This window comes from Phycodurus eques, chromosome 14 (assembly GCF_024500275.1).
Source record: "Phycodurus eques isolate BA_2022a chromosome 14, UOR_Pequ_1.1, whole genome shotgun sequence".
In the NCBI taxonomy this organism is placed as follows: domain Eukaryota; kingdom Metazoa; phylum Chordata; class Actinopteri; order Syngnathiformes; family Syngnathidae; genus Phycodurus; species Phycodurus eques.
In genome coordinates, this window is record NC_084538.1 from 1,284,502 (window position 1) to 1,428,680 (window position 144,179).

The 144,179-nt window shown below is 44.6% G+C and overlaps 2 protein-coding genes across 12 annotated transcripts; one reads left to right on the plus strand and one right to left on the minus strand.

Annotated features, from left to right (window-relative positions):
- The first annotated feature begins 1,152 nt into the window (after positions 1-1,152).
- On the plus strand, positions 1,153-34,072 carry letm1 (leucine zipper-EF-hand containing transmembrane protein 1). Of its 5 annotated transcripts, none has more exons than XM_061695600.1 (16): positions 1,153-1,536; positions 6,365-6,422; positions 7,072-7,525; positions 8,403-8,546; positions 10,400-10,537; positions 10,676-10,879; positions 11,600-11,719; positions 12,437-12,568; positions 12,640-12,798; positions 13,886-13,978; positions 14,157-14,189; positions 14,634-14,768; positions 16,559-16,752; positions 18,193-18,349; positions 20,238-20,435; positions 33,803-34,072. In XM_061695600.1, the coding sequence occupies exons 1-15, from the start codon at positions 1,452-1,454 to the stop codon at positions 20,388-20,390; spliced, it is 2,259 nt and encodes a 752-aa protein (XP_061551584.1). In that variant the 5' UTR covers positions 1,153-1,451; the 3' UTR covers positions 20,391-20,435; positions 33,803-34,072. The 5 variants fall into 5 exon arrangements, 1 of the variants encoding a protein (XP_061551584.1); XR_009769764.1 differs by having other exon boundaries at positions 1,154-1,536; positions 20,238-23,583; XR_009769765.1 differs by having other exon boundaries at positions 1,156-1,536; positions 18,211-18,349; positions 20,238-23,583.
- On the minus strand, positions 33,754-98,827 carry fgfr3 (fibroblast growth factor receptor 3). Of its 7 annotated transcripts, none has more exons than XM_061695596.1 (18): positions 98,501-98,827; positions 93,780-93,940; positions 78,016-78,282; positions 74,943-74,996; positions 66,009-66,178; positions 56,938-57,061; positions 55,915-56,105; positions 50,410-50,554; positions 47,650-47,822; positions 45,420-45,568; positions 45,214-45,335; positions 44,656-44,766; positions 44,399-44,589; positions 43,600-43,722; positions 42,795-42,865; positions 40,342-40,479; positions 38,959-39,064; positions 37,774-38,024 (listed from the first exon to the last, which is right to left on the minus strand). In XM_061695596.1, the coding sequence occupies exons 2-18, from the start codon at positions 93,859-93,861 to the stop codon at positions 37,860-37,862; spliced, it is 2,382 nt and encodes a 793-aa protein (XP_061551580.1). In that variant the 5' UTR covers positions 93,862-93,940; positions 98,501-98,827; the 3' UTR covers positions 37,774-37,859. The 7 variants fall into 7 exon arrangements, with proteins under 7 accessions (XP_061551581.1, XP_061551580.1, XP_061551579.1 ...); XM_061695595.1 differs by having other exon boundaries at positions 45,420-45,565; positions 74,931-74,996; XM_061695598.1 differs by having other exon boundaries at positions 37,774-37,991; positions 74,931-74,996.
- Positions 98,828-144,179: the final 45,352 nt, after the last annotated feature.

Here is a 144,179-nt window from a genome sequence, read left to right on the forward strand (position 1 = left end):
TAATTGGGATGCAAATGTTTTGCGAGTCGGGCAGTCCGCTCGTCCAATTCGCAATAACTTGTTTGTTTTTAACCACTGTAAAACAACTGACAATGAAAATATGCAATGCAATTATACAGGCAGCGGTTCACATATATTCTATTCTAATTTCTCCCCCATGAGCCCTTTAACGATGGTTCCACAGAGAAGCAGTAATAATGAAGGTAAGATTGCACATTTTGACATATTATTTTGCACTAACCGATAGTCAAGCACAAGGGAATCAGGTTGTAACACAGAGAAAATGCCTATTTGAAGCATTCAGAGGCGTGACGTTCAATGTATTTATTAATATACATCCCTTTTAGCATTAGAAAACAGAAGGATATGCACAGTACAGTATGCCAAGCTATGACGTCAGGCTTTTTAAAAATATACATCAGTCTTACTGTAAATTGTACAGTGTCATCACGTCAGAGGCGGAAGTGCCTAACTTTCAAGTTAAAGTGTCCCGTCTCGTGAAACACAAAGTTACACGACAGAAGCAGTACACCACCAAGACGAGTGAATTGTTAATTGAGCTCATTTTAAGTACATACAATTAACATGTTCGCTAGGAAGATGTGTATATATTTTTTAAAATGACTAAATGCTATTTATTTTAAAGCGACATACCAGTTTATTTTCCTCCCCATACAAAAATAAATAAATAAATTATTCAAGTAGACAAGACTATGTAAAAGTAATGATACTTTAAAACAAGTCGAGATGCTTTATAGCACATAAACACTCCAAAACAGTGGTAGTTTTCCATACAGTATTTTACTTATCGGGTCGCCACCTTCTTTTCCGGTTGGCGGATCCCGCCAAAGGCTATCACGTCATGGAGACATGACTTTCAAATTAAAGTGTCCTGGCTCGTAAAACAGCATATTTCAGATCAAAAATAGTCATTCATCCAGACAACTTGTTAATACAAATATATAAAGTACATAAAATGAACATATGTCCTCTTGGCATGTGTAAATTCATTGTGAAAAATGACCGTGTACTTTTACATTTTAAACCTGCCACCGGACGTGTCTTCCTAACAAGTTGCCCCACTCGTTTGTACAAAAGTATTCGCAAATATCGTGATAAGTTGTTCTTTTTAAACTTTGTCGAGTAGGCCCCTCCTTTTCCGGTTGGCGGCTTCCGGACTAAAGGGGCGAGCGGTCGAATGACGTCAGAGGAAGCCTTGCCCCGGTAAACTGTCACTCAAGACCGAGAGTCGAGGAGGGCATGAGCAGCAAGGAGACCGATCCTCCGATGTTGTACACTTATTTATGCGGGGCGTTTTGTATTTATGTGCTCCCCTCCCCAACTTTGGGAGTCTCCTTTCCTTCGTGTCGACAAACATTTAGCCTAGCTCGCTAGGTAAGGAAAACAAGTCAAAGGTAGCTGCGAGACAGACAAAGCCTGAAAGCCTCCACATGGCGTTAATCCTGTTGACGAGGTCCAGGGCACCGTTAATGACAACTTCCAGGTCGTTCAACAACGACCTACGCAAAGCCAAAGGTATGGAGCCATTTATTGTCGTCATTAGCTGGTTCGGCCTGTGTGCTCGCGTGTACATGCTAACTAGCTCGTTTTACATTAGCATTTGTGGTAGTTTTCCATTTTGGTTTCCAGCTGTGAGGTGGCGGGTGACTCACTGTCATATACTCAAATATATTCTCGTACGTGTTGCGAACGTGGCTAGTAAATGAATGCTGTCAAGTGGGAAGACAATTCGGGATTGAGGTCGTCCGAGGACAGCGGCTCAGGTCGCGTTGGATGAGGGGGATGCCGGTTGCCATGGCAGCGTCTTGGTCTTCTCAAATATACATCATGTAGCATAGGTTTGTGTTGATGTAATGACATCAATATTACAGAATATGCTCATGTGAGAAAGTGGAGAAAGGGTTTTTCCATGCTAACCGGTAACCTCACTTGTGTTCAATACGTATATTCTTTTAATAAACTGTTTCAGTAAGATGCTACTGTTGTAGATTATAGGAGAGTTCGCCAAAGAGGTGAGTGTGACGCAATTGTGCGCATGGACATAAAATTGAAACTCCGATGGCTTGCTAAAAGCAATGGCTGATAAAGTTGCATCGTCATCTAGTTTTCGCGGCTTTTTATCGCGATAGACAAGTTTGTGCCAGCTGATGCCAAGCAAGGATAGGCAGCAAAGCTTCTCTGCAACAGTGGGCACCCAGGATTTGCCTGACCCAAATCTATCCTCCTGGGCTGACCCGATACTGTATTTATGTATTTGATCAACAACTTTTAATTTAGGCCTCCACAAAAGATTTAAGGAAAGCTTACAAGTCGCAAGTGTTCATCACTCAGTAGTTAGTTGGAAAATGTTCAGATGGTGAAACGTCTCGATGCGTGGCGCGCGTTTGCATATTTGGTTAAGGCTTTGTTCAGGTCCATATCCAATTTGTAATTATTATATGATAGTTTGTCCACTTTAAAGGGTAAAATATTACCAAAAGTAATGCAGGCATCAGAATCGTCATTATTGACCAAGTTTGTCAAAAACACACAAGGAATTTGTCTTCGGTATTTAGAGCCGCTCTGGTACGACAACGGACAGCCATTTGACAGAAAATACTTTTGAGACATAAAAACATAAAAACCGGTCGAGTCTGCACAAACATTTGCCGCCACTACTCAAGTATTTATGATTGAGATGCAAGTTACTAGCTAATGTGACATTAAATATAATGATTACAAAGGAACAATGTGACATCTATATTATATTACCAAAGAAGCTGATATAAAGTTATGTGTCCTACCAGTGGTTTTGAAAACAAACGCAGTCATTACAGTAGGGGTCCGCTTAATTGCTGCGATTCAAAGCTTTCCACGAGCTTCGGGTATCTTTGGTATGCAGTCGAAGCTCTTTGGGTCATTCTTATCAAATCCGTATGTATAGCTGCTAACGCGACGCGGCAAGGCCGTTATTAATTAACGGAAATAAGTGTGAATAATCCGATGACTCCCTGTCGGCTGTTAATCGAACAATCTTTTTGCCAACCAACCAGGGGTGGGTAAAAATATCGATTCTGCAATGCATTGCAATTCTTTCCCCTGCAATTCGATATCGATTCAACAAATCTGCTAAATCGATTAAATTTCGCCAACTTGTTGACGGAGGCAATAAATGAACGAACGGGGTTTGACAAAGGAAATGCCAACATGCTACTTCTTTAGTTAGCACTGAGATATTTTTGTACTCCATATGAACAAATAAGTTATTATTTAGCCTTTTTTATTACAATTTCTAAGAGGTGATGAACGTAATTCATCTTTACATGCACGTTACCTTTTCAGTGTTTATACACAACTGTCATATTTTTTTTACTTTTGTACTCCATATATACAAATAAGTTATGTGCAAATGTTTGCAAAAAAAAAGTAATGTGACGTAAGACATATTCATACATGGCATCAAAAATATTTCAAAATTGTCAAAAGCTACTCTTAATTATTTGTGTATTATTCTTATTGAATCATTGCAACATTTAAATCAATATTGAATCAAATTGCAACCTACAGAATCAAATCGTGAAGTTGTCAACAATGCCCATCCCTACAACTAACACACCACGTGACCATTTTGGGAACGACACGGCGAACTCTCCTATAGAATATGTTTTTAGAAATGGGAAATAAAATGTTGAACAGAATTATAGGCAGTTGTTAACATTACATTTCCATATCAACATTATGTCTATATTTACTCAACATTCACAAAAAAACATGTCTTCATTATGCATCGACTTTTCCATATGTTTCATGTTTGCAGAACACCAACCACTATTTGTTGGGACTTCCAAATCATTAAGAAATAGAAATAAGAATGTTGCTAACATGGGGAACACTGTTGTCGTTAGTCGCTAAATAGCGTGACAAAGTTTGTAAGTCGACAACACGGAAGACACAAGTTGTTGCTCTTGCTTGATCGTATGGCCTACATGAACCCGTCCGTGTCCAGCCAGTCGCGGTGTTGCGCTCTTTCTCTACCGCCACAAGATGCCGCTAAAGCTCTGGCTAATAAAAATATTTGGTGCAAAATAAGTACAGTGGTACCTTGACTTCTGAGTGACCCGAGTACGGTTGCCTGTCACGATCAAATCTTTTTAGAATCGATTATCGGCGGGCGACTGTAGCTCAGTAGGTAGAGCGGGTTGTCCAGCGACTGAAGGGTCACTGGTTCAAATCCCGACCGTCGGCATGTCCAAGTGTCCTTGGGCAAGTGGGGCTGGCAGCGCCTTGCATGGCAGCATGAATGAATGTGTGTGTGAGTGGGTGAATGTGAGGCTTTGTAAAAGGACTTTGGGCACTGTGATAGTGTAGATAAAGCGCTATATAACTGCAGTCCATGTACCATTTACCATATCCAATAGATATTTCGATATTACCCTTGAGGTTTCGCAATAAAAAAAAAAATCACCCTTTGCTAAATAAATGGTTAGCGGTCGCGTTTAGCATTAGTGTGCTAGCGATTACCATATTAGGTAAAAAAAAAAAAAAAAAAATACTAACTACCATTCAGCTCATACATCATTTTATATGTACATTACACATCTAAAAGTGTCTTAAAAATCACTTACAGACTCTCCTCTGTCATTTATCAGTGGCCCAACATGACATCCGTCCTGGAATGTCCGTGTGAAGCAGTGGTTCCACTGGCGCAAACATAGTTCCAGGCGGAAGTTTGAGGCAGAAATTCTGCTTCAATCTATTTTTAAAATCAACTTAGCCGAGTCATTCGATTTGTTCATTTATTTTTCCTTAGCCCTAGACCTGAGTTAGGAGTTTTTCAACGTACGAGGTGTCGCTCGGCCAATTTGTGTGTGTGTGTGTGTTGAGTAGCAAGCAAAAATTTCAATGGCGGCAGCAGGCTTCACAGCAAGCAGCAGATGCCGCTACCGCATTTCCGGTAGCCGTTTTTACTTTCCTTTCAGTAACCAGGAACAAAGCAACAGCAATGGCAACCGTGGAACAGTGTCTGCTGGAACAAGTGGACCTAGATGACAAGGTGATACATTTAATTATGCTGCCAAATCGATTGAGAAGGCGGCGGCGTAGATGGTATGTTGAACCGAGGGGCACGCTGAGTACGTCATCACAGCATGTGACTACAACGGACCAATCACGAGAGATGATCTCCGCGGCGTTCGACGCGCGGCAACCATTTTTGCTGTGTGCGCGTCAAGCTACGCAGAGGGGCCGCGCGGGCCAATGCGTCGGTCACGTGATGCAATGCGGGCGCGGGAGTATGAAGAGGCCTGTGGCTACTCGATTGAAGGCAGTAAATGCATGGATTGCATTTTCACTGGTGGAGGCAGTTCTTCTCATTCATGAGGGTTGGACTTCTATCCTTAAACTGCATACTGTATGTTGGAACTGAGAATCTGAGACAACAAAATCAGCCTTTGCTAAACAGTTATCATTTGCGATTAGCATTAGCGCGCTAGCATTTACCGTTTTAGGTTAAAAAAAAAACGCCAACTACCATTTAGCTCACTCATACATCATGTTATATGTACATTACACATCCAATAGTGTCTTAAAAATCACTTACAGACACTCGTCTGTCGTTTTTTTGCAAAGTCAGTTAGGTTGGCTTTTCAATAAAGTGTAATGGAGTATACATTTTTATCTGATTACTCGATTACTTGATGAAATAATCGATTCTAAAACTATTCAGTCGTGACGGCCCTAGTTGAGTACACGTTTACAAGGTTGGCACTCTCTGTAGACGTAAACGCTTGACCAGGTCACTGAAAATAGTATTTATGGGCTACGTGTTGATTTTCAAACGAGTGAGCTGCTGAATGTAATGTCAAAGAGCCACATCATTAAAAGCAACACAACACCATTGCGCACACGGTTTACATTATTTCCAGTCTCTTCCCTCTGTGTCGTTTTAAAGCGACGCTCTTCCAGTATACTCTCTGTGTGTGTGTGTGTGTGTGTGTGTGTGTGTGTGTGTGTGTGCGCGTGTGTGTGATTGTGTGTGCGACTTGCTGGATCCGGTCCAGCTTGCCATGTGAGGGCCAGGGGGGGCGTGGCCTGCCCATCTGTTCTCTAACGATTGGTGGAAAGCCTCCGCGGGCCTCTCGCTGGGCCTCCTGCTGTGTCAATTGATAGTCCCTAATTAGCCCACTTCATTAGGCACACCATAACCAATACAATACAGTTGTGTCAAATCTTCACAGAAATGATATTAGACATTGTCGTGTATTGGAACTCATTTAGATGTGTACCTGAAGTGGTTACTGTACTGTATATAACGGATGTTGTGTTATTGTTTCCGTTCAAAATCTATATATTTGCTTCCTCACAGGGAAACTACAAGATGCTTCCTGCTTCAACTGCGCTGCGCTAAGAGTCTATAGTCAGAGGTGAGACAATCAAATCAAGCCAGAAAACCTCACTTGATCAACACAATTCCTAATATATAATGGTACCTGGAGTTCGTGGAACTTTTCAAGGTGCAAGCTGTCGCTCGGATGATTTTTTTTTTGTTGCTTTGACTTGGGAACGAACATTTTAGATACGAGCACGAAATGATATCAGCGAACTCAACTTCAAAACAAGCAGTTTTAGAAGTCGGGCAAAGTCTTAAAAAAAAGAAAAAAGAGGCTTCATGCTGTTTATTGCCACTCCCAGATGAAGTTTACTGGAAAACAACACATAAAGCAAAGAGAATTACACATAACACGGAAAAATTTTGTCTGGCAAAAGTCCGCTAGCTTCATGCTAACACACAATGCAAAATGTCATAGATGGGCGATCAAAACTAGCCTCAAAGTTGTGATAATTCTAACACAACTTATAGTTGAAAGCAAACGGTGCATTAACACATGTAGACAGACGGGACGGATGAATGTCATTTCCGTTTATTTTAATGGGGAAAGATGATTTGAGATACGACTTTTTGGAGTAACAAACATGGTCTCGGAAGGAATAAAACTTAGCAAAGGCACCACTGTATCTGATTGTGGCACGTCGTATCTTTGTTTGAGATCGACCTTTGTTTGGTCTTTACAGACTCGACGGTTTCCGACTAGTCGGCGCGGGCCCGCTCTCTCAGTCGGGCCCCTCGGTCTTCTCATCCGATGGCCCGCGCCGCCTGTTGAGCGCCTTCGTCCCCCGGGCGTCCCCTTCGCCGTACCCGGCCACTTCCACCGGGACGGGACCGCGGCGGCGGGACGTCCCCGGCGTCCGGCAGATACACGTCTCGCCGGCGAGGCGGGACGACTCCAAGGTGGAGAAGTCCCTGCGCTCGCTGAAGGACAAGAAGAAGCTGGAGGAAGGGGGGCCGGTGTACAGCCCCGCTCTGGACGCCGAGCCCGTCAGGCGCACGCTGCGGCAGAGGGTGGTGGACGAAATCAAGCATTACTACCACGGCTTCAGGCTGCTGTTTGTGGACACCGGGATCGCCGGACGCATGCTGTGGCGAGTGCTCAACGGACACGGTCTGTCCCGCCGGGAGAGGAGACAGGTTGGGCCTTTTTCTTGTTTGTTTACTCCAGAGAACTAAGAAGTCAGAAACATGATGGCCACCAATAATCATATTGGTATTATTGTCTAAAGCGGGCGCTGAAAAAAACATCCCGTGTGTTACATCACAAAGGACATTTTAACTGATGACGTAACGTCACTCGCTGATATGACGTGTTTGATTGGGTAATCCAAAACCAGGTGCGAGAAATGCTCTTGACACCTCCTTCCCGGGAATGTGTGGCGGCGGTCCGTCTGGTCAGCTGACGCTAGGCCCACGTGCGCGGCAAGGCGCGAGGAGGGCGACCCGGGTCACAGTATTGGCGTTAGAGTTAGCGGCTTAGCCTGAGCGGGAGGCGATCGGCGATTCACGAGTCTTCCTCACACTGCGCGGAAATCATGAGGGTCTTTGCGAAAACATGCATCCTGACAAAAATATGTATTTTGATATAGTGTTGAAATTAGTTGACTTCTTATATTTTTCAGAGTCTTAATACATTCCAAAACTCATCTAATTTTACAAAGACGTGCAGCCTGCTGACGTTTAGGGCAGTTAAGGGATCTACTGTATTGAAATTGCTTCATTTTTGTTGTTGTTAGGGCCCCGTGGGGGGCACGGAGGTTGAAATGACTCCATTTCTTACTACTAAATCACCTTTTTGTGGGCTTTAAGAAATGATATTTCGGCAGATTAATGACCTGTTTAGTAGCTTTAACTGAGAGAACTCAACTAATTTGGCCAACATTGACATTTTTTAGGAATCACAAAGCAGCCGAGTGACATAAATGTCGTCATGCGTGCTCATCGTTTAACTTGCAGCTAGCCATTGTATTTATTGAAGCCCTTTTTTCCCCAAACGTGTGCCCCCATCCCCCAGTTCCTCCGCACCTGTGCAGACGTCTTCCGCCTGCTCCCCTTCCTGGTGTTCATCATCGTCCCCTTCATGGAGTTCCTGCTGCCCATCGCGCTCAAGCTCTTCCCCAACATGCTGCCGTCCACCTTCGAGACGCAGTCCAAGAAGGTAACCCCGCAACAACACCAGAATGTCTGAAAATAAACTTTGAAGAGTAGCGATTCCTCTCCACTTTCATGTGACATCTGACATGACCTTTCACCCCGTCAGGTGCTTAGACTGTCTTGCCATGACAAGCTTTAATCCTACTGACTTGTCTAATCTCATCTGGTTGCAATTATAGCAAGCTTTTCCTGTACGTTATGTTTTCTAAAAAGGACATACCATACATAATGTCACATGGCAAGCTGTCAGTCTGCCTGTCTCCGATTATTCCTATATATATGTGTGTGTGTGTGTGTGTGTGCGTGTGCGTGCGCGCTGGTGGTGCCTTGAGATACGAGTGACCTGACTTTAAAGTTTTCTGTGAACTCGACTCACTTCACAGCAAGCAGAGAGTGAACAATTCTATAAAAAGAGCCTTCAAGCTATTTTTTACCACTCCCAGCTGAGGTTTACTGTCAAAATAAACTACTCACTCGAGTTGCACTGCCCTGTACTTTTGTTTTATTTCTTCTGTCATTCAGTTTTTAATATTATTTTATTGACGTGCAGTGTCCTTGAGGGCCACGAAAGGCGCTTATGACTAAAATGCCTTATTATCATTATTGTTCTTATTAAAACAAAGACAATTGCACATTGCGTCATTGAAACAGCCACATAGCTTTGCCTTATACGAAAGTCCGCTAGCTTAATGCTAAAACATCACGAGAAACGTCATAGACGGACAGGTTCACAAATAGCATCAGTGTCTTGGTGTTATAACCCTTTAAGCAAGGGGTATTTAAACACAAATTGTGGAGCAACAGATGTAGACAGTCAATATTACAACACACAGTCATATTCTTTATCCTCTGCAAAAAACGACGAATATTACTGCAGCCCCCCGAGGAGTGTCCGCTTCCGTATAGATCGGTATCGTTTCCCAGTGGCCGAGGCGTGCACATCAGAAGGAGAAGCACAATGTTGAACTGAAGCACAAAATGTGGCAAAAAAACTCTTTAATTTGTTACATTTTGATTATGTCATTACTCTATGTTTATATAAAGTACAATGTTATAGAATGCTTTTTTTCCCCTTAATCAAAAAACATCCATCCATTTTCTGAGCCGCTTCTCCTCACGCGGGTCGCGGGTGTGCCGGAGCCTATCCCAGCTGTCATCGGGCAGGAGGCGGGGTAAGCCCTGAACTGGTTGCCAGCCAATCGCAGGGCACATACAGACAAACAACCATTTGCACTCACATTCACACCTCTGGGCAATTTAGTCTCCAATTCATGCCTGTTTTTGGGATGTGGGAGGAAACCGGAGTGCCCGGAGAAAACCCACGCAGGCACGGGGAGAACATGCAAACTCCACACAGGCGGGACCGGGGATTGAACCCCGGTCCTCGGAACTGTGAGGCTGACGCTCTAACCAGTCGATCACCGTGCCGCCTTCAAAAAAACACTACAAATTATTAAAAAAAAAATTTCGGGAGCCATTTTAATGGCATTTCCATTCATTTCTAACAAAGATGATTTTGAGATATGAGTCTTCTGAGTTGCGAGCATTGTCACGGAACAAATTAAACTTGTAACTGAAGGCTCCACTGTTTCTGTCAGTGTATGTACATAGACACACACACTTCTCCATAATCACCTTCTGTGTATGCCTGCATTATTTTCATAACAATTCTATACAATTGTCCCCAGAAAATCCAAACCTTATTCGCATCCTTGACCTGTTTCTTACCTAGTGTCCCCCTCCACAATGTGTCCTTTTATTTGCACAATACCGTCAACAAACAAATAGCAATGAAAAGAAAACCTCCTTGTCGGAGGTCATTAATCCTTCAGGTGTCGTGCAACTATTTCCGCACAGGAGGAGAGGTTGAAAAAGGAGCTGCGCGTCAAGCTGGAGATGGCCAAGTTCTTGCAGGACACCATTGAGGAAATCGCTTTGCGCAACAAGGCTGCCCAAGATGACGTCGCCGAGGAGTTCTCCACATTTTTCCAGAAGGTTGGTGAACGACGGAGAACGTGTGCTTGATATAGCGTTACAGTTGTATATGCGTTCAACACATCTCAACTTTATTTATAGAGAACCGACTATACAAATATAGTTCAATTACATAAGTCGTCCGTTATCTGTTCCTAGATCCGAAACTCCGGCGAGCGTCCCAGCAACGAGCAGATCTTGCGCTTCTCCAAACTGTTCGAGGACGAGCTGACGCTGGACAACCTGACCCGGCCCCAGCTGGTGGCGCTGTGCCGCCTGCTGGAGCTGCAGTCCATCGGCACCAACAACTTCCTGCGCTTCCAGCTCATCATGAAGCTGAGGAACATCCGCGCAGACGACAAGGTTTGCTGCGTCTCGAGACGCCTCGTTTGCTCATGCGGGTTTGCTTTTTAAAACGGACAGATGGGCCAGCTCATTTGTACAGGAGGTCAAAAACAATAGTTTGCTTTCATAATAAAATAATTTGTCATTTGTTTTTCACTTTGAATGAATCAATTATTGATAAAAGAATTGTGTAAAATGTGTACGTAAACTGTAAAACAATTCCTTCTCATGATTTTTATTTGTAATTAATGTGATGATAATGAATTAACCAATGATTTAATGAATACAAAAATACAAACCGTTGTTTGAATGTGTGTAAAATATGTAAAATAGTTTATTTTAATAGTAAAATAATCATTCTCACTATTAAGGTAATTATCAATTAACCAATTGTCTATTAAAATAAATGTAAACATTTTCAAGCACTTGTTAAAATGTATATATCAAATATGTAAAATTGTTGAAATTTGTCAATGTTAATGTTATTCATAATTTAATGATAAAGTAACCAATTATTTCGTAAAATAAATGGTAAAAAAGATGTAACATTTTTCACAAGATAAATGAATACCAACTCAATAAAACTCAACAACATCATTTTAATTAACCAATTTTGGGACACAGCGGCTATATTGAAATATGAATTTCAATATTTTAGGACCCTATATTGCCCCGTCCTGGTTGAATGGAAGCGAGTGCCGTGAGATGAAAGTCGGCGTTCTTTCTCCTCCTTTCCAGCTGATCGCCGAGGAGGGCGTGGCGAGCCTCAGCGTCAACGAGGTGCAGGCCGCCTGTCGGGTTCGAGGGATGAGATCGCTGGGCGTCACCGAGGATCGACTCCGGGAGCAGCTCGGCCAGGTAACGGCCGACGCGCAACACGGCTGCCTCGGCTCGTCCTGCGCTCTGTACGATTTGGTTCCCGCCAGGACTCGCCGGATGAACAGCCAGTTATCTTCTGTATCCATCAGAGAGAGATGCTCTCGTAGACTGCGAGGCGTCGCCGCTCCGCAGTGTTGTGCAGTCGAGTCCGAAGTGACCACGTTTATGTGTCCAGTCGTCGTATGTCGCGTTGGTCAATTCTTACATTCCAGTGGTCTCTGACATGTGGTTGCTCTGCAATGTTTATATTCTCCGTCGCGTTTTGTGCATCCATGTTTACGTTCTCTGCAATGTCGCGTGCGTCCACGTTTACGACTTTCCGGTGGACTCTTGACGTGTGGTCGCTCCACAATCTTTGCGTCCATGTTTACTTTCCAGTACACTCTGAAATGTGGTTGCTCCAAAAGTTTGTGCACGCCCATGTTTACGTTCTCCAGAATGTTGTGTGCATCCATTCATAGATTTCAGTAGGCTTTGATGTGTTGTTGCTCCATAGTGTTTTGTGCATCACGTTTTAAGTTCTAGTAGACTGCCGTGCGGTCTCTCCACAATGTATGCAATATCTTTACGTTACAGTAGATTCTGGGTCTGACGTCTGGCCAGTAGACTGACGTGTGGCCGCTCCGTAATGTTGTGGACATCCGTGTCGTCGTGTATTACACACTGTACCATGTCACCAAATTGTGCGTCTCGTAGTGGCTGGAGCTTCATCTGAAGCAGCAGATCCCCACCTCCCTGCTGCTGCTTTCGCGAGCCATGTACCTCCCCGACACGCTGTCCCCCGCCGACCAGCTGAAGACCACCCTGCAGACGCTCCCCGAGATGGCGGTACGTCGGCATCGCGGTCCTCCGTGTCCCAAAGTGCTACCGCGGCGTTCAGTCTTGTCATTTGTCCGCAGACGAAGGAGGCCCAGATGATGGTGGCCGAGATGGAGCTGTCCAAAGTGGACAACAAGACCAAAGTGGAGACCACGCTGCAGGAGGAGGCGGCCATACGCCAGGACAACAAGGACAGGGAGATGGAGAGGCTGGCCGACGCCGCAGAGAAGGCTGCCAGGGTACCAAATGCTTGCACTTTAAGCAGCATGCTCGTTATACACCGCGGGGTGTCCAAATGGTTTCCTCGCGGGGCCGTGTATAGAATCGTGGAAGGAAGCAAGGGCCACTTTGAAATTCATCAACATTAATTCGTTAGACACGCTAAAACCAATCCGTCAAGCAAATATATATTGTTTCTGTATAAGAGCCAAAGCAGGAGCAATCGTTCATAAATTGACAATTTTTGAAGTAGTTATTTGAGGGTTATTAATGTATTATGTTCACAAATTGGTCCTTGACACCAAGTAGAAGGTGGAGCAAACCACCGTTTTCAATTCTGAAACTGAATTCTTTATTCACCGTTACAAAGAGATTTTTTTTTTTATTTTGTTATTTTTTAAAAACTATTTTTGTTATAGAAAGGCAAGCACGGTGGGCGGCTGGTTCGCACATCCGCCTCACAATTGTGAGGTTGTGGGTTCAAATCCGGCCTGGCTTGTGCGGAGTTTGCATGTTCTCCCCGTGTTCTCCCCGTCCGTGCCTGCGTGGCTTTTCTCCGGGCACTCCGGTTTCCTCCCACATCCCAAAAACATGCGTGCTAGGTTGATTGAAGACTCTAAATTGCCCATAGGTGTGAATGGTTGTTTGTTTCTATGTGCCCTGCGATTGGCTGGCGACCAGTTCGGGGTGTACCCCGCCTCTCGCCCAGAGTCGGCCGTGATAGGCTCCAGCACGCCTGCGACCTGCGTGAGGAGAAGCGGTTCAGGAAATGGATGGCTGCATAGTTGTAAATATTTGCTTTGCCTCTTTGCATATCTGGAAAAGCTCCATGTAGGAAACAAAAAAATCATTAGTCATTTGTAGTAGTCATCGTAGTAGCTGCTGTAGTTTTGGTGGGGATGTGGGTGTCACAATCCCGCTAACCCTTTTGCTTGTTTTTGTTCTAAAAATGTTTGAAGGAAATAATGTTAAGTGAAAGAATCAGGTTGAGGCTCAAGCTGTTGAAGTCATAAGACCTTTATCAACTGCTGAAGTAACTGAGCCAGTGCATTTATTCCAACATAAACTCATGTTGACATCATGCTGAACCCTCGGCGCCCCCTGCAGGACAGTGAGGAGCTGGAGGCCGAACGAAGCGGGCAGACGGTGTCTCAGGCCGACGAGCTCAGGGACACGGCACCCGTCCTCGAAGGAGTTAAAGTAATTTTCTTTTATTTTTACCTTTTTGATCAACTGTACATGTGTAGCGTTTTTAGCCATTTTTCCTGTATGCCCTTAACGCGTTTGCATGTCAGCTTTTGTTTTAGCTCCACCGACTCAACCTTTTGCTTTCCTACGCTGTCATTATTTTCTTTCTTCTTCTTGTCTACCAACACAGTTTGAACAGTGGCAGACATTCCTGCGTTACCAGGTTAGCTTTTGTGCTATCTAAGGCTATCTCCTCCTCCCAAATGATGCTCACGCGCGTGTCTCGAACAGGCTCCCCACGTCGTGCTCCTGCTCCGTAGACCCCCGAAATGTGTTCCAACCGTCACAAAATAAAATCAACGTAAATATGGAGACATGAACATTTCCTTCATATGTATAGTTTTAACTCCAATACTCGCCATGAACGAGCTTTGTCTCCACTTTTTTAGGGTGTGTGGAGTCAAACTAGGTACAAAAACATTAATATTACCATATATCATTGAATGAACTATGAATTATACCAACTGACTTTGCCTCATGATTGTTCCAAAGTATTGTGACAATTCCTCAGTGATTCCTCCCCTTGTCTTGTTAATGTGGTGTGTGCGCGTGGACACTTCTGCTCCCTTCCACTGTGGTTCATTTCCATCGTTTGTTACGTTCAAAGGGTGAGGAGATCACCAAAGAGGAGATCGACATGATCAGCGACGCCTGCTCCAAGCTGAAGGAGCAGAAGAAGCTGCTGACTCTGGAGAAGGAGGAGCTGGAGGAACTCAAGGACGACGTGCTGGAGTACAATGAGGTGCGTTCTCTCGACTCTCTATGGCAGTGCTTCACTTTCACGTGAGGCTCATCAATAGTGTTAGCTCGCATACGAGCCGAGATCAGGGATGGGCAACTTGCACACTTGGAGTGGCCCTTCGATTAATTTTTGTTGTTTTTGGTTTTCTTTTGAAAATTGTAAATGTACCAGTAGGAAACATGGCCCAAACATTTTGGCCAAACATTTTTTAAAATGATAAATCAGTGTCCTCTACTGTAACAGAGCAGTTTTGGGTGGTAATAACATCATTTACCACTAACCCTAACCCGAGCAGACATCGCTTACTGTAGCGCCAGATGTTCTCCATCAGAGAAGAAGAGTGGTGCCCCTGGGAGCGCTGACAAAAAACTGCGGCCTCCGCCATCATTTAAGTTGCCCATCCGTGGCTTAAGTAACCTGCGGGCACAAACTAAAGTGGCACATGCAGAAAAAAGTGCGGGCACGAGCACTTTACACAAACGGTATTGAGTCATTCAATTTTCAAAGAATAACGGAGGAGAGGTTCCAAAATAAATCAGGGAATTTGCAAATGCCAAACCGTGACAATGCAGCTTTTCACTGTGTTGAATATGATTGTAAACCACTGTAACATTATGCACACTTTGAACTTTAACACTGCACTTAATTATAGGAAAATAGAAACATCTATACAGTGGAACCTCGATAGAACGGAGTGATAGGGGCGGGGGTGGTTGTCCGTGACAATTGTCCGTGACATTGAAGCGCTTTTTTTTTTTTTTTTTTTTTTTGCACACATATTACTGTACTGTACAAAATTGTTTTGTAGGGTTTTTTGTGCCCTAAAACATCCAGTACAATACAAAGTTATTGTAAATAACTAACAACAAAGCTTAAACATTTTGGAAAGTTTCACATTTCATCCAAACTTACCACACTGGTGTCATGGTGACATTGTTGACCTACAGTACTTAACATAGGCGAGTCACTTTCATAAGCTGCGAGGAATTAGTGTGCTTCCTAGTTCCAAATCTGCTTCCAAAGCTGAACGGCTTGACCAAAGAAGTGTTACTGTACCAAAAATAGTAATAAAATAATATTCCAGACTCCAAAGACTTGTTTTGTATTCCCCAGAGGTAACACTGCCGCCATGATGACCTCTCTCTGCGCTGCAAGTCTATGTACAATAGATAGAACCATCATTACGCCACTTCACTATCCCACATTCAACAGGGCCGCCACATAGGCACGGGACGCACGTCTTTTGGAATTGGATCGAGTCATATTGTACATCTGTCACCCGGAAATACGTCCGTCCCATTTTCTGTCTGCATTGCACCACAGCGCCAGTAAACAACAGTGGCCAATTGTGCAACTAGCAGACTTTGTCAAAGGCAGTTTAAGTGACAAATGGAAACTATTTTTGGACGCATTTTTCAGTCCCGACGGTCCGTTTTATCCAATGCCCGTTATATAGGGGTCCGTTTTATCGAGGTTCCACTGTACTTTAATTATGATTCAATTAAAATGCTTTTCTCTTCAAAGTTAAATAACAAATTACAAAAATAAATGTTTAAAAAAAGAAACACTTCTCAAGATTAAATCCAATTGACTGTACTTAAAAGTTAAAAACAAATGAACTTTTCGGGGAAATCCACTGATGTCTGCTAAAGCGCAGTGTGTTTGCATTCATCGCTAAGAAGTTTGCCACACACCGCCCACCGAATCCCGCAAGTAGTACCTTATACCACACTTTGAAAACCAGAGCTGGATGGTGCTCACTCACACTATCGTCGCGGTACGTCACGCAGGACCTGGAGGAGATCAAGAAGGAGCTCTCCAAGACGGGCCAGGAGAAGGCGGTGTGCGAGTCCAAGGCCAGCCGGCGTCTGTCCAAGAGGGTCAACCGCATGATCGGACGCATCGACAAGATCATCGGCGAGCTGGAGAAGGACAAGGTCATCCTGGACGGACAGATGGGCAGCGGAACCACGCCGCCCATCGGGTAAGAGCCGGAACAAATACCGCCGTGCCGACCTCGTCATCACCACGTCATGCCTTGCTTGCATGGTAAAATCTGGTGGAGATCAATGGCTCAAATACGTCTTTTCCAAGCACCAACCATTTTAAGATCCCTAATGGACTGTTAACCTTTACAGCTTATTCTTGACTAAATATAGCGACGCTACAAGGTAAGATGAGCGGCAATCAATTGCTTTTTAATTTTATTGAATACATTTTTTTTTTTTTTTTACTGCTTCCACCAATGCTAACATGGCATCGTGGTTGTCTGCTGTGATTGGGCTGCGAGCCACATTGACATGAATCCCAGATGGATGCAGTCAACCTTCGCCATGCTCACGAGTTGTAGGGACCAAGACCTGCCCTGCCGCAAATGGCAAAAATTGTTTGGTAATTGCCTATATCAATTGTTTTAAAACCAAAATAAACCACGAACCATGATCCCAAAACACATCAACATCATTTCAATATCGTTTTACAGCAATACAGTTACAAATAAATGCCTTTCAGCTAAGCACATACAACATATTCCAACAATTCTCACACGTACTAAAATAAAGTCAGTGCCTACTAACGTCTAGGACACAAGTACAAAACAAATACACATGTCCATGAGGACACAAGTAGACAAGGACACTTTAGACAGGATGCTAAGACACAAGTGCATTGGTCCATTATGCCACAACATATATTTACAATTGCCTATATCACTAGATGAAACCCGAATTATACTGTACCCCAAACTATGATCCCAAAACACTTCAATATCATTTCAAACTCATCTTACAACATTACCCTTGACAAAATATGGCTTACAGATGAAGAATACCAATTAGTACTTTCCCATTTGATCACCTTTTTGACTCAGATGACAATGACATTTTAAAAATACCTTTTGCAAAGGACTCCTAATCTTCAGTTGTGCTCTCGCTGTACGTTACGTGAAGCAGCTAGCTGTTAGCGGCTGTTACCATCCACCGATGCCAATAACTGTCCGGACCTTTCTCTGCATCATCTAAAGAAAGTTACCACCCTGTTTTGTCCGGCGCCACAAGGAGCCTCCCGTGCCGGTCGGACACGCCACTGTTCACTGCCGAGCCGGCCGGTTACTCCGTTCACTTGGCACCTAAGGAGCCGGGCGTCTGGGCGGATTGCTTCAGAAAGAGCTCAAACAGGCGAGGGTTCACTGTAGAGATTAGCACCTGGAATGATTATTATTTTTTTTCTAGCATGAATTAACATAAGAACATTCTAGAAGCTTGCTGGGAAACGTTTGATTGGTGTGATCATCGGGGGGGTCGGGGGTGGAATTGGGCAGTGGACCGCAGCATGCCGACCCCCCCCGCCAAACAGGCGAACAAAACAAATCTCCACCGGCCTTTACACCCCCGCCCAAGTCGGTAACGCATTTTCCTGTATCCAGTCTCTTCTACACCTTCAGGGAGAACCTGATCAGCATCGACGAGCTCATCGGCGTCATGCGGCAGATCCAGAACATTCCCGAGCACAAGCTGCAGAGGATCGCCGAGGCGCTGGACGACAACAAGGACGGCAAGATTGACATCGACGATGTCATCAAGGTGCGGCGACGAAACCGGCGGGCATTGTGAAATGGCCGCGATAAAGAAAAGTTGGGACGTTGTGTTAAACATAAATAAAAATAGAATACAATGATTTGCAAATCACGTTCAACCTAAATTTAATTGAATATACTACAAAGACAAGATATTTAATGTTCAAACTGATCAACTTGATTGTTTTTAGAAAATAAACATGAACTTAGAATTTGATGGCTGCAGCACGTTCCCAAAAAGTTGGGACAGGGTCATGTTTACCACTGGGTTACATCAACTTTTCTTTGAACAACATTCAATAAACGTTTGGGAACTGAGGACGCTAATTGTTGAAGCTTTGGAGGTGGAATTCTTTCCCAGTCTTGCTCGATGTACAGCTTCAGCCGTTCAACACTCCGGGGTCTCCGTTGTCGTATTTGACGCTTCATAATGCGCCACGCATTTTCAATGGGAGACGGGTCTGGACTGCGGGCAGGCCGGTCGAGTACCCGCACTCTTTTACTACCAAGCCACGCTGTTGTTTATCGTTTTATTTATGTTTAACACAACGTCCCGACTTCATTGGAATTGGGGTCGTACATCAAATTTGGCGCGTCGGAGCCTCACTCAACTCACTGAGTCAGGTTCACACGGATCAAGTGAATTCAGCAACTCGCAATGCACTTTTGCAGACAGGGCGTGTGTTTCTCTGACTGAGACGGAGAAAACAGAGAAAATGATTTGGTGTCGTTTAGAGGGAAGCGTTTACGTATTCTGAATTTCCAAAGTAGCTAAATTAGTTTCTAGGTGCTTTCTAGGAAAAACCTTGCTAGGGTAGTCTGAAAAGTTTCAAAATCAATGTCTCGGTCCCGGCTTTCTGTTAGTCTCCTTTCACATTGCCACCATGGACCGGAAAAAGCTAGAACGGGCCCCTGGAGCTTTGTCATGCACTTTACTGCCACCTACAGGACATCAAGAGAACAGAACCAATTTATACACGCCTTGTTGGATTTGACTAGACTTTCAGTTGTGCCATAACCATACAGTCTGTAATTTGTAACCGTTTTCACTGATTTGTTGCTTCTTTACTGCATAAAGTTTGTGACGAACGCCAATTCTTGTGATTAGTATAAAATATCCATTCATTTTTATTTTTCTATCCCTTTCCATAATGTGCAGCCTCACAGGTTGTAAAACAACCCCAAAAAGTGACATTTTTATCAGGAGCAGCTTTTTGCAGCCAGCACAGGGAGACACTATTTTTGAAATTAAAATGTAATAATTGTCCATGCTTGGTAGAATATCTCCTCTTCCCCAAATCTAAATTGCATCATTCATTTGCTCCACAAGAGTGCATTAAATGCCTCTTTTGGAAACCAAGAATAGTAGCTGTAACGCTAACTGTTGCGCTTTCTGGCATGTAGCGGTCCAACAGTTACTCAATTCATCGACAACTAATCGATTGTCAAATTAATCAACACATATTTTATACATTGATTCATCGTTCCGAGACGTTTAACGTAAAATTGTCCCAATCCTCAGAATTTCAGACTCTCAGCAGGAAATCCCTCTGATTTCTGTAGTCCTCCATGAAAGCAGGCTGATGATCTTCTTGTTTCGTCAAAATCTTGTACTTTAGACAACAATGAACATTTTTGCCCATTTTCTGACATGTTGCACACCAAACCAGGAACTGAATCATTATCAGTTGGAAATGATGTCCTGTTTTTGAATAAAGGGATGAAATACATTTATTAATTGGAAAAAATAGTCTCGAGAAGAATCGATGATCAAAATAATCGTGAGTTGGAGCCCGACTGGCCGGTTTGTTTGGCCTTGGCGGATGCTGACACGGCTTTGTAAGCGTCATCAATCCTCCCGGCTCGTCTCAATTTGAACGATTATCTGCCGGCAGGTGGTCGAGCTCATCGACAAGGAGGACATCGACATCTCCACCACGCAGGTGTCCGACATCATGGTAATGCTGCAGAAGGAGGAGAAGCTGGTGGAGAAGGAGAAGGCCAAAGAGAAGGCGGAGAAGGAGCAGGCGGCCAAGCTCAACGGCTAGAAGAAGGTGAAGAAGATGGCGGCCGTGAACCGCCTGTGGCGGAAGGTATACCAACAAAACAAAAACTGCCTTCTGAAAATGTACTTCTGCCACAAAGTGAACAAGCGCCTACTGCCTTTAAAAGGCACCACGTCAAAGAAATGTCGACTGATGGTGTAAATTACACTGTAGTCTTGTTTTGTTATTTATTGGACCAGGGGGCATGTTGGAATCGCTCGTTTCCGCAGCAGGATGGCAGCAAAGAACACATCGAAAACGTAAAAAGAAATAATAATAATAATAATAACATCAACAGATTGAGTGTGAACAATCGGGGACGAGCGATGCTTTCTGCACTTTAGTAACAAACATCACTGTCAGTCCTGCGCTTTGTTCATTCTTCACATTTGGATTTGTACATGAACGTGTGTCACTTCAACCAAAGAAGGTTCCCTTCAAACTATTTCCTTTTTGCACTGCTTCTTCATCATCATCATCATCATTATTCAGTGCATTGACTGACAGCTGTCAATCACTCTGGCAGCAGAGGCTTGCACGTCGACTTGAGCGATCGTCGAAGTGGCCGTGAAGGGGACGTTGTCGTTCTGCGGGCGCCATGGTTACGTACGTGCCGGCTTTCTTGTAACGCGAACATTTCAAGTTCCAGTTGAACTTAAATGAGTCGAGGGGGTCAAGGATAAAAGGCAAACAACTTTGATATGCCAATCAAAGGTGAGGCCGTGTTCACACTCACAACAAACAAAATCGAGTGCCGTTGCTGTGCTAGAACTCGCAAGTGAACCCCAGTGTGGTTTGGTTCACTTGAGCTCAAGTGTGGAAAAAGAGCTAAGTACTAGAGCTAATGTATGCATTATTAGGATTATTCTTATTTTTGTTTGAAATTTTGGCCCAGATCAGCACTGCTAGTGTTGCCAAACAAGTGAGCCAAGACCACCTGCAAGTGACCTCTGGCACGGTTCAGTTCACATGACCTCAGGTGCGAACGCCGCACAGATCAAAGATGTGGACCGGTGTTGAAAAATGTCGTTTGATACGAATATCAGTGTTCATTTTGGTCCCGGCCAAATCTGCTAGCTGGCCGAGATGGCTTGCAAGTGAACTCTGGCGCGGTTCGGGTCACTTCAGCTCAAAGGTCATCGCTGTTCAGAACAAAGACGCCGAGCTCCAACCCTGGCACCATTTATTTTTTATTTTTTCAAATGTCGGTCCAGACCAACTCTGCAGGTGACCGCTAGCAAGTGAACTCAGGTGCAGTTCAGTTCACGTGAGTTCAAATGCGGACGTCACACAGGGCAAAGACACGGAGCAGCTCGAGGGCGACCAAATATCGGTCGGTGTTCATTTTTGTCCCGGCCAAATCTGCCAGCGTCACGAAACAAGTAACCCGAGACCGCTTGCAAGTGAACTCTGGCGCGCTCGTTCCACTTGAGCTCAAGTGTGAAAACTACTTGGATCAAAGACATGTAACTGGAACCCCGGCGCCATCTTTTATTTTGAGAGGAGCAGAGTGCCGAACTGTGAACAATCACAGGTCTCTAATACCCCTTTCAAACTGAGTCGGTACCTGCGCCGGAACCAAAATTAGCAGCAGTTCTTTCCACGATATCAGGAAGTCACGGCTCCAACATGCAGCCTCCAAACCGGTCTGAGGAGGTGTGCGAGCTGGCATGTGGCACCAGCACCCAAACCACAACGTGGCACCAGCTCAGTGCCAAAGTTAGTCCAATGCAACAGAGGAGCATTACCAGTTTCTGTCAACGGGCGGCGGCGGCGTTGGGAAACGGTATCGATGTACAGAAGGTCCCTACGGAAAGCTGTTTGACCATTTATTCAATATCCTTGACATCCATTCTAAGGACCATGTACGAGTACACGCTTTACGTGTTTTTTTCCACCGCTAGTACTACTTTTGACCTACTAGTACAACCTTAAGCTGGATAGTTGGCAATGTTTGAGCATTTATTTCATATCCAGCTCCTCACTAGTACAACAACTTTGGCATACTTTGAAAACTATGCACGAGTTGACAACTTGCGTGCCAGTAGTACTACTATTGTTGCAGCAGGGTACGAAGGATCGAGAATAAATGCTCCGAGGGCTTCCCGTCGATCTCAGATCGGGCTTTCTTCGGAAAGCCAATCGGGTTATTTTGGCTCACGTCATTGCAAGTTTGATCGCGGCTCTGACTATTTCTTGGGATGTGTTTGCATCGCTTAAGACTCAAACCGTCCTCGGAACAAACGCAATAAGCATATATGCATTCAAAATGTTTTCTTTATTATTATTTTGTGGAAAGGGAGCAGAAGTGCTTGTTATGAGTAGTTTTTAGGATTATTTTGTGCTATTTGCTTTGGCAGCTGTGGTGGCGATCAAAAAGGCAGCTGGGAATGAGCGAGAAGCTGAAAATGACAAAAAAAAAAGCAGACGGGTCGAATCGGCAGCATTGTACATACACGATGGATTCCTTTTGTTTTTATTATCATGTAAACGAATGGCTTCTCCTGGAAAGGAATGGAGTAGTTGAACTTTTGACAGCTTGTGATTGTCGCCACAGTGATTGTAACGCAACTGAAATGACTTGCAAATCATATTTACACCCAAAAAAAGGATAACTATTTGCTGTGTTGTATCACTGCACATGATTTGTAGATTATTTTGAAATCATTTTTATTATTTATTTAATCTTATTGCAACTTTGGTGATTTATTTTATTATTATTTTTTTAAGGAAGCTATACTTGAAATGTTGGGAGGGGGGGAGGGGGGAATGCTTCACCCCCCAATCAAATGAATATCATTATAAAAACAAGTAAAAACCACAACGTACTAAAAGTGAAATAAATAACACAAAGCTCCTGGAGTCCTTCGTTGCTGTGTTGTTTTCTTTTTTGTGTCCTATTTGACTTTTCCACCATTTTTTCAAGGTAAACTTCCAAATGGAACCCAAACCAGGACAACAATATGGATATCAATACAGCGCGTCTTATGTTTATTTAGTTCTTGGTTGTCGTCGTCGTACAAAGCTGAAGGGGGCTTCCCAAGTTGCGGCCTGCGGGTCGTCACGTCAAAACGCTTTGTTTCCTTCGTCGATCAGGAAGTTTGCGGGCTTTTTGCGGCTCGGACGAGGCCGAGCGATGAGGAGGCGACGACTGACGACTGACCGAGGAGAGCGATTAAAAGACGACTTTGAGGAGGTCAGGCAAAGCGACCGTGTTTGAACGTTTTTGATTGATTGATTTTTTTGTGTCTGACAACGGCAGGAAAAGACTTCTGTGAATGATTACTGTGGCTAATATTAATAGCGGTAATAACAGCAATACAATATGATTGAAATCCTAACTCTGACTTTAAACCCTAATTTTAAAAACCCTAACTCTGGCTTGAAACCCTAATCATGGCTTGAAACTAGGGTTCTGACCGATTATTCGGCCAGCTGATTTTATTGGTCAATATGCACTCTCTTCAAATCGTTTTTTTTTTTTTTTTTTTTTTTTACACTAACACATTATAGCATAAAACGAAAATAATTGACCGTTAAATCAGCAAAGATTGGCAAAAAAAAAATCGGCTGATTTTGCCAGATTTTCCTCTTTGTTGTAAAATTGAACAAAGGTCAAAGTCTTGCAAAACAGTCAAATGTTGTGCCTGTAATTCAGATCTTCGTTTTTGTAAGCATTAAGTGAGCAAAGAAGTTATTTTATTCCTTGTATATTTTTCTAAATTAATCGGCCTATTAATCGTCTATCGGGATTTTATTCTTCCAAATATCGGAATCGGCATTGGCCTCAAAAATCTGTATCGGTTAGGCTTTGAAACAGTAAAGCTCTTAAAACCATCATTTGAAACCCTGATTTGAAATTTTAATCCTGGCTTCATTTGAAACTGTAACCCTATTTTGAAACTCTAAAACTGCTTGAAACCATCATTTGAAACCTTAACCCTGTCTTAAAACCCCAATCTGAAACTTTATCCCTGGCTTGAAACCCCAAGTCTTGCTAGAAATGATCATTCTGAAGCCTAACCTTTGCTTGGTATCCAGATTTAAAACCCTAACCTAATCATGGCTTGAAACACTTGTTTGAAACCCTAACTCTGACTGCAACCTCACCGATCTTAAACTTTATCCAGTTTCCCAGTAATAACAACAGCCACCAGGGGGCAGAGGAGGTCTTTCGTGATCATGTTTGGTTTACATCATAGAAGAAAGTTTATTTCCACGAGGAGAAAATGCTTTATTTATTTATTCTTATCTATGACAATAAAGCGTAGGAAGAACAACATTAATAAATTACAATGGGTAAAAGTAATATTTTGTTATGTCACTTGACCTTAATCTTAATGATGCTCACTTGCTTAGCATGAATCGGAGGGCGAAACTCGGATATTTATCGAAATGTATTTCTGTATCAACTTGTCCCAAATGGCAACAAAAGCGAGCTCCGACTACATGCAAATATCGTTCATGAGTTGAAAAGTTGCCTATTTGAGCCAACAGCCAAACCGTGTTTGGCTACGCAAGCTAACCCCTCGAGAGCTCGCCCAAGATGCGGAAAATTATTCCGAACTTTTATGGACGGAATTTGTCGGCGTAGAGGGGGTCCGGTTTGGTGGCCTCGGTATGGCAGCTCTGCTTTTTGCAGATGATGTGGTTCTGTTGGCTTCGTCGAGCCGTGACCTCCAACTCTCGCCGGAGCGGTCCTCTGAATCCGAGACCGCGGTCCTCAGTAGGAAAAGGGTGGCGGGGATGAGATCCCGCCCCGAGTGGAGGAGTTCAAGTATCTCGTGGTCTTGTTCACGAGTGAGTGAAGAACGGAACGGGAGACGGACAGGCGGATCGGTGCTTCGTATCGGTCCGTTGCGGTGAAGGAGGAGCTGAGCCCAAAGGCGAAGCTCTCGATTTACCGTTCGATCTACGTTCCTCCCCTCACCTGAGGTCACGAGCTGCGGGTCGCGACCCAAAGAACGAGATCCAGGATACGAGCGGGCCGAAATGAGTTTCCCCCGCAGGGTGACCGGGCTCTCCCTTAGGGAACGGGTGAGAAGCTCGGTCATCCGGGAGGAGCTCAGAGTAGAGCCGCCGCTCCTCCGCATCGAGAGGAGCCGGATGAGGCGGCCGGGGCGTCTGATTCGGAATGCCTCCCGGACGAGGTGTTCCGGGCACGTCCCGCCAGAAGGAGACCCCGGGGACGACCCGGGATCCCCCCCGGAAGAGCTGGACGAAGTGGCCGGGGAGAGGGAAGTCTGGGCGTCCCTGCCCCCGCGACCCGACCTCGGATAGGCGCTAGGAAAGGGATGGATGGATATTCAATTATTCATCAAGTCACTATTTGTATTCTTTTCCATGGCTGCGTTGTTGTTGTTGTTGTTTGTTTCAAGGGTCAAGCCTATTTTGACAACCGAAGGCTCAGAAAGTGCACATTTGTGCTCTCAAAGTTAGGGAGTCAAAGGCGAAGTGGTCGGGAAAATAAATACTCAACTAAAGTACACAGAGAAAGTATTTCTGCTTTGTTCCACTTCTTGAACTGGTAGGAGGAAAAAACGAGTTGATTTTTGCGGTTGCACGTGATTCAAATGTGGTTGGCTGACTGAAAATTCAGTTTTGAAAACCTCAACCTCATCTCAAACCCTAACTCCAGCTCGAAACTCTCATTTCAAACCCGAGTCTGTCTTCGAGCCTTCATTTGAATGTCTAACGCTGGCTCGATGCCGCAACACGAAACCCCAACCCTGGTTGGAAACATTCTTCATTTCAAACAAAACCTCATTTGAAACCTTAAATCTTGTTTTGAACCGTAACCATTAATTGAAAGTTTAAGCCTCGGAATCCTAATTTTGAAACCCTGACCCAGTCTTCAAACCACAAACCTGTCTTGAAACCCTAACACTTGTTTGACCCCAAGACCCAGTCTTGAAACCTTAATTTCAAACCCATACTACTCTTTTTTTTTTTTTTTTTTTTTTTTTTTTTTGAAACCCGAAACTGTAACTTGAAACCTTAACTCTGACTTGAAACCCTAATTTCAAACCCCAACCCTGGCTTGAATCCTTAACCCAGGCTTGTACCCTGGCTTTAAACCCCAACCGTTGTTTGAAAACCTTGCCCAAGCTTAAAACCCTAATTTGAATACCTCACTCTGGTTTGAAACCCTAACCCTACTTTGAAACCATAATTCTCTCTTGAAACACTAAGCTTTGCTTGAAACCCTAACTCTGGCTTGAAACCTTAATCCTGTCTTGAAGCCCTAACTGTTGCTTGAACCACAAATTTGAATCTGTCCTTTGTGAGACCAGAAATTTGATACCCTACCCTGTCTTGAAAGCGTCATTTGGAACCTTTGGATTTTGGATCCGCTTACGCCAAAGTTGTCTTTTTTTATTGATTCATTTTTTTTCACCCACAATGCTCTGCGGTGGCGCAACAGCTGTCGGCCATGTTGTCCGGCGGCCATCGTCGCGAGCTCCTCTCGGGTGACGTCGTCAAGCTTGTTCGCGGACGCAATCTGGACTTCCTGCCTCATTCTCGCGCGGTTTCACTGCGGCCGCAACCCCGGGCGATTTTTTTCATTTGATGTTTATAAAAAAATGTGTACTTTGCTTTTTATGTTTCCATTGTTTTTCCCCTCTGAGATAGCGATTTTCTTTTTTTTTTAAAATGAGAATGTGGACTTGTGTTTTTTGTTTACACTGTTTTCGCCTCAAATGTAAATACAACATGTAGCGCATAAGCGGTTCTAACATGACTTTGCCGTTTTCCCCCAAACGTAAGGAAGCACGACTGAACGGAAGCAAAACGTTTTGACTCCTTTTGATGCTGACACGCTTTCCCCCTCACCGCTACTGAACAAAAAGTCAATTTGATTTGATGCTTGAAGATTTTCCCCCTCAAAACATTTGTGTTCTGTTTTGAAGCGAACGTTTTTACTTGCGCTTTCACGGTTACTGTTTTTTCTTTGGCGAAAGAACAAAAGCCGAATTATGATGACTTTGGTCTCGACGATAACAGTTTTTGTCTCAAATGCTGGCTAGCACCAAAGACCCAAAACGCGCGTTTGACTTTTATCTTCAAGCATTTTCTTTTTTCTCAGTCAACGACGAAGATTGAAGGCAAAATGTCGCTTAGCGTGGGCAGCATTTATTAGCCAGATGACTTCATTTGGATTTGGTTTCCTCTTTTGTCCGAGTCGACGTTGATCTCGCGCAGCAGGAAGCGTCGGCGTCAGCGATGCGCGCACTTGGACGTGTCCGGCCCGCCGATCGTCGTCTCACCGGAACATTCCGCCGTCCGCTCTTTCTTTCGGCTCTGCACGCCAACAACATCGAGTGAATCTCGACTTGCTAGTTTGGATAACAATACTACAGGTATACATCGGTGTTTTAACGCTAGCATTATTCATGCTAACAAAATCAAGTGGATTTTGACGTCTGTTGGATAAAATGTTTGTTTCAACCTTAGCGTCTCACATGCTAACCATGGCCGTATTGACAACACGCTAACCGCTGTTGAGCTCATTGATATGTCTTTGTGGTAATTACACACTTTCTCAGATAAAAAGAAAAAAAAGAAGGCAGCCATGAAAGCCGGCCATATTTTAAACATGCAGTATAAAAATATGGCAGACTGACGGATTGTTGTTGATGTTTCATTAAAGGAGAAAGATTGAAAATAGTGCCATTTCAAGTCTCTCACACACACACACACACACACACACATGAAACGCTTGTGGTCATTTTTAGTCCTTTTTAAGTCTTTTGTTTTTTTTTCATGTGGAGAACTTTCATTTTCGAACGAGCCAGTGAAAACCACGGCTACAAAAACAAGGAAATCTATTGCTGTACTGTCTGAACACGCCACACGACATAATTACACACACGGTTGCGTGCACTATAATTATGCAGACAATGTACTATGTGGACCATGTATGTAATTACACGGCACGCATTTGTTTTCCATTGAAAAGTGTTTTGTTGCTGGCGTACGCCAAGTCGCAACTATGCCACCGGTCGAACTTGTGGTCGCTGTTGCCGGGTTAAAAAAAAAAAAAAAAGGAGCCAGGGTTGAGGATCGGGGGCGGGGGGGCCGAGGGGGCATTTGGATTTGGCCGCTCTCGCGTACATGCGATACGATACGATACCATAATACGATAATGGCGCTATGTGTAATTACACGGCCGACCACACGAGGCGCCGGGCTCGCTGCTGTTGACTTTTTGGGGTCTTTTTTGTGTGTTTTTTTTTTGGAAAACCACGAGGAAATGAAACGTGACCTTCACTCAGCAGTTCCCCGCTGCACGCCGCGCGTACATGACACGACACGCTCTATTTTGCTTCAGAAACGCTCGTCGCTCTTGAATGACCCCGCGAACGCGTCGAGCAATTATTCCCGGGAGCGAGGCATGCTGGGTAAACCGGAGCTGTCCTCCACCCACAAAGTCCTCAGATGTGAAGGCCCGCCCTCACGCTGCCCGATTTGAAAGGCGACACGCTCGTCGTGCGTTTGAGTTGTTCTCGGTTTAGAGTTTGTCGATGCCTTTCAAATAAGGACGAGTTCAGGGTCGCTCTTGTGATGTAGCAGAGTACTTTCATACTTTCTTGCTCTACTTCAGTAGAATTTTCACGCATCTGCACTTTGTTATTTTTCCTTCTGTCAACATTCACTTCTGCTACAAAGCAAATGTATACCTGTACTCCCATACATTTCCCCTAACCAATAAGAAAACGTTGACATAATGCAGAATAACGCTGCACGAGCCAGTTTTTTTCCCCCGGGCCGTTTGTGAGCCGTCGAGGAGGCCGAGAGCCGAAATTCATTTGCAGTAAAAGGGAAACTATTGTCATTAACATCATTCTCCGACACTTCACGTCAATGTCTTGAAGCGGATATTTATTCAACGGCGTTACAGACCTGCATCGTGTTATTATTTTGAAATCTTGTGGGACAATCGAGATCTTTATCTGGCAGGGAGCTCCCAGGTGCAGCATCATGTCGTAGAAAGTTCCGAGAAAACGGAAGCGCGTCATTGGCTTGCCGAAGGTCGGATTTGAACCCGGGCCCTCCGAACTGAGAGGCGCGTGTGCCGACCGGTTGCCCGCCGTGCCGCCGTTATTTCAAGAAATAACTCAAAAAGAAATATACGATGAAAAATACGCACATTCTAACTAGCTGAAGTTTAGCCAGTAAAATTGATGGCGATTGTCGCTGCCGATAATCGTGCGACCCCGCGACGAAACATCCCGACTCGCTTCCGAGTTGTGGAGAGGCGCGCGTGGGAACGAAGCATCTTGCCCACGCACCCAAAGAGCGCCCGCCCCGTTTTGGCGGCTTTCCACAAAGTTTCTCGCACGTGACAGCCGGCCGCCATTTTAACTGACGACCTTCAGATGCCGCTCGAGGTGAAAGCGAGGTCACGGCTTTCGCGCGTTTTCCCGCCTTAATGACGGCCAAGAAAATGCAACAATCAAGTCAGCCAATGACGCAAGAGGTTGTTTTTTTTCCCCCAAGTCACTTAACGAGCCGGCATAATGTTCTCGTCTTATCACCGAGATGACCTCTGACTCCGCTTTTCATTTGGTTTTCTTTCAAGGTCCACGCAGAAAAAAACAAAACTGCTTTTGCCACAGCCTGTTTACTTGTTTTCATAAAAATGATGTGGAAAAAGTTCTGACTTTAAATAGAATGATGAAAGAAAGGAAAATGACAAGAATCTGTCCATATTTTCATGGAAACTAAAAATATCTGTGAATGAAAAAAGTCAGATATTTTCCAGAGAAAATGATTTAGATTTTCAGAAAAGGTGTATATTCATAATAATGGGGGGAAAAAAATCTATATTTTAGGGCAAAAATGTGTTTTAAAAAAAAAATCATATATCATTCAATTTTAGTGATTTTTTAAAAAATGTATTTTTAAGAAAATAATCATTTGCGAGGACAAAGTTGTATATTTTAGTGGACTAGTTAGTATATTTAGGAGAATAGATTGTATTTTTTCAATGTCATGAATTACAATGAAAAATTGAGAAAACTTTTGAGAAAAAGGCCCCGAGAATATTTCAATGAAAAACGTATATTTTTTACAAAAAGTCATCATTTTGTGAGAATTCGTAGAGAGAAAATAGTCATATATCATTTTTTTTAGAAAAGTTGTACATTTTAAAAACATTTGCATAAGAAATAGTCATCTTAAAAGAATTAAGTTATATATTTTGTAAATGTGTGTTGAGAAAAAAGTCGTACATTTTCAAGAGAAAAAGTTCTTTTCTGGTGGCTTTTCAAGACATTAGTTTGTCATTATAGCTGAATAAATTCCCGTGTATAGTATTTTAGAAAAAACATTTGAGATTTTGGAGAAAAAAAGTCTTAATCGTAGATTACAGTTGTGTATTTTCAAAAAGTAAAGGTTGTCATTTTATGAGAATGAAGTAGTACATTTTTTCAAAACTTGTATATGTTAGAAGAAAAAGTTGCATATTTTTGCAAATAGGAACTGGATTCTTAATACATTTTGAGATTGAAAAAGTGCATTTTTTTCAACGGAAAACAAGTTGTAACCTTTTTTTTTTTAGGAAAATGTGTATTTTCAAGGCTTTATTTTGTAATTGTATGAGAAAAGTCTCTTAGATTGGAGAAAAATGTTTCACCCTCTCGGGGGGGAAAAAAAGTCGGAACGGTACGAGAGTAACGTTTTATATTCAAGAAAAAACGTGAAGTGAAGGCTGTCGATACCAACCACCAAAACTTAAGGCAGGAAAATAGGACACGGAGGAAGTCCTCCTCACCAGTAGTTGGCGCTACACTGCGGCCTTCGCCACATCGGCGAATCGTCGTGTGTCACAAAGGAAGGAAGGAAGGAAGGAAGCTGTTTGTCCACAATTGTCTGTCATTGCGTTCCTTGAAATTCGATGGATTAAACGTACAAGTGCTATCGAAAAGGGGCCCCGAACATCCCTGGTGGTAACCATGACAACAAAGCCCGAGCGGTTGTCGAATGAATTGTTGATCTTCCTTCTGTGGCGACGACAAACAACAAGTTGACGTCCACATTTTCTATTTCTTTTTTCCTTGTGTTGTCCCCAAAACGCAACAAAACAATAAGCGCGATGGGCCCGTTCGTCGTCGTCGTCGTCGTCATTTTGCCGGCGGCCAAAGTTGTTTTCCTAAGCGCCCTCGTGCTTTGAATACGGCGGGCGGGTGGCGAGTATCCAACGTTTCGGCGAGGTCGCGTGACGGCGGAACGCCGCCGGAGGCTCGTGCAGACAGTCGCAACGCTCCTCACGTGGAAGAAAAACAAGAAAAAGCGCTGCCGTTATGTTCCATCATTTCGGCAATTATTAGCCAGAATTATGCACAACAATCATGTAAGGGGAAGCAGGAAATATTGGAAACAAACAGGAAGAATTTACTAAAACAACTTGACATTTCTGCCAATCACACATGGCGCCATTTCCAAATGTTCCTGAATGAAGACGCTTAATTTTTTGACTCTTTTGTTTTTTTTTTATTATTGTTGTTGTTGATTTTTTTTAATCCGTTATTTACTTTTTCCTGTTCATTTCTGGCCACAGTTTTTTTACTGCTTTTTTTTTCTAGCAATTGTTTTGCCACTTTTTTTAACTGTTTTTTTTTTTTTTGGTTAATTCTTGATCACTTTTTTACGACATTATTTTTGGCCTTTATTTGTTTTCTTGCGAATAAAAGGCCACTGTCTTGATTATGTTTTCGTTTAGCCTATTTTGGGCCACCGTTTTTTTTCCCCCAATACTTGGCCATTTTTTTCACTCTTTTTTTCCCTCCTGTTTTTCATATTTTATTTTGCCAGTTTACATTTTTTTTAACCCCCTATTGGGGAGGGATGCTATATTTTTGCAGGGTTTAATGCTAATTTGTATTATAAACTTGTTAAATGCCGAAAGCAAAATTAATTTCAATTCATGTAATTAATACATGTAATACAAAAAGGAAAATAAATAACATTTTGCCTCTGTAAATTTTCTTTTCCCCTTTTTCCACATCTTATTCCATTTATTTATGTATTTATTTGTTTGTTTATTTACCCCTTTTTGGGGCCAGTTTGTACTCCATCATTGTCCATTTTCTTTGACAAGGTCTGACATTTTTTCCCCTTTTTTCTTTTTTTTGGGGGGGGAAAGGTTTTGGTATTTTTCCCGTTTTTTTGTGTGTGTCCAAAGTGTAAATAACTGGAATATTTGGACTTTCCATCGTATGACTTGGAGTGTTTAATGTTAGGGATGGATGAAGACGTTTGCCGGTGGTTAAGTTAGCGCACTCAGCGTTTGAGCTTTGGTTGCGGTGCAAGGAAATTGGGGGGGTGGGGGGGGGTCGAGGTCGGGGCACCTTGGAAGGGAAAAGGCCCGGCAAACGGCCCCCGAAACAGAAAGAGGCATTTAAGAGCGAAAACAAGCGGCCCTCACACGCAGGAGCGCCATGAATGGGGCACTTGAGGCGGGTGACCCGGCAACTTGCTTCCACTCAAGATGCGCTTTCTAAGTGTTCTTTTTTGGAAAGTTTTTAGTCATGTTTTGTTTTTATATCGCTGATTTTGTTTTTTTGTATCTCTTTTCCACTCAATGTTGCTGATTTGTACCCGTCAAGTTTAGCTCTGGTCACTGATGGTGTCGTGGTCCACTCGCCTGACTTTGGTGCGGGCAGCGTGGATTCAATTCCAACTCCGTGCGAACGGTCGTCCGTGTCTAGATGTGCCCTGCGACTGACTGGCGACCAGTTCAGGGTGTCGTCGGCTTTTCGCCCGAAGTCAGCTGGGATGGGCTCCGGCGCCCCTAACCGGGATAAGCGCTGTTGAAAACGGATGCATGGAAGTTGAGCTCATTTTTGGAAGCTTTTTGCCATTAAAAAATAAATAATGTGTATATATATATATATATATATATATATATATATATATATATATACACACACACACACATATATATATATATATATATATTCAAGTTTAGTTGGATTTTTGCCATTTTCTGCCAAATCTGGTCATTTTGTTGTCATATTATTTAAAAAAAAAACCGTTTTGGAACATTTTTTGCTTTTTTATTTTTATATTTTTTCACTTATTGAGAGTTTAAATTGATTTATTTTTACTATTTTATGCTTTTTTTCCCATTTATACATAGAGGATAACAATGATCATGCAAGATTTTGCTCTTGCCCCCCCCCCCCCCCAAAAAAAGAAATCAAAAACTGTGATGGGAGGCAAACAAAAATACTTTTTAAAAAAAAAAATATTTTTAGTTTGGTGTCATAACAATCTAATAATGTTCTAGAGTTACTTGTTTATAAAAGTTTTGTTTTCCACTCGCATTAAAAATGACAACAACAACAAAAGACTCCATTCATTCATATGACAACATGTTGGATGTTTATTGACAAGCTGTTTGTTGACAGACAGCTTCATGGTTTTGTCACACAAGATTTCAGCGAGAGGGAACTGACCGCAACCTTGTGCCGGAATGTTCCACAGCATCCATCATCATCATCATCGTCATCATCATATGAAACAAAACAAAAAGTCCAATGGTTAGTTCCACTTTTCTATGTTATTGAAAATAAATTACGTGATATACGCTGGCTGCTAATTGCTCTAAAGTGGAATGCAAAACAAAAAAATATAGCTCACATGGCTAAATAAAACTCTTAAAAAAAAAAAAAAAAAAAGTCTAATGTCTCTTATGTACAACAGCAAGCATGTTTCAAACTATAAATTAATCTGACCAAAGATAAAACACTGCGTGAGAAGAACAAACAACAACAATAAAAATTCCAGCTAGGAAAGTAAAAAAAACAAAACTGAAAAAGCCGATGAGTCGCTGCTGTCGTCACTTTTAAAATGTAAACGTCGGACAAGTTGCTTCTCGACAAGCGTTCTTTTTTTACACAAAGCATTCACGTACAAAAGAAAGCGTAAATGTAGCTGTCGCTAATATGCAAGCTGCTAACATGATCAAATCTAAGGTCAAATTGTTTATTCCGGACGAAAAAAAAAGGAATTTACGCTGTGAATTTAGCTCGCTCGAAATTTGCTTGCACAATTTGTAAATTGTTGTTTTCAAATCTGGGGTCTTATATCATTTTTGGGGCAAGTATCTCATACACGAAAACCACGGGACATGAACGTCGTAGTGCACAGTCGCTTAAATGCCAATGTTAGCCAGCTAGCTTCTGCTGTGCATAACTAGCTTTATTTTCAACATTAAATTGTGCTTTTGGTTGACATGTTACAAACACAAGTGCTCGTTTCTTAATGCTTTAAAAGGTTCTTGTTTGCGGTACCAAATCTATGGTCAAATTGGGAATTTTGAATAAAAATATGGCAGTGCCGATAATTCGTAAAAATATTCCCAACATTTTTCTTCCGTCCAAATATGCTCTTGGTTGATGTGTTAGAAGCACATACCGCAAGCAAGCAAGCGCTTTTTTTTTTTTTTTTTAAAGCTTTAAAATTCCTTTGGGGAAAATTTGTGGAAAAGAAAAAAAATCACAGCAGATTTTTGTAAAATACTTCCTAGATTGGCAGGTCATATCTCACGGTAAAAAACGCGGGACGTGAAAGTCGTAACGTAGAGAGTACAGCACTTGCGTCACAACCAAACCTACGCGAGAATGGTTTCTGTATTTCGGATTACGGCAATGACGAAAATTCGTACAGAACCTGTTGACCGCGGCATAAGTAGGCTAGTTGCTCGCTTTACCGTCAAATCGAACGTTGAATTGTTATTTCGGATAAAAGAAAAATACAAAAAATCAAGGCTGCTAGCATTCATCGGATAGAGTTTGAGAAAAAGGTTTTTAACGTTAACTTGTGAGCGCTCTCGGTCTACATGTTACGTACATATTAAACACCTTTGTTTTTTTACACTTCAAATTTGTGAAAGGAAAAAAAAAAAATTGTGAATAGTGGAAATATTTCGTCCGCAAGCATGTCATTGCTAGCGGTAGAAAATAATCACTAACATGCTAGCTCTGCTCGTGTTGCCATTAAATCGAAGGTTGCATTGTGTCCTTTTTTTTTTTTAAACGTTAACCTTTTAACGTGCCAACGTGAAAAACATCGACGAGGTTAGCGCGAAAGCTAGGGGGCAGCATTGAGTGAGCAGATCATCAGGCTCTCGAATAAATGAATAATAATAAGAATAAAAAAAAAAGCAAAATGTAACGCAGGTAGCTTGAATAAAAAGACTCTCACCATAGGGAAAGCTTTGACACAGCATGGAAGAATAAATAAAACCAAAAACAAAAAACATCACATATGTTTGTTCTTCACTTTTTTTTGTGCCTTCCATTTTTCATTGCAACCAGACACTCCAAACCAAACAATCAATCAAGGGAAGAATTGTTGATTTCATTATTAATCATTATTACAATATTTGGTGTTTAAATGTCTCCCAGCAGAATCAACGACTAAAAGTGGACAAATTATTTATTAAGCACTCACACGGTCTTGAGGGGATTTTTTTTTCATGTACAGTAGCAGCGAGATAATTATCGGTTATCATTATTATTAAAATATATCTATTTTTTTCCTTTGAACTTTTCATCCCATAATGCTTTGCTGCCGCTTGACTTTTGGCGACTCAGTGAAAGCGACTTTTAAGACTTCATTTGGCACTTTTGACGACGAAGGATCCAGCGCATATGCAGTTCATACCCTCACCCAAAAATTAAATACAACAAAATGTCAAGAAATCCAAATGATGTTTTGACTTTTTCAAAATAGTGTTTTCACTTTTGGCTGCGCACAGCATGACTTCATGTCAGTTTTAACACTGAAGAGCAACGTTCGCGCACACACACACACACACACACACACACACAAATATTGCTTTTTCTTCCACTTGGATAGTCGCTTGACTATTGAGGTGCAAAGCATGATGGGGCACGTAGTTTCCGTTGAGCCCGTCGGCCGCTCATAACGCCTCTCAGCAGGAGTTTCGTCGCTTCTTCTGGTTTCGAGCAACGACGAAACGGTAAAGACGCCGGAGAAGAAGAAGAAGAAGCCGACGCGACCGAGGAGGAGAAACCCGAAATGGCGCCAGCGCTCACACATAAAGACACACACACAAAAAAGGTGCAATCTTCATGTTAGGAAAAGGCCTCGAATCGTAAAGTTGGGAAAATTAAATCGGAATAATACAAGACAAAGTACAGTTAAGTTTATTCTTATATTAAGACGATTTGTTTTCGTAGAATTTTCTCACTTGTTCTCGTCATTTTCTTTCGTAAATTTGCAACTTTTGTTTTCAGCAAAATACAACTTTTTCTGGTAGTTGTACGACTGTATTCTTGTAATGCTAAGAATTTTTTATCTTATAAGTATACGATAGTTTTCTTATAACGTTCCGTTTTTTCCCCACTCGTAAACATAAAATTCCTCTTTTTTTTCGGTTTTCTTGTAACGTCACAATTTGTTTTTCACAGAATTTCTTTTTTTGTAACCTGAATTTCATGTTTTTTCTGTAAAAGCACTTTTTTCCCCTTGTAACTTTCTGACTCCATTTTTTTCCCGGAACTTTACAAACGTTTTTAACTTGTGGGAACAACGCCTTCATATTACGACTTGGTTCGTATATGAGCTTAATTATTTCTCCTAAGTTCCCGAGCTTTATCCCCGTAATTAGTTGTTGTTGCTTCTTGTTTTTTCACATAATGTAAAAAAAGAAATAAATACAATTGTCCCAACTTTATGTTATCACCAATTTTTTGTTGTAACGTTCTGCCTTTTCTTTCTTTTCTTTTTTTTTTTTGGGAACTCCGACTTTTTCTGGTACTACTACAACTTTATTCTCATCATCTTTGGCCTTCCTTTTCTTGGAACTTGAGAACATTTTTCTGTTAATGTTTTTCTTGTGATTTGAACATCCCCCCCCCCCCCCCCCCTTATTTTTTCTTGCCAGTGCGTCCTTAATATTTCTTCGTGTCGTCTGATGTAAAATAAGTTACAAAAGTGAAAAGACAAAAAAAAAAAAAAAAAAGCTTTGCGCGCGCCCCCTTTTTAGCCAACCTTTTACGAAGCGTGTTGCTCTATAAATATCTTTACAAATATACACCTTAGTTATTCCCTAAACTTCAAAGGTTTCCGTGACAACGGTGTCTCCTCCATCGCTTGCGTCCCAAAAAATTTTTTTGTTCCGCTAAAGGACAACAGAGCTCGTATTTGCATGTTTGTAATTACAACGGATTCTTTCGCGAAGGACTTTGGAAGATTTCGCCGATCCGGGAGCTTCCGTCCCGGTAGGCACAGATCGGTGGCCCCGCCCCCCGCCCGCCCTCCCCCCCGCATTTCCCGTTTTCTCCCGTTTCTCCCGCAGATTGTCCGTAACAAAAGACTGGCCGTGTACAAAAATAAACTTTGTGATAAAAAAAAATCCTTCAGAGTTTCCCGAGCCCGGACTCGGTGAGGTGATTATCGGGGGTCCCGGCGGCGTATCCCCGCCTCGGCTGAGGGTTAGGTCCGGGCGGCGGCGGCGGCGGCGGGGCGTTCGGGGAGACAGGACTCGTCGGCCGCGGGGTCGTGGGCGAACACCGAATCGTCGCCGGAAGAGCACGTGCTGCCGGAGTCCTGGCAGGCGGGCGAGTACTGCTCCAGCGGAACCGACAGGTCCAGGTACTCCTGGCGGATCACGCCGAACACGTTAACGCAGATTATTGGAGCACAAATAACCTATCTTTGCCAGCGATGTATAGTGACAGGCACCGCAATGAAATGAAAAGTTACAAATTAAATGAAAGGTTCGCTAAACCCGTGTATTGCCGGTCGTGCGACACTTCAACTAAAGATCCTTCCGGTGCGCGCGCCTCGCCCACCGGGGGGCAGTGCAATAAATACACACACGGCGGAACCTCATTTAAACAAAGAAGACTGATATTTGTCATTCTTTGCAGAGGATAACGACGACGCGCCTGTGAGTGTTGTGATATCTGTTTACATGTGTTGCTGCACCGTTATGAGGAAAATGTCAAAACCAAAATATAAAGTTTTGGTTGTTTTTTTCCCCTACAAAAGGAAAACAAAAGAAAAAAGTTGGAATATTGTGAGAATAAATAAGTCATCAAAGTGAAAAGTTCCTTCCCAACTTTTGCTGGATCTTTTTCTTTCATGTGTGCTGTACTAACAATGACGAGAAGAAGTTATTATTCCCCCCCCTCCCCCAATCTTGGTCTCCTCCCTCCCAGCCTAACAACGCCTCAGTACTTTTCCTTTGTGCCAGTCAATGGTCTCAACGGCTTTTTATCTCATACGAGCAAGCGGCATCGGGCGCAACGGCTCGAAATTCAAGGCCGCAGCGACGAAGACTCGGGCCCGAGTGGAAAACGCGCCCGGCAAAACCTGACTCGAATAAACCATATTTTCACGACAACTCTGTCTGTCTTTATTCTGCCACTACATTGTTCTTGTTGCGTGTCACTATACTGCGCTGGATAAGACAGATGAACATCGAAAATAAGAATTTGCAGACCAGTTAAGTCACATTGGATCATTTCCCGCACGATCGGGAATCACTACATGACTAGAATAGTAGCGCGCGTGTGTGCGCGGGACTCACATCGGTGGACGTCATGGACAAAACGCGGTCGTGATCTTCCACCAGCTGCCGGAACGTCGGCCTCTGCGACGGCACGGCGTGCCAGCACTCGCGCATGATCATGTACCTGGAACACGCGCACGAGCGCGTTAGCTTAGCACATTAGCTTAGCTTCGGCAAGCTCCGTCATTCCGAATCCGTCGGGACGCAAGTCAACGGAAAGCGGTTCGAACAACGATTCGACAGACGGGACAGAAACAATCAAGTCAACAAATGCTTTGTTTTTTTTCTTGGCGTAGGAGCAGTTTTTTTCTTCACTTTTTAAGAAAAATCGCAAATGATGATTTTATCTCACAACATTATGAACTTTTCTCCTAACTTCACAATTCTTCCGTGGTAATATTACGACTTTTCTCATATTCTAATTTCATTCTTTGAACATTCTGACTTTTTTCTTGTCACTGCACGTTTTTAAATATTACAATATTTTCTTTACAATTTGTATGACACCTTTTTGTTATATTACAACTTCATTCTTGTACTATTGACTTTTTCTCACAACTTCTCTTGCACACTCCTAACTCTTATTTTTTTGTAGCACTGACTTCCTGAAACGTTCGGACTTTTCTCATGTCGCACTACAATTTTTGCATAATTTGACTTTAGTTTCTCCTCTATGTTAATATTCGACCTGTTGGCGTACTCATTACTTTCCATTTTTCTTGTCATATTACTTCCATGTCCTTTGCAAACGATGATTGTATCCCACCACCACATCACCGATTTTCACTTGACTTTCTTTTTTTCCTGTTTCTTTCTGACTTGTAGCGTTCCAATTTTTGTTGTTTTGACATTCCAACTTTTTTCTCATAATATTACAACCTGGCAACAATACAACTTTTTCGCTCATTTAATTACGACTTTATTCTAGTTTCACTATACGTTTTTGGAACGTTCCGACTTTTTTTCCTCCTAACTTTACTGTTTTCTTTATTTTTGGATTTCTCGTAACTATGCGACTTTTTTTTCCATGTGAAAATTGTTTTTCTTAAGAATGTTACATTTTTCTTTTAACAGTCCAACTTTTTTTTTCTAGTAATACATTGCGTTACTTCATTTTTGTATTATAGATTTGTTGTCCCTAATTGTATGACAATTTTCTTTTCTCTATGACTTTTCTCTTGACTTGACAACTTTTTTCTTCATCATAAAATGTCCATTTTGCCCATCTTTTTGTAGCTTCACGAATCTTTCTCGTTTCTTTCTGTGGACTTTTCCCACCGTAATCCAGTAGTGCGACGTTATTCCTGTAATATTCCGTTTCCCTCCTGACGACGCAGACTTTTTTCTTCTTCTTCCCACTAAAGCAGCGGAGGAAGGTGTTGTGTTGAAAGTGCGACGTACAGCTCGTGGGTGCAGTTGGCGGGTTTGTCCATGCGGTGTCCCTCCTTGAGCAGCTTGAAGAGTTCCTCCACGGGGATGCCCGGGTATGGCGAACCCCCCAGCGTGAAGATCTCCCACAGTAACACGCCGTAAGACCACCTGCTCGCACAAACACAGCACAAACATCGCTACGTATTATGTAGAGAGAGCTAATGGGTGACCTTTTTCCTCCTCGAAGTCTAACTCTTTAGCACCTATTTGAATGCGGAATGTAAAAAGCATGGGACCTCACATCGCACCTTGTGAAACTCCCATGACATACAGTATATTTTCTATTTTTGTGACTTGCAATTTGTTGTAAAAGTCCCCCGAGTCCCTTGCACGTTCTCCCCGCGCCTGCGAGGCTTTTCTCCGGGCACTCCGCTTTCCTCCCACGTCCCAAAAAACATGCGCGCTAGGTTGATTGGAGACTCTAAATTGCCCGTAGGTGTGAACGTGAGCGCCAACGGTTGTTTTGTTTGGATGTGCCCTGCGATTGGCTGGCGACCGGTTCAGGGCGCACCCCGCCTCTCGCCCGAAGACGGCTGGGATGGGCGCCGGCACGCCCGCGGAAATGGACGGATGGATTTCCATTTCCTTTATTTCCCCTCTTTGAGTTGCTCTTCTTTCTTTTTCTTGCGCTAATATTGCGGCGTTAAGATGAAACAGGGTGACCGAGGGGGCGGGGGATTCCGCTCCTGTACTCGAATCGGCCTGGCTCTGAAAATGCAGACCTGCTGGAAAAACACAGCGGCGGGCGGGCGGGCGGGCGGGCGGGTGGGATTCTCGCCCGGTGTGCCGGAATCACAGGAATACGCACACACGGGGCCGCCGAGTTGACAGCCGCTCTTCTCGGCACGCGACTTTTCTCTTTTCTCGCAACGTTATGCTGTTTTTCCACCAACTTCGCTGAGTTGTCTTTTCATCTTTTTTCTCGAAACAATCGGACTTTTACCAAAATATTCTTGAAAAGCTTTCTTGTCACATTACGAAGTTTCCCCCTGCAACACGACGACGACTTCTTTCTTTTGTAACACTATATGAATAAATCTTTTTTTGCTGTCAACTTTGGACTTTTTTCTTGATTTTTGTTTTCCCCAAAACAATACGACTCCATCTTGCCGAAATTGGACCTTCTTCCTTTTACGTTTACTCTGTTAACTTTTTAACTTGTACAGACTCTGTCATGTATATTTACAACATTTTTTCTTCTTGTCACTATCTTTTTTTTTCTGGTAAGATTACGAGCATTTTCCCGTCATATTAGCACTTTTTCCTCTCAACTGTACTATTCTCCTTTGAACTTTGATTTTGTAACATTCATTTCTTTTCCTTGTAACGTTGCGAGATGTTTTTCCCTCATAAAATGTTTATTTCTGTCTCCTAAACGTGCTACAAAGTTGACGATTTGTGACCTTCCCCCCCCCCCCATAATATTTCAACATCTAGTCCATAAATTTCCCATTTTAGCTCCAATTTTGTCTTTTTTGTCTTCACCCAATACAAATTTGTTATGGTGACTTTTCCCTGTCAACTTCCCACCTTTTCCTCGGAACATTTCAAGTGTTTTCTTCCTATTTCAACTGGACCTTGGGAATGAAACAACTGTAACTTTAACAACTTCCTCCTCGCAGCGTCACGACATTTTTTCCTGTAACTTTTACGAGACTGTTTTCCCGTAACTTGTTCTATTTTATCTTTTGAATTTGTGGCTCGTAGCATTAAAGTTTTTTTTCCTCCCCTCATATGTTGTTGACATTTCTCACCGTGACCTGAGTGTTTTATCGTACAGCATTTTTGTACAACTAACATTCTGACATTTTTCACGTCACATTACATTTTATTTTTCTTTCTTTTCCCCCCCCATGTTGTGCTCGCAAGACCACAATTTTTTTTTTTTTTTTTTTTTTTATTGTTAACGGTATGACTATTTTCTAATGACAAAACCTTTTTAATATTTAATATATAGATAATATTTGTAACTTTTTCTCTTAACTTTCCCGTTTTATCTTTGGAATGTTGCGATTGTAACATTTTTGTCTTCTTCTTCCCGTAACGTAACGATTTTCTCGAAGTGGTCCCTTTTCGCGTCGCTAGCGCAAGAGCGTGTGCCTTTGTGACCCCTGACCTGTGCGAGGCGCTTCAAGGGGGCGCCTCCCTTTGAATCCTGGTGGAAAAACATCCCCGAGGGAAGATGCGGAGTGAGCGCCCTCTTATCGCTCGCTGTGGATTCACGCGGCGAAAACACGGCTAAGACGGCGGCGCCGCCCCGCGCTCTCTCGCGTCGTGTCGGGAGATTACGCGGCACGCAGAACAAACGCGGTCAGGGATGCGCCGCCCGCCGCCGATATTCCCGTTGTCGGATTGGCCCGCCGGGTTCCCGACGCCGACGCGCCGCGGCGGGATATGCGGACAAGGCGGCAAGGCAAACTCACACGTCGCTCTGGTGAGTGTAGACCCGGTCGAAGAGAGCCTCCGGTGCCATCCACTTGACGGGCAGGCGGCCCTGGCAAACGCAACACGCAGCAGTCAACACAACACAGCAGTTCACTCGTGTTCATGGACACTTTGGGCTTTTTCATTTCTTTCGTCAATCAGTAGTCATTATTATCAGTAGTATTTTTGAAACCAGAACTTTGAATTACTTGACTAAATGCTAAAAGTTTTGCCTGTAACTTTACAACTTCTGGACTCCTGATTTTGTAAGATTCCAACATTTTTTCTTTGAGCCATACGTCTTACTTTTCTCCTAACATTGACTTTTCTTCTCCTAACATCACCGCTGTTTTTCTCATAACGTTACAATTTTACATTTGGCAGTTTTTGTTTTTAATTTGATGACGTTTTAATTGTACCTTTAAATATTTTTCTATTTGCTTGTAACTTTCGATCATTTGTTGTAATATTCCAACTTGTTTCCTCGCAACGTTACCTTTTCCTCATAAAGTTCACCAGTTGCTCTTTTCATGACAACTTTTTTTCTGGAAGTTTCCAATCATTTGAGACACATCGTCCCTTCATTTTACAACATGGATCTGGAGTTTTGCAACATTTTTCTTGTAATCTCCTAACATTTGTCCTGTCATTTTAAATGGCAATTTCATTGACTGACAATTGTAATGAACAATATTCACCGAGAGCAACCTGCAAACTTCTTTTATCGCGTAACCTTTGCGGATTAAGATCCCTTCTCGTCATTAGTATCGAGTATGCGCTCCTGAAAAGGACAAGCGCTCTCACATTGGTGGTCTTTTTGTAGTAGTCTATGTTGTGCACATCTCTGGCCAGCCCGAAGTCGGCGATCTTCATGACGTTGTCGTCCGTCACCAGGACGTTCCTGGCCGCCAGGTCTCGGTGGATGCACTGCGACGGGAAGGAAGGTAGCAGACGCGTCAGACCTACTGCATGGCAACAATACGGAAAACACAACTTTGTTTTCTCGTAACATCGCAACTTTCTTTCCACGTGACTGAAACCTTTTTCTCGTAACATTCTCCTAACATTATGACAATTGTTTATAGGTCTAGAAGGTTGATCGTGAACTTCTTCTTTTAAAGGGTTGTTGGATTTCTTTGGTTCAGACAAAAAATGTTTTTTTCCAGTTTAATCTGTTACCTTGCTGAACTTTATTTTGAAGGTTTCCCGACCCGATCGGCTGTTTCACTCGGAAGCGGTGACAGCTCTGACGAAGGGTGGACTGACAAGCCAAACTGTCAGCAATGTGAAGGTACCTTGTTGTTTTTATCTTGCAACCATAATGACTTTTCGCTCAAAACATTTCTTGTAAAATTATAGAATTTATTTACTGTTACTTCATTACAACTTTTCTGGTAACATGACTTCCCCCCCCCCCCCCCCCCCCCCCCCTCATCTTTTTAGCTTCAAATTTCAACGCTAAACCCTATTTTCGAATGTAAAAAGAATGGGACCTAATGTCGTGCCTTGCGGAATACCTCTTCAAATCTATGTATTTTCTACAGCTGCCGTTTGCTGCTTTTGCCGACGGCCAAAGTGTGTTTGAAGTCCACGCTCGACTGACCTTCTGCGAGGCGAGGTACTCCATGCCTCTGGCCACCTGGTAGGCGCAGGACACCAAGTCTTTGAAGGTCAGCTGCTCGTCTGGGATTTTGCAGGTATCAAAGGAGTAGTCCATGCCCGGCGGCCGACGTGCCCTCAGGTACTCCCTGAGGTTGCCTTTGGAGGCGTACTCCACCAGAACGTAGAGCGGACCTGCGGGACCGTGCGGTTACTTCCAGGTAATTAGCATTCCGAAGGAGGTTCGCAATGAGGCCTTACCGTCTTGCGTGCAGGCTCCCAGCAGGTTGATGATGTTTTTGTGTTTTCCGATCATCTTCATCATCTCCATCTCGGACACCAGGTCGGACAAATCTTTATCTGTCGCGTCATCTGAGACAAGAGATGGAGGAGGAGGAGGACGCGTCAGGGAAGTGAAGCGCTTGGAAAGCGTCTCCGAAGTGCAGGCAAGTAGTCAGGTGACTGCATTTTTTCCCCCCACGCTTGGGAGTTATGACTTTCCTGTAATGTTGTTATTATTATTATCCTATTATTTCTTGTGACTTCGCGAGGTTTGTCTTGTCGACTTTTTTTTCATCACATGACTTTTTCCTCATGACTTTACAAATGTATCTTTATCTTTTTTTCTCGTACCATGACTACTTTGTTGTCATAATTTGACATGGTTATTACGATAAGATGACCACTTGTTTGGGGGCGGTATTCAAACATTTCTCCATAATTGTACAACATATGTTGCAATGAACAAGATTCCCAAGCAAAATCCAAACCAAATCTGTTGAAAGATCACAATGAAAAAACCCCCCGAAAGCAGCTGACCTTTCAGCATTTTCACAGCGACCGTCAGCGGCTTGTTGGGTTTCTCCTTGTCGACGCCGACGGCCTCGGCCATCACCACCTGACCGAAGCAGCCCTCGCCCAGAGGCTTCCCCAACGTCAGCCTGGAACGCCCGCAAAGGAAAGCCTTTCACCGGCGTGAACGTCGGCGCGCGGCTGAGCCAAAGGCTCGCCGGGTTCGTCCTCACCGCGCTCTGGAAAACTCCCACTTGGGGTCGGAGGGCAGCTCCAGCTCGGAGACGTTGGCCAGCGCGGGCCCGTCGCTGGACGACAGGCGAGCGATCCTCACCAGCGGCGTGTTGGAGTTCATGGACGAGTTGGAATCCAAGGACACCTGCTTGGGTGGCAAACACATCCCAGAGGAGACCGTTATCGTCGCTGAAAGGGGGTGAAAAAAAAACAGGAGAACTTTGACGCCCAGTTTCAAATCCTCACCAGCGGTTTAGCGGGTTGTCGCTAACGCTCACCGAAAGCTCCCTTTCACGTTTCAAGATGCAAACCGCAAGACTTGACGACAGACGGCAGCACGCTACAGCTAACAAACACTAACTTTAAAGGAAACCAATACCGATGAAAACCCTAACGACTGACTGTATAACTGTCAGACAGATTACCTGAACAACTTACTCACTGACTAACTGGCTAACTAACTACACGACTGACTCAATAAGTGACTAACCAAGGAACCAACCGACTGACTAACAGACTACGAAATGAATTAACTGACTGTTCAACTTACCAACCAAGTAACTAAATGATGAAGGAGCTCACCTACTGACTTAAAAACAAAACAAGGGACAGAACCGACTGACTTGACCCATGAACGGTTTAACTCACCGAGTTAGTGAATGACTGACCGAGTTGCTGACTAACAAAATAACTAACAAAGAAATTCAACGACCGATCGACCTAACAAGTAACAAACTAATAAAGTAACTGACTCGCTAACTGACTTCCGAGCTATAAAAGTGACAGACAGACGAACTGACTGACTGACTGACAGACAAAGCAAAAAAAAAAAAAAAAAAAAGGAGAGCAAGAGCTGGCGCTTCGCTCGTCCATCCGTGGATACTCCGTTTCCAAACAGCAACTTCCTGCCGGCGTTCCGACGGATCTGCGGTCGCGTCTTCCAACTGATGAACCGACAAGTTCTCGTCTTCAAGCGAAACGACGAGAAAAACGGAAAACAACAACAACAAAAAAACAGTCCAGGTCCAAATTTGCTCGGCCTGAAAAGTAATAAGTGCTAGAAAATGCCAGGAGCTTTGAGGGAGATTTAGTGGCTTACGAGAAAAAAAGAAAGAAAAAAGGAGGAGGGGAAAGAAGCGGGAGATTAGCGGGACAAAAAGCGAGCAAAGATTACGCAAGAATGCAATAAAAATCGTTGCCTCGGAAGAGGGAAGTCGGAGGACTTCAAATGTTCGGCGCGGTCGCAAACGTCTCACGCGTACGTGACAAACCTTCGAAAAGAACGACAAAAGAAGAAAAGCAGCGACAATTCAAACGCTCCGACGCGACGTCCATCGGCGCACCTCGCTCCACTTCCGAGACGGCGGACGGTTGACTCGCTTGGCCTTTTGCGAGACTTAGTCAACGGACGGCGGCGGGACGGGAAGAAGGCAGAGAGAGGGAAGACGGAGAAGAAGAAGATCTATCGGAAGTCATTGGAGACTTTCGAAGCGGAACTTTCGGTCAGCTCATTCATTGAAATGATTCACCGACTGACTCGCTCACAACGAGAGAATAACAAAAAGAATCTCCCAAATGAACAAAGTAACTGACGAAACAACAACACGCGCGTGACTGACTAACTGGCCGATTGACTGACAAACGCACTGACTGACTAATCGGCCGATCCGTTGACCGACTGAGTCATTTACGACAACGAACCCTGCGACTGATTGACAGATGAGCTGGGCGACTGACCCGTGAATTGACTTACCGACTGACTCGCTGATTGACGAGCTGACTTCCTGACCAATTGATCGCGCGACTGACTTAAGCAGTCGACCAACTGACTGACCGAGCGACGACCCGAATGACTAACTAAGCGACTGACAAATGAACCGAGCGACGGACTGACCGACTCACTCGACGTCTCACTAATCCGCCGCCCGACCGAACGACCGGCTAACGTACGGACGAACTAACCTAGTAAGCGACTGACCGACTGATTTACTGACTGACTCGTTTTCAACGACGAACAAACTCATCGACCGATAACCGTGTGATGAACTAACTTCCCGAATCGCTCACCGACGACCCGGTTGACCGACCGAACGAGCGACCGACGGACCGGACCGATGGTCCGAGGAAGCGAGTTACCGACGGACCGACTCGGTGGGTCGAGTGACCGAGCGGCCGACTTAACGACCGAGGAATCGGGGCTGTGCAAATCTGGTATCTACTTTCTGTTACCTGTCTCTTGAGCGGGAACTTGGAGAGTTTCTGCACGGGCGGCTCGGGCGGCGTCTTCTGCGCGCTCACGCGCGTGCGACACAGCACGGCGATGACCACGGCCAAGATGAACAGCACGCAGCCCGTCACGTAGATCAGGATGTCGGCGTAGTAGTCCTCCTTCTCCGGACTCGCTGCTCGGGATCAACACCGGCGCTTTGCTTTACGTGCCGCGTGTCGACGACGGGACCGCCGCCGACCTCGACTAAAGTGCTTGGAGTGCAGGGGGGAGGACAGACTCGGGCGGGTGCTCCGCGGCGCGGCCGCGCGGGATTTTGGGCGCTTGCCGTTATTTGAATACTCATCAGATATAACTCCTTCTCGTTTTGTCATCTCATCGCCTGTGATTATTTGAATTTACAATCAAAAAAGAAAAACGTTCCCCCCCCCCTAAATCTTACTTATAATCAATTCTTTTCGTCATCATTTTATTTTTAAAATCCGTTGAATGAATGACGGTATCACTCAATTCAAACATTTTCCAAAGTCGATGGAAAATCTTTTACTTTAGATTTCTTTTGTAAATTGCGTTACTAATAATTATTTCGCTTATGCTTCTCGACCGACTATTATTATGAATCACTTTTTAACTTGATTTAGAAATGAATACATTGAAGAATTGTTTTTATTAGCCAGTTATTTCATTGAAATATTTGTAAAATTGTTTATTTTACGAACAACGTATTCTTTCAATGAACTAATTTGACAGGATGAGAGAAAAAAGTATAAAGTCAAAATGCGTATTAGTTCTACATTTTTACGTAAGTTTATATCAATGCAATTATAATCAATCAAATAAACACAGTACACCAATGTTAGCCGTCCAGATCTATATTTTGGACTAATATTAATATTGATGATTAAAAAAAAAACCAACGAGCAACATTTTGCCGAGCTCTGCTGTCGTGTGCTGTTCTTTCTCGACACAAACAACAACAACAACGGCGCAAAAAAAAAGTCTTTCCTCCCGGCTGCCTCATGTTACAACAATAATATACAAAAATATTGTCCCTTTTGAAACGAACTCGGCTCGCTCCTCGGTCGGCTCGAAAAACTGATTCGGCAGCGCTTCGTACACGTCGAGTCCAAATACCGAACAGCATTGAACTGCAAACACGCCGACGCCGACGCTAAGCCAACGGCGATCGCGTTTGGCTTTCACACTCGCAGCCGTAAATCCGCTTTGGGTTGTTCGCCGTCAGACTTGACAAGCGGACCGAGTCGGCTTTCAAATGACTTTTTTCCCGCCCAGACCCTCCCGAGGCCACTGGGACTTTTGGGGCACCGTTTCAAGCCACTGATCAGTTTTTCGAAGGCCACTTTGATCAAAATAGATGCGTACTCCATTTTGAAGGCCAGATGAGACTTTTTCCCAGACATTTTGGGGCTCAAATGTAAGGCTTAAAGGCTTGGACTACGGCCATTTTGATCGGAATGAAAATTCAGACGCTTTCCGATCGTTCGAGGCCATTTCGATCAAATTCAAGACTTTTAAGGCCGCTCGTCGAACGGCCGACTTTTTAAGGTCACTTGGACGAGATGTTACGCATTTTCTGAACGTTTGAGGGTCATTTTCATCCAACGTCAGACTTCATTGGATTTTTTTTAAGCCAAAGGATCAAACTGAAAACATTGACGAGGCTTTTTAAAGTCCGTTTGGATCCAAGCTAAGATTCTTATCCAGATCATTTTGACCAAATGTAAGAAGACTCTTTCAGCCCATTTCTCATTACATTTAAGACTTATTTAAGTTACTTTGATCAAATATGACTTATCAGCCCATTTTTCAAATGTATGACTTCTTTAGGTTGTTTTGACGAATTCTGACTTCTCCACTTTTAAGTTGACTTTGTTCATATTTAAGCCTACGACAAAAATCAAGACTTTTAAAGGTATATATTTACAGATATAAATATATCTTTTTCTTTAAATCAAATGTCATACTTCTCAGAACGGAGGCTTTAAAGACCATTTTGAGCCAATGAAAACCTTTTTAACACTTCTTTTTTGGGATTCAATTTTGTTCGTTTGGACTTTTAGGGCCACTTTGATGAAACGGCAAACATACTAAACCGAGTCAAATCTTTGTACGTGCCGCATTCAGTGATGTCACCGTTCTGACTTTGGCATGACATTGTCAAGCGGGGTGTTGCGTAACACCTCGCTTCACCCGCTTGGACGACGACGCTATCGCTAACGCTGCGAGTGTGAAAGCGCTCTTAGCGGAGGAGAGGAGTGAGTTGTGTTCATGCAAAAGGGAGCAAACATTCCAAAAAAACAACAACAACAACATCATTTTGTTGTTATTAGAAATGAGCCAATGACAACGAGAGTGGGCTAACTCCATTCAACTCCAACGTGGGAGTTACGCGCGACATAAAAAAGGAAGCGCAATCTATCCTTCAGATGACCTTCCAATTTGGATATTTCGCCGGCGCAACGCTGGGCCAACTGCAATGCCAGTTCATCTGCACGTTTGTCTCGGTGAATGTGAGTGTTCATCTTTCATGAAGATAATAGATAGAGATAATATAAACCTCCCATATTTGACTGCGACCGTACAAGTTGAAATCAAACTCCTGCAAAATGACAAACACGGACGGATTGAGCCCGCTGTAGCTGTCAGTAGCTCAAATGAACTTCCCGGACACCGGACCCGGTTCGAGCGGCGGCGGCGGCGGCGGCGGCGGCGGCGGCGGGCGGGCGGGCGGGCGGGCGTACCTGGAAGCACCGTGAGCCAAGCAGAGTGGTGAGCGTAGCCGATAGAGTTCCCCGCCAGGCATGTGTACTCGCCCGCGTCCTCCAAAGACACGTTGGCCACCAAGAGCACCTCCAGCTCGTTGTCGGTGGTGTTAATACCGGCCGTCTGAAGGGAAGCCAGATGGAGGGAGGGAAGGAAGCAAGGGAGCAAGGACGGAAGGAAGGAAGGAAGGAAGGAACACCATCAAGAGAGCACCTTGAAACACAGCAAAGACACGAGAAAAGAAGACGCACAAGAAGACGCCCAAGCAGAACCTTCACCACAAGGACAACGACGCAAAACCAAAAACCCGTCCACGCCGGTGCTCAACTCGTGTCGCAGCACTTTTTTATTTTGGAATATGTTTCTTATTATCCACTTATTTTTGTCACGCTCACTTGCTGAAGCGTGCGCACAAAAAACGTTGGGAGGCGTTTTCGTTTTCGAGGGAGTTTGCCCTTTTTCGTCATCAAATGTTGTTTTGTCAACTTTGTGAGAGCTGCGTGAAAGGCCGCAATCAAATGGAAGGCAAGAAAAGCAAAGCATCCGATTCTGACCAAACTCTTTTTTTCTGAGGCTACTTTGATCAATTGGAATTGTTCTTGTTTCAAATCGACTTAGAAGGCCTTCATGAATGCCATTTGAGTCAATATCCCGAATTTGATCACACATCAGACTTATCTCGACTTTTTTAAAGTTCAAGACTTTTCGAATGAACTTTTTAAGCCTACTTTAATCAATGTAAAACTTGGCTAAGGCCGTCTGTATCCAATTTGAAACCTTTTGAAGGTCACACTGATGACATTGAAGAATCTCCTAAAGGCTATTCGATGAAATCGAAGCCTTTTTAAAGCGACTTTCATCAACAGTGACACTTTTTAAGGCTATCTCCTCCAATCTCGCACTTTTAAACTTGATTTGGATCCAATTGGAAACATTCTAAGGCTATTTTGATCAAACGTAAGACTTTTTACGTCACATTCAAGACTATAAAATCCCTTTTATGGCTACTCGGATTCAATGCTTTCCGTTGACTGATCAAGTTTCAGATTTATCCCTTTTTACAGCAAATCGAAGACTTTTTAAGACTATTAAATGAAATTCACTTGGAGTAAATCCAAAACTTTAAGTTGACTTTGATCAAATTTCAAACATTTTGAGGCAACGTGGATTAATTTAAGACTTTGTCGACTTTTCTGAGTATGATTAAGACTTTGGGATCCAATTTAAAACTATAAAAAGGCAACTCACAATAAACCGAACACCCCCCCAAAATCCAACTGTTAGAAAAGTGAGACGTAGGCCGTTTTGTTTTACGAAATAAATCCATCTTTCGTATGTTGTGGACTTACGCCGGATCGGTTTAGCGTCACTAAGGCTGCGTTCACGCTGCAGGTCAATTCCGATTTGTTTGCCCAACGGGACACGTAGCGGACTCTTTTTTTTCACGTCAACGTGAACAGTACAGTTCCCGTTCGCTCATGTCCGACCCACGCCTCTCTCCTACGTGGAGGTAAATCGGATACGTAGCCGACGCCGTGCGGTACGGACGCGCCGACCTTTGTGCCGTCGTCACGATCGTTCGACAAAAGCCAAACGCCACCAAACGACGACGGCGGACCGAGCAACAGAAAACAGTCGGTGGCGAAAAGAAGATGCTTTCCAACGCGCACGTCACGTCGCGCACGTCGTTTCGTCCACGACAGAAGCCACATCTGTTTTTTGTAACGTCAACGACTGCATAAAAAGATCGGATTGAACAACCTGCAGCGCGAACGTCGCCGAAACGTGACAAATACGTGTAGGATGCGCGAATGCGACGGACACGCAACCGAGGCGGCGGCGGCGGCGGCGGATGAAACCGCGGCGAGCGCCCCCAGGGAAAAGGAGGAGACACACAGACGCTTTTGAAAGCGGTCGCTGTTACCTGCTCGCTGTATTTTGAGCCAGAAGGCGTTTTGCGACGTGCCTACAAAGTTAGTGGCGCGGCACCAGTACTTGCCGGCGTCTCGTTCTGTCACGTTGGACAGTTTGAGCGCGAGCCGGGCCTCGGCCTGCCAGCTCACTACGCTCTGCAAACAATGGAACACATTCAAATGCACCCGCCGCTACATGCGAAGCGGACGGCGGCCGCGGACCTTCCGAATCACCCGGGAAGTAGAAAGCGGGTCACCTCCGGGGTTAGGTTTACAATCACTGCGCAATCCATGAGGTGCACCCGCACAATCCAATCGGCGTTTACGGACGCTAAACGGAACTCGGGACATTTTGATCAAGTTGACAACTTGACGCCGATCGACTTTGATCGGACTTTCCGAGACTTTTGAAAGGCCGTTTTGATTCCATCGAGAATTTGAAGTCCACCTTGAGGCCGCTTTCCCCAAAAAATCTAATTCATTGTTGTTTTTATCGAATATAAGACTTTGTTTGGCCATTTTGGTAATAATCCGGACGAAGATATTTAAAGGCAGCCTGCTTTCATGGATTTTCAGAGTTTTCAAAGGACACCTTAGAAGGCCACTTTGCTCAAAATCACTTTCTCACTTGTTTGGACTTTTTTCGGGATTACTTTCACGAAATGTAAGAAGAAGACTTCATTCCACTTTTTAAGGTCGCCGATCTTCTCTCGACTCCACCTTTGAAGACATTTTGGGCCGCGTTGATCGAATGTAAGACTTTGAAAGGCCGCCCATTTTCACAAATTTGAGACATTTTGAAATGCCATTTTTTTTTTTTTTTTTTTTATAAATCAAATCTGACGCTTTTTACAGTGTCAATCAAAGTGACAATTGCTCTTCGCGCGGGCAAACGTTTTGGTTGGATCTCACGAGTTAGACGGTGCAGGTGTACCTAATGTTGTGTCACGGAACCATAAAACAAGTCAAAGTCGTCCCAGTATGTCATTAAAACACGCATATCCACATATGGAGACGTGTGAATATATGTGATGAATAATGAAAGATTAGCAAAAAGAGGAGCAAACGTGAGCGTTTGATGCTGTGCATGAATATGAATATGAAGGGCTGAGCTGCAGACGCTTTTTTTTCCCCCCCCCAAATCATCAAAGAAGGATTCATGAAGCCTCCTCCTCCTCCCACTTAACGATACATCACACGCCACACACGTCATGACGGCTCAATGAATGAATAGCGCGCGGTGACGCACGCACGCACGCACACACAGAACCGGCTAAATATTGTTTCAATTATGCGGCGGTCCAAAATAGAGCGTGGAGCCGCGGTTGGGCTGACAAGGCTCGCCTCCTTCGCTCCCTCCCTCCTTCTTTCCTTCCCTCATCATCGCCGCTGCTTTTACACGGACGATGTTTCCCGATACGGCGACAGTCCGTAGAGCTGCCGTACGCGTCGACGTCCGCGTGACGAAAATACGTTCCCCCCCCCCCAAAAGTACCAGTATGTTCTTAACTAATCTAGTATAGCGAGTTCTAAACTACTCAAATGTGACCTAACTTAAAGTAACCCAACGAAACGCTCAACCTAACACAAGTGAACGTAACCTAAACTAATGCAACCGAAGGTCATTTTATGCACTCTAACGTCACGTAACCTACCATAGCGTAACCTGACGTGAACAGACATGACCTGACCGAACTGAACGTAACTTAACTTAACGTTACCGACGTAACGTAATCCAACATAAACAAATGTAACCGACCGTGAAATATTCAGCCCCAAAAGCCGGGTTCGTTGAGCAGTCCATCATTTGGCAGGCATATCCATCATGAGAAGTAGACCCGCCCGTAAAGAAACAGGAAGTCGGCCATTTTGGTTTGACGCGGCCATTTTCGCTCGGTAGTGTTTCGATAAAAAAAATAAAAATAACAATTCGGCCCTCGAAGCCGGTTTGATGAAACTCGGTAGGCCCGTGTATCTTGAGCAGACCCACAAAAAAGTCTCAGCAAGCCACGCCTGAAAAGACCCAGGAAGTCTGGCATTTTGGTTCGAAGCGGCCCTGAAAGCAAAGACGGCGTATCTAACGGAGCGCCAATGAGCCTCGAGTCCATTTGTGTTTTCCTAGCAACACAATATTCACTTTTGCTGGAGAAAATACTCGGATTTATCCCCTTGTTGGTTCATTAGCACACTGCGATGAACGCGACATAAATCTGTGGAAAAACCAAGTCCTCTCTGGTTCTGGTCGTTTTGGGTCTCCGTCCTCCTCCTCCTCCTCCTTTGTCACACTTTGGTCTGCGCTGACTCTGCCCTTCCTCGCTCCGCTCATTTTTTCCGTGGCTTTTCTTTTTTGGGGTCGCCTGCTCCTCGTCCTCCTCCTCCCGCCGCCGCTGCCGGAAAAAAAAAAACACGCCACGCGGGACATCTGACGGCAGTGGCGGTTAGCAGAGGCCGCCGCTCCGCCTCTCTGCCTGCGCTGCCGCCACCGCAGCAGTTAACTTAGTCTAAACCAGATGTTTGTGTAATTCCCTCGCTCGCTCGGCGGCCGCCTTGAAAAAAAAGAAACGGAGGAGGTGGAATGAGAAAGTGTGGGAGTCTTTATATATATATATAAAAAAAAAAAAAAAAAAAAAAAGAAAACGCCTCTGGGTGTTGTCCTCTGTGACTATTCTCGGCAAAACCTTCAAAAAGTCCACGCGGCCGCCAGCTAAACATCAACGAGACTGGACTGACCTGAAGTCATCTTTTTTTTTTAACTCAGCCCCCAAAGCCACTTGGACTAAGCCACGTGAAATTTGGTAGGCACGTCCATCACGAGTAGACGTACAAAAAAGTCTCAAGAAGGCATCAGTGAAAAGACACAGGAAGTCTGCCATTTTGGTTTGAAGCAGCCATTTTGCCTCGGTAGCACCCAGTAGAACTGAACCCCCAAAAAAATCAGCCCTCAAAGCCGGTTTGAGCTGGCGATATGAAATTTGGTAAGCATATCCAACACGGGTAGACGTATAAAAAAAGTCTCACGAAGCCATAACTGAAAAGACAACATTTTGGTTTGAAGCAGTTGTTGTGCCTCAGCAGCTCACGACAGAATTCCCCCCAAAAACGAAGGCCCCAAACCACTTTGAGTTGGCAACGTGAAATCCGGTCAACTCGTCTATCGTGAGTCGACCCACAAAGTCGTCTTGAGAAGCCGTGCCCGGAAATACTCAGGAACTCTGCCATTTTGGGTTGAATCGGCCATTCCGCATCGCTAGCACCCTGAAGAATCGAATTCAGCCCCCCAGAGCCAGCTTGACTTATCCGCGTGAAATTTGCTAGGCCACGAAAAAGTCTCAGGAAGCCATACCAGGAATTCCGCCAGATTGGTTTAAAGGGGGAATTTTAGGCTCCCTTTGGTCATTTCAAGGGGCCCTTGACAGACAAACTCCTGGAGATTTTGTCCAATTTCTGGCAGATTTTGAAGCACGTATACTTGACAGACAGGCGATGCACGTCAGCCAAGTTAGCGAGATTGAGGAGGAGGCAACACGGAGTCACGTGAGATGCGTCGCGGGCGTGGCAGCGAGCGGTTACCTTGAGGATTTTGACGTAGGGTCTGCCGTCGGCGTCGAAGCGGCTGCCGTTAACCTCGATGTGTTTGAGCCACTGGATGTGCGGCTGGGCGTCGCTGTACACTTTGCAGTGGAACTCCACGTCGCTGCCCACCACCACCGACTGATTGGCCGGCAGGCCCGCCTGAAGGATGGGCCTGTGCGGGGAGCGTTCTTAAAAGGGGGGGGGGGGGGATTTGTGTTCAATTAGCTACTAGTCTTTCTCCAGACTCTGGACTGGTTAAGACCCAATGCAAGAAGACACTACCACTGGCTCCAATCAACAACAACAAACGACAGTTTCATCGACTGATATTTCACCCCCATGTTTGTGTATGTTTAAGCTACCGTTATGAAGTTGAAAAAAAAAAAATCTCTAGTATTTGTTATTTTCTGTCAAGTATTTTTTCAGTATTTTTTGTCAAATATTTCTGTAGTTTTTCTAATATTTGTGTATTTTCCAGTTCATATTTTTTGTCAATTTTCTAAAATATTTATTTTTGCAAATAGTTTGGTATTTTTACCGAGTACTTATATTTTTCTCAAATATTTATTGATACATTTTGAATAAAATATTTTTGTTTTTCGTATGGTGTAATATTTTTCAATCGAATATTTTCAACTTTTTGTAATATTTCAGTATTTTTCCTCATTGGTTTTGTATGTTTTGTTGAATATTTGAATTTTCTGTAATACTTTGTGTACTTTTTATTTTTGGGTTTGTCGAGTACATTTTGGGTTGTTAAAGTCCAGCCGACCCCCCCCCCCCCCAAATGTCTAATATTTATTTATTTATGTTGGGTCAAATATTTTCGTATATTTTGTGTATTTTCCGTCAAACATTTCGCTTTTTTTTTTTAACCATTTCAGTACTTTTCCCAATTGTTTTGTTGCCGTCGAACCTGCGCGTATTCTTAATGTAATATTTTTTTTGCCGAAAACATTCGCGTTTCTTATTTGCGTTCTTCGAGGTCAACTATCTTTTCTCCCGTTTGCGCGGACGTACCGAGCACATCCAGCTGGTAGGTGTGCGTGATGGTGCCGTACTTGTTGTGCACCACGCACGTGTAGTTGCCGCGATCCGACGGCACGGCGCTTTCCATCACCAAACTCCACTGCTGGTGCCGCAGCTACGGGAAGAAGAAGCAAAGAAGAGTCGCCGTTCACTTCGTGACCGTTGACGCGACACGTCACATCGCGAGAGGCTAAACAAAAAGAGATGGATAACCTTTCTGAACGACAATATAAGAAAAATGGCAAGAGTGTCTAAAACTACAACAAAGGCTTCTCGTACGTGAACGGCGTGAGCTTTCCCTTTTTTGGGGGTCTCATTTTTGCGCATTCTTAATCTAATATTTTTGCGTAATCATTTTGTAGTTTTGTCATATTACGCTACTCCCCCCAACATTTTGTTATGTTTCGCAATATTCAATTTGCTTTTTGCAATCCTAATGTATTGTTGATTTCATATTTGTGTTGTTTCAAGCTAATAATGCTCCCATTTTTGTGTATTTTCCCCCCAATATTTTGATTACATTTGATTTTTAAATCCAATCGATGGGCCAAGGCATTTAAAACAGGAAGTAAAATGTCAACGCAAGATAGTTTTCATAAATAATAATCCAGTCATTTGTATAGTGTCTTTACTTTTAATAAACTTTAAGGCTATTTCATCAAATCAAAAAGCAAAATGGTTTATTTCACTATGATTGTTGTACTTTATGTAAAATACATATTTGATTTGAATAAAATAATAACGCATGTTCGTTTGGGCGGCACGGTGGGCCGACTGGTGAGCACGTCTGCCTCACGGCGGTGAGGTTGCGGGTTCAACTCCGGCCCGGCCTGTGTGGAGTTCGCACTGCGCTTCCCTCCCACATCCCCAAAAGATGCGTGCGAGGTTGATCGAAGACTCCAAATCGCCCGTAGGCGCGAATGGGAGCGCCAATGGTCGCTTGTGTCTGTGTGCCCTGCGATTGGCTGGCGACCGGTTCAGGGTGTCGCCCGCATCTCGCCCCAAGACGGCCGGGAGGGACTCCGGCGCGCCCGCGACCCGCGTGAGGAGAAGTGCTACAGGAAATGGATGGATGTCAAAAAGGTTTCTTCATAAAAAAATGTAAATGAATGCTCATTTTTACATTTCATACTTCATCATTCATTTATCGATGATTCACGTAGCCAATTTATGAATACAAGAATTACAGATGAAATGGAAAACTTTTTATTCATAAAAAAAGGAAAGTTCATTTCGTAAAATATATTATTTATAACAAAATAATTAACCAATTTCATAAAATACATCTTTTACAATGATTGTTTACTTAAATGTCTGTATTTGATGTCAAAATATAAGATTTTAATCATAAAATAATAATCCATGCTCATTTTTAAATTGTATTCATTATAATTGATTCCATGATAGTTAACAAATTATCACAAAAAAGGAATACACACACACACACACACACACACACACATATATATATATATATATATATATATCTATATAAGTGGGTACAGAAAGTACCCACAGACCCCCTTACATTTTTCACTCTGTGTTATATTGCAGCCATTTTCTAAAATCCTTTTAAGTAATTTCCCCCCCACATTAATGTACAACAGCACCCCATATTGACAGAAAAAAAAAACAGAATTGTTGACATTTTTGCAGATTTCTTCAAAAAGAAAAAGGGAAATATCACACAGCCAAAAGTATTCCGACCCTTTGCTGTGACACTCGCGTATTGAACTCGGGTGCTGGCCATTATTCTGTCCACACGCGTGTCTATGTGAGCCCTTACAGCTCACAGCGCATGTCAGAGCGAATGAGAATCATGAGGTCAAAGGAACTGCCTGAAGAGCTCGGAGACAGAATTGTGGCAAGGCGCAGATCTGGCCAAGGTTACGAAAAACAAATTCTGCTGCACTTAAGGTTCCTAAGAGCACAGTGGCCTCCATAATCCTTAAATGGAAAACGTTTGGGACGACCAGATCCCTAGATCCCTTCCTTAGAGCCGGCCGTCCGGCCAATCTGAGCCATCGGGGGAGAAGAGCCTCGGTGAGAGAAGTCAAGAAGAACCCAACGATCGCTGCGGCTGAGCTCCAGAGATGCGGTCGGGAGATGGGAGAAAGTTCGAGAAAGTCGAGCATCACCGCGGCCCTCTACGGCTCGGGGCTTTATGGCAGAGTGGCCCGACGGAAGGAAGCCTCTCCGCAGTGCAAGACGCATGAAAGCCCAAATGGAGTTTGCTAAAAAAAAAAAAAAAAAACACCTGAAGGACTTTTAAGATGGTGAGAAATAAGATTCTCTGGTCTGATGAGACCAAGATAGACCTTTTCGGCCTTCATTCTCTGCGGCGTGCGTGGAGAAAACCAGGCACTGCTCATCACGTGTCCAATCCGGTCCCAACAGTGAAGCACGGTGGTGGCAGCGTCGTGCTGCGGGGTGTTTTGCAGCCGCAGGGACAGGACGACCGGTTGCAATCGAAGGAGAGATGAATGCGGCCAAGTACAGGGATATCCCGGATGAAAACCTTCTCCACAGTGCTCGGAACCGAAGACCGGGCCGGAGGTTCACCTTCAAACGAGACAACGACCCTCAGCGCACAGCTAAAATACCAAAGGAGTGGCTTCGGAACAACTCCGTGACTGTTCTTCAATGGCCCGGCCAGAGCCCCGACTTAAACCCAATTGAGCATCTCCGGAGAGACCCGGAAATGGCTGCCCACCAACGTTTACCATCCAACCTGACAGAACTGGAGAGGATCCGCAAGGAGGAATGGCAGAGGATCCCCAAATCCGGGTGGGAAAAACCTGTTGCGTCACTCATGGCTGTATTAGCTCCAAAGGGGGCTTCTACCAAATACTCGGCAAAGGGTCGGAATACTTTTGGCTGTGTGATATTTCGCTTTTTCTTTTTGAAGAAATCTGCAAAATGTCAACATTTGTGCTGTGTGTACATTGAGGGGGAACAAATGAACGGAAATGATTTTAGCAAAGAGTGAAAGATTTAAGGGGGTCTGAATACTTTACGTAGCCACTGTATATAGCTTGTTTCGCTCACGTGTGTATTTCATGTATTTTTACTTTTTTTTTTTTTAAATAAAATAATCATGCACACAATATTTTTTATGACAGAAAGATAATTATATACTTAATTAACCAATTATTTCATAAAACGCTGCACTACTATTTTTCAATTCTATGTTAACAATTTTATTTCATTTAATTATAGTAATTAACCAATTATTGAATCAAAAACATTTTCTCTGCCAATATTTTGGTGTCTTTTATCCTTTCACCAACCCACTTAATACATTTAATGAGCTAATAGACACCCCTACACAAAAAAAAACCTTGGAATTAACCAATTTGAGGAAAGAAACCAAAACCAACGCAATGAACGCAAGAAATATTGGAGGACCGGTGATATCGCAGCTGCTACGCCGTCCAAGGCGGCCACGTGGAAAAAGCGCGGAAATATTATTAAGGCCGCGTGTGCTGAGCGGAGCCGTTGACCGAGAAAAAAAACAAAAAAACAACAACAACAAGAAAAAAAGCCAAATCTGGCTGGCCGGCCGGCCGGCTCCACCCCGTCGTCTCCGGCGAGCCGCGACCCGACAAGAAGGAAAAACAAGACGAGCGAGGAAAGCCGCGGCCGAGACCGCCGACGTAGCTCCGCGCTACATACACGCGACGCGGAGCGCTCGGGCTGTCGCTAGCCAACACTTCCCTTCATCGGATAAAAACTTAGTTGCCATTTAAGTTTATTGCAAAACCTTTTGTTTGTTCCTATTCCCGCTTATTAACCGCATGTCGTTCATTTGGTATTGTTTAATGATGAAACAAAAGCAACCAAATAAGAATTGAGCAATATGACAGGAGAGGGAGTGATGACGGACGCGTTGACCTTTTCGCGCGGTCGGACGTTTGGCGCTTCGGTGTGAAATCGTAAAGCGATCGTTGTTTTCCGAAGTCCGAGCAGATGTTTGCAATTGTCTTCTTTTGTTTAAACACAAAAGATAATCGGTCTGCTTTCACGGAGGACGACAGAAATCGGAGAATATTTACTGTTGAGAGGCGCACACCAGAAAGATTTGGACAATTCCGAGCCGAACGAGGCTTTTCAAACTTTGGCCCGAAGTACCGCCTAAAAATACTGAAGGACCACCATCGCGACTAACACGAAAAGACAGTAGCGTCACACGGCTAGGTAGGTGTCCCTCAAAAAGCAGACAGATTTTATTCTTAAAAAGTAGATTGAATATTATCGCAAGCCGCTGTTTCACTGTGCTTAAGCCGAGGCAGGAAAAAACTGCACTTGAGTGAGCCCATTAAAATGCATCTTAAATGCGGTGCGCTAAAACCTTCAATGCAAGTCAACTTTACATAGGCAGCGGCTCTTTCGCGTACCACTAGAGGGAGCCCACGCACCACGCTTTGACGATCGCCGCTCTGAACGATTCATCGAAAATAGATCAATATGATCGATTAGTTGTCGATGAATTGCGGCACTTCTACTGCGGGGGGAAAAAAAAAAAAAAAAAAAAAAAAACGTGAAGAGGAAGGCCGTTTAAAGGCGAGCTGCAGCATGAGTCCCACCTAATCCTTCCATCCCCAATTCCCAACGGAATTAAACCATTAAGGAGCTTACGTCGGTCGGCCGTGGGAACGTCCGCAGTCATTCCCGAAGTCTGCCACGAGGAACGCTCGTGGTATGCGCAAGTCAGACTTTATTTCTCATGAAAAGAAATCCCCTTAAAAAAACAGAACGTTTTCTTTTATCATAACTTGATTTGTCATGAAAAGAAATGATTTCCTGAAAAATATTTGGGTGTGTTGGCCAAAAATTAAGATAAAAGGAAAAAATACAACTTCCTTCTCGTAAGATTATCATTTTTTTCCTTGAAATTTGTATGATTTTGTCGGAAAGAAAATCAGCAACTGACGAGATGAAGTTTTTCTTGAAAAAAATACCAATTTCTCTCTTTTCCCGAAAAATGTTTTTACCCCCTAAAAAACAAAAGTTTGTTTTTAAACTTTCATTAAGGTACAATTTTATGTACCTTTTCAATGTAGTTTGTATGAACATATACATACATGTATATCCTGTGCCGTAATTTAAATCGCATTTTCTATGCAATTTTAATTCAACTGTTTTTCAATGACAAATCTTTTTGTTAGTGTATTACTTCAATTAAAATGTTATTTAATTCACATTGTACTAAACTCAAATGTAATATATTTTGTATTTACCTTGATTTAATAAAAAAAATTTTTTTTATTTTGTTTCTATTTTATTTAATTTTTTATTCAATTTGAAATGCAACTGTATTCAATAAAATCATCGAATAAAATTGAATTTCAATTTAATGTGATTTTAGTACTAAAATTTTGAATACATCTCATTTTTTATTGATCAATCAAAAAAATGTCATTACATTTAGTAAAAAAAAAAAAAAAAGACAAAAAGAACTCATTTGAATGAATGAATTTCTGAGAAAAGAATATGACGTCGCGTTGTACTTGATCGGAAGGATGGCGAGACGCCGCGACACGGATACGACACCTCGCCCTCACCATTTCGTGCTTTTCGCCGTAGCCTCGTTCTCGAGATGGTTTCCGCATATCGACACAATCGCGTCAGCGCAAACAAAGCGGATTAAGCGCGGCGGCTGTCGGTCGGGGAACGATGTCGTCCGTTGAACGCGAGCGAGGCGACGACCGCTCGACCCCCGAGACCCGGGCGGTCTCGTCGCTCTGGAGGTCACCGTGGGGGTGTGTCACCGCCCCTCAATCAGCCGATTATCTCAACAACTCTTTTTTCGAGAATGGATTGTTCCGAAACCTTCCGATTGTCCAAATTGCAGCCTCTCCACACGAAACATTCTGCGATTTCTGTCAGACGCCACGAAAGCAGACTGATTATCCTTTTGTGTTGAATCAAAAGAAGACGTTTGCAAACCGCTGCTTTAACTCGGCCAAACTGATTGTATGACATGTTACGTTAGTGCATTTTGTGCTCTGTCAATTTGTAATAATGTCTCGTTTTCGAATAAAGGGATGGAAATGAAAAACGGTTTTTAAATCAGATTCATTGAAAAAAAATAATCGAGCGATGAATCGAAACTACAAGTTAGTTGCAGCCCCGCGGGCCTTTCACAGCACGGGTCGAAGCCGGCCTTTTACACGTCGCTCTTCTGTGCGGACGGTGCCGACACGGAATTTCCTGGCTTGGAAGTTAGCACCGGCGGCGGTGCCGAGGCGGCTACGCGAACGGCAACTGCAGAGAACGGGGAGCAGGACTTCGAAGTCTCACGCACAAACGCGTCAACGTCTCGCAGCGCTGGGCTTGTGGGAAAGGTCGAGGCTGGATCGAGGATGACTGGAGGCACTTAACCTCCCGCGCTAATGAGCCCCCATTGGCTTCAACATCAACTCAGCTCAGACGCTAACTGACACGCTAAATGCAACGTTTTGACGTCCCGCCGTCGCCAAATTCAAAAAAACAACGTCCAATTCCCGCAGGCGATCGGCCAGCTGATGAAATCCAAGCGTGGGATTAGCATGCCGCTAACGCGGGGACGCAAACCTTTTAGCTCGGCGGCTGCGCCGGAGTTCTGGCGACAGGTGCGAGGGGGAGGACAACTGCCGGCGGCCCGCTGGGAGCAGATGTCGGAGATCTCCGTAAACTGTTAATAGCGACGGGATCCCCTTACGTTAACTCTTTAAAGGACAACGCCAACACTTTTCCCACACTAACCACATAAAAATCGGCCCCCACAGCCACTTTCACTTAGCAACGTGAAATTTGGCATGGCGAGACGAGACCCACTAAAGTTTCAAGGGGCAATTCTCTGAAACGTACGCAAAGGCTGCCATTTTTTGGAAGTGACTATTTACTCTCCTTTAAAATTCCGCCCCCAAATCCAGTTTGAGTGAGCAACATAAACTCAGGTTGGCGTGTCCAGAATGAGTTGACTCACAAAAAAGTCTCCAGAACCCATCCCGCAAAAGACACAGGCAGTCAGCCATTTCGGCTTGAAGCGCTCATCTTGTCGAATCGCAGCCCCCGAATCCAGTTTGACTTGGCGACGTGAAATTTGGAAGGCGTGTCCATCATGGGCAGACTGACAAAAAGGTCATGCCCCAAAAGACACATCAAGTGTGCCCTTTTGGTTCAAAGCGGACATTTTCGGTCCATTTTCCAGCGGTCTTGCGATGTCCTCGAAATGTTGTTTGATTGCTTCCAAAATCAAAGCAGAGACCGACTGACACAATGAAATTCTGAAAAATGGCAAATCTGCCGCCTCCGCTATCAAACACAGTCAACGCCGCAAAGTCGCGGTGTGAGCGAACGTCTTGTGTTGCTGTTCAACGAAAAGACAACTTTGCGGCGCGCCGCTCGGTTGCCACCCGCACCCGGCACGCTCGGCGATCCCGCCGGCGGGAACGATGACAAAAGTCAGCCGGGCAGCTGCTTGCGGCGCCGCCGCCTCGCTGTCAACGCCGCGCTTTCGGGCCAGCGTTCAAGTATCGCAGCGGCACTCCGGTTTCAACGCCGCATTATTTATTTTGGTGGTCTTCGCCCAGGGGGGGTCCGGAATTCTACGGAGGGCGTGCGTCCCGGCGGGGTGATCCTGACCTTTATTCGCCGTGAGAAGATGAGCGGGATCGCTTTCTCCGCTTTTAGACGGCCGCGGATTCAAAGGCTCCCCGGCAGAGTCGGTCGGCCCGCCGACCGCCGACCGCCGGGGGCCATCAACAGTCCGCCGAGCCACGCTGACCCAACAAAAAAAAAAAAAAAAATCTTCCCATTAAGATAGTTCATGTGGATTTTCCTTCTTTCTGGACCAATGATTCTCCGTTCTATTTGTTTTTGAAATCTTTTTTTTGGGTCACCCTTGTTTCAGGTACCTCAAATCTTGACATTTTATTTCGTTTATTTCATCCAATGCTTTGTTTTTGTACATTCCGAGTTCTTTTTCGATATCAAAATAATTGTATTCGTTGTTCTTGCACTGCAAATTATTTGTGCTGTTGTAGACTTTCCCGAAAATAAACACTTTTTACCGTAATTGAGCAATATTGTTGTTTTATCAGGCTTAGAATAGATGATATTCAGTATCCCACTTAGTGCTTTATCCCTCGGAACGTTCTGTAAAAAAAGACTCATTTTCAATACTGTTAAGAGATTAAAGTAGTATTTGCCTGTGAAATAAAATCAGAATACAACAATGTTCAAGTACTTTTTTTCTTCAAAAATATTTCTGCAAATTGAAGTATTTTTTCATACCCCCCAAATTTAACTACTATTTAAAAAGTATTGTGTTCGGGGGAAAAAAAGGTTATGATTAAAGACCATTTCCCCCCGCAAAAGTCACACTATTACCATATTGAAGTCATTTTTTTCAAATGAAAATGTCAGAATTAATAAGATGGAAGTCATTTCAAAAAATGGTACTTTAAATGAGATTAATGCAAACTAATAAACCAGAGATGAAATATTGAAGTTAGATTTTTCAAGAAAGCTTTTCTTTTCTTAGAAAGGAGATTATTCTACCAAATTAAATTTGTATTTCTTCTCTCGACAAAAAAGGTGGAAAATGATGTTCGTTCGTTGAAGAGAATACGGCACACGGTTGGAGAAAAAAAGTCACAATATATTTTAAGTCACTTGGGATTAGAAAAAAAAAAAGGAGTCCATTTTTTTGGGGGGAGAAAAAAAATCGCCATATTGGCAGATGAAACAAGCGACTCTGGTCGCTTGTTGAAGACGGAACCTTCGTCGTTGCCTAACCTGGATGACAGACAAGCCACACAGATGAATCCAGTGTTTGAAGATTTTTATCAACCAGGTGACACGTTTACACTAAATGCACAGCGAAGTGGTCTGTGGTTTTGGAGGTTTTAGTTGGCCTAGACGATATTCAGTATCCAGGTCGGTGTTTTACGATTCGTCAAGTTGCGTGAACCAAGCCGAGTCCGCTCTCGTAGCCCAATAGGTTACACCTTTGTGGACAATAAGTTTTTCTTTTCGGGGGAGAAGTAAGAAAGACGAGGGCGGACCGGGCTGACCTTGATGCCGCCCATGCGCTGCTCCCCTTTGAACTCTTTGCCGTTCTTGAGCCAGCGGATGGCGGGCGTGGGGTTGCCCGACGCGGCGCAGCGGAACTTGACCGTGTTGGCGGCCGGCACGGCCAGGAGCTTCTTGTCCATCCGGTCCGGCCTGATCCAGTACGGCGCTTCTGTCGGCCAAAAACACCGCGGAAGAAGAACAAAGAGAGAAACGTTGACTTTAAATATCAGATTTTTCCAAGAGCGAGGTTTTGATATTACATTTTTTAAATATCGTATTATGTTATATTTTCGTGAGATTCAAAACACATCTTATTCGAGCCACACATATATATTTAGAAAAAAAATATGTACACACACACACAAAATAATGCTCCAGCATGACTGTATTTAGTGTCTGTTATATATATTTTTTATATATATAAAAAACAATTCTTCTTTCACTATTCTGGCATTTAGCAAATAGAAGAAAAAAAAGGTAATCCCAATTGACTGAAAACAGGAAAACCCCAAAAAAAAATCAAAAAATCAAAATGTGTCTTTCTATCGTCCCCGAGATGGGACTACAAAAATGTCAGGAAAAGCCTCCTAGATCTTCTAAACTTTATTTGGGGTGAATCCGAGGTGGCAGGTGTGCGCTGACTGCCATTTAAGAGGATTTTGAATATGACTGATTCATTCTGTACAAAGCCACATCCTCAGTGTGCAGAGGGTGTGCACACTTGTGCAACCACGTTGTCTCAGTTGCTTATTTTAACTTTTTTTTTTTTCCCAATTGACTCATAAAGGTTATAGGTCACAGTAATGGTGGAATACATTTGTTTCGGGTCTTATCAGCTGACATTTGAACAGGGGTGTGTAGACTTTTTCTATCCACTGTATGTATTTTAGCAGACTCGGGGGGTATAATCGAGGTTCACGCCCTAAAGAAGAAGAAAGAAAAAAATAGGACGCCGCCTCCCCAAGAGCCAAGACGCTGCTCAAGGCACGTTGACGGATCTTTCTAGGATGCAAAACACTTGCGGAGGACGTCGGGCGGCCGCGGCGTTTTCCTTTTTGGCGTGCAAAAATTCTGCCATTCACGACGCTGCCAGGGTGATTTATTGACTTGTTCTCACACGCCGGCGCACGATAATGACAGCAGAGGGGGCGCCATTGTGCCCTCTGCCCCCCCGCAACTCGACAAAAGCCGGGGAGGTGGTTGACCGCTCATCAGATGTCTCTTTTACTTTTTTAGAAGCAGCAGAAGGAGTGAGAGGAGCTCATTAGCATCTCAATGTGCGTGTTGGAAATAATCCTGAGCGTCCAGCAGCAGGGTGGGCAGGCTTCTTCTTCTTCTTCTTCGTCTTCTTCTTCTTCTTTATGTGGTCTGCTCAACACAGATGTCAGTGCCAAAAGGTGCAGCACACACCTGTCTTTCCGACGGCGACGGCGTGACGACGCGTTTAACGTGATTAAAAATAAAAAAGCGGTCTGCTTCAGTTGGGCACAGCGTGCTTTGGAATGTTGCATCGTGACCGTTTCTCTTGTCAATCAATCAACAGACGGTCAAAAACGCTACAACACTCCTTCTTCTTCTTCTTCGTCTTCTTCTTTTCCTTCGGGTTTTGTCCCGTCAGGGGTCGCCACAGCGCGTCATCCTTTTCCTCCCGCATCCTCCTCTCCAACACCGACTGCTCTCATGTCTTCCCTCACGACATCCATCAACCTTCTCTTTGCTCTTCCTCTCGCTCTCTTGCCTGGCAGCTCCGTCCTCATCATCCTTCTACCAACACTTTCTTTCTCTCTCTCTCTCTCTCTCTCTCTCTCTCTCTCTCTCTCCTCTGGACGTGTCCAAACCATCCAAGTCTCTGAGTTTCGTAAAAGGGGGCAAAAAGTGGCAACTTACCCAAATAAATGAAGTGTGCTCGGTGGAACAAAAGTGGGAATAGTACAGGATTGAAGTTGCATTTTTTTTCCATAAATAAAGAAGATTACTGTTGTATTTCTATTTTGAGAGAAAAAAATCTGAATATTGCAACAAAAAAATTGGAACAAAGTTGTATTTTTCTTCCAGACAAAATACATCAGAAACTTAATCTACAGATTAAAGTCATATTAAAAAAAAAAAAAAAAATTGCAGTCTTATTTTTAAACATCAGAATGTTATGAGATTCAAGTCTCGTCCGATTTGGGAGGGGGGCAAAAACCGATACCAGGTCAGGTCAGGTCAAGTCAAGTTTATCCGTACAGTCCTTAATCACAGGCTAAAAAGTCCATTAGGAAAAAGTCACAATATTATGAGAGTAAGCGCTGTATGATTTTTAAATAGGCAAATATGAAGAGATGAAAGCCATAAAAAAAATGTAAAATAAAAAGTAGTCACAATATGGAAGATTAAAGTCATTTTCTTAGTTTTAGTATGAGCGGAATAAAGCCGCATTTTAGCGAGACCAAATAAGTACGTTACAACAATGAGTTATTGTAAGATTGCCTTTGTATCGTAAGATAAAGTTGCATTTGATTGAGACAAAAGACAGAATTTTATCAGGCTATTCTTTTTTTTCCAAGAAAGAAAACTGAATGTTGGGCTAAAAAATAGCACTTCAAAAAGTGAAAATATTGTGGGATTAAAGTTAAATTAAAAATATGACTATTGAAAGATTGAAGTCATATTTCTTCGAGGCGAAAAGTCTTCTGTCTGTGAAATGTCAGTTTTGTGGAAACTCCGGCGTCATCAGGATGATGACTGTACGTGTGTGCGCGCGCGCGCGCGTGTCAAATTGGTCGTCGCTCTTCTCTGCTGACTTCAAGCAACACTTGGGTTCCACCTTAAAAGGGAATTAGCTGCTGGATTTGATTATTTCCTTCTCGAGTCGGCCGGGGCTGCGAGGAGACGCCGGCCGCCGCCGCCGCTCACTTTTCTTGGCGTCGCCATCAACCACACGCACACATTTTATAGCCTCTTGATGTGTGGTCCTGCTCCTCTGCTGCAAACCTCCGCTGTCAGCCATCATCGTGTGTTTTCACCCAAAAGCGCACAATCCAGCCTGTGTTGCAGATTTAGCTGCCCCCCGAAACACACCAGGGTTATTTCTTGTTATTCTTCGGGCGTTCTCGGCTCCGTATCGAACGCGCTGAGAAGGGATGAAACGCTTTCCCGATACGCCGTTATGAAAATCCAGAAGGTCGGTATGAGTGCTTCACATTCAAAATATGCTCACTACTGCGTTTTCAGTAGCTTCTCCCATCCCGCCTGCGCCGCAACAGCCAACAAAGCCAGAAAGAAAAAGAAAAAGACGAGAAAGACGTTAACCCTAAACGACAAACGAGTACGAGAACCGTGGAAGGCAAAGAAGAAGACGCGAACCGGAGAAGAAAACAAAAAAGCAAACCATAGAAGAAGATAAAGACACAAACTACAAGAACTTGCAGAAGACTTGACCCGTAGGCGACGAAGAAGATGCGAACTGTACAAAAGAAAGACGCAAATCAAGGAAAAAGACGAAGACAAAGACGCAGAAAAAGCAACGGACAAAACGAAGACGCTAAATGTACAAGAAGACAACAAAGAAGAAGTTGCAAATCGCACGGGAAAAACAATGCGCAAACTGTGGATGACGTCGCCACCAAAAACGATGAAGACGCCAACTACAGAAGACCAACCGGATGCTGACCGTCGGAAGAAGACGTGAATCGGAGAAGGGCGCAAAAAAACACACAAGAACGGCGGGGAAAAAAATGAATACGATACCGACTGTAGAAGACGACACAAATGGTGGAATTAAGACAAAGACGTAAAAGGCAACAAACAAAGACGAAACAAACTGGAGAAGAGGATACAAAATGTAAACTGGAAACAAAGAACATGCCAACCGGTGAAGATGAAGACAAAGACGTGAAATGTCCAAGAAAGACATGAAATCGAGAACAAAAGGAAAAAGAACCGTAGAAGACGGCGACGAACACCAGGAGCTCCCATACGCAGTAAGACGACAAACAATACGACACAAACCGGAGACGAACACAGACGACAACTGTAGAAGACAACAAAAAAAGAAGCGTAGAAGACGAAAGCATAATGCAAACTGTGGACGTCTAAAAAGACAACGAAGAAGACGAAGATGCGACAGGGCCACATACATCATGGCTACTTGTAGCTAAAAAAACGTTTTCTCCCGCTAAAGACTGTGTAGGGTTGGAAAAATAAAAAAACAAAGTCTTCGAAGTCTGCTAAGTCGAACGCAAAAGTTGGTTGGTCGACGCAACAATTTCTTCCTCGAGCCAATAAAAAACGTGAATAAAAGGGCCACCTGGAACCATGTTTGCCGCACGGACATTTGATGCAGGCGCACGCCGTGTTGGGCCAGTGGAAAACGTTGCCAAAGACGACAGAGGAGCGCCTGGAAGTGATTTTTGAGTCACTATTAGATGCGTAATGTACATAGAACATGCTAAGTATGAGTGAGTAGAAGGGCAATTTGTCTTTTTTGACCGAAAATGCTAATCGCTAGCGTACTAATAATAATCGGGAATTCTAACCGTTTAGTATCGTCTCAAATTCTGCACACCGATTTTTTGCCGTACACTCAGTACCAACGTGATATGTAGTTTCAGGTAAAAAGTCCAGCATTACTCAATGACTTGACGGACTAGTCGAGAGGATCGTCGATTCTCAAAAGATCCGATAGCGGCAGTGGCGATGTGCCTTGAGGCATCACAACTTGCTGCCAAAACAACATCGTGTACTTTTCGTGTACTTTTAGTCGGCCGCTGGGATTTCCTGCCCGCGCCCGCTGACAGGTGGACGTGACGAGGCGCCGCACCCGGACGCCGCATACCTCCGTGTGGTTATCGACGTCCCTCCGGGCGCGAGGGGAGCTGGGGGGTGGGGGGTGGGGGGTGCCCCGCCGCGCAGAGGAAATACCAAACCACCAATTAGACACGGGATGAAGTTTCCGTGCGCGTTGGAGTAGACGCGGCACAGGACAGAGTGACATTCAAATATCAGCTGCTCATCCACTACTGGGGCCGCACTCGCCGACTATTTAGAGGGTGCGCAAACACTGTCAGGATATTGAAGAAGGGGTGCGCGGCTTACAAAGTTTGGGAAATTTTGCGGGTGAACCCGTTTTGTCGGGATATTGAAAGGGGTGCCTGACTTCAAAATGCCGGCGCATTTTGCAGGAGGGAGGGGGTGCGCCAACTTAAAAAGTGTTGATAGGTGCCCCAACTCTGTCGAAGGGGGTGCGCGTCTTCAAATGTTTGGGAAACGTTTAATTGAATAAAGGTGCGGCAACTCTGTGAGGATGTTGGAAGGGGATCCATGGCTTAACAATTTGGGGACCGTTCGCTTTTTTTGAAGGGTGTGCACTCTGTCGGGATGGCTTAAGAAGTTGGGGAAATTATGACCGGGTGTGCGCAAAGGAAGTTTTAGGAGGTGTGCCAACTTTTGACATTTATTTATTAAATGGAGGATGTTGAAGCGTCGTGTGGCTTGAAAAAGTATGGGAAATGAGGGCTTTATATTTTTAGGGCGTGTGCAGGGGAGAACTCTGTCAAGATGTTAAAGCGGGTGTGCGGCTTAAATTGGGACTTTTTTTGAGGGTGTGTGCAAGGGAGAAGGGGTGTGGCAACTTTGTTGGGAGGCTGAAAGGGGGTTAGTGGCTTCAAAAGTGGGCGACTGTTGGACTTTTTAAAGATGTGCGCAAGGGAGAGGGGGTGCGCAAACTCCCGGAATGTCAAAGGGGGTGAGTGGCGAGAAAAGTTTGGTCTACTTTGACTTCAATTTTGGGGGAGGATTTGTGTGGGTGTAAAGAGGGTGCGTCAACTCTGTTGGGATGTCGAAGGGGGTGCGTCGGGGTCAGGAGTTGTTGCCGTCGTGTGGGAGCAGGCCCTTCGCACTGTGATTAAAGCCAACGGCCATTAGCACGAAACGTGCGGGTCGACACGCCGGTCAGGCGGCCACGTGGTCAAAGGGGGTGCGGCGGAGGATAATTGCCTAATTGTGTCATTTGCCCCCGCCGACGCCTGTGACACACACACACAAACGCACGCACGCACACACCGAGGGCAATTGGAGTGGCGATTAGACTCTTTGAAGGTGCGCAGAACAAGAATGGCGGCCAGCGGGCGGGTTAGCGTAGCGTAGCGTAGCACGGGCTGGCGAGCCAGCGGCGCTCTGCTTGACTGCCAGCGTAAACAAGAACACGCCGCAGATTAGCCTGGTCGCATTCCTACACACACACACACAGAAACACACTAACACGTACCCACGCTCACAAACACACCCATGTCCGTGCACACTCTCTCTCCCACACACACACACACACACAAATATCACATACACAAACACACACACACACAAATATCACATACACAAACACACACACACACGTTTCTACACACAACACACCTATATACATACTAAACACACACGCACCAATACTTCACACTCACACGCAATTTATACAGACACACACGCATGCGCGCGCGCGCACGCACACACACACACACTGTGTCTTCCAGTGTCCAGCACATTCCAAAACACACAAATATCTTAAGATGGCCGACCTCCGCATTACAAACACCGATCGTCCATTTTGTGCGACTTTGCGTCACCTTGTTTCCGCCAACATTCGGCCTCAAGCGCGTGCGTGCGCTCCGTGGCGCCACAACGCAACCGGCCGTGCCATTTTGCCACCCTAATCTCGCTGTTTGTTTTTTGTGCGTTCAATTTTATTGCGCCCGTATTGTGAACAGAGCTTCCGCTTGACCCCAATTTAACGTCGGAAAATTGAGAACATTTCTACGGCAAAATAAAAAAGAAATCCCTTCTCAACATCAATTGGACAAGAACTAACTAATATTTGCCCGCCACGGGTTTTCACAACTTTTGACTTCAAATTCAATCGCGACGGTTCCCAGCATCAATCTCGCAACTATCCGATCAACACGGCTAGCGCGCCGCCGAGACCGCGGCGTCTTCGTTCGCCTTTTCCGTCGCGCTCGTCCGGCCGCCTCGGCGAATAATTTCCGTGGCCTCGTCTCTCTCTTTTTCCTCCTCGTCGGTTCGGAGTCACACGGTCGCGTCTCCTTCCTGCGGGACTAATTAGCGCCGGTTTAGCACGCATGAAGTTAGCGCTTTTCTGGGCTAATCCCTGCACTCGTGGCCCGTGGCTTGCCGTGTCACGAGGTGGATTTAGCGGCTCAGACGAAGTCTCTTTTGTCACACCGAGGACGCCGCATTCGGTCGGAACCATCAACACGTCTTTGCGTGCGGATATGCAGTATATACCGCACACGGTGTTCCCTCGCTAGATCGCCGTTCGCCTATTGCGGATTCAGTACATTTGTTTGTGCTAAAATAAACACTTCCTAGCTTCAAATATTAGAAGTAAAAAAAAAAAAATCATGAAAACATTAGAAGGAATAAAAAGTACTATTGCGCAACACTGTATTACTGTACTGTGTTTAAGTATCAAAAGTGTTTACAAGAGTACAGTAGAGGTTAAGAGGAGTATAGCGAAGATGAATAAGACACTGGGGCGGTTCATACTGTGTACCATGTTCTAAAGCTGTAAATGATGAAAAGCAAAACGTAGTGACTCATTTGCAGATTTCAGCTACCGCGGGGGCGGTCCGGAACCTAAACGGACATTTGTGCAGGTGGGTTGATGCAATATGATACAGTATGCGTCACTGCAATCGCATTCATTCCAATTTGAAAGCGACACAATCGGCTGAAATTCTCGTACAATACGATATGATGCGCTCCAATTCCATTGCAACGCTGTACAATGCCATTTGATCCAATTATGACAGCAACGACAACGTCATACAGTACACTTGGCTCTTCGTCTTCTTTTCCTTTGGGCTTGCCCCGTTCGGGGTCGCCGCCGCAGCGTGTCGTCCTTTAATGTAAGCCCATCTCCCCGCATCTCTGATTACGATATGATGCAATTCGCTGCAATTACGATTCAATGCTCTTTATGATGCCGTACAATACGATTCAATCCAATTACGATGTGACACAATACGATTCGGGCCAAAATAAAATGCAAATTCACCGAATTACGAAACCATACGATGTCGTTCGATCCCATTACGAAACTATACAATTTGATTTGATCCACCTACGATACGCCACAATGCGACTCACTTCAATTACGATACGATTCGCTCCAATCATCCCAATTACGATATAAAGTAATTCAGTCCTATTATGATACAATACAAATATCGATGTGATACAATACGATTCGATCTAATGATAAGACCATCATGTACCATACCATCACATGATTTCCGCCAATTGCGATACGATACAATTCACTGCAATTACAATTTGATACATTTGGATTGATTCCGACGTGATACCAATCAATCCAACTGCAATGCAATACATGATTCGCACCAATTACGATACAATTAGATTAATTCCAATTCTGAGACGGGATACGATTCCATCAAATTACAATCCGATACAATACGATTTACGCCAAATTACGTTTTGATACAATATGATTCACGCCAGTTAAACTGCGATACAACCAGAGTCAGTCAAATTAACATTGAGTACAACATTCGCGTCAATAATGTGATTTACTTTAATTACATAAAATACTAAATGATTCGATGTGAAACAATACGATTCAGTCAAATTATGATACTATACATTGTGCTCCAAAAATGTGCGATACCATAGGATTCACTCAATTACAATACGATACAATACAACTAATTAAAATTACAATACAGATCACAATTATTTTCAATGCAATTTGATTCACTCCAAAATGATGCAATACGATGAACTCGGGGTGTGATACGATATGATACAGTCAAATTCAAATATAATACAAATTGTTTATAACACGGTTCACACAACGATACATACTAACATTAAAACATACAAAAAGAGAGAAAAAAATAAGAATTCACCATTGTCATTACCTGCATCTTCTGGATCTTCATCGTAATCTTCATCATCCCCAGACGACAGCGAATCTAAAACAAAAGACAAGAGTGAGAGTTTGTTTTTTTTATTCAGATTTACGTCTCTGAACGTTGACGTAAATGTCAAACTTTCTTGGTCTTTTCGACATCGACAAACAACGTGGACACGTAACACAAACAAAAATAAATAAATGCATTGTAAAAAACGGATAGGTGGCTAGATTTCAGCATTTTGTCGTTCTTCGCATTCTTTCACCGGCATCGATCTTGATTTTACGGCCCCACGCGGGACGTTTGCGTACAGTACGAGGCGTCCGCTTAGCGCCGTCCAGGTGCTAAAGCTGATACGCGTACGCCACATATCTGACACCTTGCTCAAATATTGGAGGCGAAACCTAACGGTTAGTGTGTGTGTTCTACGGGCTGTTTGGAGTGCAGGGGTGGGGACAGGAAACGGCCGGCGCACACTGTACAAAGTCCCACTTGACTTGTCGCTGAAAGGCGTACGAGAGAGTGTGAAAACGACTCCAAAAGGAGGAAAATAGGCAGTCACGACCTTCTTTTTGCTTTTTCACTCCCGGAAGGCACTCGCTCGAAAAAGCCACTTTCGCTGAGCAACGTGAAATCTGGCCGACACGTCCACCGTGAGTAGAGCCACAAAAACGTTTCAAGAAGCCATGCGTGGAAAAGCACACAAGTCGGCCATTTGTGGAGAAAATAGCAATTTGGGCTTGGCAGCGTCCACTAGAATAAAATGAAAATTCAGCCGGCCATTTTGATTTCAAGCGCAAACGTTGGCTCTGTAGTGTCGTGTAGAATCAAATCTTCTTTTTTTTTTTTTTTTTAAATCAGCCCCTAAAGCCACGGTGTCACAGCAACATAAAACCTGGTAGGCATGTCTACCATGAGTAGACTCACAAAAAAGCCTCAAGCAGCCATGCCCAAAAAAAGCACAGGAAGTCGGCCATTTTGGTTTAAAGCGGAAACGGTGGCTCGGTAGTGTCGTGTAGAATAAATACATTTTTAAAAAACATCTGCCCCTAAAGCCGTTGTGTCACAGCAACATAAAACTTGGTAGGCATGTCTACCATGAGTAGAGCCACAAAAAAGTCTCAAGCAGCCATGCCCAAAAAAAGCACAGGAAGTCGGCCATCTTGGTTTGAAAGTGGCCATCTTGGGCTCATTTCGGCCTTTTCTAGCGATCCTTCAAAGAGAAGAATTTTGTCACGTTGCTACATAATCGGAAAAATGTATACTAGACGATGTTCAATTTATTAAGATAAAACATAGCTTTGGCAATATGAAATTTGGTTTCAATGTCTATCATGAGTAGAGCCACAAAAAAAGCCTCATGAAGCCATGCCAGAAAAGACACTGGAGGTCCGCCATTTTGTTTTGAAGCGGACATTTTAGGGTCAATTTGAACAGGTCTGAGGTTCCTTCAAAAACAGACTCGTCCGTTCCAGAGATTTTGTCGGATTGCTAACGTGATTTGTTGATGGAGACGTAGAAGTCATCCACCTCTGATCATCCCGGTGCGGAAAAAAAGTCCATTTCTTTCCCGGCTTGATGCCAGGGCGTGCGTCTCTCATTTCTTGCCGCCCCATCTGTTGGCGATGATGAAATATTTCGAGCTAATTGCTTTCTAATGAGTTGTCCATAAAAGCCTCAGCTGGTGTGCAAAAGTTACTTGACATTTAATCTACGACTACATACGCACACACACGCCCCTCCGCCTTCTTCTGTTTGCAACGTACACCAACGAATGAAATGGTATAAATACAAATACGTAGAGTTTTTTAACGATGTTGCCTTTCGTCCATACTGTATTCGTACTCTCATACTCAGTCGCCATATGGACAAAAAAACAGTTTGGTGTTTTATGCAAACATGCTGCAGATATATGTCCAATATACCTAAAAACACGTTCCTTCCATTCAGTGGTTTAAAGAAAAAGAAAAAAAAACCAGCTAGTGATGCTAGCCAATGGGAAACCAGAAGAAAGCTACAAGTGGAAAGTGCCCAGTAACAACAATGTTGACTGATCATACTTGAATAACACATTACCTAGCTGCAGTTTTGCAGGTTAACAGTCAATTTTCAGTCACGCGAAAGCCAAAATATATGACGACGTTCCTGTGGAAATGGTCTTTAGCTTAGCATTCTCGTAGCGCAATCAAAGCGAGTTGAGGAAACTCCGCTGTACGTGGAAGGGTCATATATTTTGGGCAGACTGCTCGCTGCCTCGACGGGTTGCTGTAGAAAAAATATCGATAGTCACCTGTTACCCTGATGGAGTGATTCATAAAGAATATTATCAAAACCCATCAGTGGGAAAAGCACAATAACAACAACAGGCATTCCAAATGCCAACCCAAAATGCGCAAAACTCAAAAACGTTCGACTTTGTACGTGTGAAAATTGCTTCGCATCCTCGTAACGAGCACAATAAGTAGCGATAAAAGCAAGTTAAGGAAACTCCGCTGTGCATGGAAGCACAATTTATTTTGGACTGACTGTGTGCTGCCTTGACAGGTTTCGGTCGAAATGGGTCAATACGGATAGCCACCTGTTACCCCGATGGTGTAATAACAAATAATATCAATGCCCGGAAGAAAGTTATCAGGGGAAAAGGTACAATAACAACAGGAATTCAATTCGCTTTAGCTTTAGCTTAGCACCCTTGCGGCGCTATGAGCATGGATAACGGCAAGTTAGCTAAAACCGTGCACTTTTGCTGCCAAGACGGGTCGCAGTAGAAATGAGAAAACACGGGTAAATATACGACTGGGTAACTTTGGAAATGTTCTTTAGCTTAGCTTAGCGCTATACGCGTGGCCGTGGCAAGGAAACCCTGCCTGCCGTGAACTTTGGGAGTTGCTGTTTTGCTGCCTTGAAAGGTGGCGGTGGAAATCGGTCGACCCGTTACCCGCATAGTATTGAATAAAACATCCCAAATCCCAGCGATGCGCTGAAGAAAGCAATTGTCGTAAAAAGCCACAATAACGAGGCAAATCAAAGGAGCGCAAAATTGCAGTTTTACTGCCGAGACGCGTCGAGTCCGTCCTACCTGTCACCCTGATGGTGTAGTTGCTGAGCAGCTCGTTATTGCGGGCGAGTCGACAGGCGTACACGCCCGAGTCCTCGTACGACACGTTGACGATGCGCAGCGACCTCTGGCCCGGCCGCGTCCGGTTGCTAGGCGACAGCGCCACGCCGTCCTTGTACCAAAGCGCGGGCCGGGCCGAGTCGTCCTCGGGGTCGCATGACATTTCCAGGGTGTCGCCCGCCCCCAGGACAAAGTCCTCCAGGAAGGTCGGCTCGCTGGACGCAGCGTCTGCAACAAAGAACATTTGGATCAAAAGTACACTTTAAGCATGACTACGTCACTCGTCTTGTCTACTTCTGTGACTTATTATCATTATGAACAATCGTGTTTCTAAATCATTAGTAAATCAATGAACACAGGATATTTATAATTCACATTTAACAACAGTCATACAAATTTCTTTGTAATTGTTATTATACATTATAACTGTACTATCAGTTATTCATTATTACTACATGATTTGTATTACAATTTTTATTTTATTAAAATGAATTCAAACAATAAAACAGCCTGATATTTTATTATAATACTATTATTGGAATATTTTCATACTATTTAAATGTTTCTATTTATTTATAAGTATTATTTTATTTTAGTATTATAAAATCCTTGTATTTAATAACAACAATAACATTTACTTTATTCATTTTATTGGATGACATTTATTTGACATTCCTTTAAGCATAATAATAACTATTTTGCTATTTTCTATAATTATTTACACCATATTTTAATAATGAATACAAATATATTTCCTGTATTGAATAACAACAATAGAACAATAACAATCAAATATCTGATTATTATTTTATCATTTATTAGAATTTTCTCTTTTTTTAGCATCATAATAACAACATAAGGAAAGGAACTACATTTTATCTCAATTGAATTCAACTTACATATTCACAAATCATTGCGATATTTTTGTTTGCTATGTAGCGTCATTATTTTCCTAACAAAGGATTGCTGATTGGCTGAGATGAATCCCGTTTGCAGTCCCTCAAAGTGAGCCACGCTGACGTATACAGTATATTATAAAGGCCCATTCCAGTGACCAACCACGGTTCCCTTCACAGTCTATTTCGTGACGCAACTAACATAACAGTCGTGAAGTTGCATAAGATACTCAAATATTCTACACGGGTAATAAAGGCAAAACTGTAATTCAAGTTGATCATTGCGGAATGTTTGGACGAAGCAAGCAGAGAGCGAGAGAAAAATCAACACGCCGTGGCGGCGGCCCTTTAAATCAGACCTCTCCTCTCGCTTCCACATCGTTTCCGCGGTAACCATTCAAGGGAACGCCGTGACACGCACGCACGCACACGCACACACACACACGCATACTTTCACACACAGCAGCTGGAAGCGACAACGCCACACGCATCAGCACCCTGGGAAAGCGCGAAGGAGGCGTGTGATAAACGACGCCCCGACACACCCGCCGCTGACCCGACTAGAAAGACGGCGGCGCTGTTGCGGCTGGCCGACGTGCGCTAAACGGGAAGTTCCGCACAGACGAGAAAGCTCATTTCGGCCGAAAGGACTTCTGTACGAATTCCCTTTAGCCCGGCCGGCCTAAACGGGCTGCGGCGGACCTAGGCAACGAGCCCAGTTAGTGCCTCAAATTTGTGCGGAGACAGCGTTTGCTTTCATTCAGTGGATTGCTTCACGCGCTGACGCGCAAAGAACTTGTACATTTTGGAATAACGGGGGCATGTGTTGTCATTCGCTGGACTGCGTTCACATGTTGACGCACAAATAAGTCTGCCTAAATGGGTCGCGGTAGAAGTTTAAATCTGTACATGTCGGGATGGTGTATTTTCGTTTGTGTTGACGTAAAGGGCGACGCGCCCTTCATTTGTAAAAAAAAAAATACAAAAATAAATCATGACAACAAATAACAATGCTTAGACGGGCTGCGGTAGAAATTGAAAGTGAGCCAAGTTAGCGCTTCAAGCTATCCGCAACCACGGAAAACAACATTTTGGGAGCGAGTCTTTCCATCCGCGTTGACATGCTCTGTTAAAGGGCAACAATTATTGTAAAAAAAATAATAATAATGCCTAGAGGGGCAGCCCAAACTGACAGGAAGCAAAGTTTGCATGTCAAATTCATCTAAATCCACTCAGAAGAAACTTTGCGAGTGGGTGTTTTCATCCGCATACTGACACGCTCTCTTTAAGGGAAGCCCTTTGTAATGATTTCCGCTCAAGCGAAATACTTACAGGGCCTATACGGTAAAAAGGGAAAGTAAGCGCATCAAATCTGTCCCCATTCTTGTAACTTACATTGTGGGCGGGGCTTCTTTCATCCACTGGGCTGCTTCACATGCCAACGTGTGCTCTTAAACGCACACCCGCACTTTCGAACGAAAAGGACGCCGACGCTTCGACGGGCTGCGGTGGGAGCAGAAATTAAGCAAAGTTTGCATCTTGTCGGAGCCTTTTTAGCGCCCTGAGGTGGCGAGCTCGCTTTCTCTGAGACTTGCGGTGCTGCAAACAACCTTTTTTTTTGGTTTGTTTTCCTTTATATTCCAAACATAAAGGTCCATTGAGGAAAAGGAAAACACGGGAGGCGCCGGTGTTGCGAGCGGCAGCAGAATGAATGAGTCGTGTATTAGCGCTGACCTCTGCAGTGGCAAATGAGAACATATGTCTCGAAAAGTCTTAAACACCAACCGAGGCTAGTAGAAGGGGGCGGGGGGGGGGGGGGGGCGTGTTACGGAGGAGGTGTAAACGTTGCCGAGACTTGACACTCAATAACATTGGCAACGTTGGTCTTCTTTTGTTTTAAAAGCCGGGAGAGGAAGGCCTTATTTGGACGTGTAGTTTTATATACAGTCGGTCCATTCACACCAACAAAGCAACCAAACACTTTTGTATTTTTTGGCAAGTTCTCAAACTTGGCTGCACTCACCATGACCGATACTCAAACTCCTCAAATGTTTGCGTCACCATCCGTCTCGCATACGTCGCTCCAATTTGGTAGTTATCGGGCAACATTTCGAGGAGTTTGCCACCGAAGGACCCGTGCAAATGGACGACGTGACCCGAAAATAGCTGTCGTCCGACATCGTGCGAGTTTTACAGTCTGTCTTTTTGTGGGTGCACTCGTGATAGACATGTCTACCAAATTCTGAAACTGGCTTCGGGGCTGAATTTTTGTGTGGTTTTTTTGTGAGTCAAAATGGCCACTTCAAACCGAATCCAAGACTTCCTGTGTGTTTTACAGCATGGGTTCTGAGATTTGTCTCAAAATGACTTGCGCGTTTTTCAGATGCACAACTATATATCCAGTGAATTTTCCTGATACCAAATTTCATGTAACTAAGTGAAAATGGCTTCGGACGCTACCGAGTCGCTCATTTGGCCGTGGAACTGACGAACAAGGACTATGAAGAAACTTTCATGCTGTGAGACTACGAAGGCTGTTGCGCAGATGTAATTGGCTGCAAGATCCATCGCTTGCACTTTGAGGAACCGCACAGAAAAAGAGTAAAGTCATCGTCAGCGACGGCGTCTCTCTATGGCATCCTGCACTTGGGAGACGAGCACCGGTTTGGACGAAAAGTGGCAAATTTGCAACGAATTGCCATGTTGCTGTTGCCGGGAAGTAACGAATCTTTCATTACTTTCCGTAGATTGGACGTCAAAAGTGTGCAATGACAGACGAATTCCGAATTGGTGAGCAAGCACTCTTTTTGTATGTATAATGAAGGAGAATGTCACTGAACGAGAGCTAAGCAGACCTCCCCCGGGGCCGCACAAACCCCGCGACTTTCACTAAAAAAAATAAGAATGAAAATAAGGCCGCGCCATTCCACTTCGGTCCTGTCGGTGGCGGTAAAGCACGTTTCCAAAATGGGTGCCAACCACGGGGTCGTCTGCTGGATCCGGTGGGTCCCTGCCCCACTTGGCCCCCGATGCAAGCGGACTGAAACGCTGAAAAGTGACGACAAATTCCTCTATCTCCATCAAAATGGAATGGCTTTGTTTTTGTTTTTTTAGATTCGAAAGCGTCTTTAAGACTTATTTGAGCTTGTGCACCAAAAGAGATTGTCACTCAAGTAGAGATGAACCAGAGAAACAAATCTTCCGCAAGGCCAAAAAAATCAGAAACCGTCTGACTCTTCGGTCTAATTTAAAATAAATCCCGACGAGGCCGTTCCGCTCCGGTCCTGTAGGCGGTGGTAAAGGACATTTCACATACCTCGCCTCTTTCAAACTGCCCGTGAAAGCGGGCTTTTCGGCCGACCGGGGTCCTATGTGAACGATACGGACGTGGAAAGGCCGCGTTTGAGCGGACTTGCAAATTTGCCACTTTCGGACGTCGTTTCAGAGGCGGAACAATGGCTGCTGTGCGGAAGGCCGGGGTGTAAAGTACTTGTCCCGCCCTATCACGTTGAAGGCAATTGTCCCCGTTGTCCCCAACAATTTCCCACATCACACCGGACGAACGTCATGTGATTATCTGAGTGTGGGAAGCCGCATCAGTCGCACACGGCGGATAAAGCCGGATGAATAGCTTTATGTCCCCGTTGCTATCAGTTTCTGTTTGAAGAGCACTTTTTCCACAAGTGCGTGTGTGTAAGACGGTCACTCTGTAAATCAAGAGGCCGGCGTGGCCCCGCCCCGCCTCTCAGTATGACAACAAATAGCCCTTGACAATAATATAGACCCTCGCATTGAGCAGGGACGGCGTGCGCTCGCAGACGCCGTCTCTTCTGCGCGTGAAGAGGTTTATTTATCCTCCGCAAACTCGCAAGGAGGCCGGCCGGACGGCGGGCTGCCGTCGGGGGGGGAAGAAAGGGACTCTTTATGTGGGGGAAGTCTTTCCACGCACCGCCTCGCGCCCAGCGAAGCCCCGAGCCAGGGATCCCGAAGGAAGGCTAGCGCAAGCCCCGCGAGCTCTTTTTTTTAAATCCGGGAGTCTATCAGGAGTAGTAGACCCACAAAAAAGTCTCAGGGAATACATTTCTGAAAAGCAACAGGGAGTCCGGCATTTTGGTTGGAAATCGCCATTTTTTTTTTTTTTTAATTTCCAGGTGTTTGAAAAATTCAGACCCCAAAGCCAGTTTGACTTAGCAACCATAAATTTGGTACCCGTCTATCATAACTCGAGCCACCAAAAACGTAGGATGCCATGCCTGAAAAGATTCAATTTGCTTTGAAGCATCCATTTTCTGGTCATTTCCAATTTGGCCTGGCAGCGCCTCTCTTGACATAAAAAAAAAAAAAAAAAAGAAAAGAAAAGAACCAGCCCCCTGGAACCGGCATGATTTAGCAATCTGAAATTCGGCAGGCATGTCTATCATGAGGAGACCCACAAAAAAGTCTCAGGAGTCCATGCTGGAAAAGGCACATGGAGTCTCCCATTTTGGGTCAAAGTGTCGATTTTACGCTCAATTCCAGGTTCTAACTAAAACTGGCCGCAAACCGGAAAACTCTAATAACGTTTTCCACAAGGTCAGAACCAGACCAAACGTCTTAGTTGAGTCCCGGACAAAGTGTTCTCCTGACGTAAATCCGTGTTTGAAGTGGACCGAGGACCTCATCTCTCGTGTCAACGAACGGGCCGAGTAGCGGCCGACCGACACCGGCGCAATAGCGCGTGTCGGTGACTCTCCAGAGTGCAGGAGAAGGAAACACGGAGTTGAAGCCGTGCTTGTCGGCGTCGACGCAACCTGCTGGTCGTCCATAACGGCCCGCGTTCATGAACACATTTGAGCCGCGTTCAGCCCGCGGCCTGATCGATGGCAGCGAGGCTCAAACGATGCCACCGAGAAATGGATAATATCACACAATATGACCGAGAGCTCATGTCGAGAAAAGGGATTTTTTATTTTCTTTTTGCTTCATTTTTCAGCTCGAGGCCCCAAATATGAAACTTTACGTGAAGAAACTTCCAAATGTTCATCAAGTCGTGCAACGGGATCGACGTGTGCATTCTGCGCAAGCTTTCTTTGAAATGATGAAAGGAGAGTTTGGAGTTTTCTAACATCACGTTTGACATCATTTGAATACACGACTTGGAAATGGCCGGCACGGTACCGACTGGTTAGCACATGCGCCTCGCCGTTCTGGGGACCGGGGTTCGATCCCCGATGGCTGGGATTGGACAAGCGGTAAAGAAAACGGATGGATGGACTTTGAAACCTACCGTTTTTTTGATGTATTTATTTATTTTAATCCAAACCCACACGTTTTAACCCCTATTTTGAAAAATGTACCTATATTTGAAGCCCTCACCCAAATTTGAAACCCTAATCCAAGACCGAACCCTGCTTGAAAATCTAACCCTTGTTTGAAACCCTAAACTAGGCTTGGAACCCAAATTTGAAACCTTAACCCAGGTTTGAAACCCTAATTTCAAATCATCTAGAATCTGAAACCCAAAATGTATTTCGAAACCCGAGTTTCAAAACCTAACCTGCACTTGAAACCCTAAAATGAAACCCTAATCCTGAAACCCACATTGGAAACTCTAATTGGAAACCCTAATCCTGGTTTGTAAGACCTATTTACAACCTAACCCATGTTTGAAACCCTAAATCAGGCTCGAAATCCAAATCTGAAGCCCAAAACCCATCTTGCAAGTCTGACCAGTTTGAAATCCTAAACTAGGCTTGGAACCGAATTTGAAACCCTAACCATAGTTTGAGACCCTAATTCAAAACCTTAACAATAATTTGAAACCCTCACCCAGGCTGGAAACCATCATTTGAAACCTTACCACTGTGAAAAAAAACACTCATCTGAAACCCTAACTCAAGTTTGAAACCGTAAGACTTTTTTGAAAGTCTAATTTGAAACCCTAACCCTTGTTAGAAACCCTAACATGGTCTCGAAGCCCTAACCTTGTCTGAAAACCTCATTTGAAATCCGAAAACTCGCTTGAAACCCTAATTTCAAATCATAACCCAAATTCGGAGTCATAATCTGCCAGCCAAATCTCCTCATTTTTAAAACTCTAGTTCCAAATCCCAAAGCGGCCTCGCAACGCTAATCTCAAATGTATCTTGTAAGATTTATTTCAAAGCCTAACCCCCACTTGAAGCACTAATTACGAACCCTAATCCAAACAGATGCGCCGTTGATGCCCTCTCCACAGACGACAAGACACAGGAGTTCAGAACATTGTCCCGTGCCATTAAACGTCATAAAAAAAGAAAAGAAAAAAACAATAAACTCCGCGTTAAGGTTCGCAAGAGTCGATCATGGAAATGTAGTGAAAAGAAAACGAGATCGTATAAGAGCTCGTCCGCCTGCGGGGCGAGCAGCCAATCAGCATTAAAAAGCAATAAAGCGCCTCGTCGCACGACTTTCTCCGGGGAGCCGAGAAGCCGAGGAGCCGAGCAAGTGATTTTTACAGAACGTTTTTGAGCATTTAAGTGCTGCTAAAGCGCTCCCAGAGCGAGACACACAGAGATGGATTCCAGATGGACACGTTCGTCTTTCTCGAGCCCTCGCGAGCGACGCGACGCGACGCGACGCCGTCCAGCTGCTGCTCACGCTTGGCCGACGGAAAAAAACAACATCATCGGTCACGCGGGCGCGCGCAAAAAACATTCTTTGTGTGCACACGAAGCCTTATTGAGTCGGGTCGCCATCAGCTGAGTTGCGGTGTCCCCGTACAGTGGCTACGGAAGGATTCCGATCGTCCCAAACGTCTTCCGTTTCAGGATTATGGAGGCCATGATGTGCCCTTGGGAACCTTAAGTGCAGCAGAAAAATCTTTTTGTAACCTCGGCCACAACTGCGCCTTGCCACAATTCTGTCTCCGAGCTCTTCAGGCAGTTCCTTTGACCTCATGATTCTCATTTGCTCTGGCACGCGCTGTGCGCTGTAAGGGCTTATACAGAAAGGGGCGTGGCTTTGTCCGAATCAAGTCCAATCAGCATCGTCAAACCCGGCTGTCGAACCATCTCGAGGAGGCTCAGCACCCGAGTGTCACAGCGAAGGGTTTGAATGCTTTTGCCTGTGTGATATTGCAGTTTTTCTTTTTTAATAAATCAGCAAAGATTTCAACAATTGCGTTTTTTTTTTTTTGTTCTGTCAATGTGGGTGGGCTGCTGCGTGTACATTAATGAGGGGGAAAAGTGAACTGAAATGATTTTAACAAATGGCTGCAATATAAAAAAAGTGAAAAATCGAAGGGGGCCTGAAAACCTTCGGTACCCACTGTGTATTCATCATACGATACCATAAAGTCCAATGATTACGTCATATTTAGAAGCTTGAAACTGTATTATTTCAGCCTTTAAGGAAGTATTACTTCTGTGTTGTTAGTTGTTTTGCAATCCGACGGTGGCCGACGATCGAGGATTCGTAACCTGACGTGCGCCCCCCCCCCCAAAAAAAACGTGCGAAAAGGGCAGTAAAGAAATACAAATATTTTTGAACATTTGCTTGATCGATTTGGGGTAAAAAGCAAGAATGATATGCTCCTATTCATGAAATTTGCAGGGATGGGATGCGATCTATATCTCAGCCGCATTTTCCTATTGTTGCAAAGTCCACTTTTGTAGAAGTGTCGAGAAAGAAACACGTTTTTTTTTTTTAGGTGACAACACATGTACAACATATCGTATTTTTAAATACCATTTCGAATGAGTTTGAGGTCCCGCCGCGAGCCCGCTGGCCAGAGGCTGAGCCGCGCTGCATTTGTTTGCAGAGTAAACTAGCGGCTCGGGCGCAAGGAAGAAACATTTCTCGTCGCTTCCCTACTCTGTTCCTTGTGGGAACTTGGTACGCCTCAGTACCATACCCCCAAAAAATAATAATCGAGCTGTCCACGAGCCGCTTTGCCCAACCTAGCGGGCGTCACCGTTTTCATCTTTCAAGACATATTTCACCGAAACACACAAGCGAACGAAAACGAAGGCTTTCAGCGGACCCGTGTGTACACTCGCGCTTCGGCACCCGCGGAGTCGCCTATTATTATTGTGTCCGTTTTGGCTTCAAATATTGTCAAATTGTTTTGCGTTGTTCTTTTTTTTGGGAGGGGAGGGAACCAACCCCGAAAACGCTTACTGGTGGTTTAGTCCCGCTTCGTCAAGAAGGTTTCGGGTCTCAATTGGCTTCGTTTTCGTCATCGATGCCATTTAGTTGGCCGATAGGACTCCCGCGCTCGGAAGCCGAAGCGAGGCTCGAAAGAATCGTTCGAAAGCCTCCGGCGCTCGGCCCGTCGGCAATCCGACGTCTGCCTCGACGTCCCCGTCGGGGGTCCAGAACGGGGGCGTCGGGCTGGAGGGGGGGGCCTACTTTCGTCCGTCTTTCTTGATCTGCGGCGGGCGTCGCTCTTCCGTCCTGTCGGCCTTCTTCCCTCGTTCCTCCCCGCCGAACGAGACGGGCCGGATCAGGCGCATCGTGCTGCCGTATTTACATCCGGCCGAAGCACATTAAAGTCACATTAAGGCTGGCGGCTGAAAGCAGAGGGGCGCTCCTCCGGGACGTACCCCTGGCACGGCTGTCAAATGAAAGCGGGCGGGGGGGAGGCCGAGGAGGGGGAACGCCGCAGATCCCGTCTGAATCAGAATCAGAATCATCTTTATTTGCCAAGTATGTCCAGAACACACGAGGAATTTGTCTCCGGTCGTTGGAGCCGCATGTCCCGTCAAAAGCGCGGACGGACGGACAAGAACAAGAATGCGCAATTGATGTCATTGAAATCCGCGACAATGCAACGTGTAATTCAATTCCAGTCGCTTTTGGAAATGTCCGTGATTACATGTGAAAAGGAGCTGCTGAAACCTCCGATTTTGTTGTTGTTATTCATATCACTTCCTGCTTCTGAAGCCGACACTTGTGATTGGCTCTCTCTGGTCACGCGCCATTCTGCCCTCGTCCCAAACATGACATGTTTTTTTCCCCAAATTGTCCTTGTGGTGCAATCTGTTAGTTTTTTCCCCGAGATTTTGAAAAGGTCTGACTCATAGTTAGACTTTTGAACACCCAAAAACTTTTGAAAAGTCTCCTCTTCGTGATTTTGGACATTTGTATGGAATATTTATCTTATCTTACCTGTGTTGTGTCATATGAAGCCATATTGTCTAAATTGTGCACATTTGTCATTAGGTCAACATGGCATCATGTTTTCCAAGTGCTGTACACGTGCAGTGCGACACACATTTCATCATCTTTTTTAATCACTTTACTACTTGTGAGAAGAACAAATATGCCGTTCATTCCAAAATAAGGATCTTTGGTTTGAATCCACTTTTATTTCTTTCTTTCTTTATTTATTTGCAGGAAACTAACACGTAATCAAATGTAATTAGTTATATTACTTGAAGAAATAGTTACACTATTATGACTTTTTCGACTTGTAATTGTAAACAACCGCCTTTCCAAAGTCGCATCCTGCAAATAGCAAACAACATTTTGGCTTTTACAGTTGTTAGGGTTTCACATGAGGGTTTCAAACCAGCCTGAGGGCTTCAAATGTGGTTTAAGGTTTCAGATGTGGGTTTCCAACATGGATTAGTATGGCACAGTTCAAAGTTCAAGTCTGCCTTGGCTTTTTAAGCAGGAGTTAACGTTTCTAATTGGGATTTCAAACATGGATTAGTGTTTCAAAGTAGAGTTTCAAACAAAGGTTAAAATTTCAGATTCGGGTTTCAAACCTGGATTATTCTTTGAAAGTCGAGTTTGAAAGCTGGGTTGGGGTTTCAAACAAAGATGAGGTTTTCATGACAGGGTTTCAATTTCAAGGGTAAAGGTTCAGGTTTCAAATAGATTTTTCAAGACAGGTTCGACTTTCAGATTAAGTCTTCAAACCTGTAACCCTAAAGTTACACATGTTCAAGACAGGATTAGGATTTCGGATTTGGGTTTGAAACCGACGGTAGGGTGTCAAGGGAGGGTTAGAATTTCCTTAGGCGAGGATTCGGGTTGCATCCGACGGAGACAAATCGAATTTCAACCGAGAACATCCTGCAAAGTTGCGTACGCGTTCCTGCCGCCGGCGGTGGTGTTGACACACGGCCGCGCTTTTTCCTGCGGGAAATGTGTCCGATACTCATCGGGGATGTTTAGTCAGGGTCGTAACAAGGAGTCTCTTTGTGCTGGGGAACGCCGCTTGCTCAATGGACAACGTGCTCAAAAACCTCTTCCGCGATTGTATCTGCGCTCTGATGCGTGGAGTCACACACGCACTCTTGAAGCAATTTCTTTCACGCCGCTGTTGTTCATTCTAGGCCTGCCTTCCAAGTAGCGAGTTTGGGTTTCAAATTGGGAGTTTGAAGCCGATGTTACGGTTTGAACTGAACGGTCGGGCACCGTGCCGGAAGTCAGGGCCGCTCTGTCAATTTGGGGTTAGGGTTTAAAATGAGTCCTCCTAATTAGGGTGTTTACATGGAGGTTCGGGTTACTCAGCTTTCAAATTCGGGTTTGAAGCAAACGTCAGCGTTTCGAACTCAGGTTAGGCTTTCGAGTCTTGCTTAGGCTATCAAGTGAGCGTTTCGAGCCTGGCGTAGAGTTTCAAATGAGGGTTAAGGCTTGAAATTAGGGTCAGGCTTTTAAAATGTGGGTTGCAAGCAAAGTTCGAGCCTGCTTTAGGACTTCAAATAAATAAGGCTTTCATTCCAAGGATAGGGTTTCAAGCCAGTGATTGAGTTTCATTTGTTCCATTTGAAATACCAAAACAAAGTCATTTTTTACATTAAAAAAATGAATTGAAATAATAGTAATTAATAATCTCGTAACCTTTTTTTGCCATTGTACAGTGTGTCGACATCTTCCTTTTTTAACGTCGTACCCTTTCGATGCGCGCCGTGTTGAATTGGATTATTCTTCAAACATGCAAATGAAAAAGTCCCCGAATGATCCCGATTGGCCCGCGTGAACAATTCCGTGAACGGAAACGGGGACGCCGCCGTCTTTGCCGGCCGAACCCGAGAACAACCCCCCTCCCGTCGCCCCCCTTCGTGCTGTTATTCTGCCAGGAGAGCGAAAAAAATCATAAATCCTTGCGCCGCCTGCAGAGTGTAATGGAAGCCGCCGCGGGCCTGGAAAGGAGACCACGACGGCTGCTGCGGCGCGGCCAGGCCGACGACGACCTCTTTTTCTTTTTTCTTGAAACAAACCGCGCCAGAAGCGCTTCCAAATTCCCATGGAATTTTATTTTGGTCGCGTAATTGGCTTCATCTCGTCTCCCCCGACCGAGTGCCAACTTTCCTCCCGGCGTCGCTCGCGTGCGCTTTTCTCAGCCGCGAGGATCCTCACCGCCGAGCGACGCGACTTTACGCTTCGCTCGCACGTTTTGGAAAATTCAGCCCCCGAAGCCGGTTTGACTTAGAAACACGGAATTTGGTCGGCGGGTCGATCACGAGCAGACCCGCAAAAAACTCTCAAGAAGCCATGCCTGGAAAGACACAGGAAGTCCTCCAGTTTGGGTGGAAATCGCCAGGTGATGGCCATGTTGGTCATTTCCAGGTGCACTTCTGACATGTTCTGAAAAGTTCAGCCCCCGAAGCCGGTTTGACTGAGCAACATCTGAATCTGATTAACATGTCGATCATGAGGAGACCCACCAAAAGTCTCAACGAGCCATATCTCAAAAGACATTTTGGTTCCAAATCACTGCTTTATCGTCCTGTTGCCAATCTCTCGGTCTCCCTGTCCACAATGACCTCGTTGTGCCCCTTTGACTTAAAAAAAATAAATAAAAATTAAAAAAAAATTATTAACACCCCCCCAAGGTCTGGTGACTCGACAACATGGAATTTAGTAGACATGTCTATCATAAGTTGAAAAAAAAAAAAAAGTCTCAAGAAGCCGTTCGGTAAAATGTCCAGAAAGGCTGCCATTTTGTTTTGAAGCAGCCATCGCAGAGTTGTTTTTCCGGGGTTCTTCCAAGCGGACCCGTCCTCGGGATCTTGTCCCGCTGCTCCCAAGTTGTAACCGTGTACGTGTGACAGACTGAAGGCACAGAATCGTGAGGAATGGAAGTTTTTGGCGTGAGGTGAGCTCGGAGCACGGCGGTGAAGTTTGATGACTCGACAGTCGAGCGCCCCTGAGTCTTTTGGAAATCCAGCCCCTGAAGCCAGTTGCACTTGGCAACATGAAATTTGGTAGACGTGTTCAGTGTGAGAAGAACCACAAGAAAGTCTCCAGAAGCCAGGCCCTCAGATAAACAGGAAGTCTGCCATTTTGGACCAAAGCGGCCATATTGGGGTTATTTTGTCTGTTTCCAGGACTCCTTGATAGACAAAAGTGTTTGACATTTGAAGCCCGTATTATTAGACAGATGGGTTACACACACACATGTGTGCCCACACAGTAATGGAATGGCAAAAGTGAGTGCGCTAAATATGCTGCTCCCAAACGTCAGCGTGAAGGAGCCACATAAATCATGCGAGTCTGGCGGGGGAGGGGTGCTTGGTACTGTAAATACAGGAGACACACACGCACGCACGCACGCACACTCAGCGCAACGTCAACTAGTAACTCATTTGGCCGATGTCGCCGTCAGACGACGTGCTGCGTTCAAGGACGCGTCTTTAGCGCCAACTTCTACTTGATGACCCACATCCACACGCATGGTCGCACACACGTACGTACGTACGCACACGCACACGCACACGCGCAGGTAGGAAATGGAGCCATCTGCCAGTAAACAACAGTCACTTTATCCCCGCTGCTCATCCATCTGCCGGGCGGCAGAACAACACGCCGCCAAGACCGGGATGATGAGGAAGATGAGGGGCAAGGGGGAGATGAGGATGAGGATGTTGAGAATGAGGAAGACGAACACGATGATGACCAGGAAGGTGAGGGAAACGGAGACGATGAAGAGGAGCAAGATGTCAACCGTGAGGAAGAACGACCGAGATGAGGAAGACGAGGACGACGAGAGACGAGGAAGAGGAGCTGAGGGACATGAAGGTGAGGATGAGGAGGTCGAGAACGACGAAGACGAGAGAGATGAGGAAGATGAGGAAGACGAGGAGACAACTAAGGTGAGGAAGAAAAGGAAGCTGAAGGAGATGATGGACGAGGAAGATGAGGAGAACGAGGATAATGATGGTGTCCCAATACCTTTGTCCATATGGTAGAGTGGCTTCCATGCAGCAAGCATCTCGCGCGCACACACACACACACACACACACACTGCTCGTCTCAAGTTACACGCAGTCGAAAAAGTGCTGAGTTCGTCATCTCTCACGTGCGCGCGTGCGTGCGTGCGCGCGCACGCGTGTAGACTTGAAAAGCAAAAGCAACCCAAAAACTTTGGCCGCGGCCTCAAACAAAAAAGACGACTCGTCTGCATTTTGTTTTTCTAATTTCTGCGAAACCCACAATGCCGATGATTAAAGCAAACACGTCCCGCGTTTACTTTGGATTTTGATCCTCGCTTGTTTCTCCGCCTCGGGGACACCAAAGAACACGAAGAAGAAGAAGAAGAAGAAGAAAAAAAAAAAAGGAGAAACAAAAGGCTCAGCTAAGCGAGAAGACTCCAATGAAATCCTCCAAAGACACGCACAAACAACACGCTGAACTTTTAGCGTGAAATGACGACGACGTGAGGAAGAGGACGTAAGCAAGCGGCCTCCTTTCCCACTTTTTCCCCCGGAAATGGTTTTCCACGCTGCTACACAGCTTAGTAATAAGTTTTTTTCTGGATAAAACACAACGTTTCTGAGAATTGGGGTAAAGCGCTCAGTATTACATCGCCAGATTTGTTGTTGTTGTTGTTTTCGCAAAAGAAATTGTGTTCTTCAAACATCCGCTAATCAGCGCAACTTGACAAAGATGTACTTCCCGACATGAATTTGCTGTCCATCAGGCACTCCACATGTAAACCACAAAAGGCTTTTTGGGGGGGTTTTCCAGAAAAACTCGTTTCAAATGAAAGTTTTAAGCACCGGTGTCAAACTCCAGGAGCGGGGGCCAGATCCGGCCCGTCCTGCCATTTCGTGTGCCCCCCGTAAGTAAATCATATGCGTCTATTTCCTGTTCTTTTGGACCAAAATTTCAAATTGTCTTCACTTTTAATAATGTGGAGAAATGGCAAACATTTTAAAACAAAAACACGAGGAGAGACACGGGCATGCGCATGCGTTTGAACTACTTTTAGCTGTACAAAAACCGAGCAGATGTACCAAAAGCGGGACAACATTTTGGCAACAAAACGTTGACAATCGAGTAAAACAAAAGAAAAGAGGCATACTGTACGACAACCGAGCTTCCGCTTTGTATTTAATGCTATGATAAGGCAAATATAGATTGAAATGGTTCCACGGTCTCGTGGCTCGCAACCAAAATGCGTTTGACACCCGTTTTAAAGGGCACCTTTTGTTTTAGCATGAGTTTGAGTCATAATGTAAGATTTTCAGCAGATGTTTGTGCCTTACATTCCAAAATGTCACCCCGTGACGGTCATGACAGTTTTCTTTTAATTGCGCTAAAAGAATTCACATCCGCTGGTAACTGTTAAGTAATTTAGAGGCTGCAAATAACTTTATAAAAAGGGAAACATCGCAATTTTAATATACAATGTATCATTAGAAAATATACACCCCCCCCCCCCTCAAGTGGCCGCTAAAAATATAGAAATCATCCAATCACCTTCTCGCCCACACTTCCGCTACCGTGTCGGCCAAAAATCTCCGTGCCCGCCTCCCTTTTTTGACTTTCTTTGCTGCCCTGTCAAACGAGCGCCGCAGCTTTGACCGATGACAACCGCGATGCGAGTGGACGACAGGAAGCGCGCGGTCCTACCTGCGGGCGGCCTGGCCGCCGCCGCGCATCCGGGCAGCAGGACGCACGCGAGCCACAGCGCACGCCACGCCGCCGCCGTCATCCCGGCGAGGCGAACGGAAGCGAGGCCCGACGCCAACTCAGGCGGCGCCCGGAGCTAGCATGGCGTTCCCGGAGCCCACCTGGAAGACAAACAGACGAGCGGTCAAGTTTTCACTCATGAAGTAGGTATTAGCTCACCTTTGGCATTTCCTCGCCATAGTCCATAAGAACGTTGTTTTGTTTTTCTTTTTAGACACGCAGTCTGTATGATTCCACTTTTCGTAACGTTTGCGCATCGTCATTGCAATGTACGTGTTGCGCAATAGTCACATCGCACGGCAATGAGACGCGCTAATAAAATGAGCACCGATGATAACCGCTAAATTAGAACCCGCCCAGAGTGTTATATACTTACTTTTTGGAGTGATAACTATTAATGAGGACACGGGGAACTGCTTTGAATGTATCTCTCTTCAGAATGCGACGAACGAACAGATTCCACTTGGGGGAGGAGCCGTGGGGTTATTCAAGGGACAAAGTGCAGGTGTGTACAACGACGTGTTTTGCTTAAACTAACGCACTCAAATACAGAAAAACTAATGCATATGTTAAAAGATACCGGTGGGTGGAGAATAACAGATTGATTAAAAACAAATGAATCGTGTTAGGAATGTGCTAATGACTCAGCATTCTAACTGGGCATGAAAAGAAATGATTTTAACTTCATGTCTGGCTGTACTATTGCGCATTTGTTTGTGCTTCACTGAGCATCGTTTTTCTAGCGAGGGAAAACGAGCAATGTGTGCTGTTTTTCACGTGACGTTATCCTGTATTTTTCAACATCGCGATATGTGTCGCAGGGATAAAGACAATTGCAGTGTAATTTTTGTCCCAATATCGCGTGCAGCCCCACTATGTTCCTTTATTACGAACGACTTTGTTCGGGGCCGAAATGGAGACTTTCTGAAATGTACGAGTCATCGTTCCAATGTTCCTCTCGTGTATTTACTGCAAAAGAAAGGCAACCTACGCATCGAGCTAAAGCCCCAAAAGTGGTGATTTCATCGCTACTCTGCAATGTAATCTCCCTTTTCTGTCCATCAATGAACACGGACGGCGGGCAAGTATGCCAGCAAGCAGAGGCGGCCAATCAGGGGGGCACGTGTCCCCCCCCCCCCCCCCACTCTCCCCCTCAATGTGTGTGATGTGTCCCTGTGCGCTACGAAAATAACATGTCCCGGCCACGCTAAATGACCAAGAATAGCCTTTTTTCAGGAATCGAAAATTCCGATCAGAGAAGCCGTTGTGAACGAAAAAGAAGTGTTTTGGCGAAAAACGCCTACGCTCTCTTGTTGTTGTGATCAAATCTGCGACCCCCCCCCCCAAAAAACTGTGACCAGGACTGAAGCAGTGGGCTCTACATGGTTTTCAAATAATTTGTTGGACAATGACGTCTTTATTTCGGAATTGTACAAAGAGGAACAATTCGACTGCGATTCGCGAGTCATCCGTTACTGTCAACGCAAATAGCGCTTCGGGATTTACGCGGCGAGTCCGAGTGCTCGCCGAATGGCGCAACGTAAAAGCCAAACAAAAGTCTTTGCCTGCATTTTGAGTGACTTTAAAGGCGTAGTTTTCCAGAACGGCTCTGCTTGAATTCCTCATTGTACAACCTCAGTGGCGTTCCGCTCTTTTTTTTTCTTCCATAGCCGTCTCGTTGTGTACATAGCCTGGGAGTAACCTCGTCTGCGAGACGCCGACCACCGCTCGCACACGCACGCACACAAAGGTTAGCGGGCGAGTGGTCTTGGCTCGCACACACAGGCGCGTATTGTGCGTCCACAGAGAGGTTGTGTTGTGTTAACACTGCTGCTTTTCTTTTTCTTCCCCCCGCCACGCGCGCACATGCCGCTCGCTCGCTAGCACAGCGCCGCACTGTGTTAGCACGTTTCCGACGCGGCGGCGCGATAACGCAACACAGACGCTAATACGCCGACGCCTTTCATGTTTGCCTCGACGCCGCCGGTTTGTTTACACGACGGCGCTGAAGGGCCTTCCCGCGGCCAAAGATGGTTTCCGCGGCGACCGCACACGAAGAAGCGGATTTCGCGCTACGCATCAGCAGAACGTCTAACGAGAGTGACCATACTGTTGATTTTGAATTTGTAGCTGACGGGCGGCACGGCGGAAAGCGGTTCATATGTCTGCCTCGCGGGTACACCGTTGGGGTTTGGAATCCGGGCGGCGGCTCTCCGTGCGTGAAGTTTGTGTCGAAAGCAGCTGTCGCGCCACAAGGGGAACTGCCAATTTCCCGGCTTCCGGGGGAAGCAGCAGAGCTCTGACAGGCACGACGACGACTGCGTGCACAGGTATTCCCGACAAGACCTGGGTGCGGAGCTTAACACCCGACTTTTGCTACTCCCAACCGGTTGTGCCGAAAGCAGTTGTCACACTGACACGGAAGCGGACGCGTAGATTTCCCGGCTTCCGAGGTGGTTCTGGAGCTCTAACGTGCGGGACCGGGTCCGTCTCGAAGGGGATTCCCGACTCGGGCGTCTCCCGCCCCGTCGGGTCGAAAGCAAATGTCACCGTCCGACAAGGATTTTTGGTTTGTTTCTTTACAGTCGTGCCTTTGCTGCTTTTAAAGCAGCATCTCTGCACGAACGGCGCTCACGTTGCGCCGTCGGGAAGAGCGTCATCTGCGGGAGCAGCCAACGCTTTTTCTTCGGACGCGAGCCGAAGCACGGAGCGCTTTCGCGTGGCTAAAAACAAATGACTAAAACACCGCGGCGCGACGACGGCCACCTCGCGGGGACGGCCGCCAGGCGGAGACGACGGCGCCTCCTCCTGCTGCTCGTGACTGCCCATCAATCAAACGAGCGGAGATAGCGATCAGCCGACGGGGCGATATGAGAAAAACCTCCAAAGGAACACGCCGGAACGCGGCGAAAGCGTCCAAGAATGCGCAAAGTAGATCAGGCTGCAGCCTGTCGTTGGAGACGCGCTTGAACTTTCACCGCGCACGCGTGCAAGACATCATCACGAAAATACACTATTTCTAATTGTAATCAATGCTGAATAAATAGTGCATACAATATCACACCAATATACTGTACATAAAACTATTTGAAGAATAGAAATATAGAGGAATTGAAGCACCTGATTATAACTCTAAAAAGAAAAATGAATAAAATATATATATCAATCAATACAAATAAAAATGTATTTAAAATGAGAAGAAAATCAGCACAAATAATCACACAAATGAATAATAAACCAACCTGTGCCAATTAAAAACTTTATAAAATATCAATACATCGTGTGTCATAAGGGGCCTGATTATCAATCGAAACATAAAACGTAGCACCAAACAATAATATATCAAAGTAAAAATATTCATATATAACACAAATAAACAAAATCATTTTAAAAAATGGAAAAATGATCATTTGAATAATGAATAATAAAGCAACCAGTGTTGCAGTTAAAAACTTTGGATGAACCGTCTTAGAAAATGTTTGAATTAATAAATGAAATAAGTGTAGTGTCATATGTAAACACATATTGAAAAATACATTTTAAAAAGTGCCAAATTAGCTTTTATTACCAGTTGGGTTTTTTTTGGTTTTTATTTCAATTCTAGTGCTTGTCGCATAACCAATGTACTGTACATCGTAATACAAGAGTTGACCAACCAAATATTCCAAACACAACTTTAATAATAACTTGGACGACCGCTTCAATCAAAACGGAGCTTAAGCGTTTTTTTCATTGGTTTCTTTTGCTCCGAACTCTTTGATTTGAAACTGACATTGCGCGCTTATTCTAGTTTTCTTGGCAAAATTGTTTGCACAAACACGCCTCCACTCAAACGGGGAGCGTTGCACACGACTCAGGTGCTATTATACGCCAGCAAATTGTAAAAAACAGATGATTGGCACGTCAACAATGACAATCACCGCACACACACATGCGCACAATTTGTCCAGCGATCATTTGATAATCCCGCAAGGCTAAAGAAAAACCGTCTGAATCCCATGGAAGTTCTTTTCTGGAGGAACTTCACAGGCGACGTTCCGACAACCGCTGCTGATGATGAATTCATATTTAACATGTTTTTCCCATTTCAATTATTCATCTTTTGCATCAAAGTGCGCTGCCAACATTAAAGAGGACCAGACCGAGAACAGTCCTGTGATCTTCTTTACATACTTAATATCAAGCAAATATATCAATAATTTAAAAAAAAAAAAAAAAAGACCACAGCTGCGATTTATATCCATAAATGTAAAAAATTTTAACCCAAAAAAATGCAAAACATAATGAGGTAGGACCATTGCGACAATTTATATTCATAAGGGAAAAAAAATACAGCACATGTTTCATGACATGGGACCACCACTGCAAAGTGTGCGGAAAACTATTGAAAACTTCAAAACTACAGATATAATGATGTAAGACCACTATTGCAATGTCCATAAATATCATGAACAAAAATACATCTGTAATGACGCAAGGCTGTCTTTGCCATTGCTGCCACGTTAAATCCATCCATAGTGACAAAGTCCCAACATCGCAACGTATAGCGATCGGAAGCAATAATGGAATGTTGTTGCGCAGGCGCCGGCGGCAACCTGCTCGAGGAAGTCAGCTCAGCCCGTGTGGGCAGGTAAAGACCAATCGGAATCATCGCAACTCACCCAATGGATATCCGCGCAGGCAGCAAAGTGGACGGGGTAATTCCACGCTCAAAATCTCACCCCGAAAGTCGATTTGTCTCTCTTTTTTTTTTTTTTTTTTTTTTTTTTTTTTTGAGGAAATCCTCCAGAAGTCCAAGTTAGAACCACTTTAAAAATCAAAACCGTCGACCGGCGGCGGTTCCGGCGGTCCGCTGAATCCAGAGAGTCCGAGCCAGCAGGCGGCCGCCTTCATGCCGTCTCTGTGCCCGCCGACAGCCGCGTCGCGCTGGGCTCCAGACGCTCCAGACGCTCGGAGAGACTCGCACAGACTGGCCGAAGTCGGTCGGCTCCGCGCGGGGAAGTGAGGAGGAGCGCGCAGGGCGGAGGGGAGGAGGAGAGGCATGGAACCAGTTAGCCGGCAAGCGCAACGGGGCTAACAGCCGCGTATCCGGTTGGGCATTTCAAGATAAGAGCGAGCAACGCGGAAATGCACTTTGTTAGCTACTACAGGCAATAAAAGCCAATACCGAAAGGATCGGTCTACTCTTACAGTCACGTGTGACAGGAAATCATTGTACAACGTTTGGTTTCATTGTCTTTCAGGATTATGAATGGCTCTTATTGCGACACGATGTCGTTCTACGCAATTTTTGTCTTTTGGGGACGTTTTGCAATAGTACGAAGTTGAATTTTTGTTTTGCCGTTTTCGCTCCATAATTGATTGATTTTGATGATTTACTCACATCTTCAACGAGGCAAAGGGCAAGATATCCAGCTAGCGATATCAATATAAGAACGACAATAAAATGAGGTTTCTTACCAAGATAGCGACGAGTGATAATGATACAATATGTGGCTGAATTGGGCGAAAATCTATTGAAAGCTCTTCTTGGGACACAGGCACAAGCATTTCTACACCACCGATCTATTATATTTTATTTGCGTACACTGTGGAATAAAGTTGTATTTTTTCAACCATTTTTGCTCCACAATATTTCTAAAGTTACTTCGTCATAATTATGTTAAACTAAAGGTTGCTGACCAAAGCCACACCAAAAGGAAAGCGGAAAGCGACCGAAATAAAAGCTTCAAAAGCTCGAAACATCACTCAACGATCAAAGAAGATCCAAATCAAAGTCCTTTAATCGCAAACAGCTGAGAGTGGCAAAGAGTCCGACTCAAAGACTTTTGTTCACAAAAGACAGGAAGCAGAAAGCTACCAAAAGAAAACCAGGCAAAAGAAGTAAACATGGCTTAACAGAAGCACCGCCTTTTCTCACACAACTCACAGATTCAAACCAAAGTCCTTTGTTCACAAAAAGCTGGTCAATATGAAGAAAGGCAGGAAGTAGCAAACTCGCAAAATAAAAGCAAAACACCACGAAAGCTCACTCAGCAGCCACAGAAGATTCAAATCAGTCGTCCGTTCACAAAAAGCTGGTCTACAACCTATCAAGTGGATGCAGTGGAAGAAAAACACAAAGTTACCAAAATAAAAACGCGAACGGAAGATCCGGTGAGCAAAGATCACAAATGCCATGTAAAGTGTTTACGCACACATAATAGCCGCTACCTTTTGATCACAACTGTGATGCTGTGGCAGCTAGTATCTAGCATTGGAAGCTAATATAGCCGTGGACATCTTCACTCCATCTTCAACGTCACGAAAAGGAGGCACTCAAACGCACCACATGAGTCACGCAAAATCCAAATCAAAGCCCTATTTTGTTCACAAAAAGTAGTTTGATTGCGGCTGAGAGGCGTAGTAGCAACCTACCAAAATAAAACTGGGTAACAGATGTAAACTTGGATGAACAAAACCTATAGCTGTCATCAAACTCAGTTCCTTTTTTGTTCACGAAAAGTTTCTCATCGAGTGGCCGAGAGTTCTAGCAACTGCACAAGAGCATGACGTAGAAACATAAAATAAACCAGGCAATTGCACTGAACATCGCTAAACAAAAACAACAGCAGTGCTCGCACCACTCACACAAAATCCAAATGGAGGTTCTTTGTTTCCAAAAGGTTTTAGCTTTATTCTGGTCAAGAGACTTAATGGAACAAAAACAGAAAGTAACACGTAACCAAAATTAAGGAATCAGAACTGAACATGGCTGGACACATCCAACACTCATGCTAGTTACAGAAACGCTTTGTTTACAAAAAGTTGCTTGATAGTTGCTTTAATGACTTAATAAAATCCACACTTTTACTCACACCAGTCACAGACGATTCAACCTAAACTCCATTTGTTCGCAAAAAGCAGTGTGATAGCAGCTGAGAGTCCTCTCCGTGGAACAAAAACAGAAAGTTGCAAACTTTCAAAGCAAAACAAGGTAATAGTAGTGAACATCACTCAACAGAAACAACACTTAGGCTCAGACCACTCACAGAAGCTCCGAACAAAAAGTATTTGTTAACAAAAGGTTGCTGGATACCAGCTGAGAGTGCGACAGTATCTGTGGACCAAAAAAAGGCACTTGCATCCTGCCAAAATAAAACTGGGTAACAGAGCTAATCGTACGTCGAAGTCACGGGAGTTGTTTGTTAACAAAAAGTTGATTGTGTGCGAGAGTCTTTTCAATGACCCCAAAACAGGAAGTAGGAACCTACCAAAATAAAATGGGGTAGCAGCACTAAACATGGCGTAGAAAAATCAACGCTTTTACTCACAACGATCACAGAAGATCCAATTTGAAGTCCATTCGTTCACACAAAGTAGTTTGAAAGCAGTTGAGAGTCTCATCTCATCTGTGGAACAAGAACAACAAGTAGCAATCGACCGAGATAAAACTGTGAGACAGTGCTAACAGAACCAACACTCGGGCTCATACCAAGCACGGAAGATACGAATCAAAGTTTTTGTTCACAAAAAGTTGCAAGATATGACCGGTATCTACTGAACCAAAACATCAAGTTCCTCTTGATTTCTACCAAAATCAAACTGGGCAACGTAGCTAAACATGGCTTGAAAGCTCCAAAACATATTCACGATCCAAATCAAGGTTCTTCTTTTGTTCACAAAAAAGTGCTTGAAACCTGCTGAGACGTTTCTCAATGGAACATAAACAGGAAGTGGCGACCTGCCAAAATAAAAGTGAGCAACAGCACAGCTCAACACGGCTCAACCAAATCAACAGCGCTCATCAATCGTCAGATCCAAATAAAAGTTATTTGTTTACAAAAAGTTTTGATTGAGTCTACGGAACAAAAACATTCATTTTCAGGTGAAAAAGGAAACTGAAGTCAAAATCAAAGTACCCAGTAAAGTTGAGGCGCACTAACGCGCGCGGCCTAATTGGCGCGGACAGTAAAACGAGACGCCGGTGGTTTCGAGACGAGCGCTTTATGGCGCCGTAAAGCGGTTCGCGGGACGCGAGGAGTGTGCCGACATGATTTGCGACAACCGTAAATAACCAAAAAAGACATTAAGAAAAATGACGACGTAAATGCACACGCATGACGTACTCGCTGGACACTTCATTAGGTACACCATGTCGTGGCCATCCAATTGAAATCAATTTTACTTGACTTTTCTTACACACGTACACACTTCCACTCAAACGCACACACAAACACTAATCACACTCTTATACACACACAAATACACAAACACACACACAAGCACACACTCTCTCGCTCTCTCTCACACACAGACACACACAAGCACACACACTCTCTCGCTCTCTCTCACACACACACACACACACACACCTCCCCCACCCCAAGGGAGAAGATGTGCAGATGAACAATGAATCTTTTCATGGAGTTAAAAATTAAACATGCGAGTTCATTGGGAAGTCAAAGCTTCAAACAGGTTGAAACACGGAAACATCCGGAAAACATGAGACTGTTTTTTTTCAATAATGAGCACCTATCATCAACCCTACTGCATTCATTCATTTGAAGGAAAAAAAAAAAAAAAAAAAAACACTCAAATTATTCTGATGACTCATTCATTTTTTGCATTTTTTATTTGTTTTTTATTTTCTGTTTTTCAGAATCATTTGTTGAAAAAAAATCTGTTTTTCCAACTTTTTTTTCAGGAACACGAAATGTAATGATTTTTCTCTGTTTTTCAGAATATTATATAGGTAATTTCCCCCCCAAAAATACTCTGAAAAAACAAAAAAAATATTCCGGAAAACAGGGAAAAAAACTATTCACAAAGACAGAAAATATAGAAAGATATTTATAATTACTCAGAAAAAAAAAACATTTCAAAGTGAAGGCAATATTGTTCTATATTTATACGCATGTCAGTCACAGAAAATCTAAATCAGTCCTTTGTTGACAAAAAAGACCTCATATTAGCAGTTTAGCATTTTGTTACTTGTGAAGCGTGTCTGCGAGCTCCTTGAGAACCACCAGAACAAGATGGAGGTTAGCGCTACGAGCTAATAGGCGCTAACGTTTGGGAGCGGGGGGTCCACGTTACGCAACGTCTGCCGGCTCACTTTCCCCGCACGGCAATTTGGCAGAGGACGTCCACGGCGAGCGCTCGTTGGTCATTTTCCATTTGGAGCTTCGGTGCAAAGCGGGAGCAACCAAACAAGTCATTCCCGTTTCATTTGAGTGTCTTTGGTGGAAAATAAAAGTCTGGCGACACAAAAACAGCATTAGCAACTAAACAAGTATACGGTACATTGAGGGATGAATATTCACTGCAATGACGATACAAATCAATCCGGTTACATGACATTCAATGGACTCACTCGTGTTATGATACAATGTTTCACTGCTGTTACAATTCAGTACAATTATGACTCAATATGATTCACTCCTGTTACGATTTAACACCATCCGCTCCTATTACGATTACACACAATTCACTCCAATTACCATCCAAAACAAGTTACTCCGATTGCAATATGATCTAACGTCAACGTGCTACAATTATGCTGTGATTGAACACGATTCAACCCAGTTACGATACAATATGATTGACTCCGGTAACAATGACATATGACTGACTCTAATTACAATGCGATTCACTCTTATTACGATGCAGTGGCACTCGATTTTCTTAATTATGAGCAATTTAAAATCGATTGACTCCAACTACAATACAAAATGATTCGCAGCATTTACCACCAGATTTGCTACAATTACGATGCAATTCCCTTCAATTGTGATTCAGTGAGGTTCAATTCGATGCAATTCATTCCAAAGGCAATGTGGTTCGATGCGATTCACTCCAATCGTGATACAAAACGCTTCATTCCAATTCCGATGTATTACACTACGACTTACTCCTACTACAATACAAAACAATTGTATTCACTGCACTTAGGGTGTGATTCAGTGCGACTTGCAAAATGACAATGCGAGTTATTGCATTTACGAAACAGTAAGATGAACTCCAATGTCAATACAAACAATGGACTTCAAATACAATGCGATCAAATGTGTTCCCTCAATTATGATAGGATTCAAAGCGATTCATTCCAGTTCGAACGCATTTCAATACGATTCACAGCATTTATGATGCGATTCAATCCCGTTACAATGCGGTTCACTCGAGATTTGGCACAGAGAGCGTCCGGGACGCTACATTTTCTTCCTCCGTTGTCCCGAGCGAGTACACTGGCCGCTTGTTTTCCAGGCCTTGGCACGCTCCCGCCGGCTCGGTCGCTAACGCGGACGTCTGTCTGGGAGCGGAGGTGTCAAAGCGAGAGTCGACAAAAGTCGCCTTCAGCTCCGTTTTCCTTTGCGCTCGCCATACACACACGCACGACAGCAAAAAGAGAGCGCGGCAGATCAGAATGACCGATCGTGTCGTCGATATGGGCCATCTGACAACAAAAAACAAGACTAAGAAAAGAAGAAACTTGAAGGGCATTCACAAGAACACAAACCTACAAACTGCAAACAAAAGTGGACAAATAGTCAAATCTTTTAGTGAGCTCGTGAATTTGTTAGTTTGGTAGCTCGTCAGTTAGCCGGTTAGTCGGTTTACGGGCAGTGATGTCAAACGGGATCGTAACAATTGCGTCGTTTGATTTGCGGTAATGATTCCGAAACAGTAAATTCGTTTCTTGTACAAGATTGAAAACAAAACAAAAACTGGGATGTCATTAGGGCCCGACCAATTCAATCGGCCAATATTAGCCCTTTTCAAATTTCGGATTCTTTGTTGATTTTGGATGTCTTTTTCACACATTAACACATTACAACATAAAACAAAGATAATGACATTCAAACAAATATAAAAAAAAAAACAATAATAAATAAAATTTAAAATTGGCAAAAATCAACAACAAAAATCAGCTGTTTTTTTTCCCGTTTTTTCTCTCTTTTGTAAAGTTAAACAAATATTAAGGGACCAAAAAAGAAGGTATTTTAGTCATTCTATATTTTCTTTGATTAATCGGCCAATTGATCGGTTTTCAGAAAAGTATTCTGCAAAATATCCTCCCAAAAAAAACAAAAAAACACTGGGCCTAATGTCTTTGTGTTTGATTTTCCGATGGCTACTTTGACATAAAACAACAGGATTGTACCATTTGTGATTCCGCGGGGTGCCAAAGGTTCTTCCTGTGAGTAAAACGGCAAAATCAGAAAAGGAATATCTTGAACAAAAGTGGACAAAAAAAAACGATACGACCGTATCGCGTGTGAACGTCAAGAGAGGACATTCGTTTCTCTTGCGTGCCCCTCGTCCGTGGCGTACGATTCGGGATGGCGCTTTTAACGGCGGGATGGAAAATTGCGGCAATTCCCCAAAGGCGGCGCGAGCGTGGGCCTGTAATCTATTATCTATTATCACTCGGCATGCGTCGGCTTCAGCGCATTCTCGTTTTCGGTAGAAGAAGAAGAAAAGGAGGAGGCGGATGAAAGGCCATTTTCTGCCCCTTTTTCATCCAAAGGCTATTTTTAGACGCTTTCACGAGCTTCCCCTCGCCGGCCACGGGAAACACGAACGAGCTCGCCGCCGCTGTATCGGTGTGCGCGCGTGTGCCTGTATCAGCATGATGCTGGGACAGGTGGGGTTGCGCTCACATGTGATGAAAAGTGCGTTGAAGAGATTTCCTGCTCGAGAGAGTGTGTGTGTGTGTGTGTGTGTGTGTGTGCACGTGTAAGTGTTTTAGGTGCATACGTGTGTTTTTATCAATTGTGTGTGTGTGTGGGTGCACGTGTAGGTGTGGGTGTTTTATATGCATACATGTGTTTTTATCCAGTGTGTGCGCATGCGTCTCTTCATGTGCGTGTACGCGTGGGCGTGTTATTGTGTGTTTGTGTGTCTCTGCTAAGTGTGTCCATGTTTTTTATCCAGTACGAGAGTGTGTGTGTTTTTTTGTGCACGTGTGTGTGCATTTTTCTTATCCACCGTACGTGTGTCCATTCATGTGTGTGCATGTGTCCGTGTGGATGCGTTATTACGCGCGTATGTGTCCAAGTGGGTGTGCATGTTTTTACCCACTGTGCGCATGTTCAAGTGTGTGTGCGTGTATCAGCATAATGTTGGACTAAGTGTGTTTGTGTGTGTGTGTGTGTGGTCACACGCGCCGGAGGAACTTGAAGATGAAAAATGTGTGGTGGAGATTTCCCGCTCACTCGCTCGCACGAGGGCGGGCGCGGCCGGCTCGTCCGGTCGGACCGGCCGGCGCCGGGCGAAGCGCTTCGTCGCTCAAACAAGCGCGTCGTGGTTTTGCGTGGTCTCGATCGACAAATGCATTAAAAGCGTCTACGAAGGACTCGCTTCTTGAGACGGCTCGCTCGAGTTGCAGTCCTTGCTAATATGATGGAAGTCGAGTCCAAGTCGATTAATCGATAACGATTGGTAGCGATGAGAATCGAAAAACCGGTTTCTGTTGAGAGCCGGGTGACAATAATTCCTTTCGTGGAATTGTTTTTTGGCGGACCTTTTCATTTATCAATTCATCGTAGCGTCCGAGATGGTGACGCAACAACAGGAACCTTTTAAAAAAATATATTCGATATGGAATCGGCTAGACGATAAATCAGAATTACTAAATTCTTAGCAACTCGTCAACTTCAAGTTCTAAATGTCAAAGCGACGTAGTTAAGTCAATTTGTCGACTAGTCTGTTCAACCGCTAGTCGTCGATGTGGTTCTTGACTTCTGAAAAACGTGTCAGTTCTTGACTGGTTATTGTTTCTCGGCGAGAGTCAGACTCGTGCGGAAGTTCCCCGAGGGACGTTTTGCGACTAGCATCATTTTGCTTGTCATTAAAAGAAAACTTAAATTAAATAAAATCTTTGTTGGTTTACACGCCAACTTTTTGCTTTTATGCAACAAAGTCAGTCCAAAGTCGTCTTCTACCGACCTTTAAAACTGTTATCAAGTATCACGAGTTAGCCTAATAGCCTGGTTGCCGAAGTCCTCCGTGAACATTTTTGGAAAACAAGAAGAAAAAAAAAAAAAAAACATTGTTCGCCTTGTAGCATAGCTACCAAAGTCATTTTTTAAAAAATACCAACGTGCTCGCTAAAAATGGCTTTTTCCTTCTTTACCGGAAACGTTCAAAGGCGACGTAGGCAACGACGCTATCGGGCGAACGCTGAGAAGAAATCGGAGGCGAGGAAGGACTTGAAAAGTGAAAGTGTGCGCCGGCAAAAGAGACGTCGCCGGCTGACAAGTCGCTCCTCCTCAACATTCGAGACCGCGCCTCTCTTCTGTCACGCTCAAACCTCTTGATCACGCGCGCGCGCACACACGCAGACCATCGACCCCTCCCTCTTTTAAACACAACAACACACATTTTCACAAGGAACCTTATACACTCTCTTATAAAACATGACATAGAATGAGACACACACACACACACACGCACACAGTGAGGGAGAAGTGTGTGCGCCAAAGGCCTTGTAATTTGTGTTGTGCCAACAAAGGCCGGCTAATCCCGCAGGGGCTTTGTCACAGCTGTGTGTGTGCGTGTGCACGTCGGGGGAGTTTTCTGCATGACAGGCCCCATTGGAGAAGGTCCCCGCCTCGGCCCGGGCCAGACCTCTGCACCCTCTCGTACCCTCGCGGTGCCAGAGGGGTCGCGGGGGTCCCGAGGGGGTTGGGCCGCGACGCTTGTTGCGGTCGTTTAGCTAAAGACGGAGATGATCTCTCTGGTATCTGCTGGGGGGGGGGGGGGGGGAGCGGGGGGCTGAGCCCAGTGAAAATAAAGTCACCAATGTGTGACAGGTGGAAAGGGAGCGAGCTAATAGCCTTGGAATCGCCCCCGCCCCCTCTTCAGAAGCCCCCCCCAACATTCCCTCCTCGTCCTCCTCCCTTTTCATTCCAGAGAGCCGTGACGATCCAACCGGCAGGAGAACGCCGTGAGGACGGTGGAGACCCCCACCCGCTGGGGTTCTCCACCTGGTTCTCGGCTTCGTTGTTGACTTGGTTTTGATTTGATTTGGACTGCCTTTGGTCTTGGACTTATCAATTGGTTCTTGAATTCGTTATTGATTTTGACTGGTTGGTTTTTGACTTGCCTTTCACTTTGCCTCTTGATGTAGTTCTTGACTTGGTTTTGACTTGATTCCTTTGATATTGTTCTTGACTCGCTTTTGACGCGATTCCTGACTGGATTTTGACTGATTTGGATGCGGTTCTAGACTGAGTTATTGATTTTGTTTTTGACCAGGTTGTTGACTAAATTGTTGTGGTTCTTGACTGGATTTCGACGGCCTGCGATGTGGTTCTTGACTTAGTTATTAACTTGGTTTTGGACCAGGTCCTTGACGAGATTGTTGATGTGGTTTTTGACTTCTTTGGTTCAAGCTCAAGAACCACATAAAAAAAGAACAAGTTCAGAACTAAGTGACACAACATGTCAAAGAAGCAAGTCCTAAACCACCGTGTGGGGCTGTCTGTCCACTCTGCGCAGGCGTGACGACAGGAGAAGAAAATCCGGAAAGTCGAGTCTTACGAGCTCAGTCGGTTCATCGGATTGCGCGAATGTCGGCGGCCGCTCTCGAACGAATGCGATATTTCTGCGCGTCCCCGATGATGTTGACATTGTTTCCCGGCATCTGGAGGTAAAGAAACATGACCCTAACTTTCAAGATGTTTCCTCCATCTTTCCGTTTCTTCCCGTTCTCTTCGTCCGACAGAGGATGAGGACGGTGTATTGATAGTGGAGTATTGATCTACCAGCGGCAGCACTTGGGCACGTGCATGCAGAGTGAAAAACAAACACTGAAAGTCCAACCGCCAACATCAGCATTTCTATGTATTGACAAACTATTATCTGTTTTGAACAAAAATATCAACATCATTTCTTAATAATAATGACAATTGCATTTGTGCAATGAATTTGCCCATTTGCGCAAAGACTGCACTTATATTTTATTATATTTTTCTGGACCAATACTTTCCTCGCTTAGCATTATTTTGTTTCTTTTTCCATTTATCTTTTTGTGTGTGCGCGCATTTTTAGCTTCTTTGATTTTGTGGTTTTACAGCTTATTTTGTCCTCTTTTTATGTGTAACAGTGACGATCAAAGGCGGCACGTTGGACGACCGGTTAGAGCGTCAGCCTCACAGTTCCGAGGACCCGGCCGGGTTCAATCCCCGGCCCCGCCTGTGTGGAGTTTGCACGTTCTCCCCGTGCCTGCGTGGCTTTTCTCCGGGCACTCCGGTTTCCTCCCACATCCCCAAAAAAACATGCATAAATTGGAGACTCTAAATTGCCCGAAGGCGTGACTGTGAGTGCGAATGGTTGTTTGTTTGTATGTGCCCTGCGATTGGCTGGAACTGGCAACCAGTTGAGGGCGTACCCCGCCTCGTGCCCGATGACGGCTGGGATAGGCTCCGGCACGCCCGCCACCCGCGTGAGGAGAAGCGGCTCACAAAATGGATGGATGGACGGATGGAGTGACGATCAACTTTATTTCTGGCGGCACGCTGGCCGACGGGTCGGCACAACTGCCTCACAGTAGTGAGGTTGCGGGTTCAAATCCGGCCTCGTTTGCGTGTGTGGCTTTTCTCCGGGTGCTCCGCTTTCCTCCCACATCCCAAAAACATGCGTGCTAGGTTCATTGAAGACTAAATTGCTTGCCAAAAACGTTATTTCTTATTGTTGTATCATTATATTTATCCTTTGAATGGCACTATAGAAATGAAAATGTTAATTGAAAAAATAATTAAAGAATGAAAACGTATCAAAATATCAAGCAGCAAATTTCACAAAAGTTATGATCATTGTTTATAAATTATAGAGCATAGCAATCACAGTTTATTTATATTTAGGACTCTAGTCATAATTTTGTAATGGGATACTACAAAATCAAATTAAAAAAACGAAATTAACAAAAGTAAATACATGCGGGTGAATATTTAAATGTTTTTTTTTTTTAAAACAGGAAGTATTCCAGTTGAGTAAACAAGGAATAAAAAAAATAAGTATATCCTATATTTTGTAAAGTAATAGCCAATGAGAACATACACCAAGGACAGAGCTGTGAAACTATATATAATACATTCCTAAATTAGTGATTATTATTACAAAATGGACTACATTTGAGAATTCCGAATTTTTTGACGAACAAATGAATGAAGACCTACTTTTGAAATCAAGCTGGCATGAAACTATTCAAACTTCATATACGTAAACGCACATAATCAATATGGCTACACGTCACTTTGTAGACTGTCGACAATTAGCTTAGGTGGCGTAAACAAAGAAGGTTGTAACGAGGCGAGTCAGGAATGCGACGCGTGAACGCTGCGGAGCGGATTTGCGCCCGTCGTAACTCGTGGCAATCCTAACGAGCGCTCAAACGGGTTGTGAGCATCGTGACCCACGGACGTCCCGACGGACGGGCGTCACGCACAAACCGAGCAGCTTTCGAGCGTACGTCCGGAATAACTCCCACATTTAGTCAAGAAGTAGGAGATTAGCAATCAATACATATGCGAAAATGTGCTTGCTAGAATGCTAGTCAACTCATGAGATTGCTAATAATAACAAACGCACGAAAAAGAAATGCTCAATTTAAGCATTTCACTTCATCATCTGCAGCGGCACACCTTAATTGGAAATCCACACGAAGGCGAAAAGCAACCTGACATATTGCAGACATTCCGTACATATTGTTTATGCTGCATTATTAGTGTTGGTTTCCATGGCAACAGCGCGACACAGCTGCTGCTCACTGCATTTCAACCACCTTCATCTTCACCCGATAGACAATATTTTAGAGCACACATACATCACTATTGACAATATCAGCGGGTACACTTTTGCATAATTCATGATGACGCGTGAGCCCGCCGTGTCGGTTAACTCGAGTCTGTCGCCTGACTCGACCGAATCGACTGAGTCTGCGGTGTTTCCGATGAGACCGTCGACTTAAATCGATGAATCGAGTCTTCTGAGTCTGCTGTCTTTCTGCGGAGTAAGTTAACTCGAGTCACTAACCCAATTCAACGGAATCCTCCGAGTCCGCAGTGCTTCTGGCGAGTCCACTGAATGGAGTCAGGGAACCAAATCATCTGAGTTTGCGGCGTTTCGGTTGTGCATTCTGACTCGAGTTAGTGAACCTGATCACTGCATTCTGCTGTGTTCGTGGCGATTCCGCAGACTTGAGTCCATGAACCAAAACATTTGTAAGTCACTCTACCGATTTAAATGAATCGTTTGTGTTTACTGTGTTTCTGGCACGTCCGTTAATTTGAGTCAGTCGAGCCGATTCAACGGAATCCTCTGAGTCCACAGTATTGCCGTCGAGTCCGCTGACGAGAGTCAGTTAACCCAGTCATTGGAGTCTGCTGTGTTTCCGGTGAGTCCGCTGACTCGAGTCAGTGGAGCAAGTGATCTGAGTCCTCAGTGTTTATGGTGTGTTCCTCCAGTCAGTCACCCGATTCAACGGAACCTTCTCTGTAGCGTTTTCTGACTTGAGTCGGTAAACCAAATCATAGGAGTCTGCGGTGTTTCCTGTGTGTCAGTTCAATCGAATCAGAGAACCAAACCATCTGAGTCCGCAGTATCCTTTAATCGAGTCAGTCACTCGACTCAACTGAATCATAGGAGTCCCTAGCCTTGCCACTGAGTCTGCTGACTCGCGACAGCGCACCAAATCATCTGAATCCCGCTTTGTGTCCTGAGCAGAAGATGACTCACAGGATCCTCTGACTCGTGATGTCTGATTCAGGGCAAGAGTCAAATCTTTTCAATCCGGCGTTTCCTGGCGCATTATAAAGAACGCCGGAACCATTTTGGTCGGAAAAGAATTACAGAAGAAGAAGAAAAAGCTGACCCTTCAGGCCAAGACTCACCGATTAAAATGAGCACAGACATCAATCGTGGCCGACGCTTGTCAGCAAACAGGTGCGGGAAGACCTTAAGGCGCTATAAAACGTCCGCGGTGTCCAAATCAACAACAACTGTCTGGTTCGGGAGTGTGTCAGCCGTCCACAGGTCGTCCAAAATCAATCATCATCATCGCCGTCGTGTTTTTGTCCGCAGGCACTCGCTGCTTGTAAAAGTTTTCTGCAACACAACTGAGGGTTTCAAGCCCGGTTTAGGGTTGCAAACTAAAGCAAGACATACAAACTAGATCTTAAAACTAGCGTAGGGTTTCAAGCTCTTTTTTTAGGGCTTCAAGCCAGGGGTAGGGTTTCAAGCAAAGGTTATGTTTTCAAATGAACATTTCTTGCTAGAGTTAGCATTTCCACCTAAGGCTAGGATTTTCAATTACAATTTAAAGCCGGGGTTAGGGTTTCAAGCCAGATTTTGAAACTCAAGTTAGGGTTTAAAATTAGTCTTTAAATCCTGGGTTATGGCTCAAACAAATGTTAGGCTTTCAAGTTAAGGTTCCAATCCATGTTTGGATTTGGGCCTTCAAGTTAGGGTTTCAAGCCAAGGTTTAGGTTTCAAAGGAGGGTTTCAAGTTAGGGTTCCGACGCTGCGTCAGGGTTTCAAACAACTGTTGCGGTTTCAAATTAGGGTTCAAAATCCGGTTGAGGATTTCAAATTAGGCTGAGAAGCTAGGGTTAGGCTTTCAAGTCAGAGTCGGGGTTTCACATGAGGAACGCGATCCGAGGGCTGATAAATCCAGCGCTGACAAAATGGGAGTTCACGTCAGACCCTCCACTGGCGGAATGCCCTGTAGAATTGAATCTGGTAGGCGTGGCGTGTGTGTCACAAGTCCACCCACCCAAAAAAAAAAACTCTCAAAGTCTCGCTCGAAAAGACACAAAAGACGTGTGCTGAACAAATCCATTTCGTCCTGGTGAGTCTTTGTGAATTCCCAACCAGGATGCGCCAAACCCCGACCGGTGGCTGATTTCCCGCCAAACGCGTCCGTTTAGAGCTAAACTCGGATGATCCGACGTCGCTACGCTCTCGCACGCCCACGTCGTCATCTCAAAATAGTTTGCGAGAGGCTGACTGACTGCTGCGATGAAGCGTTTGTGCGTAAACAGCAATGGGTATGCAGTCTCTCTCTCTCGAGCATCTTCTGGTTGCCATGGCGACTGTCGTCGTGTTCCTATGGAGTCACGTGACACAAGAGGAGCAAGTAGCATCAATCGGGGCCCCGGAAGTGAGACTCTTTGACATTTACACTCTATGTTCTTTGGTTTTGGAGCTTTGTACGTGCCCAATTGTAAAGGTCTCGGTCAAAAGTCAAGGTCGAACAAGACAAACGGCAATGTTCACTTCATCATCATTTCCCAAATTGGTGAACATATAGATGGGGAATAGTCACAGAGCTGGTTACATCTGAGTGACAACTTCCTTTAATCTGGAGGAAAACGCCCGAAATCAAACTTCGCTAGTAACAACGTCAAAACTCGAATTGCACCAACCCACATCAAGTCATACCTTAAATTAACAGCCTTGGCGAGGGCTTTTCAAAACACTCGTACTTTTGTCTATACGCTGCTAAATAATGATAAAAAGTCCAAAAATATCTTTCTTCAAAATGTCACTAAATGCACAGAAAGGTTGTATCATAAATTAAAGTGTAACAGAAGGCAGCGCGTTTATCCCACTGTGCCACCAAGTCACGGCGCTCCTTGTGTTGCAGATATAAATACACGCCGTCTCCACTAAAGCTGCTTTTATAGGGACATTAAAGCCATTTTTCCATCAACACCACACAAGTGTTGTTGCTGCTGCATTTAGCAGCTGAAAGACGTCCAGTCTGCCTCCAGGGGGACCACCGCAAGCTTTTCGTTGTCCCCCCCCCCCACCCCATGAGTCCATTCCTCCGGGTCTTTGGAGCTTTAGTCCCCCCTCCAAAAGCAAGAAGGTGCTTTGAGTAGGAGGCTGCAGGAGGTCAAGTTTGGGACACAGTTAGAATCGCTAAAAAAAAAAAAAAAAAAAAATCACAACAAATGGGAACATCAACTTTGTCTTTTGGGAAAAACAGTTGGGTGCAAAATTGTCTGCCGCTATGTCCCAATATTTTTGTTTGGACAGTGATTGAAGTGAAATGATCCAATTTTATTGTTTTGGTGTAAAATGTATTCTTTATTTTAGAGCCCGATTGATTAATCAATAGAATACTTTGTCCTTGAGTATTTGTTGAACTTTACAACAGAGATAAAAATCGGCCAATTTGTGATTACGCATTACAACATAAGACAAAGAGTGAAATTCAAACAAACAACTCCCCCGCCCCCCATAAAAAATTGCAAAAAAAATAATCAATATTTGCAATCCCAGTTTCTATGGAAAATACATATTAAGTAATAAGAGAGAAACAAAATCAATATATCCAAAAATGTCAGTAGCATCTTCCCAAAACAAGTTGCAAATCAGGTAACTTCTTTAGGGACACATAACGGTGAAGACGTTTTGGCATTAAAAAGTTTACAAAATGTTACATTAGAATATTACTTTTCTTCGAAAGATATGATAATTCAAATACTCGTAGCAGTAAAATGAATTGTTTTCAAAATGGAAATTGAGCGGCGTATGTCTTTCCCGTTACTGACGAAATGACATGGAAATGAGCCCCACATGCAGTATTGATTCGACATGGATCTGCTTTTGGGGACATTTTTGTTTGGCGGTGCGCCGTGAGACTTTTGGAATATAGAAACCGTGACGGTCAGGAAAGAGCGGCCGCGAAGAAGCGCAACGGCGCCGGGCCCAAACCGGCCCGAACCGGTCGTTCCCAAACAAACCGCGCGGACAGACTGCAGCTGCCTTTTGCTCGCCCCAAAATAAAGGAGGAAAAACAGTCTATACTGTTTGTAGGACAGCCTTTAGCCTCGGGATGCTGCGCGTGTGCGTGTTTGGCATGTTATTCTGGTTAGCGGAGGCTATAAAAGTAGAGGAGCAATTCCGAGGGCTGCTTTACGGTAACCTCCGACCAAAAACGCTGGCACGACAACAACAACAACAAAATGGCCGCCTCGCTCTGGACACAAAATGAGGTTTTTGCTCATACGGACCCTTCAAGCATTTGAGTTCATTTTCCACATTTAAGTGTCGCCCAACCATGTGTGGCTTCTCCAATGCTGTTTATTATTATTATTATTATTATTTATTTATTTTTTCATAAGTGATTAAAATAATATGTATTGTAAGTGGTTTGGCCCCTCTAAAATTCTTAATTCTTTTCAATAAATATGAATTAATATAGCTTCTTATTTTATATATTTCTTTCAAGATGTTTTGGCTTTTTGTTATACTGTATTAAACATATTTTTCAAATGCATTTGATTGAGAAAAATGAATAGCATTTTTTTTTTACTGAAAACATGGATATTTTGCAGTGTGTTGACCCTTTTGTAATTTGATTAATTAAAGCAGCATTACAGTCGTGCTCAAAAATATTATAATATTATAATATTTTGAGCCATGAATGTATAAAAAGACTCATCACGCTTTTTTTTTCTTGACTGATGTGAAATCAGATGAAACTTTTCCCGTTGTAGGTCAATTAGGATTACAAAAATAATTGCTATTTGCTAAATGCCAGAATTTTCTGCAGATAACTCTATATAAGAGGCAATACAGTCATGTCAGTCAGTCAGTTCTCTGCTGTTTTTATGAACTGATGCTTTAATGGCCTCACCAGTGTGAATTAAATACAAATGAGCCAATTTCTCGACAAATGAAAGCTTGTTTGTGTCTTAAACGGGCTGAAATGCCGTCAAATACGGAAACTGCGACAAGACCTTCCTGTGAGGTATTAAGAATGACGAAGTAGCTGAGATTGGACTAATACTCTGTCGCTCCTCGGAGACGCTTCATTCATCTCCGGGGCGGACGTTGACGCCTTTAACTGCGGCTTAATTAACTTGTCGAGGTGATTACGAATCAGTTGGGGGAAGAGGGTGAAATAAAACAAATACACTAGCAGTCAAAAGTATGGACACAGTTTCTCATTCAATAGCACTAGAAAGTGTGTCCAAACGTTGGACCTGCACTCTATGTAAATAACAAATACGTTGTGTTATGCTACTTTTCAATTCCCAGGACTGCAATTGAAAAACAATGTAAGAAAATACCAACATGCATGCACATTTCCACACGGGAAATGGCTTTAAGGGGGGGGGGGGGGGAAAGTTTTCCGCATATTTGTTTTGCAGTATTTGGTGCTCACATTGTCCTAGAACGGAATAAATTGTTTGTAAGCTAACAAGAAGCAGCTGTGATTGTTCAACTGCTGGAAAAATGTCAAACACAAATCAATAACATCGTAAAAAGGCCATTGTTAGTCTGGAAAGAAGACTTCCTCCCTCGTTTTTTCACACATTTACCCCTCTTTCTTGACCACACCGACTCAGATATTCCTTATTTCCCGAGCGGTCACTGGGCAGGAGAGAGTTCAAAATATCGCCGTTAGAATAACGTCGACGTAACCGAACCGACACATTCGCAGACAAGCACTCTCGTCTTGTGCAGAAATATTCAAGTCGTCATCAATAAGCTGCGTTCTTTTGTCTTCATTTCAAAGCGGGATGAAAGGGTTCCACTCGAGCTTGCGGTGTCGCGCTCGCAGCCGTAACTAAGAAGAATCAAAACTTCCAACATAGTGAAATAGAAGTCATTTTTGTGTTGGGAGGGCAAAACGAAAATGAAAACTTGTCTGGCAGTCAAACCATTCATAAATCCACACGAGGGTGTGTGTGTGTGTGTGTGTGTGTGTGCGTGCGTCGCATGTGGACCTCCCACAAGGGCCGACGCCGGCTGACGACGACGACGACGATGATGCAGACTGGACGATTGACTTATTGATGGAACTGTGTTGAACAAATGGAGGCTTTTCAATGGCGTCATCGCAAGAACGAGCTGCGTTTCGCTTGCGTGCAGGAAGAAACGGCGGAGAAAAGCTCATCTTTGCCTTGAACGGTTTGTCGTTTTCACTTATTTATCTGAAATCAAATTCAGGTTGCAAAAAGACGAAGGGTCCCAACAGCTCATTGTGAAGGCAAAACCTCCAAATGCTCCTCCCACATTTGACAGCACCTGGAAAGTACGAGCCCTGGATTCCGCCCAAAGAGGCTCCTCCAACTCAATATGGCCGACTTCCTGTTCAGTATCGGGCATGGGACGCTTGAGACTTTTTCGTGCGTCCCGTTAAGAATTTCGTGTTGAATGGGGAATCTGGTGTCAGGAGCTATTTTCCAGGTATACAGTGGCCCAGTGGTAGGACAACAGAAAATACGTTTGAGACATAAAGACAAAAAAAACGGAGCAATAAAAGGTTGCCAGTAATGCGGTAATAACAGTACCATTTTTGTTTGTGACAATTTTGCAAAAAGATGCTCTAGCAATTAAAGCAGTTTGAAATGACTAATAGAGCAATAGTCCGGAGCAATGACCATTGTGCAAAGGGCGCCGAGACTTCAAAAATCTGGTGATGCCGGTACACTTATTGATTTTATTTTTTGGGACAATTGCGCAAGAAGATGCAGAGTCCTCAAACGCAAAGAATGCAAGAAAATGTTGTGTTTGTGCTCCGGTTGCACAAAATCTTTGAAATCGTCACAAATGCGTCACGACGAGACGTGCGTAAGGGCGGGGCCACATTTACTTGCGTCAGCACGACGTGACGTCCTGTTTTGGGCGCACGCCTGTAACGTCACCGACGCGTTCCGTCCAGAGTAGAAGTCGCATTTGTTTTTGTAATGTGAATGACTACATACAAAAAAAAAATGTAAATAAAAAAAAAAAAAAATCGGGGATTTAATGAAAAATCTGAATTGACATCATGCCCTGCAGTGTGAACGCAGTAACGTTTGATGACTCAGCATGAAACCTGAAACTCTCATGTCGTGGTGCCTTGACTTACGAGTTGAATTCGCTCCGCGACTCAAAAGGCTTACTTCAAACCATCCTTCCCCATTGAAATGAATGAAAATGCCATTCGTCCATTCCGGCCCCCCAAAAGTCGTAACGTGCTTTTTAACAAGAAAAATAGCACACGACAGTAAGAAAACTACAGTAATAACCATTTAATCAACCACGATTGATTAAACGATGCATTCATTTTCCTTCAAAGATGAACTTGTCCGAACGATTTTGTCCGATGGCTGCCAAATTGAAAGCATGCATACGAGACACATCGATGAGCCGAAATTGCGAAACATTTTGATGACCCGCCATAAAGCACAAAACTCCACTAATAAAAGCAAAGCAGATGTAAAGAGGTCGAGCTTGATTTGTAATTCTACTATCTTGAAAGTTTCTGCTACGGGCTGCAATCGAGTTCGCGCAGGTTTTCACTCGCACGCGCACACACAGAATTGCGACGCCACGGAATTTGGTGTGACGGTGGCTCTCGGCGTTCAGCACAGAAGCTGGCCTACGGGACGCGCTTTTACCCGCTGGAGGCCCACCGCAAGCATTCCCCAACACGTGCTCACTTTCACCACTTCCAAAGTTATCCTCCTTTCCTCCCAGCGGCCAATGAGCAAACAAGGCCTCCGTGCCTCGCTTTGCCTTTTATTAGCCCCGGGCTGTCTGGGCTGTCTGGGCTGTCTGGACTTCTGTGCCGTTTGGACGAAGCGGGACGAGACAGCAGGGCCGCCGCCGCAACGTTTTCAGGGAGGGTGAAAGGAAAGAATCGCGACAAACATCAATGACCTTTAAAATGGCCCTTTATGGGGCGGGGGGGGGGCGTTTATTTGATTTTCATGGCGAAGCAAACGTTTGCCACATGCGGCGCTCAGCTACGCAGCAAAGTGTAAAGGCTTCGCATCAGTCATCTCTCTAGGATGACTGCTTCAAATTTGGAAGCAATCCGATGAACACGACAAATAGGACTTGGGAGTCTAACCTCTTCAAATGGACAAAATGAGACGGGAACGGCTGCTTTGCCGACTCGCGGTTTGTTTTACGGCACGTGTGCGTCCTGTCACGATGGACGCGGCCACCGGATTTTGTGTCACTCTATGAAACTGGTGATGGAAGCTGTTTACTTCAATCAAATCAAATTCGAGGAGTGTTTGGGCACAGTTATCCCTGCCTATGTTGCGTATTCAGTGTGTGTCGCAGATGTTTGGGGATGAGAAGTATATTGCCGTTGCTTCCGTTAGAATTACTGGCTACTTGACGATCATGTGGCAGCGACGACTCACGTAAGGAAAATCAACTCTTACGTTACACAGAAAGAAACCCAACTGAGCCATTTCGGCGAACACATCGAAGTTCCCAAGTGGCTTTGCGACGCAGTGAACGTGACCAACATGCCACGAGTTGACACACAAGCCGCAGGCAGAGCTTGATGAAATCATTTCAAATGCTAGCTTAGCCCAACGTACAGCATAGTTCATGCAAACGCTCAGAACCAAATGGAACTGGTTGGGCCAACTACATGCAAGTGAAGAGCAACGCTAAGCTTCATTTTTTTTACAACCTGCAGTTAAAAAGAGCGCCGCAAGGAATTCTGGGAAGCAGCAGTTAGCACAAAGACTGCCACTGTGAGGCACATTTAGGCAGCAAATTGCTCATCGTTCGCACGTCCGGATGGGTTGACTTGCATGTCACTCAAGCAGAGAGAACGCCTGCGTGCTTGTGTAGACTGCGTGGACGGCGACCTCAAAGTAGACAAATAAATAAGTAAGTCGCTAAGGTATCATATATTGACAATTGTCTGCGACTTGGCACTTTTCGTCTATTGCGGGGGTTTTCTGGAACATAACCCCGCACGATAAACGAGGGATTACTGTATATTAAAGTTGCAGAACAAACAAAGCACTTTTTGTTTGGACACTCAAACGTTTAAAGGGACCCTTCAAATATGGAAATGTTCACCAGGGTACTGGCACAGACAAATTTGGGGGGTGCTCGGGTTTTAAAACCTTTAAAGGGACTCCTAAAATATGCAAAAGTTCACACACCCGCCAAATTTGAGGAGTATTCCGGACCCCTAAAATATGGAAATGTTCATCAGGATACACGTACCAACCCCATTTGGGGAGTGCTGAACCTCAAACCTTCTATGATGTAATAACAGGGTTTGGTGAAACCAGGCGTCCTCGTGGGCAGTTGGGAGCCCCCCCCGGTGTGCCCACCCGAAGGCTGGTCGGTGCCGTGGGTGGCGTCGAGAGGTGGTGAGCGGGACGGGGGCCGGGCAGACTGTGCTATGCGGCCACAATAGTTAATCCCTGGATTTAAGAGACTCAAAGGCTTCATCTGTGAGCGCTGATCCCGCCTGCGTGAACGGTAGTCACGATTGTAAACAAACCAGTAAAGACCCCCACCCACTGGACCCAACAACTGCACAACTGTTCATTTCATCAGCAAAGGGAGACTTTTTGGAGTGTTTTGGGGCCTCGACATGCCTGAAAAGTCACCGCCGTCAAAGACTCGTATCCTGGTGAGAACTGACAGATTTTGGGGGTCCCCCAAAAAACGACCCAGCGTTGCCTTAGTTTCACCAGCTGACACGAAGCTGTATGGACATTCAGACAGTCAGCCATTTTGGATGTGCAACGGTTGGTCGGTTGGAAAGGTTTGAATAAAATTAGCCCCTGAGCATCTTTATCGATCGACATGAAATCGGGTAAACGTTACAGGACAAAGCAAAAGGTCTCACAGACCCATGCCTGTAATTGAACAGGAATTCTGCTGCTTTGGTTTGAAGCGGGCATTTTGGGTGCATTCCATGAAAACGGTAGTTTGCGAGCCCGTTAAAAAGCTTCTGTTGCACGAAAATAAGACCCCCGCCCTAGCCAGCTGCCCCCGGCTCTCATGAAGTCCTCTCAGGCTGTTTGCTCAGGCCGTGGCTGTGTGCGGACGGCCCACCGCCGCTCGCTCTGGATGTTCTTTTCCCAGGCGAGCGCTGCCTAATACATGTTTGCTTTCCCCTCCACCCCGCCTGACTCTCAAAGGCCACATTCAGCGCAGCCCGGGCGTCGCACCGAATGAAAGTATGCCAGGGATCCGAGGGGTCGGAGGGGTCCGGTGGTATGCGCACGCAGCGGCGCGTTGTCTCGGTGTCGGAATTGATTGACTTTTTGTTTGTGTGTGTGAGGGCATTTCTTACGCCGTTGCATGCTCAAGTCATTATTTCGATGTTCGGAAAGCTTGGAGCATAGATCTGTGGCAAGGTTTGGCGCGGAGACCATTAGATGGTTCGCTAGATCCAGAGGTTTTGAGCGAAGACCAAAACGGAGAAAAATACTAAACTATTTTGTAGCACAGATCTGTGGATCAGTCAATAGATCTGGTTCACTAATGTCGCACTCTTTCTCACTCGTATCGCACGCACTTTCTCACAGATATCACACTCTGTAGAGCAATAATGAACAATAATGCAGTGACCCCATGGAGATCAGGCGGGCGGGAGGTGAAGCAAGCTGAAGAGAGGACGATGACCTAAGAACGGGAGGGTCTGTCGACGTGGAGGAAGTTGCTGAGATACTGATACTCATCTATTCTCTGCATATAACGACGTCCTGACATCCCTCCCTCCAAAGGTCACCTCATTCGACGGGAAAAGTGACCCTAACGACCGCAGCGGGCAACAAAAAACACCCTATTGTTGACCACCCCCACCGAGGCATGACGAGGGAGACGCCACGCCTCAAATTCTACAACTGAAGAAGCCTTCTGAATTCAAGGTGAAACGTTCTCAACAAACAAGAAGAGTCCCGTTGATCGCCGCTTTCATATTCTCTCGCTTTCGTGTGTTCCTGACAATAAAAGGTGATTCTTCTTCCTCTTCTTCCTCTTCTTCTTCTTCTGAGCAGATATCACATGTACGCTTCAGCGTATCGATGTCACGAGCAGGTGGCGTTATCACACGCTCCGTCACAGGTGTCGCCGTCTCTTTCCACCAATTTGGAGGGAGGATTTGGAAACGCAAGCGCTTCCTGTGGAGCGATGCAGTTGTGTGAATGGTGAGCACAAACAGAGGGAGGGAGCACAATGGGCAGCATGCAGTGAAGTGGAGGCTATAATGAGGCAGATGTCTGGCCAACGGGACACGTCGGGGGTGGCGGTGTTACCATGTTGGGGGGGGGGGGGGGGGGGGGCACCGAGGCGGGCGGCGATTCCCTGCTTTTGTCGCAGAGATTCAGCCCAGTGCGCCTCTGCAAACGTGAACCTGCACACATGACAACACACTCCTCTCACACCTCCCCCGCTTCCATCGCTTTTAATTATCCCTCTCCAAAATCCTCCGCTCCATTAGTAGCCAGATAATAGCGCGCCCCCCGCCGCACGCCCCGGCCCCCCGCCGACCGCCGCCCCGCTCCTCGCCATTCACGCCACCGAGAGAAGCTGCCCTTTGAGCTCCTGTCAGCCCGGCGGGCCGAGGTCTTCGGGTTCTCACATTCCCTCTCGGCCAATAGGAGCGCTCCGCCCGGGCCGGGGCCCGATGAGACGGCGAGGGAGGCTGCGGGTGGGGAAGAGGGACGAGAGGGAGCCAATCGCTGTGATTCATTTATTCAGATTCCTTTGGGGCAAATACTCCTGGAACACACTCGATTTTTTTCATATAGACCCAACAACGCCTTCTCCTCTTCTTCATCCTCTTCATCCTTTTCTGAGGACTGATAGAAGAATGCAGTATTTTTTTTCAGGCACTTTTAATGCGTCCCCTCGCACCCACTTGTGCACCTCCCTATTTGATCCTCTCGAGGTAATGACGGAGGCGTCTCAATAGATGGGGAATTCGAGTCTTTGGGCGGCAGCATACGATGCATAAGGATGGATGTCGGAGAGTTTTGGGGGGACGGAAACTGTAAAAAACTGTCAAAAATCAAGTAAAACCTCAGTAAACATTTGACTGGTATGCGCCCAATTCAAGTCCCCGCACACAAAAGGAAGTAAAGCTTTTCCGAACTTTGAAAGCCACACACCGCCTTCAACATCACAACGGAGTTGGTGCACACCCTCCCCGAAAAAGATTCACATGTACGAAACTATTTAAGCCACGCACACCCTTGAACGTCCAGAACTGGCGGAAACCCTTTGGAAAAATAGGCCGATTTCCCTCCGTTTGGAAGCCGCACGCGCCTTTCATTATGCGGACAGAGTTGGCACTCCTCAATTTTCTGTACAAGCCCAAAAATAACGTCAAAGGTTCCCAGACTTTTTAAGCCTCGTACCCACTTCAGCATACCAACAGAGTTGCCGCAGCTTTTCTGCACGCAAAAACAAATCAAACTCTCTATTTGGCAAACATTGGCAATAAAGCTTCCTGCCCCCTCCGGACCCCTTGGCACCCACACCTCGCCCCACCGCCCCAGGTGACCTCTCCTCCCTCGAGGGGGCCAAGCGGGTGACATCATCGCTTGCTCTTGTCAACAGGTGTGATTGGAGCAAGACAAAAGCGCCACCGGGCCCCCGCCCCCGCCCGGGCCCTCTCGTCTCCTTTCAGGCCGTGGGTTCCGTTTCACCTTGTGTCCCTGTGCGCCCACCGTCCCCTCACTACCGTCTCCATCCAGGATTCACATCACATTTTGGCGCCATCTGTGTTTGCAGCTAAATGGATGGAGACGCCCCCGCCCCCACGCCCCCACGCCCTGGCACCCCGCATGGCGCACCCCTGGTTTTGCTTGTATTTCCGCCATTTTGCCCTCTGTAATGCAATGTGGCCAGCGGCTCTTCAATACGGATGACCGTCTCACACACAAGTTGAGGTCCCATCAGGTAAAGGAAGTAGCTACGACTTCTCTTAATCCAATTATTAGTATGTTAACTCTTTCTCATCGGTGTCGCACTCTCCCTTACTGGTAACACACTTTCCGTCGCAGATATCACACTCTTCCTTCCATGTATCGCCCTGTCCGTCACCGAGATCACACCGACTCTTTCTTGGAGGAATTTCACAAATCCTCACTAGTATTTTACTCTTCATTAAGTAGTCAAGGTCGGTCGGACGGGAAGTAGGAAGAGTATTTTACTCTTCCTCATCCTCATCCTCACTAGACTTTACACCGATCTGATCGGCCTGATCGGTATGGGACGATATTTAGGATTTTATGCTGATCGGCTTTAATGTCATAATTCACCGATCCGATCAATGACGTCATCGATCGGCTCCGCAAAAGACATCGACTGCGCGTCGCCATCGTGCACGGTATATTTGAATCCAAAAGCTAGTTTATTTTTAGCCTTGTCGCGTGTCTTTTTGACGTAGTACTGTAAATATCTGACGGACAATAAAGTTATTAAAAAATTTTTTTTTAAAAAAACATCGGCGGTGTGGATCAGACAACACGTAATGCCCGCCGGACTACAGACTACAAGACAAATTTGCTCTTACACGATTGCACTATGTCAGACTACTGCAGTAAAATCTTTTATTCCGATACCACCGCATCCCGTTTTTTACGATCACTGGGCTTTATCTTGTCAACTCAAATGCGACCTGATACGCTCGTTACCGTGGTGACGACAACAAGCGTGGATTGCGCCGACTGTATTACAAGGACAAAATGGGGAAAAACGTGTGTTGTGTTGGTGGTCACCGGTGCTCGGGAGAGGACTTTAATTCAAGGATTGCTTGAGGTATGTTCACGTGCATGTGAGTGCCAACGGTTGTTTGTTTGTATGTATGTGCCCTGCGATTGGCTGGCGACCGGTTCAGGGTGTACCCCGCCTCTCGCCCGAAGATAGCTGGGATAGGTTCCAGCACGCCCGCGACCCGCGTGAGGAGAAGCGGCACAGAAAATGGATGGATGGAAATATTTTTGGGGGAGCAATGAAGTACATACAGTCAAAGTAACAGGTCATTTAAATTGACACATTGCTCCATGTTGTGATCGGACCGTTTTTTTTAAATTCGCTGATCGGTGATCGGCCCCAACAATCCTGATCGCGTAAATGCCTAATGCTATCGTCATATCATATTCTTCCTCACATGCGTCCGATGGCAGAAATGACTCTTCCTCATCGGTATCACACTTTTCATCACAGGCGACACACACTTTTTCCAGTAAGTATCGTACTGGTATCACACTCCTCTTTACTGGTATCTCTTACTCTTCGTTAGATGTACCGACCGGGCAACGGCCTCTTCTCACAGTTATGGCAAATTCAGCACCCCCAAAGCTTGCCAAAGGTGAATGAACACCGAGCAAAAGAAGTAGTTTTGCCAGAAATCTCGGGGAAATGATTTAAATATTAAAAAGTAGGCCTCTAAATTCACGCGGCGCATCAAAGGACGAGTGTGTGTCGTTGATTCACGTTGCGTTTCCTTCATTTGAATGACTTCCCACACACTCGTGGTGTCCACCATGTCGGAGTGCCCGCCTACATTAACCTCCATTAATGCGCTGATGATTTATGCACGGCGAGCGACTTCTTCACACTGACGAGCTTCCACCGGGGAAGATAATTAGTCAGCACACATCACTGCTCACGCAGATGCCGCCTCATTAGGCCTGAAAACTACACGAGATTTTTTTTTTTTTTTTTTAAATCAGCCCGTTGACAACGAGATGTTCCGCACATTTGACAGCACGGCGGCGCGATGCCTTCAAGGTCGGTCGGACGGGAAAATGCTCAGAAGTCGCAGGCACTCACGGCGCACCCGCATACCCTGCATTCAACCTTCAGAAATTCTACATATTAAGCCACGCCCTTCAACATCACAAAAGAGTCGGCGCGCCCGTTCTCCCCTCCCCAAAAGTCGACCTTTCCCAGATTTTTTAAGCCATGAAGCCTTCTAATGCTGGCAGACTTGACACACCCAAGGTTCTCCCAAAAGGGTGTCCAATTCAATGAGTGGGTTCAGGACACATGAAGGTTTTAGTCTTTTAGCAACTGAGATATACTATAAGCCACGACAGGCGTCCTTCAAAAATTGTTCTGACCTTTAAAAGCCACGCGCCCCCTTGAACATCCCAATTGGGTGTAAAACCCTTTCTACCTCGCGAGAGGGTTAACTGGCGCTCCGCTTTTCCCTGCACACATGCTTAAAAAGTCTACATTCCCCCAACATTTTAAGGTGCGCACTCCCTTTAACATCCCAAAAGAGTTGGCGCATCTTCACTGCCCTGCTCGCACCCTCCAAAGGGGGGGGGGGGAAAAAAGTGACTTCAGACAGTAGGGTAAAAGGTCTAAATCTCCAAAAGCCTTTTAAGATTCAACATCCAGACAAAGTTTGCACACGCCCCTCTCCCTCACAAGTCCAAATTCCCCCCAGCCACACGCCGCCTTCGACATCCCACAACGCACCCCTGCAATGTCGACGCGGCACGCCATTTTTCATTTCGGTTTGTCGGGGAGTCTTTGAATACTTCGCATCGTCAAAACGATGGCGGGAATGTCGTCCGCAGCCGCATCGTCGTCACTTCCAACCCCCCCCGCCGCCACCGCAAGATCGCATCCCCGGGGGTGTTCATTATTCAAATATTCCAAACCTCCCATCCCACCCCGCGCACCCTCACGCTCACATCGCCGCTCTACAAATGGCAGCACTTTGGTTGCATGCTGACAAAAGTGCTGTCAGTCATGAGAGGAGAGTGTTGTGGAGGGGCGCGGGGGGGTATGCGTACTGTCATGACAGCAGAAAATGATCCCCAAAGCATCTCCATGTGATGCAATCATGTCGTCATGGTGACGGTTCAACAGCATCACGTGTCCTGCGGAGTCGATCACAATTTGTAACCGCTTCCGTTCTCCGCCAAATAGACAAACAACTGCCTGTATGTTGCTTTTATCGGCACCAAATAAAGTCACGGCGGTACAATCCAGCTGCCAACGTCAGAGGATCACGAGGAAGATCGAGAGCAGGCATGCCGTCAGAACGCTCCCACGCCATCAGTTATATGGCAGTTGAACAGTTGCTACCACAGAGGTGCAGAAATAGTGCGCGGTTGGCATCGGGGGATTGCCACCGCGTGATTTCTTACTCATCCAACCCGAGTTGCTGCACTTTTGCTCACACCATCAAGAAATAAAGTCAACGTTTTGCAGACTTTTACGGCCACGCGCCCCATCTCCACCGCACTACTTTTTTTTATTTTTTATTTTTTATAAAAAGCTAAATTTGATACCATTGTGCCTGCATAAGGTCCGTTTTGTTTTCAAAAAATGACAGAGTTCGTGCACCCGCTCTCATTGCTTCAAAACAATCAAGTAGACATTTCCAAAACTCGAGGCCACGCAACCCCTCCAACATCCCGACATCGATGCCAGACTGCTTCTCATCCGCACACGACCGGCAAAAATGGACAACATTTCCAGGATTTTTGGAAGCCACGCCCCCCTTGAACATTCCAGATAGAAGTTACGCCACACCACTTCTCCCCCGCACACAACCTCCGAAAATTTTCCCCTTCAGCTTCTCGATTAAGTCCCACACCTGACAGAGTTGGCGCAATTTGAATATGAAGTCAAATTTACAGTAAATTTACCCGGCAACAGGGACCCCTTCATCCCGATTGGGCAACAAGTCAAAGCGATGTCAACAAAGCAGACATTTTGACCCTTTGGACGTTTCTCAGTGCTGCCCCCTTCCTCCGCACATGTAATTGCATGCTTTATGTGTCACATATTGAAGGTGACGTGTCATTCTGCCAGTCCCCCCCCCCCCCCCCCCCCCCCCCCGCCTCGGACCCCCTTGAACGGGCGGCAAAAGTCAACGGCAGCAGGCAGAGAAAAAGATTGTTTTGTCAGATGTTGCGCGGCCGAGAATTATGGGATGTATTCTGCGGCCGTGCTCGGCAGGCCTCAAAGGCGTCAGCGAAGTCTCTTTCGGGACGTCCTGGCACGCCGACGCAAGCCGCAAGGCTGCGGCGGCCCGACATAATTACAACCACGTCGCCACCGCTATCCTCGTCCGCCTAGTGTGACTCCTCAAACTCTTGCCGTGTTTTTGTTTTTTTTCCTTTTGGGACTTGTTGCATCACGTGGGACGAAATTACACCATCAATATTGATTATGCAACGTGTCCATCACGGCAGCAACGCTCCAACGGCGTTTCAAACCATCTTTAGAAGTGTTAAACTCTTCTGAGTCTTTCATTTTGCTGCAATGCAAAACATTTTTGGAGGCGTTAAAATGTGCCGTAGCATATTTGGCGACAGGAGTGGGTCCTCCTGTTTGATACGAGTTCAACAAAAGTAACATTTTCCGGCTGCAATGTCACTTTCACAAATGTCAACATTTGTCCGACAACTTGCGTACGCCGACCAAACAGCGTCGAAGCTTTTCGAGGTCCTCCCGCTTTGGACGTCGCGCCCAAACGTCCCCGACAAAACTCGGCCGGCAAAAGTGGCGACCGCGTGCCGCTCGCTACTGTACAGCTGCGCTGTCGAGGAACGTTTTCCCATCCTTCCCGGTGACAGACAGCTTCTTCTCGTCCGGCCGTGCGGTGGTTTCACCCTGCGGGAGGGCAACTCTTCCAAAACCTTTTCAAATTCGGATAGCGGGTTCGAGACCCCAGATGGGAGCTCTTACCGAGACGGCGACCCGAGCCCATCGCAACATCTGAACGTCGTCTCGTATCGTCGCGAGCTGCTTCACCTCAACTTGAAATTTCCACTTGGTGGAGAAGAACGATAAGGGAGAAAACTCCGCTTCGATCAAATCTTCGGGAGAATCTCACGAGAGCTCATTTGGGCCCGCCTCCAAAGAACCATTTCGGGGCGCTTTGGCATTCGAAAGCGGCGGCGGCAAGGAGGGCACTTAAGAGAGAAACATGGCGAGGCGACAATGTTAAATGCCACTTCCAAGAAAAAGATAATAAAAGTTGGCCTGGGACGGATTATTTGCCACAACTTCATTGCGTTGTCATCAGAACAAACTACTTTGGAACGGATTGTTCTAGAACAGGGTGGGGAAACTTTCTAGCTCGAGGCGTCACATTTGAATTTGAAAAAGGGCAAATGGGTCACAACATTTTGGGATTTTTTTTCCCCCATCATAATATTGCAACATTATTCTCATAAAATATTTGTTCTCATAATCTTTGGCTGTTTTTCATGTTTGTATATTGTGATGTTATTCTTGGAAAATTTCAACTTTTCCATATTGCAGCGTTATTCTCATAAAATTTCAACCTTTTTCTCATAATACTGCAATTTTTTTCTAACGACAACCCTACCTTAGTATATATATATATTTTTTTATTTTTTTTTTTACAATAACTATATTCACCAATTGTGTAATGAGATGGATGAAAAATAAAAGGAGCTAAATCCATGCAAGCAATGTGAGCTTTTTACGGGGCTATTTTGGGCCATCTATTGGCAGCACGCCGTAGATCTGGCTTCACGTCACGCGCACGCGGGCACGGAGTGAAGTGAGGAGAGGAGATGACAGGAACCCAGCAGCCTCTTTCCTCTCCACCAGAAGCATCTGGACAACACATGGCCGCACGCACCGCTGCGGATGGACTCTATATTTCTGGGTGTGTGCGTCTCGACGTATCGAGCGTATCCAGTGTCTCGGTGTGTGTGTGATGCCGGTCCAAACGATCTCCCGCTCCTGTCTTGAAGTCGCTTTGTGAGGATTAGTGGCTTCCTCCTGCGGGTTGAGCGCCTCGAAGGAAAACGTCCGCGTCCGGACGCGCTTTTGGAACGGAGAACGCCGAGAGCGGCGCGAGCCGTAAAGGACGCGCGAGGTGGACACGATGGACTCATTCGCGGCAATAAAATAATCAGCGTTATAAGAGAGTGATATAGCGTATGTGTGGCGGGGGAGTCTGACGGACAGCTACACAAGCGAGGATTATAAACCTAATCCCGAACCGGAAAAGTAACCGTGGCCCTAACCCCGAATCCCAAACACGAGGCATAACCGCAAACAGAGTCCTTGCACAAGCGCTAATTTCCCCCAATGCGACCCGTAAAAACTTTCCGCATGGCCTTTGACTCGACACCCTAACCAGCAAATAGTTCACCTTAAAGCTAACGCATAAATTTGAGGCCTAACCCTTCCGAAACACCTCTTACCAATAAAGCCGACCTCAGGTCCTAAACTTGAATACGGTGCTTTTAAACAGGCAATTAACTCATTCGCTGCCGCAGATGTTTCCATCCGTCAACTGGAAGCCGACCGTTTACTGCCATCGGCAAATACATTCATTCGTCGAGTATGACTTTCGACGGGTACCGTGTGGCAAATTCATTCACATAGTGCATTTAATGCAAAAGCTAACTCAATGTGCCTTACGTGAGTAAAAGCATTGTTTTTAAGTACTGAAAAATAAAAGACAATCAAAGGGGCTAAAATGACTAAAAACTAAAGTTTTTTTTTTTTTTTTTTACCTGAATTTAAAAACATTCCCACTCGGGGCATTGACACACAGACACAAAGAGAGATAGACGTGGAAGAGTGTCTCCGCCCAGCTTGTCAGTGAAATTCAGCTTTGTAAAGCACAGCAATGACAAACACGTGCCTGCAGATGGCGGCGTTGCATCGCTTTGGATTGGAGATCGGCACAGCTTTTGATAAGGCCCTGAACCTCGACTCGTCACATCGATCGCGAGGGACGTCGATTCCAACACGAAGTCGGACAAGTTTAGGCACGTCACACTCCGGCAGATACTCTCGAATGTCTGTATGGGAGAAACAGAATGTAGAGTGTCGTACAAAGTGTGTGTCATGATCACGAAAGAAGAAGCTCGCTGCGCATTTTTCAGTTGCAAATGATTGTTTTGTTCTTGGCAAGAGTTGTTTTGTTTTTTCGCAGTGTACTACTGATTACCAAAGAACGGAAAAAGCTAGAAACAAGAAAAAGCTAGAATCTCCTCTTTATTTGGGTAGGTTCAGCACATCCGTGACAGAACGCCATATTCTGTGTGTCTTAAATGCTCTAGAGCGGCTGGCAATACGGGCAACTCCGCTTCGAAATCGCCGGCTGACAGTCAACGAGTCAAATAGTTTGCTGGGCAGCGTAAAGAATTCGTGGTCAGGTTCAGTTAGCGCGGTACTGCTTTTCATTTCTTTGTTTTTTATTGATGGCCTCCAAGTGCTTTTAGTACAAATACTTACAGTAACGATGACTTTACGACACCGTTAGCGTCGTGTAGCTTTGCTTCAGGTTATGCGCCGCCCAAGGAACGGAACTCCGTTGCAGATCCCGTGTTTCATTACAAACTTGCAGCTCTTACCTTATAATTATGTCAACCTTTTAAAAAAAAATGACAAAATTACAGCTCAAATGTACAATACATTCTGTGCATGCGCGGTTTTCAACATATTTGCGAGAGTGTACAAAAAGGTTAGCGAGTGAAATAAAAGTAGGTCGTCATCAAATGCCGGTGCGGTTTTCATCAGAGCGTTAACAAACAAACCTCGCGGGGGCGCCGAGGCGAACGCGTCACAAAACCAGTCGGACGACCGCGAAACGGAGCCGACGGGAACGCGGCGGCGTAATTGCAGCTTACAGTCAGGGAGCCGCCCGCCGGCCCGCCCGTTCTGGCGACGTCGCGGGCGGCTGCAGTCGGCTCCAAAGAAGCACAAATGCATTCGCGTTGCAGAAATAACCACGCCTATTTGCAATTCCACCGTCACAGAATTGATTCAATATCCTCCACATACAGCTCGACGTCCATGTACTAGTGCGCAGATCGGTCAGTGCTCTAGTACACTGCAGAAACTCAAACTCGTGAATTGACTTTATTTCTAGTGAAAACATCTTCGTGTACTTATTTTGAGACAGATTTGACTTTTTTCAAAAGAATCTTATCAAGTCAAGTTGTAAGAATCTTATCAAGTCAATTCTTACTCGTTCCATTCCCCCCCCCCCCCCCCCCCCCCACTTATTTTAGGGACACAATGTCTTGTTTTGAGTGAACAAAATCTCCCAGGTAATCTGACTAATTTTAGACTTTATTAATATAAAAAATGTCACAACAAAACAACTACACAACAGTAAGGGAAGCTTTTTGCGTTTTGGCAGTGTAGACTGACTGTGTCACATTTAACGTTTTTGGTCTCCCGTGTCATGGAATTCGCTCTCTCGCTCTCTCACTATATTATATTAGGGCTGTCATGATCACATCTTTTATATTATATATATATATATATATATATATATATATATATATATATATATACACGGTTGTTGTTTTCACTACTAACATGCACTTTATTCTCATTTCTGAGCGCTGGACTTCAATCCTTAAACTGCATATGTTGGGAGTGAGTGTATGGTATAAACGCTGTGCAGAATTTGTGACGAGAAAATCAACCTTTGCTAAATGATTAGCATTCACAATTAGCATTTGTGCGCTAGCTATCACTATTTAAGGTAAAAAGCAAAACAAAAATGCTAACAACATTCAGCTCACTAATACGCCACACATTCCACATCTAATAGTGTCTCAACAATCACTTACAGAGGCTCCTCTGTCGTTTTTGTCAAAGTTTATCAGTGGCCCAACGCTGCGTGCGTCTGCAATAAAAGTCCGTGTGAAACATCGGTTCCGACGGCGCAAACACGGTTCCGTATTATTGGGTCCCGGCGGAGCCGTTCACGAACGCTCCGACGGCGTTCCTCGGCAGGCCGCCTCGTTGCGTCGTGGTCGCGCGGACGCGCCCGCCAGCCAGCCACTCGGGGCCGGCCGCCCGCCATTCGACGTGGCGTTCCCGTCCGAGCTTCGCAAGGTTCCAAGAAGACGCCTCAATATAGCGATCCATCAAGCCGATGGCGGTTTGTGCGGCAAAGGCGAGCAGCGGCTGCGTTCGACTTGATTTATTTTGATTTGTGAAAAAGTTGCATCTCAGCGACAATTCGTCAGTCAGCACGAGGTCACCGCGGCTTGAAATGACATCCTTCTATCAAAAATAAAAACAAGTAAAAACAGAGACGATAATAGCCTGTAAAAGTACGCAAAAGTGGCCCATTCCGTTGTAACCCACGTTGTATTAAAACTTGCTTGATTATTTTTCAAAACAAACAAACCATCATTTCGAGGTTGCGTGCAAAGATCTTTTTTTCCACTTTTGCACAATTAACTGCTGTTGTTGTTGCTGCTTTTTTTTTTGTTGCTATTGTTGCTGTTGTTACGTCATTTCCAATAAATGATTTTCTTCTTGCGTCTGATTGGTTAAATTGATGGTGAGGTTCTGTGGTTTAACACTTTATTTTATTTATGCTTAAAACCCTAACTTGAAACCCCAACCTCCGTCTGAAATTCCAGCTCATTCTTGAAACCCTAATTTCAAACTCTCAAGCAGCCTTTTTTTTTTTTTTTTAAGTTCTAATTTGAAACCCGAAACCTACGAATGACACCTAACCTAGGCTTGAAACCCTACCCCATGTTTTAAACCCTAAGCTTGCTTTCAAAGGCTGATTTTAAACCCTAACCCAGGTTCAAAACCTTAAACTTTGCTTCAAACTCCAATTTTGGCCTCAAACCTTAACTAACCCTAACCCCGTCTACAAACCTTAATTTCAGCTCCTCAATTTAAACCCTAACCTTTGAAACCCTCATTCCAGCTTGAAACCCTAACCCCTGGCTTAAAACCTGAATTTGAAACCCTATTCGTGGCCTCAAACATTCATTTGAAACTCCAATGCTCTTTTGAAACCCTAACCCCATTTTGAAGCAATAATTTGAAACCCTTACCTTGGCCTTAAAACTTAATTTGAAACCCCATTTTTTGCTTGAAACCCTCATTTGAAACCCTAAGCCAGCCTCGAGACCCCTCCTTGCAAGCCTTCGCCCGGCTGCGAAGTGGCTGCGTCGGCGACGTTTGCCAGTCAGACGTCGCGAGCTTTCGCCGCTCGTGAAACTCGGCGCGTCGCGGCTGCGCTGAGCCACTTTAGCGGGCGAAAGCATCGATCGCCGTCAGCGTTCCCGACCGAGATGCCTCGGTTCCATCGTCGAGCGTGTTCCCATTTTTCGCTCCTCTTCCAGGCGGGCGGAACTTTTTCTCTCAGGTTCTTCGACGAGGCTTCACGGAGACACCGAGGTCCGGTTTAGGAACGCTCAACCCGGACCCCCTCAGCTCGGCTTTGTTTTAACGCGGCGGCCTGGGCTTTGTCCCCCTGAAGATCCTCCCAAGGTCTGGATTGAGTTTTCCTTTTTGGAGCGTGCGGAATGTCGGCTTATCAGTGACACTCCATCCAACACCGCACGTACTGTAGCTCGTCAGCTTTAATGGAGCGTCCGCGGTCAACGCCACCTCATGTTTGAAACCCTGACCCGTCATTTCAAACCCTAACTTGAAACTATACCGCTGTACTGAAACACTCATTTGAAACGCTAACACTGGCTTGAAACCTTAGCCATTGGTTGAAACCATTTTCCTGGCCTGCAACCCTCATTTGAAATTGTAACCCTGGCCTGAAAACATAACCTTAACTTGAAACCCGAACCCTAATTTGAAATATAACCCTTGTCATTTCAAACCCTATCTCAAAACCCTACCCCGTCCGTCTTCAAACCCTCATTTTAAACTGAAAACTTGGATCCAAACCCTAACCTGGGTTTAAAACCTCAATTTGAAACCCCACCACCGTTCTAAAACCCTAACCCTAGTTCAGGGGCCCCCTAATTTGGTGTCAAAGGGGCAGGACCACTAAAATCTTACCAGATCTGATGTGATGTTTTTGCTTCAGTTTGTAATGTACATCGTGTGCATAATAACCGATCACAAAACTTTACGTCGTAGGTATTTGGAACTGTAAAATATCCATTTCAAATGTGAATTTTTCTACAGCAGCATAATAATTCTCAAAATCATCCTTAGTGCCCACCACCACAATGTCTTTTGTATTTCTTTTTTTTCTTTTTTTTTTTTTACATTCAAACTGTGGCCCAGACTGTACCCCCTAGCGGGCCGGCTTTGGCCTACATGCCGTATGTTTGACACTGCTGCTCTAGCTTGTAACCCTAATTTGAACTCTTACCCTGACTTTGATACCCTAACTCTGGCTGGAATTCCTAAATCGCAACCCTAGCCTTTGTTAGAAACCCTGATTTGAAACTTGAAACCAATTTGAGACCCCAGCCTTTGTTTGAAACCCAAAGCCAGGCTTTAAACTGTCATTTGAAACCTGAACCCCTTGGCTTCAAGCCATCACTGAAAACCCTAACCCCTTGTTTGAATCCCAAATCCGGTTTGAAGCCGAAGTTGAGTCGAGTCTCCAAAGCGAGGCGTTTGAGGCGAGTGAGGTTTACTAACCGTCGCAATGATCGTCTTGTTTCTCGCATTCATTCGTTTGTTTGTTTCCATTTCCTTGCTGTGCCGCTCTCTCTCTCTCCCTCTGTGCCGAAGTGGGAAAAAAAGAAAGAAAGAAAGAAAGAAAGAAAAGTAATTGCTTTGTGAATTAAAGCGAGCGAGACGCCACAACAATATGTTGTAATTTGTCGCGGTTTCTCTCCGGAGACGGGCTGAACATCGCCTTTCGTTTCAAAATGAAGGGTTGTTATTCGCGACATCGGCCCGCACCAGGTGGATGGTTTTGATGAACCTGCTCTCGAGGTGACGGCGTTTGCAAAACGGAAGACTGGTAGCATGTCGGGGGAACTGCGAGGCGTACTGCCAGCCTCTTAACGATAAGAATTCAAGCTCGCACGCGACATTTCAATCCTGCATTTTAGTCACATAACACTCATGACAATCTCCAGCTCACAACTTTAGCTAGCTACGAGTTCCAAGTTCACGCAAACCAGTAACGGGAACGGAGGGACAGACTGTCAGCCGATTAACGATAAGAAATGAAGCTCGCGCAAAACACTGAATAACAGTAGCTTCCTCCAGGCCGCCGGTTCCCGCAATCTGATCTGGTTTGATCTGTGATCAAAACGAAAGCTTGCATAAATGTTTCAACGTGATTTTTTATTTACCAGCAAAGTGCGCATAACCACCTCCAATTAACGACTGTAACTAGCCGCTGGCTGCTAGCTCCCGCAAACCGATGACGACCTCTTGTCTTTGAGACGGACTGACAACCGCGCGACAATAAGAATTAAAGCTGCTAGCAGTCCGCTTTTTGCAGCCTAAAAAGACAGCGCAAACTTCACGTTCATGAAGGTCACGTGACCATCCGAGAGCGCAGCTCTGAGCGACGCAGACGTAGCGCTGGCGTCGAGTGCTGACAAGGCGAGGCTACAACAACGCGGACGTGTTGTGAAAGGAAACAACACGACGCCCTTCGAGTTGATTTGAAAGAAAAAGTGACGAGTTGGCAGCTTTTGGCACTTTGGGCTCGTTCACGTCCTTTGAAGTGGTCTTACATTATTATTGTTTTTTTTCAACTGACCGTGATTTACTGCTGGACCGGGACGCTCTTTATTGCATTCAGCATTCTGTGGAGAGGGATGGCATCCAAAACGAACAGGATGGAGATTCTTTTTAAAAAGCAGAATCTGGTGGAGCGTCAACTTTGACCTCAGTTCCTTCCGTCGTCTTGTTTCTGTCATTTATAAGCAACGGGATTCTTCGAGTTGGCGAAATACTGAGGGTGGAGAATGAAAAACTTGTCATTGAAATAATTTATTATGTATATCATACTGCCGGCACGGTGGACGACTGGTCAGCACATCTGCCTCACAGTTCCGAGGACCGGGGTTCAATCCCCGGTCCCGCCTGTGTGGAGTTTGCATGTTCTCCCCGTGCCTGGGTGGGTTTTCTCCGGGCACTCCGGTTTCCGTGGGCAACGACAGTGAGACCTGGAAGGGCGTGTACGATATATAGTATACAATATTCCGCCAGAACATATCAAGGATATTGGTAGAGCAAGATTTGTATTTTTTCATTATTCAAAGATTTCAAGAATTTACACTCAAATTAATTTTACACTTTGATTGATAATCATTTTAAATGCTTTCACAAGACATTTAAAGATTTGTATAGCAGAGTGTCAAAAGGCTCCAATCCTTTAAAATATATTCTTTAAGTGAAAAAAAAATAATAATTGAAATCACAGTTACGAAAGTTACAGATAATGATTTGATTGCATACTTTACAAATATTTTGACGCTATATTCAACATTTCTCCGTTTAAAAACAAAAAATGTAAAATAATTTTACAGATGATTATTATTTAATTTTACAAGGATTTAAAACAATTTGACAGACCATTTAACGAAAATAGGCACGTGACATTTTTTGGGCCGTCTTGTTTTCAATTCATGCATCCCTCAAGTGGACTGTTGTGACAAGGAGAATCAAATGGATTCCACGCTTAATGACCTCAAATTCAAAGTGGACACAAAGGTTCGCTTGGAAGCTGATCCCGTCTCCAGATGATGGGGATTGTTCGGCGTTCCTCAGGGCAGTATTCCTGTCCTCTGAGCCTTCCGAAAGAAAAAGAAAAAAAAGAAAAATCCGGGCTCATTGTTTTGCGCCGGTCCCATTGAGGCGACACGGAATGACCTGCCGAGCTCAAGCTTTGTCCTGTCGTCAAGATGAAGACGTTCCCTTGGCGCCGATGAACGCCTCATGCGGGCACTTTGTGCGTGTTGACAGCCAGCGTCTACGACATCTTACGACTCAATGATACATTGTTTTCTATTCTGACGTTCAATGTCTCATGATGATACTATACTTAAAAAATGCTTTCAAGAACAAAGATAAGGCCAAGAGGAGTTTCGTTACTAACCTTTTTGGGCATTTTTAAATAATGTTGAAGACAAACTGTTGTCATACTTTCGTAAAAAAAAATAAAAAGAAAAAACTATAAATGTCGTTTTTTTTTTTTAAGAAGACAGTCTTGATGTTGCACCTTCCTAAAAAGAATACAAAATATTTATATTGTAGTAAATTGCAACATAAATGATTTGTCTTCTTTTTAGGAAACTGCAATGTCGTTTCCAGAAAGAAGACAAATCACTTCCCTTTGATGTGGCACTTTCCTAGAAAGAAGATCAATTATCGACTGACATTCTGAAAAGGACAAGCTTCTGTTGCACTTTCCTAAAAAGAAGAGACACTATTGAGAGAGACCCCCCCCCCCCCCCCCAAAAAAAAAAAAGATGTAAGCTGTTTCATATTATGAAGTATGAATTGTCTACATGAGAATGTTTGTCTTTATTGGACCAGCATTGTTTTGTTTTTGGCATGTTTCGCAAACAAAAGACGAAGAATATCAAAGTGCTTCCATTTTGCTGGGCAACTTTGGCCAACTCTTGTTTCGATGTGCTGCTGCATTCCTGAGTGGAGGACTGCGGTGCCCCCTTCTGGCAGGGGCACAACTTCTGCCGTTAACTCCGCCCCCGCGAGAGGGAATCATCTCAATACAAGAGCCGAGAGCGTCACCATTAAAGCTTGTATTTCAAGAGACAAGCTGGCGGGTTGTGCTGAAGACATTTCAGCGTCTTCTATTTTCTTGTCGCTTTGCGTCTTTGAGTCCATTTCTCAGTCTGTCGGCCGTCCTGGCTTTTCTGTGAACCCGACGTCACTTTCCATCCGGCTCGCTCTGCCGCCTCGCCTCGCCTGATACCCGATCACGGCAAGCGCCGTCTTTTCGGCTCCCTTTTGTAGTCACGACGGAGGGAGGGGCGGGCGATTCTGGCTAAAGGAGTCCAGCAGAGCTCTTGAGGCGGGAGAATGGTCGGCGCTGGTCGAGCTGAGGTCCGAGTCCAGACCACGCGGCGCGAGACCCCCCTTCCGAGGACGCCGTGCACGGCGTCCACGCGAGTCGGACAGCGACACCGTGATTGGCCAATGACGGCTGTATTAACAATGACTTAATAGATACGCAATAGCCTTCATTTTCTAATTATGAACATTCATCTGCATAATTAAGTATAAATTGTGTAACAACAATCTCATTGGCCTCCGTCCAATATCCCCAGCCTCTTTCAGCCGGACAAATTAGCCTCGCTCATACTACAACTGCTAACGCGGACATTATCATCTCAAACCGCGGGACCGGACATGTTTGTTAGAGACTGACCAAAATAATTGTATTTATCATCGGAGTCAGACAGAAGTCAGCAATTGGATTCTTTGGCGCAGACGAAGCGGCACGCGAGATTACGCGCGAGCTTCACTTTCGGCCATGGTCGCCCAGCCGAGCGTCCTTAATGAAATCGTCACCTCCATCGCTGCGGATACACAAGCTCGCCACTCGCTTTCTACTCTCCCTCCCGAAAAACGAAAGCCTCCGGAGTGGGCGGGGGGATTAAGACGCGTCCCCCCCCACCCCCCAATAAGCCTGCAAAGAGTCCATTTCACACTTGAGTGTGTGCACGCCTCCCGCTGCTGCTCACACTCCATCAATGGGCGGCGGCAGAAAACCAGGCGGCCTCCGAGTGATCTCGCCTCTGCTCGGCGAGCGTTTGCGTGAGAAAACACGGATTCGTCCAAATATTTGTCCTCCCCGGGAGACGTCTTTGCGTCCTGACGAGAAACGTGTGCATTCGACGCCTTATACACACACATATACAGCGGGTACGGAAAGTATTCAAACCCCCTTAAATTTTTCACTCTTTGTTTTCTTGCAGCCATTTGCTAAAATCATTTTGCTGTTGCATGATTCTCAAAAAGACTCATGGCTGGATTAGCTCAAAAGGGTCTGAATAGTAAATACTCAGCAAATGGTCTGAATACTTTTGGCTGTGTGATATTTCAGTTTTTTTTTTTTAAATAAATCTGCAAATATATATATATATATATATATATATTTATATTACATTCCATCAAAAACAAAGCAAATACAACATAGGGTTATTACTATGAAGTACATTTATAATCGTTTACTCTATCAATTATTCCATCGATTAATTGAAGAATGAGCTAAAACTTTATTTTACATTCAAGTTTATTGCAAAATATTTTTCTTCCAATTATTGAACCGATTATTGTTGTTTATTTGTTTTTGTTTGAGGATTAAACAAAACCAAATGAACAACAATAAAGCAATAGCACACGAGAGGGAGTGATGGACTCACCAACTTTTTTGAACGTGAGAGCGACTTCTTCGCTACCGATTGATGTGACCGAAGGGCTACGAGTTTGATAAACACTTCTGAGGCGACTTCAGGTTCAACTACGTCAATGACACGTTCTTCATACTCCAGCTGCAAATAACCATTATTTTCGTAATAGATTAAACCGACTATTACTTTGTCAATAAATTGATGATTCCGTTATTGGTTTGATCGGTAACATGTCAGAAAATCGGCAAAGGATTGTTTTCCAAAGTAAAAACAGATGTTTGCAAATGTTTTCTTTTGGTTCAACTCAAAAGATAATCTTCTTTCAAGAAGAATGAAGGAAATCAGAAAATATTCACTGTTGAGAGGCTGAAATCAACGGGTAGAAAATTAATCGATTATCAAAATAGTTGTCGATTAATATAATCAATTAGTTGTCGATGAATCGATGAATTGTGGCACCTCTACAAAAACCTCATAAAATTTAAATTACTGTGCGGCTATATTGATTTGAATTCTATTCTATATATGTCAATTTTCGAGCATGTATACCAGCAACTCTGGGTTGAAAAACTCAGCTGCAAAAGTGCAATTTGCATATTATACACGCGAAAATAGATTTTTTTGGCATGGGACTCACTGAAATGCTTCAAGAGTATATTAGCACTGGTAAACCAGGCCAGCTAATTGAGCTCAGATTGCAAATGTGTTGGGGTTTTTTTTTTTTTTGCCCCCTCAAAAAAAAGGCATAATCCCCAAATAAGGTTTCTATATTTAGAGCATTCCAAATGCACATTAAAAAGATTTCTATGCTTTAACTCCACCGAAATGCGACCAGTTCCATTTAGTTGCCGCCGAGCAACCCGATGGGAAAAACGGGATGGTCTACCTGCAGACAAGCGCAGCCCTTGTGAGATGAGTCTGTTGTCCTCGTCGTCGCCACGGTGACCGCCGCCCATGACATCATCCTGACGGTTCTCCCGCCGGGCGCAGAGCTCTCTCCCTTACCTCTCAGGTTTCCGTGGCGACCGGACGCTAGTTTGACACATCATCAGTTTGTTTCGTCGCACTCGGGCTGAAGAAGACATCAAAGCGATTCTCTTAGCAAGATGACTTTCATGTTTATGAGCCGATTTCAAAATCTTTTCCACAGGAAAGAACGTAAAGTGAAATCATCTGTTAAACAGACAATAAAATGTCTGAACAAATAATTGAAGGTTGACTTTTGAAATTTGAAAGAACTCAAATTTCATCGCAGGAGAAAGATGCTAAGGAGTCTTTTTTTTTTCACTTTTTGGGATACAAGTGAGCGTGCCCCGCATGTTCGCCCTAACACGGCAAAAACTCAAGCAATTCTGTTGATCAATGTCGCCTGCAAGCTCACAATTGTTTTTTTTTTAATTTTATTTCTGTTACAAACTTTAATAGTCATTCATTAAAGTGTTTTTTTTTTGTTTTTGTTTTAACAGACAAGAAGCTAGCTCGCATCAGCTCTGACCGTATAACAATGAATACAATTGGCTCTTGGAACTCAAACCATTGAAGGCAGTCAAAGAACTCAAATTTGACCGAACAAACAAATTTTCGGATCAATACTGATTTTCTGGGGCACAAATAAGTTTGCCCGACACATTCAAAATAAAATTCTAATGTTTGCATTTTGAGGCTCAAGAACGCTGATGTCATGTAAATGAATCACCAAAACGACATCGTTGTTATGCATTTTTAGTGACGACAATCCCACTTAAAGCGCCCCTGAAAATAAGACTCGTTTGGAGTTGAATTTCCATGAAATCCAAACAAATCAAAGGCAGAAAAGCTTCAGCCAAGTGGTCGTGTTTGAGATCGGAGGTTCCGATCTAAACAAAAACCACTTTTCTCTCAACAGTGTTTCAAGTGTTCGTATGGATTTTTCTTGCCGTGATGATGAAAAAGTGGAAAAAAACCTCCTGTAGACACATTTTCTGTGGTTGCAGCGGCATTAGCAATGTGTCGCCTTTTCGCCTCCAGATTAAAGACGCTTCCTCGGCTGGCTCGCGCTCTCGCTGCCACACGAGTAATTAACGATGACAAACCAAAGGCCGCCAGTCTAATGACTCACCGTCGTGTAAAAGAAGATAAAAATTCAATTATTTCTCTCTCCAGCTTTAGTGCGGATTTTCCCCTTTGTTCAGTCGTTTTCTCACATCAACCTGACGGCTAATTACACACACACACACACACACACGAGACACCCAAAAGAATGGTACGTAATGTTAGTCGACACAAATGTTGTTTGACAACTGAACAAAATGGTTGCCATCGTAACTGGCGCAATGTTTCAACACATTATGCTGCAAAAATGGCGGAAATTACGCCAACTGCGATGTTATCGCGCTAATCTTACGATAAGTGAGCATCAGCGACGACGATGACGCCAGTCAATATCTGGAAATGTGTGGAAACTGCATTTTTTGGAATTCAATTACAACAACTTCCACTATTGCAATTTTAGTTACTTTTGAAAGATAGCAGCAAAAGCCCAGATTTTGTTAAAATATCACTTCCTCTTTCTAAGGCCGACACTTGCGATTGGCTCTCTCTGGTCATGTGCCTCTCTGCGTAAATCTTAAACATGACAATGTTTTTCCAAATAAGACCTCACAGCGCCACCTTGTGGTGCAATCTATTAGTTTGTTTGAGATTTTGAAAAGGTTCGACTCCTAGACTTTTAAACACAAAATAACTTAGGACTTTTGAACAGTTTCATCTTTATAATTTTGGACTTTTAAAAAAAAAAAAAAAAAACATTCTTATCGAACATTCACTTATCTGGGTTTGGTCACATTTTCCACATGCTGTACACAGACACACCATTAATAAATATATATAACGAACATTTTATGATGTCTTTACATTTCATCATGTTTTGTTATCAGTTTATTATTTTTTGTAAGGAAAAAATACATGGATAATTCCAAAATAAGAATCTCTGGTTTTTAATAGATTTTTTTTCCCCGAAGAAACATCCAAGGGTCCTGTTGATGCATTCGTTCCAAATGAAGAAAATTCATCAAAATGTAACTCAGTGTAATTAGTTAGATTACTTTGAGAAAAGAAATGGAATAGTTACACTCCTATTACATTTTCAACAGGGTAATTTGTAATTGTAACCTATTACACTCATCCAAAGTCATCTTTCCAAACCTGGATATGACCAACATTTTTTAACACCTTCTTCAATGTAATCTTATAAGCTAACAATGCACCGCTGCCTTTTTAATTGCCTCTATTATTAGAGTTTGCTCTTTAATTGCGCTAGCAGGACTTGTTCAATAATGAAACGTGTCCGTCTGGAGCTTCGGAATGGACCTAATTACATGAGCGCCGCTAATTTGAGGAATGTGTCTGACTTCACACAATATAGCAAAAAAAAAAAAAAAAAACTTTTATTTAACTTATTTGTACTGTTCAAAGAGGGGGGAAATATATCTATATTTAGGTTGTTTGCTTTTGGGGGTGAGGAAGAAAAAGACAGCAAAAGTTGTGTCAAGTGAGCCAGAGCGAAAACATTATTTAAAAAATAATAATAATAAAATAAAACTGTACCTGAAAGCAACGTGGCTCAAAAGCAGCAAGAAAACAAAACAAAACGCTGAAGCGCCGAAAGGCAGGAACATCAAAATATTAGGACCAATCGTCAGTGATATTTGTTTATTTTCAAACACGAGGGAAACAGCGAGGGTTGTCTTCCGAGTTGAAAACTTCCAATGGGAGTGGAGAGATTGTACAGAGCAGACGCCTGGAATGCAGCATGCAAGGTCTTCGGACTGACACTGCTGCCCCAGATACAAAAGTACCTTGACTTCCAAGTGCCGCAATTTACGAGGTTTTCCGGTGACGACAACATTTGAGATTCGAGCGAGCTTCAAGTCATCATGAACGTAAAATTGTTCACCGAGTCCAAAGACACGTGACATTTTCATTCGACTACTACCAAACCGTGAAGGCTGATCTTTTTTGGTGTGGGCTCTCATTCAATGGTGTACCGAATGAAGTGTCCGGCCAGGAGTGTTTGTTTCGGAAGGGAGGCAGGAAGTCGCGCGATAGCGATAAAAACACAAAGGAGGAGTGAAAAGCTACAAATGAAACGATAAGAAGTCTTGTTGAATGAATGAACCTTGCAGGAAGTGGGCGGAGTTCGTGGTGTTGTGGTATGATTTGGGTGATAGGAGGCCAAATGTTGTTTGTTGTCTTATCAGTCAAAAGTGAGGAGACACCAAGGTCACGTCCACCGATGTTGTTGTTGTTTTTGGACTTTGATCCTTCGGTAAACTGTAAACTTCAATAAAGCTGCTGTTTGGTTTGCAAATGAAATGTTTGCTCATTCTGTTTGCTAAACAAATCTAATGACTGTGAAATCTTCCTCAGGAGAAATGTGAGAGAATATTTTCTTTGGTTTTTCAGAGTTGTTGTTTTTGTTTGGATTTTTCTACTGTGTAAATATCCTCTTTGGAACGGGCCACATGACAGAACCCGTCCAAAAGTGCTTTCATGT

What these genes read in the sequence shown, in the direction of transcription:
- fgfr3 (XM_061695593.1), bottom strand. Translation starts at nt 93,861, where the DNA reads ATGACGGCGGCGGCGTGGCGTGCGCTGTGGCTCGCGTGCGTCCTGCTG. An exon ending in GGGAGCCTGCACGCAAGACG is followed by an intron (nt 44,590 to 44,655) that starts GTAAGGCCTCAT and finishes ACGGTCCCGCAG; the next exon opens with GTCCGCTCTACGTTCTGGTG. An exon ending in TGTCCATGACGTCCACCGAT is followed by an intron (nt 38,025 to 38,958) that starts GTGAGTCCCGCG and finishes GTGATCCGCCAG; the next exon opens with GAGTACCTGGACCTGTCGGT.
- letm1 (XM_061695600.1), top strand. Translation starts at nt 1,452, where the DNA reads ATGGCGTTAATCCTGTTGACGAGGTCCAGGGCACCGTTAATGACAACT. An exon ending in ACATCCGCGCAGACGACAAG is followed by an intron (nt 10,880 to 11,599) that starts GTTTGCTGCGTC and finishes CCTCCTTTCCAG; the next exon opens with CTGATCGCCGAGGAGGGCGT. An exon ending in CCGTCCTCGAAGGAGTTAAA is followed by an intron (nt 13,979 to 14,156) that starts GTAATTTTCTTT and finishes CTACCAACACAG; the next exon opens with TTTGAACAGTGGCAGACATT.